The following is a 144179-nucleotide window of genomic DNA, read 5'->3' as shown; positions in this document are numbered from 1 at the left end:
TAACGGCCGAGAGGACACCTTGTAATCTGCAGGTCTTCATTTATTCCTAAAAATTACAATCATTTCCTTAATCATCGTTATCCGGTCGATTATATTAGTAGTTTGCCTTTTTCCACCACTACGAGCGCTAATGTGAGTCAATGCTGAGTTTCACTCAAGCCCTTATAACTACATTCTGTGTGGACATTGAACCAAGGAACATATTACAGAAAGAATTATGTAAGGTAATGAGGCTAGAATTTGATTAAAAAAGAAAACGAGTAAAGAAATGAGCGATTTTAAGCTGTTTTCCCGGAAACTGCACGTAGGCCGGAAGTGATTTTCAAAATTTGGTTTTTTAGTTTAATAGAGATATTCAAGACTAAAAATTTGAAATTTCCGGAACCGATAGCCCTTCAAATTTTGGTACAATTAAGGAAATTGTTTAATTTTACGTTTTACGAGTAGTACGGAGACCCCTATTTTGTCTGCTAAGAAATATTTGTATCATTAATACAATATAGTGTGAAAGTACCTCATGGGATCATGAGGTACTTTCACACTAGGTGTTACTTAGGTGTTAAAATAAGGGACTACCTTCAGATTGGTGTAATCACATTAAATAGATTATAAATAACCGTAACAGACAGTGTTGCCAACTTAGCGGATTTTCCGCTAAATTTGGCGGAATTAGAAGACTGTCGGCGGAGAAATTTAGCGGACAGCGGATTTTTTCGGCGGAATTCTAGACTTAATATAGCGGAATTTGTTTTATACATTTTACGTTTTTTTAAAATTTGTACTCAGTCTTTCTCCGAGCTATTCCGTATTTCTTGTCAGGAGCTAGCAGTCACATGAGGAAAACATGTTATTTGGATTTGATGTTACGAGATCATGGTGGCATATTTTTATAACGCGTATGAAAGCGTACTTATATCTTAGTTGACGAATGACGACAGATAATGAAACTGTAAGAGAGTAGCATTTATATTTATGCTATGAAGGAAGACCGTTTAATGTACTGGTCTGTTCTGTGTGTGTGGCTCCTGAGGTAGAGGATTCACCTACTTTTCACCCGGCACTAAAACGCCTACACGTTTTAGCTCGCCGGCTCGCGGCCAGGGAGTAAATCCCGGTGAAACTTACAGATCAGGTAAGTGCAGACATTTACTTTTATTATCATTAATAATAATAATAATAATAATAATAATAATAATAATAATAATAATAATAATAATGTTATTTGCTTTACGTTCCACTAATTACTCTTTTGCGGTTTTCGGAGACGCCGAGGTGCCGGAATTTAGTCCCGCAGGAGTTCTTTTACGTGCCAGTAAATCTACCGACACGAGGCTGACGTATTTGAGCACTTTCAAATACCACCGGACTGAGCCAGGAACGAACCTGCCAATTTGGGGTCAGAACGCCAGCGCCTCAAATGTCTGAGCCACTCAGCCCGGCTATTATTATTATTATTATTATTATTATTATTATTATTATTATTATTATTATTGTACCGGCTGGTACACCTCTATGCCGCACATTTGAATTTTCCGCCTTAAAGTCCTCCTCTACAGGAGAAACTCTGAACTTTAAAAACTGAATCAACTCATAAGTTCCTCAGAAGATGTCACTACCGTAAATTTTGTGATTTCGGAGTTGTCAATACTGTGTGGATTTCAACTTGTTTTGCTTTCCATTTGATCAAGAAGTGTGGACATTCTCTTATAGATGTCTCTACCAAAAAAAAAAAATCTATGAACATGCACCCTGGAGCGAAGTGGAGGAACTTTTTTGGAGATATTTTGTACTCATAAGTTTCCTTATTACTAAATATCGTTCTTTCATTTGTGGGTTGGCAATATTAATCTTTTCTTTTCGCCAGTTTTGAAGTTAGCCAATCAATTATTTCTGTAATTAATTTTTGACCAATCGTGTCTTTCTTCTTCGATTTTGTGTGTGACTGTGTACTTTAGCCAATAAACGCCTGTGGGTGTGTCTTAATTATTCATGAAAAGTCTCGAATCTTCCCCGAGGGTATAAAAACTGCTGATTTTCTTGTCTCTCGGCCACATCATCAACATTTAACTTAGTGTATGGACATGTAGCAGGAGGCGCGAAGCGCCTCTTTCTTCAGGCAGCAGTTCTTCAGTAAGGTAATTGCCGCTTAACATCTTTATTTTTTGCTAGCTCAGCAGTTTAACCTGCGGGGAAGGTCCGATATCTTTACTATGTAACCTATCTTCAAACATGTAATTCTCCGTCGCTTTGGTAAAATTTCATATATCTTTAACTGTAATTCGGGGATAGGGAGTGCTTTACCCTCTCGAGCTCCCCTTCGTTTTAATTTGAGGTGACTACGTTTTCGTAACCGATTTTCTACCCTTCCTTAATGTGTTAAATTTATTCTGTATACGAGTCACCTCCCTAGTTTGGGAATAGCCCCTGTTTCATCGGCAGAGAGCCTCCTAGGTTTTAAGAAGTTTCATGTAGGAGTGCAAATTCACGCCTCTATTCATTTTGCATTTTGGGCCATTAACTTAACCTGTTATTTTTCTACTAAGGCCCAGTAGGTTGGGCACAAGATACCTCTATTTCTTTGTAAGTGTGCCTTGAGGGCAGTTAATGGTAAAGTCTGTTGTGGCCTTTGATTGAGAGCGGGTCAGCTCTTTTATATGTGGTAAAAGTGCCTCTAGGAGGCCTGATATGGTTTTTTGGAGCAAAGGCTCCTTGGATGAAGAGGTTTTCTGCCTTTTGAACAAAAATATGCCTTGGTAAAGTTGAGCGGAGAGCTCAGAAATTGTAAAAAGTGGGGCTTGAAGCCCAGATTGTTAAATTGTCCCTAAATCTTGGCTTTACTGGTCTTGTACCTGATTGTCGGTTATTTGTTGACTTGTTGTTAATTGTTAAACTTTGAAATTCTATGTGAATATTGTTAAGTTTTGCTATTTTCGAAAATATAACCTTTAATGCAATTTTAATTTATATCTCGGCCTTGTAGTTAGACCCATTCACCCCGGCACCTTCTTTCACCTCTGCATTCCACGGGAGTCCCCGTAATAATAATAATAATAATAATAATAATAATAATAATAATAATAATAATAATAATAATAATAATAATAATAATAATAATAATTTTATTATTTATTTCATTATTTTATTATTTATTTTATTATTATTATTATTATTATTATTATTATTATTATTATTATTATTATTATTATTATTGTTGCTCATTTTTATTGCTCATTATTTGAGATCGATTTCTTGACGGAATTTCAGCGGATGTTTAGTAGTATTTAACGGATCTTGAAAATATAAGCTGGCAACACTTGTTACAAACCTCTTCATGTGGTTATGAGAGTATTTAGGGGTTCTATTAAGGATGTAAATGAGAGGGCGTATAAGTTTCTGGAAGGGCCTCATTTAGGGTATGGTTTTACTTACCGTAAGGCTTTTATTGCCGGGCTTGTCCGAGGATATGCTCGGCTCACTTGGCGCGGGTCTTTCTGTTTGATGCCCATGGGAGACCTGCGAATCTGGATATAGGTCGGTGGTGATAATGAGGTAGGGAGAGGTTGAAATCCGGTATCGGCACGTAACCTACTTCACCAAGAGGTCTGATCAAAGCTTCATGTCTCCATCCGACTGATGAATCAGTATCTAAGCGTCATATGCCCTTACTCCATGTGAACACTGCGGAGAGGTTTGCTTACAGTTGCTTCCTCCCTTCAGCACATATGTGGAGTCTTTAAATGTGCGCATCAGGAAATAGCATGTTGTATTGCAGCAGGACGTCGCAATTTTTAACAGTTTTTTATAAAGGACAATTCATTTGAAATGCAATAGTTAAATTCTGAATTAGGCCCTACGTCAAAAATCACGTATGGCTATTTAAGAATACAACCTGTGACAATAAAGTTCGGTGAATAGTCCTGTACTATCAACATAGATGAACAATGCATGACAGTGACTTTACTGTCCTTCGATATAGTCCCCTTCCATAACTATGCACTGCTGAGATCAGCGATATATGTCCTGGAAACTTTGCAAGAGGGCTTCAATATACCGTGCAGCAATCAACTTCGTTCAATCAGGTAGAAATTCCTTGTGGTTAACGCCTTGACTATCGAAAAAGGTGATGAGCATCGTTTTGATGCGCGACTTTTCGGCTCTGACCTTCTTCCGACGAGGGGATCCCGGAGAACGCCATTCCATGCTTTGCCGTTTCGTTGCAGGATCGTACCTTACACACCAGGTTTAATCCTCAGTGAGATACCGTTCAAGAAATTTGGTGTCGCATCCGCCGTTTCGACACAATCCTGTGAAGCCTCTAAACGTGCCTGCTTCTTATCGTCAGTCATGTGATGTGGCACAAGAAGAGAACAGGTTTTCCTCTTCCCTAACTTCTGGGTAACGATTTCTCCCACGGATTCACAGTTAATATGCAGTTCATCCGCTATCATGCGCACAGTTAATCGCCAATCGTTCGTGATTTATGTCCTCACATTCTCAATGTTTTCGTCACTCGTCGGTCTTCCGCTTCGGGGGTTGTCAGAAACACTTTCCCGGCCTCCTCGGAAACGGGCGAACCACTCGTACACACACTTCAAGGACAGTGCTTGATCTACATAAACACGTTCCAGCATCGCATGCGTTCCTTTCGGTGTCTTGCCAAGCTTAAAACTAAACTGTACATTCATCTTTTGGTCGTTCATGTTCCTGTTCGCAGTTCAGAACCAACGCACTAAACACGCACTGTGTCAAACGAGTCTTACACGGCACATACAAAATGCTCAACTGAATAACGTTGGGAGCAGGTGGTCAAAACCTGCTGCTAGCGAGGTGCAGCGTTGCGTGTCGCCAGTGTTGCCGGATCGACCGTTCTGACTCCATTCACCAAAATTCATTGTCACAGGTTGTATATATTTGCTTGAGTGTGTTCTAACATCCGTATAAATTTTTGTATTTTAATTTATAGCCAGTATAAATATTACTAATTGTATTTATTAAGTGAAACCTCCTTTACCTCATCCCATTTATTTCTAGGTTCTCTGGAGACACCCAGGATTATTTTGGATTTGGTCGAGTGTTTAAGGCTGGATGCATTTCCTGACGGCACGTGATTTCTGGGATGAAATCTCAACCTGGTATCGATCGGGATTTGAACCTCAGCCCTGCAGGAGGAAAGCCAGCAGCTTAACCACTGAGTTAATAACGCTCCCCTATTAAATATATACTAATTTGATTACTAAATCATTATTTATGATATATTGATAATAACGCCGTTTGAACCTAACAGGTGAGCTAATTTGACAGCGTTGAATAAATCATGCCACAGTCGTGCAACAGAAACCACAAATTAATTACTTTAGTGTAGTAATGATGAGGTGGTAGGGATGTGTGTGCGTGAATACAATTTTGAGTGAGTTCCAGAAGTTTGGTTGGATGTCAAGTGAATATTTTGGTTAATAGGGCGCAAAAGGATGAAGTGTCCCACGTTTTATTTAGTACATCGTTATCGTGGTAACATAGGTCATATACAGAGTGTTGGAAAATGTTATTCCATAACCGCTGACTGCGACAAAAGGATCAGGCAATTGGAATATGGACAAAAATGAACCCTCTAACTCGCAGTTTTAAGTCCGAGTCAACTGAGAACTTGAGGTATTGAGTATTAGACCTTTCGATGTTTGAGTATTCTTGTTCGTTGAAAGCTCTAATAATTATTCAGATATGTTAATTATCCAATTTAAATTCATAAAAGCGACTAAATAATAAAGCAGAAGGAAGAAAAATGACTTTAAAACAAACAAATGTAATGAATTGCTGAAAACTACAAAAATAATGGGGCAAAATTGAAAAACAATGGCGAAAAGCACAACAAACGTATATTTCAGTAATCGGGGGATATATAAGTATTTATGCATAAAGTAGCAATGTTTGTGTTGCATCAGTTAACAGACGACTCGTCATCGAAATGTGGAAACTGTGTATTAGTATTGTTCAGGTACAATAGATGTATTTAAATACGTGATCAATCAAAGAGGTTAGCGTGCTGGCCTTTGGTCACGGGGGTCCCGGGCTCGATTCCCGGCAGGGTCGGGAAATTTAACCATAATTGGTTAATTCCACTGGCACTGGGGCTGGGTGTATGTGTTGTCTTCATCAACATTTCATCCTCATCACACAGCGATAAGTGACTTTGATTTTATACAGAAGTTACCACGAACTTCCGTTATTTTCCCTCTTTAGCATTCAAGTATGCTCCGTTATAACATTGAAAATAACCTCGACAGTTATGCAAACATCACTCTCAAGAACATCTTATCATTATTTGCTGTTGGAAGGCCTATGTCATTCTATTCACAAAATTATACCAAGTCAGGGTATTAACCTGTTGTTTGCTAGATTTTTTTACAAGTTGCTTTATGTCGCACCGACATAGATAGGTCTTATGGCGACGATTTTGCTAGAAGTAGGTAGACTGTGGAAAAACAGATGAAACACCGTAGATAATAGATGGAGTAGAGAAAATGAGATCTTACCTTATCTGCACTAATTGATACGGGTTTATCTTTGAATTGCTTCAAACAAATCTCAATCGCTATGGTTCTGCGTCTTTTCGCAGATAGTGCTTTAAAATGCTCTTCCTCTTCGAGTGTTGTCTTGAAATTGAAAATTAGTTCTCATGAAATGTAAGTTTAAAAGTGAATGTTCGTTACGTCTTTTGTAATTTGTATGCATGTCCTTTTCCATATTTGTTTCGCAACACAAGAGGGCCTTTGGGAAATTCTGAAAAACTTCAGAAAATCCTTTTATTTCATTTTAACAACAGTGAATCTTGTACTGCTTGACAGAACCAGCTGGTCGCCAACAGCCATGTGGATAGTACACTTCTTCTTGTCCGGCTCCATGGCTAAATGGTTAGCGTGCTGGCCTTTGGTCACAGGGGTCCCGGGTTCGATTCCCGGCAGGGTCGGGAATTTTAACCATAATTGGTTAATTCCACTGGCACTGGGGCTGGGTGTATGTGTTGTCTTCATCAACATTTCATCCTCATCACGACGCGCAGGTCGCCTACGGGTGTCAACTCAAAAGACCTGCATCTGGCGAGCCGAACTTGTCCTCGGACACTCCCGGCACTAAAAGCCATACGCCATTTCATTTCATTTACTTCTTCTTCTTCTTTGTCTTCTCAATTTCATAATTCTCTGACCGAGTGAGTTGGACGTGCGGTTAGGGGCGCGCAACAGGAGACAGTTGATTCGAAACCCAATGTCGGCATCCCTGAATGGGTTTTTTTGGTTTCCCATTTTCACATCAGGCAAATACGGGGGCTGTGCCTTAATTAAGGCCACGGATGTTTCCTTCCCACTCTTAGCCCTTTCCTATCCCATTATCCCGATAACATATATTTGTGTCGATGCGACGTAAGCCACTAATTGAAAACGAGAGAATTCATGAATCTACCTCTATTTGGCTGTGTCCATTTATCATAAATTTGTGGTCAGCAGTAAGGGTGCTTGGTACTTCTTGCGTTGCTTTGGTAAATATAGCTGTTACACGTGAATATTCATTCTGAAATCTACACGTCCTTTAAGATGTTTATGAAAACAAGAGGCAACCTGACTGACACCTCGATTTTTTAGCTTATCTAAAAGTAGTTCCACGAGTTTATTAAACAACGCATATAAAATGATATTAACAGGAAAAGTAGTTCTTAAACAAATGGTGAAAATGAAAGTCACACAAATCTGGATGAACCAGGAAGGAAAGTGACTTAAGTAGTTTTTCAAGTAGGAGGACAGGCTCAAGAAGATCAGCACAATAAAATAAGCTGAGTTAAGTGATCCTTCCTCCACCATATCTGTACAAATATGAGAGTCGTGCTTTTCAAGAGATCAGACTGGCATTTGTACTTTAACCACTATGTGAGTTCGACCCTATAGATGACAGAAGAAATAAATGAAAAATGAGGTTATAAACTTATTTTGTTTTTGTGTCACCTACCAGGGATTTAGTATTTGAGCCAGAAATTATTCTGCAACTAATCTTCACAACTGTCACTTACTACTGGTTCAGACAATAAATAAAACTTGATATTAGCAAATGCAGTCAGCCCGAACTCCCCATTATATTTTCAAGGGAGAGATGGGGGATTTGCTCTATTATATGAAAATAAAACCAGATACATTTTTTAGTATTTAGAATCGTTATTCAAAATACAACCCTATGTATTTTTCCTTGGTGATGCCAAATGCTTAGAAATTTAATAACATACAAATATAGGCCCTAATTGTGTAAGTATGTAGAGTTTTGCGCAGTTTTTACATAGAAAATGTGCTGATATTCCCGCAGTGCTGAACAATCTATACTATATTGTCAAATAAGTACTTCAAAGAACAAGTAGATAAGGTAATATCTCAAAGGCACATTAGCCACCAGCGTCTTGGGAATTGTAGACGCTAGTCGGACAGGGACGAAGCGCTGGTAATTCCAGGTGTGAACAGGCCTAAATTTGAATATAGGATTACAGCTCTCAGTTTCCAGATATTGTCATAATATAATTTAAGTCCCTACAATATCACTGTCATTTTGTTTCGTTTAGTTTGTTAAATTAGTAAAAGCACTATGAAACTCCTTACCTTTAGATAAATGTGAAATAACCAATAAAAAGTGATAAGTTTGAAATAAACGAGAGCCCAATGTAATAAAGTATCCCTTTCAGCTTCTACTAACAATGCGCACGCAACACACAGAGCACACATATGAAAATCTGAAGTATGAGCATCGAGTTTACGTCTTTGTTCAATTAATATACAAAGCAAGTAATAACTTATCTTAAGGAAAGGGCTTATAAGAAACACACCATAATCATTTAATAAGGTCGTAAAATATTCAAAATCTAATAAACGAGGGGAATGTGTATTATAAGAACTTTTCATTAAGTATTAAATTACTCCTGTTATGCCAACGTTATTATATTGCAGAATCAACATGAGTGAAAATTTGTTAAAGATTATTATTGAGAATTATGCATGTGTTACAGTAAGTTATGTTCTATAAACTATATAAGCCATATCTTGGAAAATGAAAATCCTCCCATGGTGTTACATACTACGCTGTCTCAAGAGAAACAAGTATAGAAGGTGGTGAAATAATAATTCATATCCTACGATAGTCCTTTAATTTTGGAACAATATCTTGTTGCAATATATCGTTTACACGTAGTATTTTATCGTTATATTTTAGCTAGAAATTTCGAATGGACAAAAGTCGCAGTTTTGTGCAAACTTTTGTGATGAAAATCTTTCATTGTTATATTTATGCATTTCATTTTGTGGCTTGTGTTCAGAAGATTGTAGGTTCGAATCCCATTGTCGGCAGCCCTGGTGATGATTTACGTGGTTTACATTTACAGGGACTGTACGTGCAGAAAAATTTCTGGCTCAAATACTAAATCCCTGGTAGGTGACAAAAAAGCACAATAAGTTTATAATCTCATTTTTCGCTTATTTCTTCTGTCATCTATAGGGTCGAACTCACATTGTGGTTAGTACAAATGCCAGTCTGATTTCTTAAAAAGCACGACTGAAAAACCTTAATTAAGGACACGATCGCTTTCTTGCCATTTTGCCTTTTCCTAACATATCGTCACCATGAAACCTCTCTGGGCTGGTGTGACGTAAGACAGATAGTAAAATAAAAGAAAGAAACAAAGTAGTCTTTTATATATTCTTATTCATCCTGTCTTCTCCCCCTCCTCCTTTTCTGAACTTTCTCCCAATTTATTGATGTCAGCACCTGATGTGAATATGCCTTAGTTTTACGACCGGATGCCCTTCCGAATTAAACCATTCACAACGTAAATCCTCAGGCCAGCGGGGAGTCGAATTCAGGGTCTCCTAAAGGAAATGCCAGTACGCTGACCTTTCAGCTAAAGAGCCCGATATCTCATTTTTGATCAAGAATCTCATATATTTTGAAAGATTAAAAAAAGAAAATTTCCACGACGCTGCAGCCTTGAGAGGACTTGGCCTAAAAAGCAGCCGCTGCTTAGTCTCTAGCCCTACAGAATACGAGGTGGTGCGATGAATCTTCTTGGTTGTTATTCTTGGATTTCTAGACCGGGGTTGTTATTCCACAGTTGGACGCTTCTTCTATTTTTCTCACGTAGGCCGAATGGAACTCGGCCAAGAATCCAACCCGAGTCCTAAAGATATTCAGAAACTATATGCGTAAGAATTGTAGAGCAAAGACGTTCTGCAAAGTAATTCGTGAAAACACATATCTGTCTTTAATAGATCACCCACAATAACAGAACGCATACTTTTTAGGAGTAGAAACCCTTGTATAGGTATGGAAAGAACGGTCCTGAGGTTCGATTAAAATCTGTCTAAACCGTTGACAGTTCCTCAAAATATCTGTGTAAGAATTATTGAGTGTAAGATGTTGTAGGAAAAAGTCTTCTAGACCGCATGTACAGAAGAATAAAGAAGTCCCGTCCGAGCAAATTTGTTTGCAAATCTCCGTATTAAAGCAATGATGGAGCAAGAATCGTTATTTATATCGAAGTGGAGACGTGGAAAAAGCCAAAATTAGTAAACTGTGAATAATACAATTTCAATATCTTTTCGGAAATATAATTAATTCGTTCTAGTGTAAAAACAAACAAACTAAAAGGAAAACAGCTGCGTATATTTAACATTGGTCAGCATTGGTCGTAGGCCTGTTACCATCCTGAAATTTTCATCTCATCCCTGACAGTCAGTGTTCACATAAGGTTTATTCAAAGGCCAGACTTTTCACAATCAGCTAACTGTTTGCAAAAAATTTATCGATTACTCAATTAGACTGAAAATTCTTGGCCTTTTTGTACCAAGCCTGATGCACTGCAGCCTAACTGTAAAATGCAGCCACATATAAATGTCAATGCGAAAAAAGGGCCTTTGCAATTTCTTTGAAAGGAATATTATCGTAATATTTAATATTGCGATCAAGTACTAATTTCACTTTTTAAATTCTTGAATCCCTTTTACAGATATTGTAAAACCGAAATGTAAAATATTCAGTAAAGCGTTAAGAAAATTAACATGAAAACGACATAATGAGTTGCACATGACAGGTTTCTATTGACACTAATCCAGAATATAACTTAAAATATGGTTAATTAAATGCCACTTCAACCACTCAACAATCATCACAAATCCTGTATACTTAGGTTACATTTTGAAACACATTCTTACGCCACGTTCCGATAAGAAGAGAAAGAACATTTTACAGTTTGGCTAGGCATATCAGGCGGATTATAAAATGGATTGAGATCGTGTTCTCCTTTTTGTAAGTTCTACATTCGGGCTGTAACGCATCAGGCGTATTTTAAAAAGGTCAAGAATTTCCAGTCTAATTGAGCAATCGACATCTTTTCTACAAAAAGGCAGTTGATTGTATAACGGCTAGCCATTTTACAAAAAGGCTGAAGTTCTAATTACGAAATCTTGCCACACATACTACAGATTTACACGTAGAAAATGAAATGAAACTCCACAGCCTGTTTCCAGTCATTCGACCGGGTCAGGAATGAAGTGAATGAAGCCCCATCTAGCGACGAGGATAGGAAATGTGCCGGCTGCCGAAGCCTGTCGCACTCCTCTGGGGCAATGATTAATGAATGACTAATGAAATGAAATGATATTGGAGAGTGTTGCTGGAATGAATGATGACAGGGAAAACCGGAGTACCCGGAGAAAAACCTGTCCCGCCTTCGCTTTGTCCAGCACAAATCCCACATGGAGTGACCGGGATTTGAACCACGGTATCACGCGGTTAGAGGCCGGCGCGCTGCCACCTGAGCCACGGAGGCTCTTACATGTAGAAATTTATTAAATTAATTATTAACCACATTCTGGGAGAGGCCGGGTGGGGGGGGGGGATCTTGGTAATATCAGTGCTTTAGAAGTTGGCTTCCCACCCGGTCAAATCCAAAATAAACCTGGGTGGTTCCAGAAATAACTGGAATAAATTTAAGAAAGTTGGTTTCACCTCTTATCCCGGAACTTAGCTGCATCCTTAAAATACGCTTCTATTAAGTCAAATACCCAAGGAAATTCTCCAATAAATTGTATTAGACAAGATGAGATTGTTTCCAGTTGGTTTGCTCACTTACCAAGGCAGTGAATGGTGCAATGAGTAGCAACTTCACACTACCAGACTCAAGAATGAAAGCAGTTTGTTCATTTCCGCAAGACTACTGAAGAGACACCACAGGACCTATACTAGTGAGTGGATGGATTAAGTTCCATTTTCAAACTTTGCCTGTATTACGTGGCAACTCGACACGAATCTTATGAACAGATCTATGTCGCTGAGTTATCGCGCCCTCAAACATAGATAAGATTGAGGCGTCTGTGAAATATTTAAATCCTTGATATGGTCAGCGGCTAACAAACATATACTGTATCGGTCCTGCACTATATAAATTTAAAAATTGTGTATGCTTACATGGAATAGTAACAGTTTTAATGAATGGTCGGAAAAATCGCAAAACTGAATCATTATACGGGCGGCTTCTTTCCAACTCCTGGGCCATTCCTATCCCATCGTTGCCACAAGACCTATCTGTGTCGGTGCGACGTTAAGCAAATTGTAAAGAAATTTAAAAAAAAATACTTGCATGAATGTATGTTCCCTGGTTATGGGCGAATCTTGGGAATAGAAGGTCGGCACTCAATCCCCTTTCTCTGGGATGAGTGGCTCAGACGGTTGAGGCGCTAGCCTTCGGCGGTTCCATCTTGGCTCAGTTCAGGTATTTGAAGATGCTTATATACGTCAGTAGATTTACTGGCACGTAAAATAACTTCTGCGGGACTACATTCCGGTACCTTGGCGTCTCCGAAAACCGTAAAAAGTAATTATTTGGACGTAAATCCAATAACAATCGCATTCCTTCTTCTAGATCTGAATAATATCCCCGCTCTGGCCGGGAATTGAATTCGGGATAACCTTAACCGAAGATTTTTAAATATGTGAGTGTGATTTGATAGACTCAGATGATGTTCTTTTAAGAACGAAAACATGCCCATTCTATTTTAACTAAGTTGTTCCTTTTTCAAGTGTAATACTTTTACCATGTGTTGTTGCTGTTGTTATTGTAAGTCATAATGTAAAAATTTTGATTTATTTAAGGTACGTGAGAATTGTTATATGGTGGTGTTGGAATAATACTTGTAGTATTATAAGCCTTAGTGTTAATTTGTAATTTCGTGTGGCTATTTCTAGCCGAGTGCAGCCCTTATAAGGCAGACCCTCCTATGAGGGTGGGCGGCATCTGCCATGTGTAGGTAACTGCGTGTTATTGTGGTGGAGGATAGTGTTATGTGTGGTGTGTGAGTTGCAGGAATGTTGGGGACAGCACAAACACCCAGCCCCCGGGCCATTGGAATTAACCAATTAAGGTTAAAATCCCCGACCCGCCCGGGAATCGAACCCGGGACCCTCTGAACCGAAGACCAGTACGCTGACCATTCAGCCAACGAGTCGGATAGCCTTAGTGTTAAGCACTGTGAATTTGTATATTATGATGACGCTGGATTTAGAATGTTAAACTAGGAGTATGTTTTGTAATATTTTCTTTGCATGGAATTGTTTGTTGTACTCTTGTTTTTATTCTAGTCGTTGTTGTTGTTGTTGGGTAATATTATGTTTTAAGTGATCATTGCCAATATTTTCCAACTAGCGAATGTACCCGTGCTTCGCTACGGTATTCTACATTGTATTCGAATATCGAAGTAAATAGTGTGCATGCAGTAAATAAGATTGTTTTAAAATTGCATGTCTCTTAGCGTTATCCGAGGAAGAGCATGGGGAGTTCCCCGTACGTTGTTTCCAATGTAAAGTGTTTGTTACGGATTTGTGATATAGCGGCAGACTCACTTGCCTACTGCCATTCACAATCGAGTTGGGAAGTTTACATTATAATTGCAAGCCCCATTGCCTACTATGCGGACAGAATCGATTTGGGGAGTTTTCGTTAAAATGGCAGCCCCCCTTTCCTACTTCCAGACAGATTACAGTTTTTATTATAATGGCAGGCAATTACCCTACTATCACTCGAAATTGAGTTGTGCAGTTATCATTATAATGCGAGGCCCATTTTCCTACTTCCAGCCAGCTTACTGCCAGTCACACCAACTTGGTGAGTTTCCATCAAAATAGCAGGCCACTATGCCTAATGCCAGTCACATTTTAGATGAGGACATTTCTTTATAATGGCGGGCTCCCTTGCCTACTGCCAAACACAATCGGGTAGGGGAGTTATAAACAAAACTGCATGCTCACTTGCCTTCTGCAAGTCAAATCGAGAAGTGAACTATTCATTACAATTGTAGACCTTCCTTACTAATGACAGTTACACAGGAGTTGGAGAAGGAACCCTTTCATACTGCCAGTCAAAGTCGGTGTGGGGAGTACTGATTACAATAGCAGACCCACCCTTTCTCGATCGCTACAAATCGACATCAGTGAATATATATAGATCGACATTCGAAAGTATATGCGTGTTTACAATATTGGAGACCTTCATTTACAGATTAACTGCTACTAAACGTACGTCATATCGACAAAGGATTATACCATAAGACACGCCGGATTTAGTGGCCTAAATGGCTGGTCCTATGATATGTCATCTATTCTTGGGTCAGATTGAGTTACAAACGTGGAACAGGGTAACGTTCTTGTAAGATTATCTCCCATTACATTAATTTTCGGATAATTATGTGACAGCTACATACATAGCATTTGGCTCATATATGGCTACTGGGTGGGCCAATTTTCGTGAAGAGTTTGATGATTCTGTATTTCATATAAGTAATCGAAGGTATGTATTATGCATGTGAAAATTCCAAATTGACTTAACATCCATTAATAGAGAAAAATCAAACGTAAAAGGGATACAGATACGGCAAAAAGTCATAAGACCAAGGTTGTAGATCATTCCAAATTGAACGGAGATTGTGCAATCTGTTATGTGATAGGAATTTCCGAAGGTCTGCACCATCATTAAAATTGCCTGCATATTTCGATAGTCTTCGGGGATAAAAAGTGAAAAATTTAATGATCTAGGATGTTTTCCGTTCGTTACAGGCTAAAACGTATAATTTTGTCAAATTTCAATTATCTTCTTTTTCTTCTGGCAGATTATGCCGCAATCTGGATTTTGGGCGAGGCGGGTAAAAATTAGGACTTTCAGGAAACTAAACCAAAAATTATGCAGATGGTCATTAATACCCCTTAAACGGAAAGCTGTACGAAAATTTCGCCAAAATAGTCAGTGTAGAGGCACACAGCCGTTACGATTTGATTCATATAGATAAGGAATCTGCTCCATGTGAAACACCTTTTTGGCTATGTCCGCTGGACTTAACCTGCAAAACTGACCATTCATGATATCTCCCTTATTAATCCTCCTGACGAAAAAATTCACATGAAAAAAAGGTTTAGAGGTGGAATTCCATCACGTTTGGTCGATTTCCAGTCAGGTTGGTCTTGTTCTGTATATATTGTGGAAGAGTAAAATCACCATTTCGGTTCCCTATAAACCGCCAGTCCATTCCGGAACATGAAATGTTATTTACGTTTAAAACCTACCTTTGGACAGGTGGATGCTAAATATGAATTTTGGTTCGAATGTCTTCAGTAGTTTTCAAGTTGTAAGGAATACGCTTTACACGCACCCGCTCGTGAGTAAGTCCGATGGGACTTGTACCAAAAAACGGTCCGTTAATGATATCTCCCTTATTAATCCTCGTATCGAAATGATGCACATGAGAAAAAAGGTTTAGAAATTAATTTCTACCAAGGCAGGTAGATTTAAATTAACGTTGGTTGTGTATATTTTGTGGAAGTGCAAAATCACTGTTTCGGTTTCGTATAAACCCCCAGTCAGTTCAGGGATTTAGAAACAACATTTGCCCTAAAACCTATCAAGGACAGGTGTATTCTAAATATGAGTCTCGGTGGAAATACATCCAGTAGTTTGTAGCACTCGCGTACATACGGCGTAATTAAGGAAGAAAATAATACAGTTAAGAAAGTTGAAAGTAATAGAAAATGGATTATAACTGAGGACAGCCGGATAACGACAAATATGTAAATGCCAAGTTAATGTATTGGAAAATCAAATGCCCCTCAATAAATTATGCTAGTGTGAGTTTTGGATATAATAAAGCGGTAACAGAGGAGAAATTTAGGTCCATTGATTCCTAGGTAAACAAATAATAAGAAGATGACTAATGGTGTTATTACTTGATCTATTCGAAGGCGGTTATAACATCCAACGATATTCCGCCAATATCCCGCAGATAGGCCGATTGACGCCTCTCTTGCCTTCTTCCACCCAAGGAACAACCACGAATTTAAAAGCATGATGAGGAAAATGGCAATACGTTACTTCCCTGCTGGCATGCAGTCAGAGACGTTGCCATGGTAACCTGTAGGTTCGTTGTCGGTCTGTCGGTCACTCAATGCAGAGCATGGTACCAGCAGAAAATTGTAAATTTCTCCGTCATGTAAAGAGTAAGGTAAATTATGAACATAACGAAAGTTGTTTATAATGAAGAGACGTTTCATGTACGGTAAACGAAGCTTACAGAAAATCAATAGTATAAGAGAAAATGGAGGAAAACCATTCTGGTTTTCCTATAAACCCCGTCTATTCAAAGATTTTAAAATGATATGCATATTGAAACCTTCCCCGGGATGAGTATACTCCAAATATGAAGTTTGGTTGAGATCTATCGAGCCGTTTCGACGTGATGGTGGAAAAACCATTCTGGTTTTCCTATAAACCCCGTCTATTCAAAGATTTTAAAATGATATGCATATCGAAACCTCCCCCGGGATGAGTATACTCTAAATATGAAATTTGGTTGAGATCTATCGAGCCGTTTCGACGTGATGGTGGAAAAACCATTCTGGTTTTCCTATAAACCCCCGTCTATTCAAAGATTTTAAAATGATATGCATATCGAAACCTTCCCCGGGATGAGTATACTCCAAATATGAAATTTGGTTGAGATCTATTAAGCCGTTTCGACGTGATGGTGGAAGAACCATTCTGGTTTTCCTATAAACCCCCGGTGTATTCAAAGATTTTAAAATGATATGCATATCGAAACCTTCCCCGGGATGAGTATACTCTAAATATGAAATTTGGTTGAGATCTATCCAGCCGTTTCGACGTGATGGTGGAAAAACCATTCTGGTTTTCCTATAAACCCCCGTCTATTCAAAGATTTTAAAATGATATGCATATCGAAACCTTCCCCGGGATGAGTATACTCTAAATGTGAAATTTGGTTGAGATCTATCCAGCCGTTTCGACGTGATGGTGGAAAAACCATTCTGGTTTTCCTATAAACCCCCCGTGTATTCAAAGATTTTAAAATGATATGCACATCGAAACCTTCCCCGGGAGGAGTATACTCTAAATATGAAGTTTGGTTGAGATCTATCTAGCCGTTTCGACATGATGGTGGAAAAACCATTCTGGTTTTCCTATAAACCCCCGGTGTGTTCAAAGATTTTAAAATGATATGCATATCGAAACCTTCCCCTGGATGAGTATACTCTAAATATGAAATTTGGTTGAGATCTATCCAGCCGTTTCGACGTGATGGTGGAAAAATCATTCTGGTTTTCCTATAAACCCCCCGTGTATTCAAAGATTTTAAAATGATATGCATATCGAAACCTTCCCCGGGAGGAGTATACTCTAAATTGAAGTTTGGTTGAGATCTATCCAGCTGTTTCGACGTGATGGTGGAAAAACCATTCTGGTTTTCCTATAAACCCCCCGTGTATTCAAAGATTTTAAAATGATATGCATATCGAAACCTTCCCTGGGATGAGTATACTCTAAATATGAAGTTTGGTTGAGATCTATCCAGCCGTTTCGACGTGATGGTGGAACAAACAGACAGACAAACAGACACGAACAATTTTATTTATATAGATTGAGATGTTTTTGTTAATATTAATGTGTTTTCCTTTTCAGGCATTTTATAAATTTATTATCAAACATTAGTTCCAGCAGACTGAAGAACCTAACGGCTATAAATTAACTAAGCTCAAACTGAAAAGAGATGGCTCAGATATCACAAATGGCAGCAGTCAAGAACGACGAGACTTGTCTTTGTTTCACCTGCCAGTTTGTTTGTTAATTTTCTGGACTTCTACTTTTTGCTGGCAAGTACAAAAATTAAGCCTTTTACGTGATAGCAAACTAAGATATAAAAAGCGTTCTTCTACAAAATATAGTCGTCAGTACATGTGTTACCTTTTAAGAGGCTCAAGGTAAATCCTTCCCTCCCCTCAGTATTTAGGCACTTTATTCTCCTGTCAGAGCATATCAGATCCCCACTCGCCAGGTAACACGCTGTACTGGAGAATGAGTTAGTTTGCATAGTAATGAGTGGACCTCACAATGAGAGAACCGTAACAACAGGGGCACTGCGCTAATCTGCGTATTAGCAGAGTGTGAAATATCAAATTATTATTTGTAGGGAAATCACTAACGCGCGTGTCTCCGACAAAATTTAAACATAGATATTACAGCGACCTATTTGTACGTCAGCTACAGTGACGCAGAAAATTTTATGTGATGCCGTTTTGGCTGTTTGCCAGTCAATTTAGACATTTCATTTCCCGCTAAAAATTAAAATATACAACACGCGCAAAACGCTTGTGTACGCTATATAAAACGTGGCCTAAGTTACCATGATGCCTTTGCTGGCAGAACGTAGTGTTTACAGTGCACTATGTCTTCTGGTATGGGCTAGAGCAATATTGTTACTTTCATTGATCTGTCTCAGCTTTATCCTTGGCTTTGACAAGATGAAAGTGACTGAGGTATGAGTGATGCTAGTAATGCCATTCCTTATGCAGCCAGTCCCTGCTATGAATGGTGTGAAAATGTTGCTCATAGGGTCAGTTGGTGCATGCATTTTAGTGGGCTTGGCAGACTGATATGTAATAGCAACTTCTGGCTCAGTGAGGAAAGCAACGGGAAACTACTTCACTCCTCATTTCCCTCGTACACCTCTTCAGTGATGCCTAGGCCATTTATGACAGCTGATGGCGGAGCTGTTTGAGGATCCAACCAGCCTTCGGGCTGAGGACTAAACATACTTACAAGTTACCATGACCAAGTTATAACGGCATACAGTAAATTTCTTTGGCTAGAACTCGAACAGTGCTGTATTGTTAATGCCTTATGCCTCTTTCGTCGTATATTCTCCTCGAGAATGAAGTGTGGGGATTGTAAAACCTGTTGGAGAAATCGTCCATGATTCTCCTTTGGATGACGGTCCTTGGTCGACCGTTTGTTTGTTTACTTAATTATTTAATTATTAGATACAGCCGATGAAGGGCCACTAATAACATAACGCATGTAAACAAGTATAATAAACAACAATATTAAATATCAACAGTAAATTAACAATAATGTAACAAAAATGGCAACGGTAACTGGCAAGGGTCGGTTTCAGAGTGAGTAAGGAGAAAGTTCATGGGTTGGAAGGGATGAAGAAAATGAAAACCTAGACAGGACTTCAAAAAAATCTTTTAATTTTGTGTTTGAAGGATGCAAAGTGTGTGAATTTTTCGGTACCGGGTAGTAAGTTACCAAGAGTAGCGAGACGGTGGAAGATATAATATTGTTGCGATGTTAGGTGCGGACACGGGGCACTTGATGAGTATGACTGCATTCAAATGGCTTCTCAGGTCAAGTATACCCAGGTAGTTCAAGATGTCAGATTTTGTTGTGTTCTTAAAGACGGAATTGCGAGTCTTAACTACGAAAGTGAAAAAGTTAAAAATACTATTTAGTAGAGATATGTTTATGATAGGAAATGAGGACCAAATAGGGGAACAAAAGTCAATAACACGGAGGACATATGAGACAAAGTATAATTTTAAGGCGTTATTATAATTAATTTCAGTGAACTTGTAAAAAATGCCAAGGCTACGCATAGCTCGGGATTTTATTGACTCGATATGAGAAAAGAAAGTCAGTTTACAGACAATTATAACATCTAAGTCTCTTACCTGAGAAGTTGATTGCAGTGTATTTCCCTGGATGGTATAGGCAGTGTTCATTCCTTGCTTTAACAATGAAAAGTATATTGTGTTCACTTCTTAACATTGGGAGAAAGATTCAATTTTTAAACCAGTCACTACACGAACTGAGAACTCTGAAATTGATAACAATCATCAGGCGTCGGTCTACTGTGACACCCCTCCCCGTATGATCGCACGATAAACACCTACACATCTGCTGTGAAAACCATTACTTCAGAAATCGACATTACACTGATTTCACAGTATGTCGAACTATTGGCATGAAACAATGTTATTTATTATATGAAAAAATAAGTCCGCCTCTATGTTTTAGTGGTTAGTGTGATTAGCTGGCATTCCCGGAGGCCCGGCTCTCACACGAAATTCGAAAAGAGGTACGACGGCTAGAACGGGTTGCACTCAGCCTTGAGAGGTCAACTGAGTGGAAGGGGGTGCTTCGATTCCCTCCTGACCCATCCTCGAAGTGGTTATCCGTGGTTTCTCACTTATTCTCAATGTAAATGCCGGGATGAAGCTTAAGTTAAGGCCACGGTCGCTTCCTTGCCTGTTTCCTGACCATCCCTTCCAATTTTCCCATCCCGCTCCAGGACACTGCCCTTGAGATGGTAGAGGTGGGATCCCTCTCTAAGTCCGGAGAAAAATCCAATCCTGGAGGGTAACCGGATAAAATAAATAAATAAATAAATAAATAAATAAATAAATAAATAAATAAATAAATAAATAAATAAATAAATAAATAAATAAATAAATAAATAAAGTGCAGCTGCTCCATGCCGGAGAAATGATAATACCCAGCCTACTAGTGAGTTTTAATAAATAACAATATTGTCGTTTTTACATATTACAATAAATAAATACTTCGTTTCTAGGGAGTCCTGGAGAGCAGATGAGCAATAATTTGAGTATCGTTTGTTATGTCGCCTACTGTAAGAAACACATACTTCAGTACAATATCTAAACAAGTTATCGGGCAGGTATCAAACATACAGCTACTAACCTCCTAATTTCTAATCCCTACGATTGATGATGGATTTTTACAACAGATATTCATTGTCTTAATGATCAGTTTAACTTTTACTCTCCCAAAAGATTCTTTGTTTTGTTTTCCTTTAAAATACTTTCGTGTGACTGTTGCAAGGTTTTGGAAAGAGAAACTAAACTTTTAAAAAAATCTTTCTGCCATACATGTTGCTTGTTGAGCATTGTTTGACACAAAATAATGATTAAATAGCTTGTGGCTAATTCATTGGGAAGAAGACATGAAAAATAATGACAACAAATTATACAGAGCGATCCATATAAACCCTAATAAATTTAATGAGTCATAACATTTGAATCAATAATAGGACGTGTGTGCTACTTACGGAAATGATAACACACAATTGGCACATTACATACATACATATATACTTACATAAGGTACGGTGATTCGGGGGAAGGGGACGGATGGGGGATCACACATTTTTTAGATTATTCAGTCAGCGAAGAAACTGGTTACAATATTTTGTTGGGGGATTCCTTACAGAAAATGCTCGAAGTGCCCTCCGCCAGCATCTATTCACAACTGAACGCGTTTCGCCATATTCTGCGAGGTTCTGCGAAGTGTATCTTCGCCAATTTTACTTATTTCGTGTCTAATGGCCTCAAGGAGTTCAGAAGTTGTCTGAGGTCTATTCTGGTACACTCTGATTTTGAAGAACCCCCATAAGATAAAGTGCGGCGGGAGTTAAGTCATGTGATCGGGAGGGGCTACATACTTTTGAAGATTACTCGGACATCAAAGAAAGCGGTTACAAGTAGTTTAGAATCGTTGGACGTGATGACATTTTGCTCCATATTGTTGGCAATATCCTTCTGTTAGTTCGACATCATCCAGCTATTCCACACATGTATTGAAGATGCACGTATAAAATGCAGTGTCTGTATTCGTATCAAAGAAAATGGGGCCAGAAATCCTGGAAACTGACACCGCGCACAACACTCCAGCCTTTTCATCATGCAGTAGTGTTTCTTGGATGATATGGGGTTTACAGCAGCCCAATATCTGCTGTTTTATGTGTTGATGTAACCTGAAAGATGAAATCGTGCCTCTTCTGTAAAGCAAGTTATGGAGAGAATGTCTGGACGTTGAATAATAAACCCTTGAATCCATCGACAGTAACTTATTCGTTTCTCATGATCCGCTTCTTTCAATGCTTGCATCATATGCAGTCTGTGTGGTCACAACCCCGATTTCTTAGCATCTCCCTGACATGTGCCATATGAAATGCCTGTCTCCTGGCTCAATTGGCCAACGGTGTCTTGAAAGAGTTCTCGAAGCGTCTTCAAACATTTTCCATAGTGTCTGCACTCAATGATGGTCTGAGTTTACCGCTGTCAATTTTCAGTACGCTAGTTGTCTCCAACTTCGTTACAATCGATAAAATTGTTGCCTTTGTTGGAACACTGAGCACATTGAATTATCTATGGAATGCCCGTTGTGTTGTAATCTACGATTCTATCTTCCAGTAAGTTTTCACAATAAAGACACGCTCTCGAAGTGTGTACCGCATGTTTCCGCTACGACTGCCAGGTAAAGACTGCGAACGAATTATTAATTTGCCAACAGTGTTCGTTATTGTCACGACAATCAACAAAATTTTCAACAATGGGCAGCGGTACTGATTCTTTCAGAGCTATTGACATTATTATTAAAACAAATTTCCAGTTTCTGCGGGCTTTCAGAAGGAAATTATTACCTATTAAAATAGTTCAGGTTTATATGGATCACTCTGTAGGTCTACATCTGACAATTGGAGAAATTCTTGTGACAAAATATTTTCTTTCTGATATTCCATTCCTCAACAATACACATGTGTGTGGCTTATTTAAAGAAAACTGTTGTTTCCTTTGCAGAGGCACAAGTAGGCATCACACTTGACACAAAGAGTCTTGGTTCTCCTTTTGCGTCGACAAATTATGTGGCTGGTAACTTCTAGCTAATCACAGCAACAGAAACTACAGAAACGCGAGACTAGTACACGGCAATAGCGACTCGTTAGCGTTCCAGAAGTTTTTATAAATTGAGCTTCACGATCGTGTTGTAGAAAAGAGTTATTAGATTTTCACATATAAAGAATATATCTGGCAACAATCAAATTAACTAAATCTTGGAATGGAATATAAAACATTCCTAGTTCGAGAAATCTAGAACCTTGCTTAATGAGAACAGAGCAGTATGAACAAGTGGAAAGTACACTGACTGACAGTGACAAAGCAGCACCAAGGAGGAGTGGTTCGAAAGGAATGAAAGTTGGGGAAAAAACAGAGACGGTACGGATGAATAATTGATGTTTATTTCAAACCGATATGCAGGTTACACAATGCGCACGGCATCGACTCAGTAGGATGTAGGACCACCGCGAGCGGCGATGCACGCAGAAACACGTCGAGGTACTGCACCCTTGCAGAGCTCCTTCGGTATTGACTGGATGTCAAAATGTTGCCTCGGCTGCCCTAAAAAAAAATACTTACCGAAGGTGTGTGAGATCCTCTTCTCAGGCGCGATCAGTCCCCGTCGTCGAATCGGGATGCATAGGGATAGTGCATTTGGAAAACTACTCACTATAATAATTTATGACACAGACTGATTTCAAATTTAATGTGTATATAAAATTTTTATTAATAAAAATAAAAAAAGAAACGTGAAGATAATTTTTATAAAAATGTGAAATAATTTTTTTTAACATTATATCATTACCTTATGAGACTGTATAAACTAAATTTCTCATAATAACACACATGACCACCTCGTTTATCAATAAAAAAATATTTTCAATTAATTATTAATTTTATATCAAATAATAATTTTCATATTTGTCCGTCCAATTACTTGATATCAGTGTAACTGTACATATTTACTAGGATAGTAACGTTTATATATAACATGTGGATCAATAAATGACAGTAATAATAATAATAAAAAAATAATAATAATAATAATATCGATGTGAATGAATTTACTGTGGCTAACTCAAAATTAATCGTCAGAACAGTATCTGCCATCAGTCAAAATAATAATAATAATAATAATAATAATAATAATAATAATAATAATAATAATAATAATAATAATAATAATAATAATAATAATAATAATAGATACTTCTAAGATTTTAAATAAATAAAATGTTGATACTAATTAATTAATAAAATTATTCTGGTATCACTGAAATGCATTGTAAACTATTTAAAAGAATTGATAAATGTCTCTACAATCCATCATAACTGCGTGTATAAAGTTTGGAAAACCAACATGAAAATGTAATACAATAGTAATAAATAATAATAATAATAATAATAATAATAATAACTGAAATAATACGACGATTATGCGTAAATCATAGTCCAGAAATGTTATTAATAACTCCTCAAATATGTAAAATAAGTTTACAAACAAACATACAAGAAGTTACTGTAAAATAAAAAAATATTAATTAATTTTTACTAATTAAATTGCAATCAAATTAATTAAGTAATTATCTAGCTGACCACTGTAACCCATTTATCTTATGACTCAAATCTTCCACTATAGTGATATCAAATGAATTAGCAATACATTGAAATAATAATAATAATAATAATAATACTGCAATAATAATAATAATAATAATAATAATAATAATAATAATAATAATAATAATAATAATAATAATAATAATAATAATAATAATATTTAATAAATATTATATCTATATTGGATATCATTAAATAAATCCTTAAGAATCAATATTTGCATACCAAAATTCCAATACTATTGATAACCAAATCGTAGATAAATTGGATAAAAAATATAAAATGTTAATATTAAATTAGTTAATAAATCCACAATTGATTGACTCAAGTGATTAATATTATACTCATCAGGACTCCCTAATAGCCTGTGAATTGCACTGGTAAAATATTAAATAATAAGAACCAATATTAATAATAATAATAATAATAATAATAATAATAATAATAATAATAATAATAATATTTTTAACCTGACCTGGAATTACGGTACTATTGATCCACCATCCTGATAAACCATAACGTGTTTGTGTCTGTTACCTTAGAACATTCATTTACCATACTTAATACCATTGGAATATAAACTTTATTAACAGTGCTTACTGAATTTTCTTCATCTATAAAACACTATTTGCCAGGATAGATTATAATTTTATGAAATACCTGATTCACTGTGTAAAGGCGTAAACATAAATTTCTCATAATAGGTTTTACAATATTAATAATAATAATAACATTTCTCCAAATAAAACTGTTACTGACTTCCCATGTGGAATTTATAATTTTAAATATCCTCTTTCCAGGTACACTAAACAATAATTTTAAACCTGAGAATTCAGTAACCTTTAACTCACATAATGGACCTTGGTTGTTGCTGTATAAGAATCTAAAACTTTGCTTTTCATATATGCGAGTGTCCCTTTCTTAGATACCATAAATTAATCCGGAGAAAACATACTCTCCCACTTAAAAATAAAAATACTCTAACTTATTCTACTTTATACACCAAGCGAGATAACACAGCCAGAAACCATAACCTAATGCCTAAATTTGCGCTAATATATACATAAATGTACATTGACATATACTCAATATCAAATTATCGGTTTATTTCAGCGTCCAAGTATATTTTAATTCGCTGAAACCTGACCACAACCCAGTACAAATATTACTGTGGTCCCCACACAATAGAATACACTTGCAATGTAAAGACAGTAAAAGAATGCACCTAAATATCTATATATATAAAAGCAAGTCGGGCTGGAGCGATGTATATATAAATATTTAAAAATGAAAAAAGACGTGAATTAATGAGGCACTTCCAGAAATCTCAGAAATTTGAAACTTGGTACGAGGGAAACTGATGACCCCAGGATCCCTAGAAAAATCGGAAATTCTCAAAATTCCCTGAAGGGGGCACGCTGGGGGGGCTCAAATTTTGGGCTCAGTATAAGAACACAGTCGTATAGTATATCCAAAACGATAACCTATAGGTTTCGTGGGCTTAAAAATTTTCGGGAATTTCCTCATTTTTATCCCCCATCCCCCCAAATCAAGATGGCGGCACAACCTGCGAGACGAGGTAGACAATTGAAATTTGGTGAAATTATAGCTTTTGAACCCTAACCGACGGGAAAATTCCAAGATGTTCAAATTTTTCACTTTTTACCCCCAAGGATATCGAAATATGGAGGCAATTTTAATGACTGTGCAGACATTCCTTCTGAGCTATTTTTTGGCTAAACGGTAAGTCGTATCACAAAACGGATGGCACAACGTCCCTTCAATTCGGAGTGATCTACAACTTTGGTCCTGTGACATTTTGTCGTATCTCTCTCCCTTATACGTTAAATTTGGCCGTATTTCTGGATTGTTCGTAAATTTGGTGATTTTTACAAGTATATTTTATTCTTTGACACACTTATAACAATGATAGGATCATCACGTTGTGTGCGCACATTCGCACAATTAAGGGACATATGTGTACCAAATTTCATGATTCTAGCTTATACATAAGTAGGCAAAATGTAATGTAAAATGTTAAAAATGCACCCAAATTTCGCCCTATTCAAAATTTTAACTCAATTTACCCCCTTAATATGGGAGATGCGAGGAAATGGTTTAGAAACACACATATAGAGCGATAAATGAGGCGTCTGATGGCGCAAACCGTTTCTTAATATCATAAACCGTTTAGGAGATATGAATCTCGAAGTGGAAGTCTGCACTTTCCAACGTGCTCATGCTTATCCGTCATCTATATATATAAAAGCAAGTCGGGCTGGAGCGATGTATATATAAATATTTAAAAATGAAAAAAGACGTGAATTAATGAGGCACTTCCAGAAATCTCAGAAATTTGAAACTTGGTACGAGGGAAACTGATGACCCCAGGATCCCTAGAAAAATCGGAAATTCTCAAAATTCCCTGAAGGGGGCACGCTGGGGGGGCTCAAATTTTGGGCTCAGTATAAGAACACAGTCGTATAGTATATCCAAAACGATAACCTATAGGTTTCGTGGGCTTAAAAATTTTCGGGAATTTCCTCATTTTTATCCCCCATCCCCCCAAATCAAGATGGCGGCACAACCTGCGAGACGAGGTAGACAATTGAAATTTGGTGAAATTATAGCTTTTGAACCCTAACCGACGGGAAAATTCCAAGATGTTCAAATTTTTCGCTTTTTACCCCCAAGGATATCGAAATATGGAGGCAATTTTAATGACTGTGCAGACATTCTTTCTGAGCTATTTTTTGGCTAAACGGTAAGTCGTATCACAAAACGGATGGCACAACGTCCCTTCAATTCGGAGTGATCTACAACTTTGGTCCTGTGACATTTTGTCGTATCTCTCTCCCTTATACGTTAAATTTGGCCGTATTTCTGGATTGTTCGTAAATTTGGTGATTTTTACAAGTATATTTTATTCTTTGACACATTTATAACAATGATAGGATCATCATGTTGTGTGCGCACATTGGCACGATTAAGGGACATATGTGTACCAAATTTCATGATTCTAGCTTATACATAAGTAGGCAAAATGTAATGTAAAATGTTAAAAATGCACCCAAATTTCACCCTATTCAAAATTTGAGCTCAATTTACCCCCTTAATATGGGAGATACGAGGAAATGGTTTAGAAACAAACATGTAGAGCGATAAATGAGGCGTCTGATGGCGCAAACCGTTTCGTAATATCATAAACCGTTTAGGAGATATGAATCTCGAAGTGGAAGTCTGCACTTTCCAACGTGCTCATGCTTATCCGTCATCTATATAAAGCAAGTCGGGCTGGAGCGATGTATATATAAATATTTAAAAATGAAAAAAGACGTGAATTAATGAGGCACTTCCAGAAATCTCAGAAATTTGAAACTTGGTACGAGGGAAACTGATGACCCCAGGATCCCTAGAAAAATCGGAAATTCTCAAAATTCCCTGAAGGGGGCACGCTTTGGGGGCTCAAATTTTGGGCTCAGTATAAGAACACAGTCGTATAGTATATCCAAAACGATAACCTATAGGTTTCGTGGGCTTAAAAATTTTCGGGAATTTCCTCATTTTTATCCCCCATCCCCCCAAATCAAGATGGCGGCACAACCTGCGAGACGAGGTAGACAATTGAAATTTGGTGAAATTATAGCTTTTGAACCCTAACCGACGGGAAAATTCCAAGATGTTCAAATTTTTCACTTTTTACCCCCAAGGATATCGAAATATGGAGGCAATTTTAATGACTGTGCAGACATTCCTTCTGAGCTATTTTTTGGCTAAACGGTAAGTCGTATCACAAAACGGATGGCACAACGTCCCTTCAATTCGGAGTGATCTACAACTTTGGTCCTGTGACATTTTGTCGTATCTCTCTCCCTTATACGTTAAATTTGGCCGTATTTCTGGATTGTTCGTAAATTTGGTGATTTTTACAAGTATATTTTATTCTTTGACACACTTATAACAATGATAGGATCATCACGTTGTGTGCGCACATTGGCACAATTAAGGGACATATGTGTACCAAATTTCATGATTCTAGCTTATACATAAATAGGCAAAATGTAATGTAAAATGTTAAAAATGCACCCAAATTTCGCCCTATTCAAAATTTTAAGTCAATTACCCCCTTAATATGGGAGATACGAGGAAATGGTTTAGACACAAACATGTAGAGCGATAAATGAGGCGTCTGATGGCGCAAACCGTTTCTTAATATCATAAACCGTTTAGGAGATATGAATCTCGAAGTGGATGTCTGCACTTTTCAACGTGCTCATGCTTATCCGTCATCTATATAAATAAAATCGTAACGACCGTGTGTCTGTACATTGATTATTTTGGCGAAATTTCGGTACAGTTATCCGTTTCAGGTGTAATAATGACCATCTGCATCATTTTTAGCTTTGGTGTCTGTTTGTCTGTTTGTTTGTCTGTTTGTCTGTTTGTCTGTCCTTCTATAACTTGAAAACTACTGGATATATTTCCACCAAACTTCATATTTAGAATCCACCTGTCCTTGGGTAGGTTTTAGCGCAAATATCGTTTCTAAATCCCTGAACTGAGTGGGGATATTTACGAAACCGAAACCGTGATTTTGCACTCCCTCAAAGTATACACAACCGAACTTAATGGAAATCAACCTGCCTTAATGAAAATTAATTTTTAAACCTTTTTTTCTCATGTGCTTCATTTCGATAACAGGATTTAGTAAGGGAGATATCATTAACGGACCGGTTTTCGGTACAAATCCCAGCGGACTTAACGCAAGAGCGGGTGTGTGTAAAGCGTACTTCTTACAACTTGAAAACTAACAAGATATTTGAACCAAATTTTATATATAGCATCCATCTGTCCAAGGGTAGGTTTCCTTGGTGTCTGTTAGTTAGTTTGTTTGTTTGTTTGGTCTGTTTGCCTTTCTCTAACTTGAAAACTACTGGATATATTTCCACCAAACTTCATATTTAGAATCCACCTATCCTTTGGGGAGGTTTTAGGGCAAATATTGTTTCTAAATCCCTGAACTAATTGGGGGTTTATACGAAACCAAACCGTGATTTTGCACTCCCTCAAAATACACACAACGAAACTTAATGGAAATCTACCTGCCTTAATGGAAATTAATTTCTAAACCTTTTCTTCTCATGTGCATCATTTCAATCACTTACAGGAAAGATAGTATGATCAAACTCTACACGAACATTGGCCCACCCAGTACCCATATGTGAGCCAAATGCTATGTCACATAATTATCCGAAAAGTAATGCAATGTAAGATAATCTTACACAAATTTCAACCTATTCAACGTTTCTGATTCAATCTGACCCATGAATAGATTAGATGCGAGAAAATATCATAGGACCAGCCATTTAGATCGCTAAATACTGCGCCTTACGGTACAGTCCTTTGTCGATATGACGTACCGTTTAGCAGCAGTTAATCTGTAAATGAAGGTCTGCAATATTGTAGACATTCATATACTTTCGTATGTCCATCTGTATATATTCATTGATGTCGATTTGTAGCGATCGAGAAAGGATGTGTCTGCTATTGTAATCAGTACTCCCTACACCGACTTTGACTGCTGGCAGTAGGAATGGGGTCCTTCTCCAACTCCTGTGTAACTGGCATTAGTAAGGAGGCCTACCATTTTCATGAATAATTCACTTTTCGATTTGTCTTGCAGAAGGCAAGGGATCATGCTGTTTTGTTCGAAAGTCCCCTACTCTATTGTGTTTGGCTCTAGGCCAGGGTGCCCGCCATTATAAACAAATGTTCCAATCTAAAATTTGACTAGCATTAGGCATAGTGGCCTGCTATTTTCATGGAAACTCACTAATTCCGTGTGACTGGCAGTAAGCTGGCTAGCAGCAGTAAAAAGGGACTGTCATTATAATGATAACTGCACAACTCAATTTTGACTGGTGGTAGGGATGTTGCCTGGTATTATAATAAAAACTCCTCAACTGTAACCTGTCTGAAAGTAGGAAATGGGTCTGCCATTGTAACTAAAACTCCCCAAATCGATTGTGACCGCGCAGTAGGCATTGGGGCCTGCAATTATAATGTAAACTTGCCAACTCGATTGTGAATGGCAGTAGGCAAGTGAGCCTGGCGTTATCATCACAACTCCGCAACCCTCACTTTACATTGGAAACAACGTATGTGGACCTCCCCATGCTATTTCTCGGATAAGGCTAAGAGACATGCAATTTTAAAACAATCTCATTTGCTGCACGCACAGTATTTACGTCGATATCCGTATACAATGTAGAATACCGTAGCGAAGCACGGGTACATTTGCTAGTTGCTAATAAGAGGCAAATAAAAAAAATATATAATAATAATAATAATCACCTGTTGTAACCAACGAAAGTAGTTCCTACTAGCGAGCATTCACAACAGCTCAGTTGGGTGTTCAATGTTGCCAACATAATATTAAAATGGCACTCAAATGCGTACGATAATCTTTATCTTAGTAAGCGATATTGTGTCACAGTTCATAAGTATCATTTGGTCCTTCTAAATCATACATCATCTTTGACTGGCTTATTCTCCAACCACATTTTTTTATTTTATTTACGGAGTCATTTCCATTTCATTCTGCATAAATTCTACTACATCTCAGCTATCACGCCGGATACCTTCATTTCCAGTCATATTAGAGAATATGTTCACCATACTCTTTATTCTATATACTTTTCTACAGCCAATAACATCATGTATTACTATATGCTCATAACTATGGACCTTCAAACATCTCAAACATTCTCACCGTCACTCAATATCGTTCTTATTGCTCAACAACACTTCGACTTACCTGAACCAAAATTTTCTGATTAGCACTGTCCACCCAACTGTTTAATTATGGTACTTGCCATAGCAACAAATTATGGATGTATCTGTGTTACTGTCGCTCAACCAGAATTTTCGACAGTAACCATCAGATATATGTGGTTTCATCGTTAATTCACTACATCACTCATCTACCACGGTGTCTATGTTTGCGTCAAACAAATAAAATATCTGCATAAATAAAATACTGACAATACTAATAATAATAATAATAATAATAATAATAATAATAATAATAATAATAATAATAATAATAATAGCGCAAGTATACGCAAACTGCTCATTATAATTGCCTCAAAAAATAAAATTTAGTCGATAATGACAGATCAAATTATACCTCCAAACTATATTACACAAGATTAACAATAATAATAATATTTACACTGATCATGAGCTAAATTATCCTAACTATCTGGCTGTGTATTCGCGCTTTCTAGTTATACCACCGTCACTCGCATACCTACTGTATTTACATCAAGATATCATTATCAAAGAAAAGCTTTAGATTCTATTCAAAATACGAGATTTGTACTCACATTGATGACATTTCGGGATCACCCAGGACTTGAGGCAGCCATGTTGTTTTACAGACTCATGACAAACATATTAATAACAATGATCATTCTTCCTGTATCCGATATTGGCTTATATACTAATTTTCACCGTGTTAACACTTTTACACACGTTTGTTTATTGCTCATAATATTAAATATGACAACCTGTTATAACACTCAACATTAAACACTATAATATATATACAACACACGCAGTACTCAGATATCTTGTAACTTAAGCATGAATTAACGTACTATGCTCTAGCTCACATTTGCTTCTAATGTAGCGAAGTCTTTCGTGGTATCTGCATTCTCCTTTGTATACACAAAGCAACTGGGGAAGGGTCCATGCCTCCCTCGACCAAAAATGTCTATAGATAGTGAAAGTGCCTTCTCCGCTCATACGTTCCAACATCAAATAACAGCTCAGAGTAGCAGGCAAATATTCTCCACTCAACTACGGCTTACAATACATGTTAGAATGTCTAAGTTCTTCTGCGGGCTACATATTCTAACTGTGTCATATAAGACGCAACTACTGCACAATTCAAAGTTTCATTTCAACCCTGCGTAGATTGAACACTAATACAATCTGTTAATCTGTTAATCCACTCACTAATGTGGTTTCAAACACTTTACCAACTCAGCTTATGTTTATAAAACTTGATTCCATCTCCAATATAATGGTAAATACACATAACTCAATAGAATTGTACTTGATAACGGAGCAAAATTAAAACACGTCTGAACGCAAGGAGACTCTGGGTGATGACTGGCCAGTGGGAAGCTACTGCTCGGGGATGTTTGGCGTACTTATCGGCGTAGGAACACTAATTTTAGACACCTAAAATCCCAATTAAAATAGTGCTAGGTAGCTCCAAAATAAAGTTACTAAAAATGAAATGTCTTGCACACAAAATTTCCATAATTGCACGTTACCACCATGGTGCATCGTGATTATTGAACTGTTCATAATTTCTCTCACAATATAGTAGGCGTCAGTTGGACTATATCTCGTCCCGAGCTGCTGAACCACTCTCCGCGCTGGCAAGGGATTCCCACTGCTGTTGCTATCGAACACCTGGGTACACAAATACTTCAATCCGTTTCCAACAAACCAGTAAGTTGGTCAAGAAATTTTATAATAATTATTGACATCTCCTCTTGACATAATCTTCATTAATTACTGACCGGGATTAGTTATGAGCCACATACCATTTTGTCGCGCTAATTTTGAAAATATTTGAATGCAGTGATCTGATTGGAGCACACACTCCGTTATTCATCTGTATGGACGAGTCCATTCCAAATTAAGGGAATTCAGGTAGCTAGGACCACGATTCTCTATCTCACTCACTCACTCCAGTACTTTTCCACTGCTGCTGCGTAATTTCGAAAGATGACGCAATAACAGGTGTTCCAAAGATATCAATTTATTTTTAGCAGAGAAAAGAAGCGTGGGTTTATGTCAAGGCTTCGTTCTCACGCAATGGCTACTAGAAATTTCTAATGCTGTCCTTTGTTTCAACCTGCCGGACTATTACTATTATTTATTAAATACAATTATTACAATTTAGCCAATCAGACTCATCTGTTGGGTGCAGTACAGAGTCAATAAGAGTGCGGATGGTGTCCTGAGGGATGGTTCTCCATTCTCTGTCAACCATTTGCCACAGTTGGTCGTCCGTACGAGGCTGGGGCAGAGTTTGCAAACGGCGTCCGATGAGATACCACACGTGTTCGATTGGTGAGAGATCCGGAGAGTACGCTGGCCACGGAAGCATCTGTACACCTCGTAGAGCCTGTTGGGAGATGCGAGCAGTGTGTGGGCGGGCATTATCCTGCTGAAACAGAGCATTGGGCAGCCCCTGAAGGTACGGGAGTGCCACCGGCCGCAGCACATGCTGCACGTAGCGGTGGGCATTTAACGTGCCTTGAATACGCACTAGAGGTGACGTGAAATCATACGCAATAGCGCCCCAAACCATGATGCCGCGTTGTCTAGCGGTAGGGCGCTCCACAGTTACTGCCGGATTTGACCTTTCTCCACGCCGACGCCACACTCGTCTGCGGTGACTATCACTGACAGAACAGAAGCGTGACTCATCGGAGAACACGACGTTCCGCCATTCCCTCATCCAAGTCGCTCTAGCCCGGCACCATGTCAGGCGTGCACGTCTATGCTGTGGAGTCAATGGTAGTCTTCTGAGCGGACGCCGGGAGTGCAGGCTTCCTTCAACCAATCGACGGGAAATTGTTCTGGTCGATATTGGAACAGCCAGGGTGTCTTGAATATGCTCAAGAATGGCGGTTGACGTGGCGTGCGGGGCTGCCACCGCTTGGCGGCGGATGCGCCGATCCTCGCGTGCTGACGTCACTCGGGCTGCGCCTGGACCCCTCGCACGTGCCACATGTCGCTGCGCCAACCATCTTCGTCACAGGCGCTGCACCGTGGACACATCCCTATGGGTATCGGCTGCGATTTGACGAAGCGACCAACCTGCCCTTCTCAGCCCGATCACCATACCCCTCGTAAAGTCGTCTGTCTGCTGGAAATGCCTCCGTTGATGGCGGCCTGGCATTCTTAGCTATACACGTGTCCTGTGGCACACGACAACACGTTCTACAATGACTGTCGGCTGAGAAATCACGGTACGAAGTGGGCCATTCGCCAACGCCGTGTCCCATTTATCGTTCGCTACGTGCGCAGCACAGCGGCGCATTTCACATCATGAGCATACCTCAGTGACGTCAGTCTACCCTGCAATTGGCATAAAGTTCTGACCACTCCTTCTTGGTGTTGCATTTGCTCTGTCAGTCAGTGTATTAAATGAAGGAGTAGTACATCTATTATATACTTTTGCCTCAACTCTTACCAGAAGAAGAAAGAAAAGAAGTGGTCCAGGCTTTGAAATGATGGGGGTATCAGCAAAGGAACTAGACCTACCACGATCAGCGTGGAAACTAATATACTGACAAAAGGAAAGAAAGGTTACATGAGGAAGGAAAATGAATGACTCCTTGCTAACCTAATGTCTTTGGTTCGTAAGGAAACAAAGGAGGTTGGGCAGGAGACTTGTAACAGTAAGTGGAAGTATTGTCAGAAGTAAGGGCAGTTATCTTATTTACAGTTCATTAACTCTAAAATTACATATTATAAATTGCTACTTGCCAAGTTGTATCTTTATTGTTCACGAGGATGGTTCTAATATCTCACAGTAAAACAAATAAAATAAAATAAAATAAAGGAAAAGTGGTTTAATTTAATTGGAATCAGAGTTGATAGCCGCACACAAACAGTCATAAAAACCGAAGAAGATCGCCAAAATAAACTTTTATGAGGTCTTGATTCGAGCAGTCTCCTACAGCGAAGTAAAGCTCGGACAGCGGAAATAATCTTGTAGAGAGCGGCGGAGTTTATACGTTCTGAAAGAGGGCATTCACTGGTTAGATGAAAGGGTGATACTAAACCGGAAAAACTGAAGAGCTCCTAACCTAGTGTATCGTGTACGGTTGCACTGTACTCTTGTCTCCAATAAATTATAACGTTATTTTTACTTTTAAAATATTTAATATTTACTTACTCTCGCAATAGGAGATATATTGGTACTTCAGCTCAATTTACTGGTTATTTTTCGTTCACTCCTTAATATAAGATTCACTCTACCGAACATCCATGCATTACGTTAGAGACTGTTTTATCTACCAATGTTCAATATACAATCCTTCTTGATAGTAATTGCAATGTTCGTCTTACTGATTTCGTTGCTGCCATTGTTCCAATTTGTGACGTTTACGATGATGATGATGATGTTTCTTAGAAGTCTGATCATGTGCTATACAATTCAACGCACCCCAGAATCTTGTCACAATGAGATTTTTAACTTGCGGAATTGAACCTACACAAATACTTCCTCATTATAGATAGTTATGCCTTTAAGCGTTCAGTCTGAGAACCTCTGTGAATTTACGAAACGGTTCTCAATTTTCTGTATGTAACTGGCTCTATGGCCTCGTTTAATTCCGTTCTTTAATTAATTAGAAATATTCGTCTTGATCTACCTCTACTTCTCTTTCCCTCCATGACCGAGTACGATATTCTCCTCAATTTACCTCACATTACCCTAGCACCGAAGCCGGTTTATGCTCACAGCTCCATCCTTCGAGTCCATTCCCAACTTAATCTTTATTTCGCCATTCCCAGTACCATCCTACCATTGTTCCTACATGTTTATGCCAGCGATCATTCTTGCTACATGTATGTCTGTATGAGTGGGATATCCTGAGTCCACCCAGATTTCACTCCCGTACATAAAATTGATCTCTAAACAGACCGGTGTAAGATTTTCGTCCAGAAGCGGACTCCTTTCCTACAGAATACTGTTGGTAGCAAGTGCAAGCTCACTGTATTAGCTTCGCCGCACCTCGATTTTATCTCACTATACTACCATCCTGGGAGAATATACACCTTAAATACCAAAAATGATCTACCTGTTTCAGTTTTGTATTCCCAACCTGACATTACTTTCTCTTAGGTCTATTTCCTGTGCGCCTCGAATGATTAATGTACTATGTAGAGTTGTAAATAGTGATTTCTAACATGGAAATAAAGCGTTTGCGCACACATGTCCATATAACATATTTTCTTCTTCCACGTGTGAGGAATGTGACCTGAAAGTTTCACCGTGCCTTACTTTTACATCCTGTACAGGTCTACTACTGGGCCGAATTTTCCTCCTTGTCAAGCTGGTCAAATCTTCGCTAGGGTAACTTTTCAATGTGTATTTTAAAACCCTAGGGTTGGTTTCAAAAATTTGAACCGGGAGAGTTGACCGTGCGGTTAGCTGTGAGCTTTCATCTGGGAGCTAGTGAGTTCGAACCCCACTGTGGGCAGCCCTGAAGATGGTTATCTGTATTTCCCCATTTCCACACCAGGCAAATGCTGGGGCTGTACGTTAATTAAGGCCACGGAAAATTCCTTCCCGGTCCTAGCCCTTTCCTATCCCATCGCCGCCATAAGACCTATGTGTGTCGATGCGACCTAAAGCAAAAAATTGTAAAAGAATAAGAAACAACTTTGATGAAATAAGTCATATATGCTCTGTCCTCTTGAAGTTTCTTCTTGTCAGTTGACCGGTGTAGAATGAGACAATGATCGCAGTTACCTCATTTTTATTATAGGTCTGCCTCACACAACCTAATCGTAAGAAACAAGGAAATATTTGTACCATCTGATTGAAGGGGTGTGTTTCTCGGATCTATTCTCCAATAGTGGACTTAAGTACGAGTTCGTTGGCGTCCGGAACAAAGTTGCCGGTCTAGCATCTCAGTCGTGTTTGATAGGATAGCGGTCAGGGATTTGGAGTGGTCAGTCCATTTCCGGAACCTTCTTGTTCAAAAGCCACTTGCGAACAGACCCTGCTTTACGGCACAGACCATTATCGTGTTGAAACGGACGGTGATCAATTCCCAACTACTTTTCTATCCGAGACAACACGCAGCTGGTCAAAATGATTAGGGACCTATGATCTAGATGTTACGCCCCTTTAAAAAACAAGCATCATCATCATCATCATCAACATCATCATCATCATCGTCAAAATGGTTATACATTTCTCCGTCCTGAATGTTCTATCTAGTAATACGAGGACACCAAATTTCTTCTGTGAAATACACCCCCAGACTGTGAACCTACCTCTGCCAAATGTTATTGTGGTCACTCTACAGAGTGGCGTGTATCGTTCTCATGACTTTCATGACACCCAAATTTTCGCTCCTTCTACAGAGTGATTCATTACGCCAACCACAACACTGGACCCGTTTTCGATTCTTTAAGAGGAACTACAAACGGACAGCCATCCTCTATCAACACTAATCAGAAGGAATATAGAAGAGATATGATACTTTGAAGAATGAAGCCATCGGAGATGGAAAAGAAGGGGCTGCAAAAGGCTTCAAAATAAAAGGCTCTCTGGGTTTCATAAACCTAATATCATCGGGGTCGGAAAAGATTTGATCAAGGGAGGTTGCATTGGAAAGACGAATGCATGTAGCCAGACACAAGTGGAAGCATCCGCCTGTGGGTGGCGGCAGTAGAATAACATCCACGGTATCCCCTACATGTCGTAAGAGGCGACTAAAAGGTGGGTTATCAACCACGAGAGGTGAGAGAAATGTCTGAGTCTGGAGGGAGAGAGATGTCAGGTTGGATAGTTAGGTGGTTATTGCCTGGTAGTGATAGGGTGAATCTTGAGATTTTTGGGGGATAGCGGACTTGAGTGGATTTGTGCTGTAGGTTAGGTGAGGTCTGGGTATCGGCATGACTGATGTCAGGAGTGGTTTGAGTGAGTGTGTGAGCAGTGGAGGGAGAGGCCTGAATACATGTGTCGTCGGTTACGACATCATCCGCACAGATTTTATAGAACATATTGTGAAGTTCTAGCTGGTCTCTGATTTTGTCCTAGCTATGCTTGTCACGTGCAAAGATGATGATGTAACCGTTGTCAATTTCCTGCAGAAGTTGGATGTGGTGTTGGATATTTGATGTAGCTGTGGAGGTGAGCTTGCGGTGTTGGTGTAGTGCCTGAGGTTGTTGACTGAACAGCATCGAATTCTCGTTCAAATTTTATAGCAGCAGTGGCAGTCGTAGTGACCTCTAGGCTCTAGTTTATGTGTTAAGAGGGGGTGTCCGAATTCTTTTCATTACACCTTTTTTTCCAACACAGTTAAACCCAATAGTATCTTAAAGAGATCGTATGAACTGTATGTATATAAATGGCATCTCGTGTGCAATAAGGCTGCCAACGAATACGCATAATGCCTGGAGTGTTCAAAGGCTTCCGACAATCAGTCAGGCGGTGTGTTCTCCGGTGTATTCAAGTGCGTGAAATTTAATCTGACTCATTTTAAATTTACCGGGTTCTAGCTTCAAATTCCAGCATTGCATGCAAGTGCACATTGGTCTCTTGTTTTCCCTGTGTCAGGTGTCGCGCCTGTGCGAGTGGTGGTGACACTGTTACTATATGGTAAGTGCACAAGTCCAAATGTGCTCCTGTAAACAAACCTTACTGAATGGTGCTGCCATCTCTACGTATGAAATTAGGTGGATATCTTCCTAATTAGGCTATCCTCAGTCCTAACTTTATAGGCAGATGTAATCAGGTAGAAATATCATCAAATGTTCTTTAATTCTATAATGTACGTTAAGTTCAATTTTCCTTCAGCTGCTATCGAGCTTAAGAGAAGCAGGGATGTAGATTAATATTATTGCTTTGAAAACAGGTTTCTAAAGTGCAAGTGGTAACAGTCTCTCGCATGTTGGCAGTCTTAAATGCCAGTTGCTATAGCACGTCATTCCAACCGTGGAGTAGCAATGCACTTATAAAGACAGGCAGGAAACGAAGGAAGCATACAAAAAGTTTATTTTAACTATGTCGACGCTGAAAAGCATGACACCGGTCTGAATGGCTTATACGGTTGTGGCGCAGACGTTCTGACCCCAACATGGCATGTTCGATCCTGGCTCAGTCCGGGTATTTGAATGTGCTCAAATACGCCAGCCTCGTGTCTGTAGATTTACTGGCACGTAAAAGAACTCCTGCGGGACTAAATTCCGGCACCCTCGGCGTCTCCGAAAACCGTAATGTGGTTAGTGGGACGTTAAGCCAATAACAATATTATTTATTTTTAAAACATGGTTTCCGTACTAACATTTTTAATTTTGAGTAACTTCATCAGAATTATGGCATAACATTTTTATAAATTTCGAGTCCTATCTTCTGAAATATTATTTTTGGATCTGGTAACACTGATCCCGCGGGCCTCAAGCTGTTGAAGACTATTTTTGTGTTCCTGTTGTTGTGTACTGTCAGTGTGTCATTTGTGTACGAACTGGCTTCCAAAGTGTATAGAATAATCGTGTCTGTCATTTGGGTTTTCATACTTTTATTCGAGTCAGGCGAGGCAATAATGAATTCGGTAAATTTAGCAGTTGGGTGGTGAAAAGAATGATACTTAATACGTTGTTGTTATTATTTTTTTTTTTAAATTTTGTGAACACCCACTTATCTATTTGACGAGCCGCCACTGCTATTGATGCATCAGCATAGTGACAGCTACTCGATCTCATACTAAGTTGGAAAATATTTAATTCGTAAACGATCAACCGTAGGGCATGTATTCATAAATTTGTTGTTGTTTTGGAGTGTAGGCCTACAATAACATCCCTCATACCCTCCCCGCTCCCTCCTGATTAGTTTCCATATGTTTAAGAACACCCTGTATGTATTGTCGTAGTAGTGTGCATCGTTATACTGGCTGGGTGGATAATATACTCACATGAATGCAGGAAATAAAAAGTAATTGTTAAGCAATTGCCAGTAACGCTAGTTTTTATCAGAACTTAATCTGAGGCAATTATTACGCCATGATATGAACGGAACAATAACATGAGACTAGGGCATGATATGCCTTTGTCATTGCCCAGTCCAATGCACGCTCATAGTATGGAATTTTATTTTCTTTGCCACAACTGAAAACTGTGCTTCATTATTTCGGTTATCTACCGTAATTACTGCTCGCATTGTTACAAACGCAGTATCAATTATAGGAAATAGGCTTTAACTTCATATCATCATCATCATCATCATCATCATCATCACCATCACAAAAATAGCTCTTTAGTATTAAGGTAGTCATTATGTTAGAAATCCACATATTGCGTACTAATGCTGAGCTGAAAATACTTTTTAAGGTGGTCATTAAATTATTTGTTTCAGTCTTGTCTCTCATGGTCTGCCGGATATGTGTGCAAAGAAAATGTGTGAATTTAGATTGCAATAAGTATTTCATACGAGCGTAACATCTTAACCCTAAAATGTATAGTGTAGTACATTTGCAACAAAGTTAAATACACAGTTCATTATGTTTAAAAATATATCTTTTTCTTTTCAAAACTAATGTATAATCATCAGAGGTATATAAAAATATTTGTAAGTTTAAAGTCAATATATGACGACTTTTGAATGTTTTGCGTATATGCGAAGCTGTGCATTGGCTGAAGAGGCTAATACCACACTTCAGCCTCAAGGAATGCCCATGCTAATGAATGCCCTAAGATAAAAAGCAACATTTTACCTTCACTGTCTGAGTATACAAATACAGGGTGGTCAGAAACTACGTGAACCGAGTATAGCCTATTAGCGTTACAGAGTTGGTCATACTGATAGGTAATTTTAAAGAATTACGTCAATATCCCGCGCTGTCGTTATTTTATCAACTGCTGTAGTTAGCCAATCAGATCGCTTTGAGCGAGATTTCAGATGGGCTTTGCGAGACGGTGTTGATAAATCTGCACGTGGCTTGTTCGGGCTTGAGATCAATGCCGGGAAATGAGCATCCAACACTAACACACCGTGTGTTTCAGCCAATGCCATCATAGCATACTTGCTATGGGCCGAGCCTATCACCAGGGAGATCTTTGTTCAAGTCCCTCCCATGGAGAGGTTTATTTCTTTGAAACGAACGCTTACTACTAAGAACTAGCAATATATTTGATAACTAGCATATGTACCTGTTCTTCGCACGGTTATTGAAAATCGATTTTACGATTTCTTGATGAATTTATGTGAAATTTCAAGACTGTTTTCAAACATTTAATACGGCATATTAAACTGAAATTCTTCTACGAAATCACGTGGCCGTAACATAAAGCTGAACAAAGTGGAGACAGAATGGGCTAGATCACAGAGTTTATGGAACGATACAGTTGTGCGTAATTCTCACTATTTCTCGGTTACATATTGTTGTTCATCTGAAACTGGGAGTGGCACAGTGGTAGAAGACTCATGAGACCAATCGTTGAAGATAACTTCCCTTATTATCTGTTCCATCGAAAAGAATAAAATGGCTCTTTAGTTAAACCATTTAACCCAACTTCAAATGGCATGATAGCCTGTAAAATAGTCCATTAATGATAACTCCCTTGTAATCCTCCTATCGAAAAGGTGCACATGAGATAAAGGTTTAAGAAATTGATTTCCTTTAAGGCTGGTAGTGTTCCATTAAGGTTGGCCAAGCATATTTTGTGGGAGGGAAAATTACTGTTTCGACTTCATACAAAACCTCCAAAACAATTCGGGGTTTAAAAATAATATTGACCCTAATACCTACCCAAGGACAGATATAACGTTTGATAGAAATATATAGAGTAGTTTCCTAGTTATAAGAACTCAACATAAAGACGAACAGACAAATCGACAAAAAACTATAAAAATTAATGATATCTCCCTTATTAATCCTCGTATCGAAATGATGCGCATGAGAAAAATATTTTATAAAATAATTTCCATTAAGGCAGGTAGATTTCCATTAAGTTTGGTTGTGTATATTCTGTGAGTGTGCAAAATCACGGTTTCGATTTCGTATAAACCCCCAGTCAGTTCAGAGAGTTAGAAACAATATTGGCCCTAAAATATTCCCACTAACAGGTGGATTCGAAATATAAAGTTTGGAAGAAATATAATCCAGTTGTTTTCAAGTTAAAAGAGCTCAGACGAACAGACAAACAAACAGACAGATACCAAAGCTAAAAATATATTCAGACGGTCATTATAACACGTGAAATGGATAATTGAACGCAAATTTCGCCAAAATATTCAAGGTACAGGCACACGGTAGTTATGATTTTATTTATATAAATAAGGAGTCTGTTCAACGTGCAACACCTTTTGGGCTTTGCCCACTGGACTTAGCCTGTAAAACCGACCGTTAATGATATGCCCCTTACCAATCATCCTATCGAAGAAATTTTAGAAATGTATTTCCGTCAAGGTTGGTTGAATCCCATCGAGGCTGGTCTGGTATACATTGTGGGTGAGTAAAATGACTGATTCTGTTTCCTAAAATACCCCAGTCCACTACGGATATTTCAAATGCTATGGACCTTGAAAGCTACCTTTGGCAGAGGATTGGTAAATATGAAATTTTGTAGTTTTTCAGTTATAGGAAATATGCTTTTCACGAGCACGCTTTTATGCTTAATCCGCTCGAAGCTAGACTGAAAAATGATCCGTTGATGATAACTTCCTTATTAATCCTCGTATCGAGAAGATGCTCGTGAGCAAAAAGCTTTAGAGACTGATTTCCATTAATGCAGGTAGATTTCCATTAAGTTTAGTTGTGTATATATTGTGGGAGTGCAAATTCACGGTTTCGGTTTCGTATGAAGCCCCAGTCAATTCGGAGATTCAGAAACAATTTTGACCCTAAAACCTACCCAAGAACAGGTGGATTCTAAATGTGAAGTTTAGTAGAAATATATCCAGCAGTTTTTAAGTTATAAAAACTCAGACAAACAGAAAAAACAGAAACCGAAACTAAACAATACGCAAATGGTCATTATTACTTCTGAAACGGATAACAGAATAAACATTTCGCCAAAATAGTCAATGTACAGACACAGGGTCGTTACGATTTTATTTATATAGATATGACATTGTTCAGCGCTCGAGACAACTTTAAAGTCTAATAGTATATATCTGTACAGAAAGGTAAAGAAACCAGAGACGAATAAAAAAGAAACCACTTTTTCTTTGCGAAAATCAAACGATTATGATTATATCTCTCGGTCATAGCCATTCATTAACAGTTGCTAATTTCAGGTGTTTGTTTGTCCAACCCTTGTCCTGTTTCTCTATGGGGTCGGGTATAAGGTGATATAAATCTGTCGTGGCGGGTTTTAATGACCAGATGCCCTTCCTGACGTCAACCTCATCAGAGGAGTTAATGAGATGAAATGAATGATGTGATGTATGATAGCAGGAAGGGAGATGGTGAAACCCGGTGCCGGTACATAGCCTGCTCCTGTCGAATAGCACCACGGGGTCTGCTCAAGGCTTAACGACCACATCCGACGGACGAATCCCCATTAACATAGTTGCTAATTTCAGATGACCACCAGGAATAAGACATAGCCTGCACGGTTGCTAGGTAACATTGTCAGGCCATCCAGCCCTACCTTACATCACAGCCTACACGGTTGCTAGGGTTACACTTCCGTCACACATTTTGTGACGCTAACTTCCGTAAAGCAAATGTTCAGACGACCCCTAGTCACAAGACATGTTTATGTCTAAACGTTGTTCACTATGGTTGTACTTGCGGCATGTTTACCTGCAAGTTACAACTAAATGCTCACATTTGGAAATCGTAAAGCAGAAATAACAGCACTGAACTGTTTAGAACAATATATAGCAAGCAAGTACATTCTCCTTTGTAGGTAGCAATGCTGGGAAACTAAATACGTTTTAAGGTACAGTAAAATGTTCCATTTTTACAATACTCTTTTATAAAATTAACAATTGGCCCTAAAACCTACCCAAGTGCAGGTGGATTCTAAATATGAAGTTTGGTAGAAATATATCCAGTAGTTTTCAAGTTATAAGAACTCAGACAAACAGACAAAGCAGAAACCGAAGTTCAAAAGTATGCAAATGGTCATTATTACACCTGAAACGGATAACAGAATGAAAATTTCGCCAAAATAGTCAATGTACAGACTGTGTTGTACAGACACTTGTTAGTCTCGGGACATGTTTCGTCCTTTTTTTGGACATCATCAGGCGAAAATACTTGTAAGATGAGTACCAAATCCGAGATGAATACGATGTATGAGGCCAAAATTTGAGTTGTGCGGACAAAATTATAATATTATTTATGTAGTAGATATTAGTAAATTAATTTGGATCTCATCGGTAGTGCACCTACACCTTCTCAGGTGACCACCTAGTGCCATGATTGTTAAGGCTTTAAGTCTCTATGATATGACACCGTGGTTAGGTGATTCGAGTCCCGTTGGTGAAAAACATAGTTACCACCAGAGTGCTAGCCGGCAGGTTAAGAGAATTGGTTTACAATTTATAACCACTGTATTGCGTGCCAAAAAACCTGTATTAAATTCCAAAACTTTTCGAAGTGTTTATATGGAGTGAAGGCATATGACGGTGTTGATAATGATTCGTCGTCGGATGGAAACGTTAAGCCTAATATCATCATCATCATCATAGGAAATTGCTTGCTATCTGTCAAAAATCCTATTGGGTTGAACTCTGCTGGAATATATATATATATATGATTTCTTGCTTCTGTGGATCGGTTTATGTCGGCCAAACATGTAAGAAGGTAGCAGAACATGCCATACATAATGGCCATCAAATCATTTTTGATGCAACTTCTGTCATTTATAAAGAGAAACATTTTATACCTAAAATTATTCGTGAGGAGATAGAAATTGCTTAAAATCCAAATCATTTTAACAAAGGTGACAGCTATTACAGACTAGATCATGACTACCCTCCATAGTTAACTCATCAACATCTTTCTCCTTGACCCTGGGGGGCCTGGAATGAACTATATTTCTAACACTCTCTATCTTGAGTCTGGTTACTGTGGAGAGACAGTTCCCAATACATTACTTGTTACTGCTCTGCAGACGATCCTGGTCTTAGGACCGAAACGTATTAGCAAATTATTAACATTACGTAACATAATATCCCAATATTAAGTATTATTATGTCATTTAGTGGTCGAGAAAGTCTACGTATTAAGGAAACGTTAAGCTTTGTGCAGACTCCTTGGTGTTAAGGTTCTCTAAACAGACGTGATATACAGTTCGCAAAGATTACACTGCGGAAAATAGAAGGCCTCCTTCCGGCATGGTATCCCAAGAGCGCGAAATGATCGCAATCTGTTTATAGCTTCGGTAAACAGTCATAGGTCCATATTTGGAAAAACAATGTTTTGTTTCTGGCAGTCACTCTTGATGAACCCCAAATTACCTAGACTAAATGTGCTTATACATATTCAGTATGCCGTGTATGCGTATAATTGCATAATGATGTTTTAAAAATAAAATATGAATCCGACGTTACCATATATGTTTTAAGAGAAAATTTAAAAGTACTGAGGGCCATTATACAAATATGTCTAAAGGGAAACTGTGAAACTTGAATATATTGATTCCCCAAGTCCTGAAGGATGAAAAACGTTTTTATATACATATCAGAAAGATTTTGTGACATTCTGAGAGCCATCAGAAACGGTATCCATTTTTCTGTGCCACGGAAGTTCAGATTCTAAATGTGTTGAGTCACGACTAGCTCATTATCAGATATTCCGGAGTGTCACGCTAATGTGAGCAGTCCACACGACAAACTGAGATAATTGTCCCGAGTCGATACGCCCCAAATCGTCCCGATCAGTACATCGCGTCGCATCTGTGCGTCAGAGCTTTTATGTAACTGGAGTAGTCTATGTGCCGACACAGGGTTTCACCTTCTTTGTACCCCTTTATCATAATCATCTCACAAACAGATGTTTCGGTCACTCATGGGAGTCACATAGAAAAACCTGCACTAGGTGAGCCGAACATGTCTTTGGATACCCCCGACACTGAAAACCTTACGTTATAGAAAAAAAAAATCCTCAGGTGCCAAACTTGCAAGGGGATTTCAGCTACCGCGTAAGACCTGGACTGCCGAGAATAGAACCAGAACAGGCCATAGCAGGTGCAGGGACATGTTGTATGAAAGGAACAAGTTACCATCTCCAATCTCATGTTCTTCATTGTCAGATGACCGTGAGCAAGTGTGACTGCAGAGGAACCTCCATGAGAATTGTCATCTCTTTCCACACTCGGAATCTCTTTTGGCAATAAAAACTCTACCACTGCCTATAATATCCAAACCATTCCAGAATCACTCAGCCTTGAAACTTGGTTCGGTCATTGAAAGAAAAGCACTGACACAAATATACGTAGCATGTAGATAATTGTTGTTCGTGGAAGACTATAAATACATGGAATACGTACGAAAGGAAATTAACTAAAATCATTTTAAAACCAAATTAAGGTATTCGTTAGCCAAGCAAGGGCAGATCTACTCAATGAGAACTTCGAACAGGTACAGCATAAACAATTGAAATCACGACTTTTAATTTCATAGGATTGGTGGAACGATGTATTGAACAAAATGTAAACCAGTTGTTTGATTTACCGTCAAGATCCATCTAGTAGTCACACAAACGGCCGGAACAGCCAAATACGACATAGCCGGTACATCGGCGCCTTGAGTGTTATCACCAAAACCTCTCGGGCAGATAGATAAGCGGGATGAGTGCAATACGGTTAAATAATAAATTGTATCCGACAGACTAAAACGCTTTTTCATATTGTAACTCCTACAAAAACCATTGATTTGTAGATGGAAGACTTGCGATTAAAAGAAACTGTTCTTTTCCATATACAACATTTGCATTATTCCGATGAATTAATGAATTAATCTTATGAGTCATTTCATAGTGGAAAATGGTCTGACAATCCAATTTACCCCACACACTCTAAGTTACCTATTCTGAAGGAGCTTGCTCGTAGACATGTCCTCTTAATCTAATCTCCTATGTGCAATGACGTCCCTACAACGCCCGAGGACATACACAGACATTTCCTCTTTGTACGGGCATTCAGGTAGAACCATCCCCGCTGCCTCCAAGACGTTGTTTGTTCTCTTTAGCAGTAGTAAGTTGTTTGAATCTTGTTACCCAGCTCTAGCAAGACCATTCTACCAAAACATAATGAGAACTACGAGATACAAGTCACTGTAACTCGAATAAGATCAAAGAGGTCAGTGCTGGTTGAAGAGTAAGTGCCATAAGTACCAACAGCAGAAATAAAAAATCACGCATTTGAAGAAATGAAACATATTAAAGATTCTATAAGTTATTAGGTTGCTTAGGTTAACATGAGGGCAGTAAATTGGCCAAGTCGTTCTTCTCAGTTCAGATCTCATCACCTATCCAACTGTGTAGAAGTGTGCTCAAGTCATGCAGGTGAAATATAGTCTTTACTGAGAAATGTTTTTAACAGGTCACGTCGCTCAGCACAACGAACGGTATAACGTCGTTGTAACGGTTAGAACAACTGTAACAATCTTGTGTAAGGAAATAGCTTCAAGTAAGATAATGAATTAATTAATGTTATTTGTTTTACGTCCCACTAACTACTCTTTTACGGTTTTCGGAGACGCCGAGGTGCCGGAATTCAGTCCCGCAGGAGTTCTTTTACGTCCCCTTAAATCTACCGACACGAGGCTGACGTATTTGAGCACCTTCAAATACCACCGGACTGAGCCAGGATCGAACCTGCCAAGTTGGGGTCAGAAGGCCAGCGCCTCAACCGTCTGAGCCACTCAGCCCGGCCTTCATGTAAGAAAATATTTGACACGAAGTACTCGAAAGCTATTAAAAATTATTTTAAATAGTATATGCTTGGTCCTCCATACCAATACACTTTTTACATTGAAAAACCATTTATTCAAACATGTTTCAGGAACATGGTACATTCGCTTCATCAGTGAAGTTCAATCAAAGAGCAAAACAATGTAACACTTTCTTTTTTTAGCCCAAAATTTAAAGAACTATTATATCATAATTCACCATATCAATAAATAAACAAACGTTAGTGGTATATCAGGAGAATTAACATTACATAACATTGTAATATTGAGATGATGTTGAATGAGAATACCTAAATAAATTTAAGATCTTCAAGTCTTATCCTTTTCTTCCTTAAATTATTGAATGCTAGCTTATATAATGGGTTCTCATCTGTATTTCTTTCATTCAAACTTGATTCAAAGTTAATTTTCTGAGCAAGATAAATTTTACAAACTTTCTAAAACATTCATGAATTTTCCCTTTTTGGCCGAATGTATTAATTCCATATCATTAGAAATTTCTGTAAATTTAGGGTTCTTTTCAACCATACGCTCTCCCATTGATGAATATATATATATTTGCTATTTGCTTTACGTCGCACCGACACAGATATGTCTTACGGCGACGATAGGATAGGAAATGCCTAGGAAGTGGAAGGAAGCGGCCGTGGCCTTAATTAAGGTACAGCCCCGGCATTTGCCTGGTGTGAAAATGGGATACCACGGAAAACCATCTTCAGGGCTGCCGACAGTGGGGCTCGAACCCACTATCTCCCGATTACTGGATACTGGCCGCACTTAAGCGACTGCAGCTCTCGAGCTCGGTGATGAATATCTATCATGTTCGACCGCATTAATACGTTCTTTGTACCTTATAGCCAAACATTTTCCGGAATGTCCTATTATTTATTTATTTATTTATTTATTTATTTATTTATTTATTTTATGCCTTTGTAAGTTTATCAAAAAAGATTTTATCTAGCAACAGTACCTTGAGAGTTGCATAGTCCATGGATCTGCATAAAGAGAGCTGCACAAGACATGGCTCTGAATGTTATGGCCATCCATCAATATTTCACATCACAGCCTGCACAGTTGCTAAGTGACATCGCGTCACACATTTTTTAACAATCTCTGGAAAAGATATATAAATACTAAACTATCTTACTGACATATATATTCCTGTAAAGTACTAACACAGCTGATTAGGTGTTTACTGAGCCAGTTATCCCATTATTTCAAAAAAAAAATCAAATGCTTTAAAAGGGTCGCACCTAATTCTCTGGGGAGGGAATACCAGCTAGTCAAAACAGTCGCACCAAGCGAATTGGTTGTAGGGTTAGGATCGCATAGCTCCCACCTTGCATTAGGGAGATGGTGGGTTCAAACCCCACCAGCGGCAGCTCTGAAGATGGTTTTCCGTACTTACCCATTTTCACACCAGGCAAATGCTAACATTGTACCTTAAATTAGGCCACGGCCGCGGTCTTCCTAATCCTAGCCCTTTCTCACCCGCTCGTTGCCGAAATAAAACAATGTACAACAACAGCTGAGAAATCCAGTGAATACCTTGCTTAGAACACAAGACAGGAAAGAATAAATCAAAAGAGACGGCTTGAAGAAAAGAAGGACCCTCAGTACAGTTCTGGAGTTTTTTTGACAAATAAATTGGCAAGGAAAAATGAAGTTAAACTTTAAAGTGCATTTTCACAGAATCACCATTTTCATTATTCAGGTACCTTTTCCACAGAAACTGGGAAAGGTAGTGCCGTGATTTATGGTATTCCCACTTGTGTGTGTACAACAAACGTACACAGGGGAACATTTTTATAATATAATATCTATACGCCAGAATATATAAGAAATAATGTCCGACTCGCTGGCTGAACGGTCAGCGTACTGGCCTTCGGTTCAGAGGGTTCTGGGTTCGATTCCCGGCCGGGTCGGGGATTTTAACCTTAATTGGTTAATTCCAATGGCACGGGGGCTGGGTGTATGTGTTGTCTTCATCATCATTTCATCCTCATCACGACGCGCAGGTCGCCTAAAGGAGTCAAATCAAAAGACCTGCACCTGGCGAGCCGAACATGTCCTCGGACACTCTCGGCACTAAAAGCCATACACCATTTCATTTTTTATAAGAAATAAAATCTCTTATGGATATGATTTTCAGTTTAAAAACTAATCAAATATCAATGTATTAAAAATGCTTCTGTATATTTGTTTCTCTACATATTGAGGTTATGCTGTAAAATTTTCTTGGCAATTTGCGGGAAAGTTCATGAGAAAAAAAGGTGGACCCCGTTCCACCCCTCGTACCACTTTTCAAATTTAGAGATAGAATCGGGAATCGAACCCGGGCCTCCTGGGGTGGCAGCTAATCACGCTAACCACCACACTATTTATAAACTACAAAACACTTCAAATATTTTTGTTAAAGGCAAAATAGTGGGGAGATGCACGTAACCATTGTTAAACTTTGTACCAAATTTCAGTTTTGTACCTTACAAATTGTGGATTTGCTGAATGATTATATTTGCACATGTATGTCTTTTACGTCCCCCCTTACTATTGACAAAAAGGCAGCAAAAATAGAAAGAGTCGTTTTCCTCGGAGAGGGACTTGTAGACCTGTCACTTTACTCCCGCGAGTTTTAGCTCCACTTGTGGATCGACAAATTTTTGGCCTGTCTCTTGCTGACCAACCGCAGTAACAGAAACAATATGCCGGGCTGAGTAGCTTGGACGATAGAGAGTTGGCCTTCTGAACCCAACATGGCAGGTTCAATCCTGGCTCAGTCCGGTGGTATTTGTAGGTGTTCAAATACGTCAGCCTCACATCGGTAGATTTACTTGCACGTAAAAGGATTCCTGAGGGACAAATTTTCTGCACCTCGACATCTCCGAAAACCGTAAAAGTGGTTAGTGGGACACAAAAACAATAACATTATAATGAAAAGTAAGAAATCCCTCCGTGAGACAAGCATAATAATCCAGGTTGAAAAGGTAAAAGCTATTCATTAACTCACCAGATTTCTTTAAAACTAAGCTTAAAAATCGTGTGGGTCAGACGGGAAATGATTTATTGGTTGTAGAGTTCATTCGATTTCTCCTAAGTTTAATCGTCACTAGTATATTCTCCATTCTTCAACCAAACTTAACTTTTTTGATCAGACGATTAGTGTGAGGACTAGTGGTGTCATATTTTAAGATGATGTGAGTCAGCGATGGGGTCATTTCTCTCCATCACCCGGACGAACCACTGCATTTTAAGGACATAAAACCCTGCCTTAAGCATCGTATGGTTATCCATCATTTCATATTGAATTAGGCCTACACTACTATCTCAATTTTGTCATTCTTCCCCTGAAGGGAAAGGCAGGCCTCCTAGAAGGTGACGCCGTCCCTTAGGCCAGGAGATTTGTTATGGTGAAGGAGAGGTGCGAAAAAAGGTGAGAGTATTGGCGGCAGTGGCCTACACCTTTCCAATTGTATTAAACGCAGACCATGTTCTTGAAAGGATGTAACTCTGGCTGTGCTCGAGAGATTGTTAGGCTTTGAGGATTCAAGTTTTCTATCCTGTACTTCACAATCGAGTACAATCATAATAAATGTTCATGTCTACGCAGTGCTTTGTTTCGAGTGAGAAAACTGGCTGTGATATTGGCATATCGAAGCTTGTCCTGTTCGAAAAGTGCGTGTGAATCCCTCCGTGGATCAGTGGTAGAACGTCCACTCCGGATCCCATGATTACGGGTTCAAACCCGAGAGGGGAATTCGGGTGTTTGCAGGGCGGAAGAAAAGTCAATTCGACGCTTCATACCTTATGACTTCGACGCGTAAACGATTTTTGGTGACCCATTTGGCGTTTATCCTATGAAATAAATTAAAATTTAGCCATAGATCACCGAAGAGAAATCCAGTATACTCTGCCATCTGGTAGAGAAAAACGGAACGTAGAAATTAAGGAGCATGCAGCTTATCTTGCGTTATATCAAAACGCCTGTCTACTGTTCCGACGTCATACGGTTATTCTTATTATTATTATTATTATTATTATTATTATTATTATTATTATTATTATTATTATTTCTTAACCTGTGTACCCTCCAGGTTTGGTTTTTCCTCGGACTCAGCCAGGGATCCCACCTCTACCACCTCAAGGGCAGTGTCCTGGGACGTGACACTTTTGGTAGGGGACAAAACTGGGAAGGAGGGCCAGTACCTAACCAGGCGGCCTCATTTGCTATGCTGAAAAGGGGCCTTGTGGAGGGTGGGAAGATTTGAAGGGACAGGCAGAGGGGTGGAAGTGGCCATAGCCTTAAGTTAGGTACCATCCAGGCATTTGCCTGGAGGAGAAGTGGAAAGCCGCGGAAGACCACTTCGTGGATGGCTGAGGTGGGAATCGAACCCCCCTCTACTCACCTGGCATACGGAGGCTGAGTGGACCCCGTTCTATCCCTCGTATCACTTTTCACATTTAGATATAGAATCGGGAATCGAACCCGGGCCTCCTGGGGTGGCAGCTAATCACGCTAACCACCACACTATAGAGGCGGAAATTATTATTATTATTATTATTATTATTATTATTATTATTATTATTATTATTATTATTATTATTATTATTATTATTATTATTAATTTTATTGCATGTGCCACATATCCACAGAGCATTTGAAACTTACTCATCGAGTACAAGTGACTGGTGAAGGTATCATGAGTGCATTCTGTTTTCTTGGGTGATTTCCGGAGAGGATTGGCGCGGGTTTCCGTGGATGGGGTGCAATCAATCCTCATCGAGGTCTAAAGTCGACCGGAACACAGAGTACCGGCGATATTGATATTACAGTTTATGAACGGTACAAACATTTTTCGAGCAGTTTTTCTTGCCACTGCCCGAGAAATAATTTGTCATTATCGATATGTTAAACTCGTACAATACGATGAGAGGTACAAGGAAACCAGACCATCTGCCAGAATATCGATATATTCGGTCCAGAAGAGAATCATTATGTTTATTTGCTTGTTACCCCAGCATGGAAAATTATCAGATCCGATTTCCCTGATGCTTCGTATTTAAACACCTGTTAGTCCAAATTAAAATATGAATAACATTTCGTTAGTCTAAAGGGGACGGGCGATGAGAAATATCATAACGATACTGATTTTTGCGTCGCACTGTCTACTTTTCCAGTTTTCGGAGACGCGCTTTCGCTGGAATGACTTCCATAAAGAGATCCTTTATGTGACTAATTTTACCTGCACGAGGTTAGCATTTTCATCTTGAAATACCATCGAACTGAGCCGGCGTTAAACCCGCCAACTTGAGATCAGAAGGCGAGGGCTCTACCCTCTGAGCTACTCAGCCCAGTGAAGCAATTAGCTGCATCACTCTGTGGCCCTTTCCAGTTTCATTTCCTTTTTGCATTTCTGATGACCATGATTTCGTCTCTTCCTTTCAGCACAAAAGCCAAGTATCCATATGCTATTAAAAAAGTAGACTACAGACAGATGTACAAGGGCTTTAAACAATGGCAGGATGATTTATAGACTTAATTATCGGTCCTTTAAATTTACTGCGCCGGTACTGATATACAACAGAAACGTTTGTAAACCATATTTAAATAAATTTTGTCATGAGGAATTTTACCTGTGAAACCAACTGTAAAAGGGATACATCGAACTTTTATGCTCAGGATCCCTTATGATGTCTCTCTTCTGCTGATTTTGCTGAAAATAGTTATAGCTAAGATGCTACGAGGCCTCATGCTTAATTAAATACCAAATATCATAGAAACACCAATGCGTTCTCCTGTTATAGACACACAAACTGACAAAATTTTAACTAAAGCCAACATGATTATTATAGTCCTGTTCAATATAAAAACTATGCATCTTGGGCATGGAGAGATGAATCTTGACAGCAAGTTTTAAAGACTGGATGCGGATCCTCTTCCTGACGTAAACCTCATCAGAGGAGTTAATGAGATGAAATGAAAGACGCAATAATACATGATAGTAGCAAGGGAGAGGGTGAAACCCGGTGCCGACACTTAGCATTCTCCTGTCGAATAACACCAAGGGGTTGCTCAAGACTAAACGTCCCCATATTCAACAGACGAATCACCATCAAGAGTATCATATGCCTTTACTCCATACATACACTGCAGAGAGACTTAGAATTGAAACCCAGGATTTTGCCACGCAATCTAGTGATTATAAATTGTAAATCATCACCTCTCCTACCCTGCTGTTCAGCATTCTGATGCGGTATAATAACCAAGTATCTGGTTAATACTCAAAATTAAGAGACAAAAAGATAACATTTAAAATCTCTAAATAGAAGATAGATGTAGTACTCCAAGAATTAGACGTTCTTTGTTAAAATACATATTACAAGAATGTTTACTTTTTCTCATGCTGTCATTGTCTAGAATAGAGCAATATTCATAAGCCCAATGTGTCGTGGATATGGAATTAAAACAATTGAACAGAACTTGAGCTGTTCGGCACGTGTGCCAGCTTGACGTTTCCATTGAAGATTCAACTGTTGAAAATTTAAATTCCCAAACTTTTCTTTGTCCGTTCCACTTTTTGAAAAGTAGAACGAAAAGGGGTTAAAGAGGAACGAGAAAAGAAGGATATCTAAACATGCAATTTTTGAATCACAAAAGTCTAACTTACTTCCCACTTATGAAATTATTTCAGTTGGCTAATTTTACAGTCATACCCACCTAAAGTAAGCAGTTTAACATTACGTGTATAATGTATGTGCGAACTTTGCATGTTCTAGCAGAGTGGTTGTACAGGAACCGAATGGCTGCGAATAAGGTTATCATTTATACCCAGCACAACCGCAGTGACATTTCAAACGACTAACTATTCCTAGAGAGAATCAAAGTTCCTCCCTTTAATGATGGTGTTAATTTGGAACATTGGGAGCAAATAAATTGAGCAACATCCGGACTTAACATTGGTGGAAGATAACTCTAGACTTTGAATTGTGTTAATGTGGTAGCTGTTTCCTTCGAGACATGATTCCTACAAGCTAATGCAAATCTTATCAGCATTTCCTGGACTAATATAACTTTGTTAGGGAACCTAATTACATGCATAAAACAGCGTCAAGACGTTCTGTACGGTATGGTTTAAATACGGGGTGATAAAAATGTAATGAATCAAAGTAATTTATACCAATATGGAGCCATAATTAATATCTATTTCCTTATTGATAAAACTCTCAATGTTGGTCTGGTTTTCTATTTGTCTCTCTGTCTTTTCTTCTCATAATAACTACTTGACCGATCTGGTTGAAATTTTGCAAGCTTATAGCAGGTACTTTTCATTAATACATACAAAGGTACATACAAATAGGCCTAGTTTCACTTCGATGTATACACCATGTCGGGATGAACTCTATTTATGTGCTACACAAAGAAAAGGCATATAAATTTTCCTCATAACTGGTTTTCCGCGAAATTTTGCTTTAAAGTGTTAAAGCACACATTCCAGTGACATAGAAATAGCTATTTAGCTTTAAAACCGGGCATTTTCTGGTATTCTATAATCTATAAGTAATTTTAAAAGATTAGGATAATTTACAGACGCCTGAATATTGATTACGCAATTGTGCTGTGTAGGGATGGACGTGATAGACGAGTGGTGGTTGTCTGTATATTTTCACCGAGGCAATCGTATTTTGTAACATGCCAAAAGCATTTATGATATCTGAAGTCAAACGACATGTCCCTATGTTGCGATTCTCAGAGTTAATTCAACCCATAGAGTGTATAGCAACGATTTATTATTTCTGGCAATTTGCGCACCAAGTATGGAACAGTGTGACTTTCCTACGTGGTTTTAGTGTGGTTATTCCTGGCGGATGGTGAAATACAATATATCGCTTCCACAGAAGAAGGTAGACCTAGTTCTTAATTATCTAACAGGGAACACTCTTAAACTTTTTGTTGTATGTATGTATGTATGTTAGACACAGAACAGCTTCTTAGCTTCTGAAGATGTTAGCTATGTGTTGTCCATGCATACGCCCTTGGAAATATACTCTAAAGAGAAATAAGGATATTTCGTATATTAGTTGAATTTTTATATTATTTATCTTTCTACTTTTGGAACCTTATTCTTTCCTGTCAACAAATTGTACAAACTTAAAATATTTGCTAGAGTCATTAACAAAAATCTAATATGTATGAGAAGCAAATGCGCATCTTTAGTTATATGTGGAGAAAGTTTCAGGTCAAAATATTGATAATTTTATGTTACATACAGTAGATCTTTGAATGGGAACCTGAAAAATGTAGTAAATGGTCTGATATTCAAGGTACATTCTAACCACTTCGCCTTGTAATGAGAGGGTCAATAAACCTTACTAGGCATGAACTCTGACTCAGGTTACATAAACCACATCGCAGAGAGTGGGTGAGTGCACACCTTCATTTTATGTTTTAGTTATTAAGACTGTAATCCTCTTGTTGTAAGAAATCCTTTGTGTCTTTTTCTGTTTTAAAAACAAACAAAAAAAATCTGCCCACTGTTTCACATTTGGATCACTGATATTACCGTCCTTAATGTTTACCATAATTACTTACATGGTGGAAAAATTATTCCAAATACTCTTTAGAAGGCTTTGCCAAGACGAAAAGACAAGTGCAGAAGAAGGCCACGTTATGGTGTGTGGTAGCGCGATGCTGAATACTACTAGGAAACTGCTGGGTTTATGAACGCAGTGGTGATTACACTAGTCAGAGGGGTCAAAAAGGAAGGCGTACGAAACTTAGAAAAATGAAGTTATCGGTAAAAAGAAAAGGACGGGCCACGAAGGAGGTGAGAATGAATACCATCCGAGACCTCACAAAGATAATACTGTTGTAATTGAACAAGAAATGATCAAGGGAGGTCAGATATGAAAAATGAAAGTGAGCGGATTCGCAATATATAGACTATCTATAATAATAGAACGAAGTGTCTGCCTGTCTGTCCGTCTGTCTGTTTATGTGTGCGCGATGCCCAGCGAAATGTACGGCACGCAGAGATTTGAAATTTTTAACATAGGCGTATTTTTCGATGAATATTTATTTAGCAGGGAGGATGTCCATGAGTAACCGTAATAAGTGATATTATTATGACGGAAAATGTTGGAAAATGTTCTTAATTTTGACATTAACGTTGTTATATGAAGAAAAATTGAAAGATGAAGCTAAATTAGGTCATTAAAGTGTGATATGTAATGAGCTTAAATGTTCGTGAGCCTTAAATCGTCATATCTTCCAATGGTCTTCCTATCCATTATCCTCCTTAAGACTGGTCACGCCTTTCAGTCACATACGGATATTTATTCCATCAAAACAGTATTCGTTGTGTTCATTTTCCTTTGCTTACGTGTAAAGGAAAATGAACCTTACCGTTCCGCACTCTAGGAATGTATGTTTGTGTGACTTATTTACGCACTCCGACAGTATGATGTACGTAAGGTTCCTTTTCCTTTATACGTACGCATACGAAAATGAACGCTACGAAAATGGTTCTGATGGACTGCATCTCCATATATGGCTGGGAGGCGTGACCAGTCATAAAAGGAAAATAATGGATAAGAATAGCATTGTGGGATATGAACTCTTGCCCGAACTGAGGCGAAATAACCTCATTTTTTATATTTTTTTGCTATCATGAGTTTATTTATTTTAGAAATCACATATGTCCAGTAATTTTCATTCTCTAGGTTACTCTTCTTCGAAAACCTATTTTAAAATGATCGTAATTATTACAAGAGATCTGATGAAGAAATGATATAAAAACAGAACACAAATTCCAAACATTAGAATTTGTAGGCAGTTTTTACACTTTACTCGAAACTAGTAGTAGTGGTGTGTGCTTCCTTAACTAACAGATTCAAATGCTAATCACATTAGAATAATTTGAAATATTATATATTTCTTTAAAATGTTGGTAGTAGATTTAAATGAACAAAGGCTTGAATTAAAAATTGAATGAAATATTTCAACAAATAAAACGTCAGTTATTTACATTTAGAATAAGTTGATAATTTTTATATCTTCAATTTATAAAATACTAATTGTGTTGGAATAACAGGAAATACCATTAAATACTGTGAAAGAAATGTCAAGGTTCCTAGGAGACAAACATGTTATGATGAGGTAATGGAGTGCCCCAGTATCTCTCTCGAGAGTGTCCACTAATTGGCGACACGGCCGTTATATCGCCTTCCACCTCGCAGGTTCGTAAATAACAGAGCAGGTCCTCCCTGGAGAATTATTATATCAGTCACCAGGCTACCGTTCCCTCGGGAGTAGCAAGTGTCATCGAATAATTACGCCGGGAAATATTGTATTTGCATTTTCAGTCCCGTACCGCTTCCATACGGCAGGTTATCAAATGTCAGTGATAATGTTATAGTATCTATTTCAATAATTTCCTCGTAGTGGGGCACTGAGATGTTATGCCTTAGGGTGATGGTAGTCAATGTGAGAGAAATGCATCTTCAGATCATAACGCGAAGAAAGGGAATCGCATGTTAACAATGATCGAAATATGAAGAACTCAGGTTGAATTTTGTGCGAAGCCGTTAATTATATCTAGAATATTGAATTCTACTCCACAAAATATCTGTGACCGAGAATATAAGGACATTTCTTTCTCAATCAGAGTGTCTTTGGAATGTGGTGTTACGTAAAACCAGAAAAACCCCAGGCCATCACCCTCGGATACCCGAAGATACTCGCGAAGGTCAATCTACCCCAGATTCCATCTGTAATTTTATGTAATACTAACATACCATTCATATCATCAATCACAGTCCTAGGCGTTACTTTCGATGATAACATGTCATTGACAACACATATTACGAACATCACCCACAAAACATTCTGCGAATTGCACACGCTGCGCGGGTATAAATACTTATTTCCTGAAAAAATGATGGTAAAATCTTTAGTTTACCATCATTTCGACGATTGTGATGCGATTTATGAAGACCCTGGGGTAAAGTTATTGAGCAGATTGCAACATGATCAAATTGCATGTGTGTGATACGTCTGTAACCTACGGTACTATGACCGTGTAACTCTTTCATACAACCACCTATATTGGCTCCGACTAGAAAATGTGTCGCACTGGGCATACCCTATGCAATCTCCACGAAGTCCGTCATTCTCCTCAGCCATTTTACCTTATTTCATATTTTAAATACCTCTCATTCTACCACGGTCTTAACACTAGATCTAATAATTCCATCCTTTCATTAACTGCCCGTAGAACTACCATTTAAGATAATTCCTTTAGAGAACTTGCCTACCGTGAGTAGAACTTCCTCCTGAGAATCGGAGGGTTAAACGCTATTCGCACTTTAATAGAAACATTTTGGAGACATTTTATGGACCAATAAGGATCATTTGTAAGCTTGATGGTGCTACTCACAAAAATTCTGTTGTCACGGATGCCCAGGTAGAAGATTAGTTTAAATTTTTTAATTGTTTTTTTTTTTCGAATACCATTTTTTAGATGTAGGATATTAGGTTTACAAAATTTCCCCTTAAAACTAAACTAACCCCATGGCACTACAGCTTTGAAGGGCCTTGGCCTACCAAGCGACCGCTGCTCACCCCAAAGATCTGCAGATTACGAGGTGTCGTGTGGACAGCATGACGAATCCTCTCGGCCGTTATTCTTGGCTTTCTAGATTGGGGCCGCTATCTCACCGTCAGATAGCTCCTCAATTGTAATCACGTAGGCTGAGTGGACCTCGAACTTGCTCTCACATCCAGGTAAAAATCGCTGACCTAGCTGGGAATCGAATCCGGGGCCTCCGGGTAGAAGGCAGGCACGCTAACCCTACACGACGGGGACGGGAATTTTTCCCCTTATTATATTTAATTTATTTCAACTTAATTTCATTTCATCACTTATCATTTTTGTATTAGTATTAATTTAATTTGTATTTCGTTTTATTATTGTAAAGTAATACAATGTAATATACGTATATTTAAGTGCATGATGAGATGGAAGAGAAGGCTGTAGAGTAAAATATTACTTACTACTTACAATATTTTCAAAAATTGAGAACCAGCTAATGGTATTATAGAAAATTACTTTGTTCTAGATACATTTCCAATTTCGATTCTATTTAAACCATTATGATTGAGTTCACTCTACGAGTATGTTTTTGAAGGGGAATATTTTTTATACAGGTACTAAGGTTTGCAAATATAAAATAATGTGTATTGTATTGCAGAGTTCACAAATATTTTGAAATCTGTTCTCAACCTCAATTCCAGAGCAAAGCATTTCAATCAGTGCATTCGGCTATAAAAATATATAGCTGATATTTCATTTGAATATGTTTGTTTGATCATATTTATAAGTGGTAGATTTGATTAAAAACGCACTAACAGAATGTGTATGTGATACATGGAGGATTATTAGAAATAATCACAACTTTCATGAAAAAATTAAGATCTGTTTGAAAGATATCAAACCGAATCCAGCTGAATGTTTACAGGGCAGGGGTTCTATTTATCAATATTAAAACGTGCAGTTCAGATTTAATTAATACTGTGGAAGAAAAATAATGTAAATATTTCTGGACAAACATGTAACCAGTGACGAAGAGGAGCAGATGAAAGAATAGATTGTTAATTCATTGGAACTTTAAATTGCTCATAATAAGCGTATAGCTTCAACCAACGTGTGCAGACATTTGAATTTGAAGCCATTTGGCTGTCTGCTCGCCAATTTTGACGTTCCGTTTTACTCTTGGTCTACTAGACGGTAGAGTAAATAGAATCTCTTTGGAGCGTCTATGGCTGAGATTTAATGAATTTTCTCTGATAAGCACCAAATGTGTCACCGGAGATCTTTAAAATGCCGACATCGCATGACATGGAGTATGAAATGGACATTTCTGCCCTTCAAAAATCCGACTTCTTCTGCCGCATTTGACCCACTATTTTGGGAGGTGGAAGCCTACACTCTACCACTGATCCACAGAGACAGCTAATAATAATAATAATAATAATAATAATAATAATAATAATAATAATAATAATAAATAATAATAATAATACCGGGAGGTACACCCGCCCCGTTCATTTAAATCAAGCGCCTGGAAGAGTGCTATCTGCCATCCTAAAGTTGCAACAACTAATACAAAAGTTTGGACTTTTGTCTACAGATATCTCTACCAAAAACTTATGTTATGCCCTCTGGTGTGAAGAGGGACAATTAAGATTGCAAAATTATTTGTTATTTTAAGGTTTACTAAACTGAATTGTTATTCAGCCCCGCGGTGTAGGGGGCAACGCGTAGACCTGTCACCCGGCGGCCCCGGGTTCGATTCCCTGCCGGGTCAGGGTTTTCAATTGTAATGATTATTATCCCTGGCCTGGGGACTGGATGTTTGTGACGTCCTCAATCTGCATTTCCTCACACACAACAACATTCCATATTACCGCCATTCCAGTTACACGCAGGGTCGTACAATATGGTGCCAGTAGGGGAAAAAGATCCAGATAGGTCGACGCCCCGAACAAATAGCATTTTAAAAAGAAACTGAATTGTTTATTCTTTGTTATTTGTGTGTTAAAGTTTGCAACACTTCTATCTCTTCCCTCCAATTTTGTATGTTGGCCAATAGGAAATTTTGTATATGCATTTTCCACCAATCACCTATGTCTTGTATTTATTTAATTACCCAATCAAAATTGGGGGTGTGTCGGGTCATAGCCCAGAGCTTTCTAGAACCTTCCCCTCAGGTATATAAGCTGGAACATTTTTCGAGCCAAGTGGTCTTATTCATAGCTCCAGTCTAGTGTGTGTGTGTGTGTGTGTGTGTGTGTGTTTGTTTATGAAGGAGGCGGGGAGCCACGGCAACGCCGAGTAGTCCATCAGCTCAAGGTAATGGCAGTCCTAGCTAAGTGAAAGTCTTTGAAAGCTAGGTCGGGGGGAAAGTTTCCAATCTTTGCTAATGTAACTTTTATTTCCTAAAATATAACTTTAAAACTAGTCAAAAGAACTTAGCTGAAATCAGGGAATAGGGAGTGTGTTACCCTCTCACGTTCCCTACCAACTTGATTTTGAGGTGACTATGATTTTGTAACCTCTTTTCATTTTGAATTCCTTGTAATTCAAATAGTATCTCCATCTAGTCATCTCGGTAATATAAGCTTAGCCTCTGTAACTTCGGGCCGGAAGCCCAAATAGGGTTTTACGTTTTTATTTGCAAATCTGAAGGAATGCAAGTGTCTTCCTCCACATCATTTTGATTTTTGGCCTAGTAACATTAACCTGATTTTTCCACAAAGTTCCTGTAAAATGGGTATTCGACACCCCTGTGGAATTCTATTTCATTCCTTTTGTGTAAAGCTGTTAGACTGTTGAACATAGAAGACAGTGAATACTGTTGGAGTTTGTAGAATGTAGGATGAGCCTTTGACAGGCCTGGAAATTTTAGGAAATAGATTCCTAAGTGTAAATTTTATGGAGCACAGTTGCTCTTCCTATTCATGTAGAGGTGTTAGTGTAAATATTGATTGGTGCCTTTGGAAGGCTGTACGTTGTAATGTTTGGAGTGTGGTCTCCTAGATAATTTTGTGGAGTAAAAAAGTGCCCTTGAAAGAGTTTGTATTTTGAAAGCTCTGTCTCCTGGTGATGTAAAAGAAATTGGGAGCTTCGTCTCCTTGACTGTTATAAGAAGGAGCCGCAGCGCTGTTGGAGGGTGTATAATTAGGGAGCTGCAAGCTCAGGTTTGCTAATGTGTTGTTAGTTGATTGTTCTTATTTTCTAAAGGTTGTTACCTAAGAGATCAAGCGTAATCAGGAAAATAAGGATAACTTTATACGCTCACCTCTTCAGATTGCCAAATGACAGAATATGTAAACATTTGTTATCTCACCTCAGAAATCTCGAAACGATGCCTCCTTGGTTGGTGGAGATCGATAAAAATCTTTTAAATTATACAATCTCAGAAACAGACATTCAACCCCGATCAGCACTCAAATACAAACTTAGACAGGTTCACCAAGAAGAAGTCCCAATTCTACTGAAGCATGTTCATTCTGATGCATGGAAAAAAGCACCCTCCGAAAGGATGAAAAAGCTGGTGGGCCCGAAAGAAGACAAACAGTTGAGATCTCGCGGTCCTTAGTAGCACTAATGATGAATAATAATAATAATAATAATAATAATAATAATAATAATAATAATAATAATAATAATAATAATAATAGTTTTACGTTTCACCAAATACTTTTACTTTACTCGTACAGGCCGAGGTCATGGAATTATGCCCCGCAGGAGTACTTTTATGTGTCAGTAACTGTCCAAATACCACCGGACTGAGCCAGAATCTTGAGCACAGAAGTCCAGCGCTCTACCGTTCGAGCTACTTACCATGGCAATTTCCTGAAGAAGTGTAATATATATTGGTAATACCCTAAATCAATATATTAGGCCCCTTTAAATAACAAGCTTCAATCAAATCAATATATAACATATTTACACAATTATGCTTCGCAGAAAAATATGCATCGATGTTCAATAACTGTAATTCAGACCTTAATAGCTAACCGGAGTAAGGTTCTTTTTTTCTGGATGTATTGAAAATATTTGACCGTTTTCACGTCACTGTTCCTGATTGTGCTGCTTACCTTCCATTCCAACATGGTCATGTCATTTAATGCGGGGTACATCACTTACATTCAGTTGAAACTTTCAAACCACTTCGAGATAGGCCTATCCTTTATTCACAGCTGTCAAATGTGCTTAAAAACGGACCGATGTCAGCCTGTTATTTTTCTGAATATTTTTGAACTTCAAAGAATGTGTTATAGCATTTATACTTTTTTCTAGCGGCCTTTACGTCGCACCGACACTGATAGGTTTTATGGCGACGATGGGACAGAAAAGGTCTAGGAGTTGGAAGGAAGCGGCCGTGGCCTTAATTAAGGTACAGCCCCAGCATTTGCCAGGTGTGAAAACGGGAATCCACGAAAACGATCTTCAGGGCTGCCGACAGTGAAATTCGAACCCACTATCTCCCGGATTCAAGCTCACACCCGCGTGCCTCTAACCGCACGGCCAACTCGCCCGGTAATAATTATTATTAGAGCGAAATTAAATGAAGAGAAATCATCAGATTGCACTATGACAAAAACACACGAAGAAGATAAACAAAATCTTAACAAGGGAAAATCGATATATGTTCCGAAGAAGAATCTGCGGAAATACGAGGGCGAATCGAAAAGTAAGTTACGCTTCCAAGTTATGGCAATTCATGAAACCACCTACACATAGGCAACACGGCTATGACAATGCACAATATATGTTCAATTTTTCACATAGTCCCCAAGAGACCCTGAACATTTCTCGGTTCCGTCAAAGAACGTTTCGATTCCGGATTTTTAGAAATCATCTCCAGCGCTATGTAACCATCTGGAGACAGCTGCTCTCACCTCCTTATCGTCACGGAATTGTCGTCCTTTTTGAGTTTACCGAACACATGATAATCGCATGGCGCCAATTCTGGACTGTATGGAGGATATTGCCATACCTCCCTCTTGAATCGCAACAGCAGTTCGGACGTTTGGCGGGCCGTGTGAGGCGTTGCGTTTTCGTGCAACAAAATCACACGGATGCTCAATTTTCCACGCCGCTTTCTTTAATTGCCTTACGCAACAGGTTCAGCGTTTGACAATACAAAGCCGAGTTGATTCGGCATAAATTCCACGTGCACCACACCCTCCATGTCAATGAACACTGTCGCCATTACCTTTCCTGATGAAGGTTTGACCTTGGCCTACTTTCGTCGTGGTGATGAGGTGTGGTTTGCACCCATTCCATCGATATTATCTTTGTTTCGGCTGTGAGGTGGTGGACCTACGTTTCATCCCCTGTGATGATTCGCCGCAGAAACTCGTTGCCCTCCACAGAATACCGTTGCAAAAATGCCAGTGACGATTGGAAACGTGCCCCCTGTGAACATCGGTGAGCAGACGTGGACCCATGTTTGAGACAGTTTACGAAATCCCAGGTGCTGGTGAGCAATGGAGAACACACTGCCATAGGAAATGTTCAGCATATTGGCAATTTCCTGCAGTCTTATGAAGCGATTCTCTCTAATGATCCCACACGGTCAACATTTGTAACAGTGCTGGACGTCGCGGGCTTGCTTTCGTGATATGCGTCCGTGAGATCGTGACTCCGGAATCAAATTGCTTACACCACCTTACAATACCTAGGTGAGAAATTGTTCGCTCACCATATTCAGAAGTGATTTCAAGATGAACGTCCATGCAATTGAGCCGTTTAGCCCATAGAAATCTGATCGTTGCACGCACATCCAATTTGGAGTGAAAATCCAGTTGACGAGCCATGAGCCTAGCCTACTCTGTACAGACAACACGATGGGATACCGCACCAACCTTCCTATCGGACCTGTCAGCTAGTATAACTTATTTTTTGACTCGCCCTCGTACACTGCTATTCATGTCCACCATATAAGCAACGCTGGACTCAACAAGAATTTATCACCACATTTCTGTCTTCATATTTCTTTAATAGACTGAGTTCTAACGATTTCGGTACTGGGCAGTCTTATCAACTTTTTACATCTCATTCACGTTTTTAAGTATGAAATCGCCCTGGTGAGTCAGGGTGCGAATATTTTCCTTCCGATTTCAAGCAAGTTTAGGACCGTTAGCACTAATATTGCTGGTATGGTTAACAGTGCTTGTTATCATGACGAACCGAGACATTTTGAAGGTCGTCTCCGTGAAGTTCCTGGTGTAGTTGTTGATGGTAGGGGTTGAATTTATGGCGGTGCAATATGCGCAATACAGTTCATTTCCAATGACTCTTGAGCTTGAATGCGGGTTGTAGGCAATTGCATCTTGAACAGCTTCTTTGTTATTTCCAGGCATCACTGGAGCATCCCGAACGGAGATAATGCATGAAACGATCGCGCTGCACTCAACCGTCTTTCAACACTTCGAAATTACTTACACCACCTTACAATACCTAGCCTTCGAAGAGGAAATCATTCTTGATACAAGCGTCTGGCTTCCCTTGAATTCTTCCTTGCTTCCCCATAAGAAAGTACCATATTCACATTATTATCCCGTGATTACATAATGTTTGCTTTTACGCTAAACGTACAGTAGATGTTCGCACTTTGCTGTAAAAACTACTATGTGCTGTTTCATGTGCCCTACGTAAGAAGGCCAGTCGTACTTCGAGTCGAATGTCCGCAGTTGCTTGTTTGAATGGGTGGGTCATAATTGCATGGCGTAAGCTATCACATCTGCTGCACAGCATTTGCATGCCATAGATTATAAATACTGTGAAAAAATGTTTCTATTAATTTTGATGAGATGAGACTATACAAAAGTGCTGTGATTTGACATATCCTAATTGGTCCTAACTTATCACGTTTTCTATGATACCGTGACCTCCCTTTTCTATCAAAATAAAATGGCCTCTTGAACCAATCAGGTGAGCAAATCTCTACCGTCAGTTAAAGGAGTGGCTATGGTTTATACAGTATATTAACATTTCGGGAATTGAACCCGGACCTCCCGCGGTGGCAGCTAATCACACTAACCACTACTCTACAGAGGCGGACAGTTCCAAATCTTGCCGATATATATAGCTGTCATCATGGCGGAGACAATAACTTCGCTGACAGAAGCCACTTTTTTATTAAAAAGTACAAAAGTCATGTCCATGAGAGGTTCATTGTATTTTTATTTTAAAGAAGGCACAGAAATCTATAATTGGTACCAATTTGAGCTGTTGAATCCTTTTCATTTTCTTAATATCGCCGTGAATGAAAGACAGAACTAAAGATTTTGTATATATAGATATTGTTGTACTTAGTCACAGGAAACTTCAACTCAATTTGCCATTTGGTATCCTGAAACCAAAGTCTTCAGCAGAACTGTCCCCTATTTCTTCTGTTTTGAACAGTAATGAACGATGTTCTTAAAGAAAATGCACATTTTTGTGAGACGTGTTCAAATTCAGTTATTGAATTTTCTCCAGAAGTTTTTTCTAGATGGAAACGGCGTTCCTCAGTAATGACTTGTGGCCAAACACTGGATAGTTCGAGTGAGAGGCTGGGCGGTTTGGGTCAGGTAGCTGACAGCATGCATTCGAGAGATAGTGGGTGCGAATACCACCGACGGCAGTCCTGAGGATGGTTTTCCTATTTTACACCAGGCAAATCCTGGGGCTCCACCTTAATTAAATCCACCGTCAATAACTTTGCAAACCTAGCCTTTTCCCATCCTTCCGTCACCGAAAACCTCTGACGTGTTAGTGGACGTTAAACCAACAGAAAATAAAAATCACTTCGATGGAGACTAAAGCTGGGGAGTTAATTTGATTGGGTGACGCTGAGTGCGCCACCAGAGGTCATTAATACGCCAATAGCAATTAACAGATTGGGAGCAAAATATCTGAAACCACGAACTTTGAATCATGGGCCTAATATACTACCATTGATCTAAGTAGACTGCTTGTGAAACTCAAATAGTAGCGTATTGTACGTACAAAACAAATACATTCCTGTGGAAAGAAAACAGAAAAAGTGTATGAGAAACACCCATTTCATTTAGACTACAGAGTGCGAATACTGTACCGGAGTACGTTGAAACAACACAGTGGATACCGATACTAAAACAAAGAGGCAAAACATGCAAAGAAATGATGAAACAACAATTTTCAAACAAAACGTTATAGGATTCTGTTTTTATTCTATACTAGCTGATGTACTCGTGCTTCGCTACTGAATTCTACAGTGTATACAGAATTCTAGGTGAAGTAGTGTGCACGTTGTTAGTATGATTTTATTAAATTGCATAGCACTTACGTTACCGCAGAAACACGGTGGGGAGGTCACCATACGTGGTTTCTCATGAGAAGACAGGATTAGGGAATTTTTCACTGTATTGGCAGGCCCTCTTGCCTACTGCCGATCACAATCGAGTTGGGCAGTTTTCATTGTAATGGTAGACACTAACTCTCCACCTGCCTTTTTACATCCTCACACAGACTCTCTCTGTGGTTTTCCGAAAGTCTCAAAGGATCTGCCAATGGATAGCAAACCAACTTGGAAGCAATATTAACTAAAATGGCAGTTTTAATACTATCTGCGTAAGTACAAATTCAAAGGATAAATGTATTAATGTTTTATTATTGAACATGTTATGGGATAATTGACCTGCGTATTTTACCAGGAAAAAATTATTTCAAAGAGCATGAGGTCGTTCTGAGTGGTGCCTAGTCCTTAGGAGAAGGTACAGAGAGGGAGGATCGCAAGGCGAAATAACAAATATCGTAACTCTCCCATTTATTCAATCTATGAAAAGTTACCCGATTATATCGCTGAATTGTAGTGATCATAGATATTTATTGGACAACATATTTTAATTCCAACAACAAAATATCGAAAAAATGATGTTGATTGTGTAAAAATGCAAATGAATAATATTATTTTCAACCAGTTATGTCCATCATGATTTTCTTGATGTAAAATAATAAAGCATGTTGAAAGTAAGTTAATATTTCACTTCAGTGAAATCCTAAAGTCCTTTCTATTATCACTACTGATTTCAGAGTATATTTTCTACGTAAATTAAACAAAGTCAATTTTGTAATTCCTTCTTGTGAACTTCTCAAACTATTTACACTGACTGACAGTGACAATGTAACACCAAGGAGGAGTGGTTCGAAAGGGATGAAAGTTGGGGAAAAAACAGAGACGGCACGGATGAATAATTGATGTTTATTTCAAACCGATATGCAGGTTACACAATGCGCACGGCATCGACTCAGTAGGATGTAGGACCACCGCGAGCGGCGATGCACGCAGAAACACGTCGAGGTACAGAGTCAATAAGAGTGCGGATGGTGTCCTGAGGGATGGTTCTCCATTCTCTGTGAACCATTTGCCACAGTTGGTCGTCCGTACGAGGCTGGGGCAGAGTTTGCAAACGGAGTCCAATGAGATCCCACACGTGTTCGATTGGTGAGAGATCCGGAGAGTACGCTGGCCACGGAAGCATCTGTACACCTCGTAGAACCTGTTGGGAGATGCGAGCAGTGTGTGGGCGGGCATTATCCTGCTGAAACAGAGCATTGGGCAGCCCCTGAAGGTACGGGAGTGCCACCGGCCGCAGCACATGCTGCACGTAGCGGTGGGCATTTAACGTGCCTTGAATACGCACTAGAGGTGACGTGGAATCATACGCAATAGCGCCCCAAACCATGATGCCGCGTTGTCTAGTGGTAGGGCGCTCCACAGTTACGGCCGGATTTGACCTTTCTCTACGCCGACGCCACACTCGTCTGCGGTGACTATCACTGACAGAACAGAAGCGTGACTCATCGGAGAACACGACGTTCCGCCATTCCCTCATCCAAGTCGCTCTAGCCCGGCACCATGCCAGGCGTGCACGTCTATGCTGTGGAGTCAATGGTAGTCTTCTGAGCGGACGCGGACGCCGGGAGTGCAGGCCTCCTTCAACCAATCGACGGGAAATTGTTCTGGTCAATAGTGGAACAGCCAGGGTGTCTTGCACATGCTGAAGAATGGCGGTTGACGTGGCGTGCGGGGCTGCCACCGCTTGGCGGCGGATGCGCCGATCCTCGCGTGCTGACGTCACTCGGGCTGCGCCTGGACCCCTCGCACGTGCCACATGTCCCTGCGCCAACCATCTTCGCCACAGGCGCTGCACCGTGGACACATCCCTATGGGTATCGGCTGCGATTTGACGAAGCGACCAACCTGCCCTTCTCAGCCCGATCACCATACCCCTCGTAAAGTCGTCTGTCTGCTGGAAATGCCTCCGTTGACGGCGGCCTGGCATTCTTAGCTATACACGTGTCCTGTGGCACACGACAACACGTTCTACAATGACTGTCGGCTGAGAAATCACGGTACGAAGTGGGCCATTCGCCAACGCCGTGTCCCATTTATCGTTCGCTACGTGCGCAGCACAGCGGCGCATTTCACATCATGAGCATACCTCAGTGAAGTCAGTCTACCCTGCAATTGGCATAAAGTTCTGACCACTTCTTCTTGGTGTTGCATTTGCTCTGTCAGTCAGTGTATATTCAAATATAAAACACTTGAAATTAAATACGATCTTCTGGCAGAAAGTTCTAAGTATTGTCCTATCTACGTAACTTATTGTACACTTTATATGAATATTGCTAATTAAGAGTTTATTGTACCCATTCACTATAAATAAAGCACTGGATCAAAATTCTAAAGTTCCTACAAGTGAGAGCATACGTTATTACGAGAGCACACTGCCTTCCAAAAGTCTGTCTGTATTTTTTATTATAGAACGTTATTTTTTTAACTTTGTAATCTCCTAATAATTGTTCATCAAAATATTAAGTAAGCGAGCATTTGAATTGAGTTAAAGTTCTTTGTCAGCAATGACATTTTCTGTAAGAGTTCTGTTGAAAGCAGAATTATGTTTCTGAATGAAAAGACACTTATATCACCTGAATTATTTCTTCTTGTTAAGCTCGAACTGTTGAATACTGCTCTGCAGGCAGCAATCTGGAACTCATCTAACAGCAAAAACCACAATGTTCTATAGTACCACGTCCCTGAAACCATCCCTCGTAGTATTAAGTCCACGTTCCGCGTTGATCTGCATCAATCTCCGTCGATCTACGTTGTTCTCCGTCGTTCTCCGCCGATCTCCGTCGTCTTTAGTCAGGATTTCTCATGTTAATAAAGGAGTGGCTTTAACACAAGAACGTCCATCTTAGTGTAAGGGCACACAGGAAGCGGTGCGGCACGGGGCGGTCCGGGCCGGTCCGGGGCGGTATGAACAAGTACGTACTGAGCTATGGGACTGCACACACAAACAGCGACTTGAAGCGAGCCGGAGCGGCGCGACGCGGCGCGGGCCAACTTGGAACAGTCGAGTTTGTTTCCTTGAGGCGGGTAGACGCGGGCTGCACGTTGTACCATGGACGGCGAACTACTTAACGAGGTATTTGCTAGACCGCCGATTTGGCAATCGAGGCACAAGCATTATCGCAACAGAGGTGTGATTGAGAAGCTGTGGGATGAAATAGGAAGAGCAATGAATACAACAAGTAAGTACCTAGCTATATTTCGTAAAACAACACAGAATACTGGTATGGTTATAATGTTGATGTTAGACTATTTCTAAAGAAATTATTTTCAATTCAATTCAGTTCAGTTCTATTCTAACTACTGTAGTTTATGAAATAATAAAGTTAACCACACTTTTAGACACTAAAGTCTCCTCTCAAAAGTCTTTGTGTTTTTAAACAGTTGGCAAATTTATCTCTGTGCTCGAGATGTGTATCTGTTATTTCTCCTATGTTTGTGTAGAGTTGTGGCTTCTCTGAACACTGGGCCATTTTCACCATCTTTGTCCCTCACAACATTGTGGAGAACACAAGCACACTTTATTATTGTTATAGCGTGGGGTACTGTCGTTTTAATGTCTTTCTGAAGAATGCGACATTTTGAGTAAAGCATGTCGACAGCACAATCAATACACCTCCGAGCTCATGACAATCTATAACTGAAGGTTGTTTTTGCAGGAGTCAGATCATTCCGCGCATATGGTTTCAGCAGGTACGTTTTCAATGGATATGCTTCATCTGCAATGAGAACGTTTGGTAATATTTCGAAAGAAGTAGGAAGTTCGCAGTCTGAGGGCATATTGAAAGTGTTGTTTTCGAGGCTTGCATATAGTGAAGAAGCAGCAAACGTACCGCCGTCATTCTGGCTACCTTTCGCACCTACGTCAAGGGCTAAGAATTTGTATTCCGGATCAGACACACCTTGCAGGACTACTGAGAAAAACCTTTTTTTAGTTCTAGAATTCCGATCCAGAATGTGGAGGACATTTTATCCTGCAGTGCTTTCCATCAAGTACTCCTACACAATGTCCGACTCGTTGGCTGAACGGTCAGCGTACTGGCCTTCGGTTCAGAGGGTCCCCGGTTCGATTCCCGGCCGGGTCGGGGATTTTAACCTTAATTGGTTAATTCCAACGGCACGGGGGCTGGGTTTATGTGTTGTCTTCATGATCATTTCATCCTCATCATGACGCGCAGGTCACCTACGGGAGTCAAATAGAAAGACCTGCACCTGGCGAGCCGAACCCGTTCTGGGATATCCCGGCACTAATAATCCATACGACATTTCATTTCATTTTTTCCTACACAATTTGGCAAATTCCATAAGTCCCAAAACCCCGCTCTTGATTGCTTTATTTATTCAGTAATGGCCATGGGCATGTGATCTTCCACTAGGTTTTTCCACAGTAATTTGCACGAATCTATCGCAATAGACTTCATGCTTCAATATCCCATTCAGAAGGAATAAGCCAGCATTTGAAATGAAGCACCTATGGCTAAATACCTAAAACAAAATCAAATTAATATATCAGCAACGATAGTTGTAATTTGTTATCAAAATATATGTAAAAAACCATTTGGTAGATTTTACAGCAACAGGGTGACAGCAATTGCCGTTTCCCTTAAAAATGAAATAAGTTATGAAATTAAATAAAACACTAAGTGATAAGGACCTCCAACGCTGCCAGTTCTAAAGATAAAATTTATCTCTACTGCATAGTATAAAAATGGGGGTAGTGTCTGTTACTCTTTTACTGAAACACGGCTTGACCTACTATACCAAGCTACCCCATTAACTCAGAAAACAAGTTTGTTTCAGAAATGTTTTTACTTTCTTTCAGAGGTTGAAGCTCGAAGTAAATGGAAGAACATGAGAGCATTACAGAAAGGAATTGGAAAAGATGATGAAATACAAATCTGGTGATGCCGACGGTAAAACGCAACTTTCGACCTGGCCATTTTTTGAGTTGCTCTACTTTTTGAAAGATGAGATGAATCCAAGTACAACATCTGGAAACCTGAACCCGTCTCCTACGATTTCATCGCCATCTGCCAACGACATGAACTTGATGATAGCGGCGATGGTACGCTGTCACAAAAACAGGACGGTTTGGAGGAGGTAGAAGGCGAGTGTTCGACTGCTTCATCACTTTCTGAAACTCCCTCAAGTATGTCCCACCCTAGCTCAAGTTTCGGTTCTCAAAATCCCCGTAAGAGAAAAGTAAATGTGCAAGATGTCGTGGCAAAGGAAATGTTACTGGTAGAAGAGCAAAAAGTCGAACTCCTTAAAATATTAAAGAACAATGTGAAGATTATCACTTTTTAATGAGCTTGCTGCCTCTTTTTAAAGGTATGTCACCTTTAGAAAAGTTAACAATGAGAAATAACATTACGCAGCTGTTCATTGATGCGAAAATGGCTAAATCAGATCATGGTGGTGCTTTTGGAACATTTCATTACATCGACGAAGAACGTATACCTTCTAACCATGAGACTCCACAACAGCAGTGGTAAAATACAAAGAAATATCTACATTGAAACAGTTTGTGTTTTAAATTGTCATTCAAAAAGTTTCCTCAGAGGATCTTTAATTCTGATTTCATTTGTTTTATAAAATGTCATGGCTCCAATACATTTCGTATATTTTAAAAAGCATGTACTCTAACCTTCATTTACCACCTCTACCAGCTCATTTATTTTCAAATGTAAAAGTAATGCTGATATAAGCCATATGAAACTGACTTACTCGGACAAACAACTAGTCTCTCCTCTGGACCAATAGGTTTTCTCCAGTTGGTTGGTTGTTTTTCCAGATCGTTTTTAACTTTGCTAAGGATATAATCAAATGTTGATATTGACATTCTTGTGTAACGTAAAAAGTGTTCCTCGTGCTTTCTTTAAACTGGAAATAAGTGATGATACTCTCCATGAACAGCTCTCCTCAAACACACTTCATTCACCCACCCTCTCCTCCGCTGTCGCTTCAAAATTGTCAATTTAAAAAAGTTACTTGCACAGAGGATACTTGTACGTGCAGCTTTGTGCAGTGCCATGTTGTCGATTACCGCCTGTACGATATCGCGTCCTGTGTGTGCAATACCCGCGCAGACGACGCGCCGCCCCGGCCCGGCACGCTCCGAGCCGCGCTGCGCCGCTTCCTGTGTGCCCTTACACTTACTAGGCCACTGAAAGAGTGTCCTATGTTGAAACGAGCTCAATTTGATTTGTAGTGTTAGAACTGATTATGACTGTTTCAGAAATAATCACCATTAACTAGATGAGAAATGTGTCGAAACACTGTTTCTTTCCGTAATAATAATAATAATAATAATAATAATAATAATAATAATAATAATAATAATAATAATAATAATAATAATAATAATAATTTATTTAATGTGTGCAAGAGATAGTTAGTAGTTCAATTTATTTTAAGTATTAATATGTTGATAATATGTCCTACTACTTCTGTAATATATGTGGTTTAGTTATAAGATTAATATTTCTCAAGTAATAATGTTATTAGAAGAGTTATGTATATATAAAACAGAGTCCTGTAAATATGTAAACGACATGATGAATGAATAAATACTACTACTACTAATACTAGTTGCGATAATTGGAAATCTTTATACTCACTGCACACCGTCCTTGTTGTCAGAAATAACTCTCATTCGAAGCACAGTTTATCATGTCTCACTTTCACAATAAAGAAATAAATATATAGCTCTCTCTCGTAATATATCGTAATGTTCCTCCTCATAGTTATAGTTCCTTAAGTATTCATGTACGAATCCTATAATTCACAATGTCACTGAATTACGAAGTATGCGTAATGCATTACGGCGTATTTACAGTTCATCATTAAACAGTCTATTCACACGCATTGGTTTCAAATGGTACAGTTTGTTACGAAGATTAATAAACAGTCTTTATGCACAAGTTAAAGTGGTTTTAGACTTTGATAATATTCAAAATGGTTAATGTGCTGCAAACCTACACTTGCGATGTTCTGAACTGAAACAGTTCATGACAATTAAACTTTAAAGTAGTCGTACTAGCTTCAAGTTTGTTAAAGTTATTCACCGAAAATGGAAATTTTTTATAAGTTCCAATATTGGCGAAATATTACAAGTCTTGTAACTTCGATGTTATAAGCACGTTAATTTCCGAAGTTCAAATGTCCCTGACGAATTGTAAGTCCAACAATTTCTCAAGAAAGTCCACTGGTCACTCACTGGTGTTCACATAAGCTAAGTGTCAACTTGCTGTCGAAAATTATACAAGTATCACGACATCTCCGTAGAATGAACACTGAGTTCGAAATCACTTGTCGCGAGCAGCATGACAGACGGGTCAGGTGTGAGCGAAGAATTCGAAAGGGTCTTCTTCGGCCTGGTCCGCGGTTTTTATTCCGTAAGGCCAAGTCACGAGAAGGAATGTGGTTTCTTTCTCGCTTGAGAGCTCTTGAACGCCTTGATGGAATTTGTTGAGATTGACATATGTTTGCCTTCATAACACTAGCTACACGACGAGGTATGTCCAATTTCTGTATCTTCATCGGTTAAAAAGTTAGTGAATTTTTATTCTAGTACGTTCGAGAGAAAGGCATACAAAATGTGGCAATGACGTCACCCGCAGGTTCATCGCTCGTGACGTGTCCTGCTTGGCACGAGGAACTTCGTATCGAGCTCACATAAGATGTCGGGCACATGAACACATATTACCACCGTCCTCTTCCAAATATTCCGGCAACTTTAAAATAATGGACCTGGCTAAAACAGTTCTTGGTATAGTAGAGATGTAAAACGGTTCCCTAAAAACAATATTTTTCCCAGATATATCGCTGAAAATGTTCATAAAATATTTCAGAATGTTCAGAATCAGGAAGGCTGCGACTGAGCGAGAGGTAAAACTATCTCTTTTTTATTTATTTACATTTTATGGCCTTCATTGGACCACTTTAGCCAAATTTATACAAAGGATATTTTAGTTCCTGTCAGTCCAGTACTTCTTCATTCTCTCGGATCTTTTCTTTCTTCATCGGAAATCACCCTTCCTATTGTCTCTTTGTTGATTCTGGTTTGCAGTCTGGTTAGCTTGTCTGTGAATTTCCTGATTTTGTCAGTTTTATTTCTTAGGTCTTCCACTGTAATTTGTGGTTCATCCATATCTTCCTTGATTTCTGTAATCCACTTAATGTTGTACTTATTATTCCATCATTCTTCTACTATTCTCATAATGATCCTGTCCTGATTAGATGTCCAAAAAATTAAATGCCTTTCTTCCTGATTGTGCTCATTACTGGTTATATTTCCTAGTAGACTGTTTCATTAGAAGCTGCTCTCCAGTGTACATCTTTTTGGTGTGATTTGTTGATACACATTATAATGGTCCTTCTCTCTATCTTCAGTATTTTGTCTATTTTGCAGTGTTCGTTGTTTTGAAGATGGTTTCACTTGATTATGTCATTTCTGGTTGAGTGACTGTTTTGTAGTGTTTTAATTTTGTTGCTATATGTTGTAGGTATTCTTGGTGAAATATTGCCCTCCGGTCAATTTCTTTATTCTTTTATGCCATGTTGGCTTTTCATTGAGGTTATATGTTCTGATTTCTCCCAGATATTTAAATTTATCTACAATTTTAATTTCTTGGTTTTCTATGGCAATTTTCTTTATGAGTGGTTTGATCAGTTAACATGATTAGTGTCTTTTCAAAGGTATTCTAGACTAATTTTCTGTGCTATTTTCTGTAGTGATATAACTTGTTGTATGGTTTCCTGAATATAGTTGGACAAGAGAGCAAGGTCTTCAGTAAATCCTAGGCAATTTAAAATTATGTTGTCTTTGGGTCTTCCAATTCGGATTAATCTTGTACCATTCCATCATTATATATTCTAAGGCACAGCTGAACAGCAGTGGTGACACGCAATATCTCTGTCTTAAACCTGTTTTTATGATGAACTGCTGAGAAAATTCCTCCATGAACTTGACTTTTGATTTAGTTTTGGTTATGGTGAGTTGTATCAATTTGATTAATTTTGGATGGATCCCAAAATTTCTTAAGATTTTGAACATTGAAGGTCTATGGATATAGTCGTAAGCTTTTTTAAAGTCTTCGAAGGTTATTGCAATAGGTTTGTTTTGTTTCTTGTAATATGCTATGACTAATTTTAAAGTGATAATTTGTTCTGCACAGCTTCCCCAAGGTCTGAAGCCTCCTTGGTATTCACTTACTTCTTCTTCTAGTTGCTCTTTGATCCTCCAGCATAGGATTCTGGAGAAAATTTTGTATGTGCAGTCTAAGAGAGAGATACCTCTGTAATTATCTGGATTGCTTTTATCTCCTTTTTTGTGGAGTCGGTGGATTATGGCTGTGGTCCAATGTTCGTGGAACTTTTCTGTTATCCAGATTTGTGTTAGGGCCATATGTAAGGTTGTTCGAACTGTATCACTAACATATTTCCCATTTCTGCGGAAACTTTTTCTTCTAAGCATGCCTATAATTTTTGAACTCTCTGAGTGCTGTTTCCACCTCTTGGATTGTTGGGGAGTTTGAGTTCATACGGGGTCTTGATGGGCGTGTTTGTATTAATTGCTAACGTTCCTGGGGTTCTTCAAAATTCAGAAGTTTATTGAATGCTCTTGCCATGATTTCTGCATTTTCCTTGTCATTATGTGTTGTTTTTTCATCCTCACTTTTGAGCATTAACGTGGGAGGGGCAAATTTTTGTAGTCGTCTTCCAAATATTTTGTAAAAGTTTCCAGAATGGTTTTTGTGGTAATTTTCTTCTATTGGGTCGATTAGATCTTTCTGCGATTGTCTCTTGGTTTGCCTGATAATTTGTGTGAACTTTTTCCTGATCTTTTGAGGTCGGTTGCACTTTCTTCTGTTTTGTATGTTTGAAATTTTAACCATCCCTGACGTTTTTATTAATGAATTTTGTCACATCCTGAGGTCCACCAGGCATGTCTTTTACGTGGGTTCAATGGGGCTAAATTTTAATCTTGATGTCTGTGAATTGGAACCAGTTCTTCTAAGTTATCTGTCAGTTTTATGTTTTGTGTACCTTCTCTATATTTATCATTTCTAATTAATCGGTGTGTATCAAAGTTCCTCTTTTGTTTATTGCGTTTTGATTTCCTTTTTAGCGGTGTGAGCTTAATTTTGAATTTGACTGTGTAATGATCTGAACCTGTATCTACTCCTCTTAATAATTTAACATTGTAAATTTCTCTGTGGAAGGATTTGCCCATAAATACATGATCCAGCTTCCCCTTTTCTCCATTCAGGATGTTTCCAAGTTTTAAGTTTATTTGGCCTCCTTTTGAGGTATGTGGATTTTGAGTTCAGTTTGTGCTCTCTGCAGAGTTCAACAAGTCTATGACCATTCTTATTTGTATGTTTATGTGGAGCCCATTTCCCAATTACATCTCGGTATTTCTTTTCTCTTCCGAGTTAGCCATTGAAGTCTCCTAACAGGATCTTAACGTTGTGGATGTTAACTTGGTTTACTGTTTGGTCAACTTCAACTTCTTCCCTAGTCTTTGTTAGAAAATTATTTTCATCAGTAGTGGCATGGGCATTTAAGATGGCATAAATTTTGTTGGATGCTTTTAAACTCAAAGTTGCAATTCTAAGTGAGATGATTGAAAATCGATTATCGAATCTATTATTTTCACAATGACTATCAACCCAGTTCCAAATTCACGGCATTGATTCATAACCCTTACTCCAGGTTTCCCATTGTAAATTCTCTAGCCTTGAGATTCGAATGGTTCTTCGGTAGTATTTCTCATCTCCTTGTGTCCTGTTACTAAAATTTTCTGTTTATCTAATTCGTCCGTCAAGTTCTATAGTTACCCTTCATTAAGTAGAGAATTAATATTATGAATTGCAATGTAGTTGATTTGATCATGTTTGATCCTTTTGATCCTGTTCTTATGTGATGGCATGGAAATGGGTGATTGGCAACGCTCCGACTCGTTGACGCCTTCTAGGTGGCTACCCACCGAATCCGATGTAGCCTTCTCCTGTATTCTTGGACAGGACGTGAAATATTTTCCTAAGGCAAACTGATATGTAATAGCAACTTCTGGATCAGTGAGGAAAGCAAGAGGAAACTACCTCACTCCTCATTTCCCTAGTACGCCTCTTTAGTGATGCCTAGGCCATCTATGACAGCTGATGGCGGAGCTGTTGAGGATTCAACCAGCCTTCGGGATGAGGACTAAACATAAACGAAATACCTTTCCGTGGTTGACTTTCGAAGGTAGTTAACCTTGGGTGGAGCAAGCTCCGATTTACAACTACGGTTGTTAACCGTAGAGGGACAACCCCAGATGTTCAGGGTTCTGGGTTGACATTTCTTCCAAACCCAGTGAGGTATGGTTTTCCCGCCAACTCTCGGGTGGCTGATTGCAGTGGATTCCCACTGGGCGATGGGATCGCCACGTACCTACTCCATCTCTTTCTTTATTATATTATATTATATTATATTATATTATATTATATTATATTATATTATATTATATTATATTATATTATATTATATTATATTATATTATATTATATCGCAGTGAACCTCCATGCAATGGTAGCTGACCGAGTGTGTTTCTGTTTCGTCATTTGTTTAATCTATTCATGTTCCTTGCCAATCGAAGGCAATCAAAATAAGATATACTCAAACTCGGTGCTAGTGTACTGTTCTCAAATTGATCAGTAGTATTGGGTTCATACTTGGTTGCTGCGGAAAGTAAAGAAAAAGCGAGAGGGTGAGTGCACACCGTGAATCACACACGAATATGTGTAACAGTTCTCGAATTGAATGATACAGCTTCCGCCATTTTTGGCTTGTTTAACTCGTTCAAGGTAAGGACGTCACATTCCAACCCTCCAAGGTCTGCGCTGAAACACAGGAACATTATTTTCTTGGAAATGTTTAGAATTACAAAGAAAATTCCTATAAACATTTTTCTGGGAAGTCAAATTTTAAGTTCACCTGCTATGCTCAAATGTTTATTAGGACTAACCGTTCAGGCAACTGATTTCTTTTAAAGGTCCCAGGTTAACATTATTCTCTAATAATAATAATAATGTTATTTGTTTTACGTCCCACTAACTACTTTTACGGTCTTCGGAGACGCCGAGGTGCCGGAATTTAGTCCCGCAGGAGTTCTTTTACGTGCCAGTAAATCTACCGACACGAGGCTGTCGTATTTGAGCACCTTCAAATACCACCGGACTGAGCCAGGTTCGAACCTGCCAAGTTGGGGTTAGAAGGCCAGCGCCTTAACCGTCTGAGACACTCAGCCCGGCACGTTATTCTCTGATTTGCTTCACACTTTATTTCACTACATGGCCCGCTTAAGAGACAATGTGATGGTAAAACACATGAAACATATTTTTCTGTAATACTGTTAGAATTACGAAAGAAATCGTTACACCTTTTCCAGGAAAAATAATTTTATATTTATGTACACTCGCTGATTATATTATTTAATAGGACTAACCGTTGAGTCAGGGTATTCAATTTTAAGGTTCCCAGACTTACATATTTCTATGACTTGCTTCTCACTTTATTTACCTGCAGAGACTCTTTACGTTACACTGTAATAGTAAATAGCCTATACGTTAACGGAAAGTTCCAGTTAAACGCCTGCCAAATTTGAGCACGGCCCGTCAAGTAGCTTTAACGTGAAAGAAATCAAGACAAACAGACCAAGGATAAAGCATGCTTCAAAACATAGCAAAACATTATTTCCTCGAAAACTATTAGAGACACGAAGAATATTCATATAAACTTTTTCTGAGAAATCGAATTTCAAGTAGCCTATACTGGTCATTGTTCAATAGGCAGTGTGATAAGAGTGAGGAGAATTGGATCCCGTAACCATAAGAGTATCTCGGCAGAATAACTCTGTCTATGAGTTCCAAAATATTTAAACATAATTTCTTGTACATAAAGAAAAAAAAACTTTGGCGCTATTCAAAATCATTATGCTAATAAGAGTGTGGAAATGTGGGTAAGGAAACAAGTAGTATCTCGCAGATTAACGCTAGCTACGAGTTTAAAATGGTTAAACAGAATCTCCCCTTGGCCTTGCGTACATTCGTGCATGTGCCTACTTCGAACACCAGGTCTTTATTCTAGAACTGTTGAGCTGACATTGCCATGGTTACGATGGGTCATTTCTTGATTGAATTCTTACAGCGGCAGAGTGTAGTGTCAATATAACCAAAACGGTTAGTTTTAAGGCCTTAAAACGTGGCTTTTGGTGTCCCATGGGGAGTTTTGTTCTTCGCATCGTGAGGCTTGAAATAAGATTTGTCTCATCCTTGTGCGATAAATTCGATATTTCGCCTATTTGATCCTATTTTAATGTGCAAACGGGCCTAAATCACGGGAGACGTTTGATATTCCGGGATGATAAATATAGCCTATGTTACCCGGAATTAGGATATCTTTGAAGTGTGGAAAGAAATTTGAAAATTAGTCCAGTATTTTCTGAGGTTACACGTTACATAGCCACAAAATTAGTATAGATTGCCTTATAATTTTAGCGTGATTCATGCCAACGTTAACATAGAAGATTATAATAGGAGCTGCTTTTCTCCCATGTGGAGCAAATCCTGGAATGGGTATACAAGTTTAGCGATACTTCTTGAGCTGCTGCAACACCAACTAATGTCGCATGGGAACATACCATGATCCAATGGAAAAGCTAAGGAATTTGTGAAAATATATGACACCATTGGGATAAAAACGACTAAGAAAGGTTGAAATCCTACGTGACGAGTAAGAATATTCTGTTACACGTGAATACGACGGACATTTTCTCTCCTTAAGGAGATATACAGCCCTACCGATATCATTTCTGACACATTTCAGTGAAGAGATAGAAATATCGGCTGGATGGTAAGCTGAGAGTTATTCCATAGTATAACAAAGACATCCACACAAAGTAAGCAAAAGTTGTCAAACTTACGGTGATTTGAATTAGAAACCCAGCTTTTGAGGTGCTTTTTAATCGTTATAATTAAAGTAAAATCATATTTGTCAATACAGTTTGTGAGTTTTTATTATATGGTGTCGGCATGGAACTTGCTCAGCTTGTCTCAGCAAACAAACTAGAGTATTGTTTCACAATTGTCATCACCTACGGCAGTACTATTATTTTGTTCAACTTATCCTTAAAACAGGCTGAAAATAACCAACCATCATTCGAAATGCAGATTTTAAATATCGTCAAGAAACTTCTCCATACTTTATTGGAATTCTTTATTTGTAAAACCGAGTTCATAGAGTTTTTGCACAGAATAAAGTGCCTTTGTATATATTTTGTGAAATTTTAATTAATGTTCTGCCTTATGGTATTTCAAGAATGTTCTCCCCTGTCTAACCCTTCCATATAAAATTTTGAATGACATTTATTCAAACAATATGGCACTCATTCACAATAGTTTCAGAAAATTCTAGCGCAATGCTCCTATTTACGTACTCTAACAAAGAGGAACTTTGCTCCCAGGGTGATACATTGTACCATGAAGGGCGTTAGCCTGCCAAAACGACTGCGGCCTAGACAGGGGGCCTACAGTTCGAATGTCACGTGGTCACAGTGATGGCATACTCAGCGCCGGGATGAGTGGCTCACACGTTTGAGGCATTGGCCTTCTGACCCCAACTTGGCAGGTTCGATCCTGGCTCGGTCCGGTGGTATTTGAAGGTGCTCCAATATTTCAGCCTCATGTCGAAAGATTTACTGGCACATAAAAGAACTCTTCTGTGGCAAAAATCTGGCACCTTGGCATCTCCGAAAGCCATGAAAGCAGTTAGTGGGTCATAAAGCCAATAACATTATTATTATTATTATTATTATTATTATTATTATTATTATTATTATTATTATTATTATTATTATTATTATTATTATTATTATTATTATTATTATTATTATTATTATGACATACTCAGCTTGATTGACCTGGCTGGGCTTTTTTCGACGAGGTCCACCGCCCCTCATGCCAGCCAGCTTCTCTGTTGGTATTCATGAAGCTGCCCCCGTTCCAGCCCTCAGTCTGGAATAAAATCCTTGTACTGGCTGGGAAGGCCTCAGGAAGGGACGAAGGGACATCCAAACTTTAAAACAGTTGTGGTTGATTAGTATGAGATGAGAGAGTGCAAACTGTGAATTAGTGCGTTTATGTAGTACGCAAGAATTAATAGTTAATAAATTTTATTTACAGAATTTGAACGCTATCAGTAGCTTTGTTTTGACTTAAACACCCCACCACGGTACAATATCTACGGTAGACCCAATCTATTGCAAGTGGCAACTAAGATAGGGACTTCATGGTCTACCAACCTCGAAAAATGGATTGTTGTACTATAGAGCCCCTATCCGAATCTGTCTTACTTCTACGTTCTTGTGTCCGGCTTCCTACAATTATCTTCACAATTCAATCTTCTTTGACCTCCACTTGCTCTGTTCTGAACAGTTTTTGTGATGCCTAGGGTCTCGTTTGAAATTTTCAGATCATGGCACCCAGTCTTACGTTGAACTCGGATGGCTTCACCTCGAAAGCCGACGCACGCTGCGTACCCTGACTTCATTGCACCGAATACTTATATTACAATCCCCAACTTACCTGTATGAACGATTTCAAAACCTTTCGGAACACCATGAAAAAAATACCAGAGCGCGAACACGACATAAATCTTCGACCTACAAAAATTCCTTCACAGTGGCGGCCAGCCGTGAATGGAATTTATTTCCACAGAAGGCCAGAGGGATATCAAACAACGGAAAATTTAAAAGAGGGTGCTCAAAATATCTCCATGAGATTAGCTCGTAGTACGACAGCATTTTTCTTCTTCTTCCTATTATGATTATTATTATAACCATCATAACATTTATCGTTACTGTTAGAGCAGCAGTGGTACTCAGCTGTGGTCTCCTGTATAGTAATCCTTATCCCTATCCCCATTTTATCATGCTTTTTGTCCACAGTAATAACATGAAAACTAAACTCTCGTCAGTGTGAGACATTTCTGGAGTTGAGCATTAAATTGTAAATAATCGTACCGTTACCTACATTATTATTATTATTATTATTATTATTATTATTATTATTATTATTATTATTATTATTATTATTGTTGTTGTTGTTGTTGTTGTAATTTGTTGTTTCTTCATTGGTATTATATTATTGTACTTAGGAAGCAAAATGATTTTATATTGGATAGTATAATACATACTTTATGTACAGTAATATACCATAGTAGCATAGTAAAAGGCTTTAGTCTAATTAAAATATGTTAATGATCTTATTTTATGTTATTTATGTATTCACTGGTTAAGTATAAAACAGGGACACGTGTCTCTCACTTTGCCAGTTAAAATAAACCATATATATATATATATATATATATATATATATATATATATATCTGTCTTTCACTTTCACGCCTTCATTGCCCTTCCCCTTCTTTAACCTATATCCTCATTTTTCAAAGAGTCGCAAGTCTTAAATGTTTATTGTTATTAATATTCCCATTAGAGATGATTGCTGTCCAGTTTTACGTCTTATTATAGCTATAATCTTCACCACTACCACACTGGAGATACTTAAGTGACCCTGTCGCTAGGTAGGGCGTACGATGTATTTGATAATAGAGATTCTCGTTCCAAGTTTATGGTACAGTTGAAGGAATATCTATTAACTTTGTACGAGTGAATCCCGTTGTCGAACATTGTGCAAAATAATCGTCATGATAATCAGTAAGGGAATTTCAGTATATATAATATATCTTTGTTTATAATTGGTGCACTGACCCGTAAATAATAATAAATTATTAATGATTGCTTGTTCCACACTTGACTTAGTTCAGTTAATACCATTACTTCTCTTCCTGCCAAAGTCCCTTTGGGAAGCAGTTCTGTTACGCCTCCAAATCAGATGATGCACGTAATAAAGTTTCTGTACAGGGCATTCAAGTGCTTCTCTTCTGTTCCCAAATTGCACTTAAATTTTAATTTCACACTCATCTACTGCAACTTTTCCCTGTTACTTTCCGTTTCAATACGAGACTTCCATGTACTCTCGACTCTTTCTATCAAACTGTGTTCATGTTAGGATACCTTCTGTTTTAGGGGTCAAAACTCAAGGTTATCGGACCATGTGGCTTATAGACCATCTATATATATAAAATAAGAGTTTTGTCTGTACATTGCTCAGAATTTGAAAATAATGGTATTTCTGTATCGGTCATGTCCACAGTAACAAGAAAATGTATTTTTTACTTTTCCGTAATTTCTGTCTGTCTGTCTGTCTGTCTGTCTGTTTGTCTGTCTGTATGTACACGCATCACGAGAAAACGGCTGAAGAGAATTTAATGAAAATCGGAATGTAAAGTCGGGTGATGAACCGCTACAATCTAGGCTATAAATTATTTTAATCACGCTGAGTGAAATGGTAGTTTAGGGGAAGGCCTGAAATTTAATTCTCAAATATTTATGTTATTAGTGGTCGTGTCTTAATGAAAATCGCCAGACAAAGATGGGAAATAATTCGCTACAATATAGGCTATACACACTGAGAAAAATGGTAGTTTAGGGGAAGGCCTAAAATTTAATTTTCAAATATTTATTATATTAGTGGTCGTATCTTCAGGAAAATTGGTATGCAAAGTCGGGGAATAGGTCGCTATAATCTAGGCTATCAATAATATTATTCACACTGAGTGAAATGGTAGTTTAGGGCAAGGCCTGAAATGTAATCTACATATAAAATAAGTGTTTTGCCTGTGCATTGCTCAGAATTTGAAATGAATGATATTTCTGTATCTGCCATGTCCACAGTAACAAGGAAATGCATTTTTTACTTTTCCGTAATTTATGTCTGTCTGTCTGTCTGTCTGTCTGTCTGTCTGTCTGTCTGTCTGTCTGTCTGTCTGTCTGTCTGTCTGTCTGTCTGTCTGTCTGTCTGTCTGTCTGTCTGTCTGTCTGTAGGTATGTATGTACACGCATCAATAGAAAACGGCTGAATAGAATTTAATGAAAATCGGTATGTAATGTCGGGTGATGAACCACTGCAATCTAGGCTACAAATTATTTTATTCACGTTGAGTGAAATGGTAGTTTAGGGGAAGGCCTGAAATGTAATTCTCAAATAAGTTATTTATGTTATTAGTGGTCTTATCGATAAATACTACATAACTAACATTAGTTATGTCGTAAGTTAGTAGTAGTTATGTAAGAAGTTATTAAATTTCCGATCACTTATGTCTTATACATTGTTACCGTACCGCATATAATCAGAGATATTCATGAATTTGGATTTTTGTTACTAAGTCCATATCAGCGCCGAGTCACTAGAAAATGGGTAAACAGAATTGAATGAAAATCGGTATGTAAAGTCTGAGAATAAGGAACTACAGTCTACGATATAAATAATTTTGTAGGACACCCTAATATCACAGAGTCGAAAGGAAACTAATGTGAAGGCCTGCAATATAGAAAACTCATAAACTTTATCAACAATAACATTACATTGACCATTTTTTGCTGTGATGTGCTTTTTGTCTTCTGTTTCCTCTCATCCCCGATAGGTAGGATTACTGTAGCGTACCGAGGATTTTTTAAATTTGTTTGACGTCGCACCGACACAGGTAGGTCTTATGGCGACGATGGGATAGGAAATGAATAGTGGTGTGAAGGAAGCGGCCTTGGCTTTAAGGTACAGCCTGGTGTGACTGGTGTGAAAATGGGAAACCACGGAATACCATTTTCAGGGTTGCTGGCAGTGAGGTTCGAATCCACTATCTCCCGGATGCAAGCTCACAGCTGCCCGCCCCTAACCACACGGGCAACTCGCCTGGTCGTACCGACTGTAATAGCCTGCCTGTATATTGGCGGGAAGTAGCTGGGGAGTAAGATAACTTTCTTCTTTAGCAAGCCATTCCTCTGGTTCATACATTTCCTGATATATCTGGTACGTAATACACTGGTTCATCATAGTATTCGAGCTATTCAATCCCTACACTGAGGCACTGATTGGAATGAGTAGTGTGCATATTTAACGGAATAATGACAGAGGAGTGTTCACGGCATTCTGCGACCTGGTTATTCCATCTCTGGAACTTTGGACTCTTAGATCGGCACCGTAGTACTGTTCGTTGAAAGTGTGCGGTTTTTCATTTGATCGAGTATTGTATATGATAACATTGCTTTCAATCGCTACATTCCTACTGACGTTTTTGTAATGACTTATGTTGAATTCAGTTAGGAAAACCACCAAGTCAGTGTTTCAGAGAATCCCGTAGCGAAGCACGGCTACATCAGCTAGTCTTTCTATATATCTACTTGGCAGCAGTTAGATACCAAATGAGCTTGTTCCAGGCAAAGTTGTAAAATATTTTTTTTCTTAAATCAGCAAATTATTAGATTCTCTTTTTCGTCATCCCATTTCATTATTTTAGGAAGCTTAGGACAAGAGTCAGCTCACGTGTAACTAGATACGCATCTTGGATCTCTTTACTATGACACTTTCCATTTCGAGTGATAATTTTATATACACGAAGTAAAGAGTTAATTATAATATATTAATAAGCAAAGTCAAAGCACAGCAAAGTCACCTCCGTACAGGCCATGAAGGCCCTTGGAGGAGTGGAAGGTAAAGGCTTCCACCATTGTTAACCTCGGCACCTTATGGGGTAGAGTGGTTAGCTCTACGCCCGGCCGCCTTTGCCCCCAGGAATTAACCTGGTACTCATTTTTGGTGTAGGCTGAGTGAACCTCATGGCCATATGCACCTCCAGAAGTGGAAATCTCGTTTCTTAAATTTTACGACTTCCTGACGGGGATTCGAACCCACGTCCTTCCGGGCGAACCGAGCACGCCTTTACCGCCTCGGCCAGGCAGCCCCTATATTAATAAGGAAATAACGAAAATAGTGACTTGATTTAACACCCATCATCTCCTGATTGTCCGACTCGTAGGCTGAACGGTCAGCGTACTGGTCTTCGGTTCAGAGGGTCCCGGGTTCGATTCCCGGCCGGGTCGGAGATTTTAACCTTAATTGGTTAATTCCAGTGGCATGGGGGCTGGGTGTATGTGTTGTCTTCATCATCATTTCACCCTCATCACGACGCGCAGGTCGCCTACGGGAGTCAAATAGAAAGACCTGCACCTGGCGAGCCGAACCCGTCCTGGGATATCTCGGCACTAAAAGCCATACGACATTTCATTTCATCTCCTGATTTTCAGGTATTTGGACAAACATATTCTCGTAGCTCATACGAATCTTCTCCTCCAAGAACTTGTAGAAAAGGACGTGAGAGTCTTGCAATGGTCGATTCTCCCAAGACAACCAGTAAGATTCTCCGAGTTTGGCTAAACTCTCTCTCTCTTTACTGAAATGATTATCAAGACAGTTGCCTCTCATAAGAATTGAATATAATTCAATTTCCTTTTGTAATTCGTACAACTCCTTGAGAACTTTCCCCTCGGGATGGAAAGCGAGTTCAGGAAGAGATGATGAGACGATAATTATAACTGCCCATTTCTTCACGCTGTACTCTCAACGCCACAAATGAATGTCAATCCGTCTCAAATGTAAGGTCTACAGCACAGTCGCTTTCCCCGTTGAACAGTATGATGCCAAGATCTGCGGGACAAAACTTCGAAAGGAGTCTTTATGTCATGGAAATGCCAATGCTATTTTTTTATTCTGTTTCAAGTCCTCCATGAATGTTGATGATCTAAGCCGCGACTTTCACGTCAAAATATATTTATTTGACATGGACCTTGTTTACATTCAATTTTACCGTGGATGATCAATATAGGAAGTTTTACACGGCTGAAGTATTCAAGCTTCCTTCTTTTGATGGTCGTGAGGATTTCCATTTCCTCGTCCATGCGAAGCAACACTTCCAGTTTGGTGACTCTAACAATCCAGGAGATTTTCTAAATTCTGTGGTATGCCCGCATTTCAAAAGCTTCTAGATTCTCGCACATAGTACCTCTTTAAGTCTAGGACTCAACTCCAAAAATTGTAACAATTGACATATCGCGGGACGTCAGTATTTAGGGCATTTTTTCTGAAACAGCTTCAAATGTGTTTGATCCTGCACAGTATTTCTTGATAGGTGTCGCCATCATTGTTAATAAGACTTCCGAGATATGTGAAGCTGAAAAACTTCTCCGCCATCAAGCTGCCGATCTGAAGGGTGCTGGAACGCCACGTGGTTCACGGTGACAACAATCCTCTTCGACTTTTCACATGCAGCCGTTTTCCTTGCTTCTACGACTGCATTCAGCAATATCCGAATACCTTCCGCCAAGATAGCACTTACAAGAGCATCATCGGCGTATCTGATATTGTTGACATGTTCCCATTAATATTTACATTTTCCTTGCCATCAAAAGCTTCATTGAAGAGTTTCTACGAAAATACATTGAAGATCAGGGGTGAAATAACGCAGCTATATCGGACTCCATTGGATATTTTCCTCCTCAAAAACCGACAGCAACTTAGGATGTCATGAGGAACAAATAAAATGAAAGAAGATCGACTTCACTGGTATGGATATGTCCTCAGCTTCCACCGTTACCAAGTCGTTCATCACACGGCAGCCCATAAGAAGGTAACTAACTGGGTGACCAAAGAATACCTAACAGGACACTCTAAATAAGGAAATACAAGTTGTCAGTCAGTGACATGAAGACACGCTAACATAGCACCTGTAGGAATAGGATACACTAATGTTACCGCGACTGCAAAACGTGGAGCACCTGACTCGCGAAGTGTATAAAAGATGTAAAGCAATGATATATTGGCATTAACTTGATCTTAAGAATCTTTACCTCGTATTTCTCACATCATCAAGTATGAGACTATCCAGGAATTCGAACCCGACTGTCGGCAGCCCTGAAGATGGTTTTCCGTGGTTTCCCATTTTCACACCAGGCAAATGCTGGGGCTGTACCTTAATTAAGGCAGCGGCCGCTTCCCTCCCAGTCCTAGCCCTTTCCTGTCCCATCGTCGCCGTAAGACCTATCTGTGTCGGTGCGACGTAAAGCAAATTGTGAAAAAAATGATTATTAGTTCAATGTAGTGTAAGCATGAATAGCGTAGTAGTTAAACGATAATGCATCATTTACTGCGCTATAATGGAAGTACTACACTACTGAAAGTGCACAATCTTATAAATGTTGAAAAGAAGCCTATTTTAAATATGCAGATTTAACTGGTCTCACTAGAATATTGTATTTTAGAGATTTTATAAGAACGCTTACTAGAGGCAAAATTATTAACGTCTTCAATATATAATTATAATACCAAAATTAAATAATAATTCTCGTAAACTAACTTGACTCTTGGTCAGCTCTTATGACACGGACCGAATTTGATATGGAAAAGCTTCGGAGTCTTTCATTTTCACACCTTCCATGGCCCTTTTATGCATTTTTATATTTATTGCTCAATGCACCTTACCTCTCCCTCATTATGCTATGATAGATATTCAGAGGGGAGAATTATCTCGTCGTATTTCCCATTAAAGCAATATTCACTATTACTATTACCTTCTGTATACTTAACTCTTCTATATTAAATGAATTTTCTTATATCCAGTGATGGAATGGTTTTACCCAAAAAGACCTACGTAAAATTCGAATAAATTTGGTATTAATTCATCATTTAATCCAACCCTAATTGATATAAGGACAATTTCTAATGAATGTGACTTTGAATTAAGTTTTCCTTTCGTTTGGGCTACCTGCGGACCAAGGTGTTTGTACTTCAGGTGTGTTGTCGTCAGTGTTTGTCGTTTCTGGTGTTCTTGATGGTCGATTTGGCGGCTGATTTCTTTTTTTTTTACCTTGATCTTTAATGTTGGCCCTGTATTCCTTCATTTTCTTGCTTAACTCTTTCTTGCGTTCTTCAGAACATTTTGTGGTCTCACTAAAGAGCCTGGTTTTGACAGTTGAACAAGATTATTATTATTATTATTATTATTATTATTATTATTATTATTATTATTATTATTATTATTATTATTATTATTATTAAGTAGTAGTAGTAGTAGTAGTAGTATAATGACAAGTAGGAGAAGAATTTCGATAAAATCAATTTCCCTAAATCCTTAAATATAGCATAGTTACTTCCTGCTTTGTTCTATATCTTAGTCACTTCCTGCCATGTTCTAGTAAAATTCAGGAATATGCCGTGTTTATTACAAATTCTATAGCCTCCGTGTGTTAATGAGGAACATGGATAGTGAGCTGCTAGTTGGCGAACATTGTAAGTTGTCGTGTGTCACTGTACTAATATCTGCTGTAGTCTCACCCTGTGTTGCCATGGCCGAGTAAATAATAACAGTCGGATTTCAGAGTGTTTTATATGACAGCAGTCAGCCAAAGTCTTCCAAATTTGAAAAAGTGGACATGTATTAAATTTACAAGAAAAGCAGTTCGCAGGGAATAGCAACAGAGCAATATCTCCTCATGTAATAAGAGAAATATCGGTTTACTGGATACCCCACCATTTCACGATAATGACATACATACATACATACATACATACATTATCATTATAGACTGTTATGCCTTTCAGCGTTCAGTCTGCAAGCCTCTGAGAATTTACTAAACGTCGCCACAATCCTCGATTTGCAACTAGTGTTGTGGCCTCATTTAGTTCTATACCTCTTATCTTTAAATCGTTAGAAACAGAGTCTAACCATCGTCGTCTTGGTCTCTCTCTACTTCTCTTACCCTCCATAACAGAGTCCATTATTCTCCTACGTAACCTATCCTCCTCCATTCTCCTCACATGACCCCACCACCGAAGCCGGTTTATGCGCACAGCTTCATCCATCGAGTTCATTCCTAAATTAGCCTTTATCTCCTCATTCCGAGTACCCTCCTGCCATTGTTCCCACCTGTTTGTACCAGCAATCATTCTTGCTACTTTCATGTCTGTTACTTCTAACTTATGAATAAGATATCCTGAGTCCACCCAGCTTTCGCTCCCGTAAAGCAAAGTTGGTCTGAAAACAGACCGATGTAAAGATAGTTTCGTCTGGGAGCTGACTTCCTTCTTACAGATTACTGCTGATCGCAACTGCGAGCTCACTGCATTAGCTTTACTACACCTTGATTCAATCTCACTTAATATAATACCATCCTGGGAGAACACACAACCTAAATACTTGAAATTATCGACCTGTTCTAGCTTTGTATCACCAATCTGACATTCAATTCTGTTGAATTTCTTACCTACTGACATCAATTTAGTCTTCGAGAGGCTAATTTTCATACCATACTCATTGCACCTATTTTCAAGTTCCAAGATATTAGACTGCAGGCTTTCGGCACAGTCTGCCATTAAGACCAAGTCGTTAGCATAGGCCAAACTGCTTACTACATTTCCACCTAACTGAATCCCTCCCTGCCATTTTATACCTTTCAGCAGATGATCCATGTAAACTACGAACAGCAAAGGTGAAAGATTACAGCCTTGTCTAACTCCTGTAAGTACCCTGAACCAAGACCTCATTCTACCATCAATTCTCACTGAAGCCCAATTGTCAACGTAAATGCCCTTGATTGATTTTAATAATCTGACTTTAATTCCATAGTCCCCTAGTATGGCGAACATCTTTTCCCTCGGTACCCTGTAATATGCTTTCTCTAGATCTACGAAACAAAAACACAACTGCCTATTCCTCTCGTAGCATTTTTCAATTACCTGGCGCATACTGAAAATCTGATCCTGGCAGCCTCTCTGTGGTCTGAAACCACACTGGTTTTCATCCAACTTCCTCTCAACAACTGATCGCACCCTACCTTCCAAGATGCCAGTGAATACTTTGCCTGGTATACTAATCAATGAGATACCTCGATAGTTGTTGCAATCCTTCCTGTTCCCTTGCTTATAGATAGGTGCAATTACTGCTTTTGTCCAATCTGAAAGTACCTTACCAACACTCCACGCTAATTTTACTACTCTATGAAGCCATTTCATCCCTGCCTTCCAAATATATTTCACCATTTCAGGTCTAATTTCATCTATTCCTGCTGCCTTATGACAATGGAGTTTATTTACTATCCTTTCCACTTCCTCAAGCATAATTTCACCTACATCATTTTCCCCCTCCCCATGAGCTTGGCTGTTTGCAACACCGCCATGATGAATTCCTTTTACATTCAGAAAATGTTCAAAATATTCCCTCCACCTCTCCAATGATTCCCTGGGATCTATTATGAGTACAACATTATCATATTATGATTTATGTGCTAGTAGTGATAAAGAGATTAAGGTTCATGTATGTATTCAACAATGCTGTCTTCAGACAAAAATATTTTAGGTCTATTTCTAAACGATATCATACATCAAACTCATAGGGCCTAGCTCCGTCGGAACTTTATGACATAATAAAACTGAAGATAGCACTATAAAATGATTAATTATTGTATGCGTGTTAACATCACCCATACTCCAGCTTGTTATGGTCAACTGTTGATGAACAGGCCTCTAAGTAGTTCGCGTAATATCCACTTGCAGCAGAACATTGCTCTACGCACGGAGCCTATAACTAGATATGAGTCGGGTAGCATATGAGACATATCGCCTATCGTTACAAAATATTACGTAAGACTAACCTGGTCGAACACAAGCGATAAGATTCACAACTCCTCTATTGATAAGCACGTCAAGATGAACCACATGGCGAAAATTCCAAGACAGATGTTTTAGAAGTGAACTTCTATATTGGTAACGTACTTCATAAAATAATGATATTTCTAGTTAATTGTGGGATAATTGCATGACTCCTTTCTAGAAATTATCAGATAAAACGCAGTTTAAAGGCTAATCCAGTTTCGTTGTTGGTAGCAATTGTTTATGTCATAGAAGGGGAATATGTGGAAGTTATTCTTACTAAGATATCTACCACCACGAAATTTGGACTAGTTTAAGTGATTTAATTAAATCACTGTGATACTTTATGTGCAAATAATGAAAATTAAAATCGGTTACATCCGTGAAAAAGCCTCATTTTAAGTTCCAAGACGACGTTATATCAAAATCTGTGCATGCGGTAGCTGAGGCCTTACGATTATTATTAGTTTTGTCATTATTATTAGCTTTTTTAAGGTCATATCCTCATTACAGTTGCCTGAAGAAGTTTTAATGTGTTTTAGCTTGTATACAAGCACATTTCCAAAACTCTCCTTTTCTTCTGTATACTATGTTTGATTGCAAGCCGTCCACTTTATGACCGTATCGATGAGTACAATCAACAAATTAATTTAAAATCCACCTAATCGATACTTTATTTTTTTGTCTCGGGCAAAATTAAAAATACATTAGCACACAAAGAACATGTTTCGACCACTTAGTGGTCATCTTCAGCTGTATAAAGATAGCGTAGATGAAAACATTTAACAGTAAGCACATTAATCCTTAAAACTATGTCCGATGAGATCCGAAAAACTATTGCTCTAGGTGCTCTAAAAGAAAGGAGGAGGGGGGGGGGCGGTCGAGGGAGGTTGGGGGTAAGGTAATATATGTGGATGATACTTAAAATACAATTCGCGTCTACAATTGTGTTTAAAAAACTTATTAACTAATGTCATATTTAAAATATTTAAAAGCGTCTATGGTGATACTCTCTTCGTAATGACACTAGGTGGCATGAATAAAGTCAATGTTTGTAACAGTCTTCAGGCATTTGTGAGAAGGGTTTTTAAATTAAAATTCGCGTCTACATGATGTTTAAAAACTTTTTCACTAATAAACATATTTGAAAAATATCTCAAAGCGTCTGGGGTGAATCACTTTTTTAAAAGACAGACCCCCAAGGCAGCGCGGAATAAACATCTTTCCAGATAAGGTGAGTTAAGACAACACAATTTCCAACACATTCCTTTTTTCCCGCGATCTATTTAAATTCGGAGCTCTTCTATCTTATGCCATATTTTAATATATTACGATCTCCTGCTGGCTGCAAATCGTGAGGCAAGCTGCCCTAATCAGAAGACCGCCATTTTATAGAACAGAGAAGCTACCATAGGTTTTTTGCAAACCAAACAATCAACACATCCGTTTACCACATTCTAAAAAACAATATTCGCAATTCAAACAGTCAACACGGCCTTTTACCATAACCTAAGGAAGATACTCAATACAAATATCAACAACAAATACTCGATGACTGGTATATACTTTAGCCTACATAGACTTTTTATTCAAGACCAAGTGTTTTAAAAAAGTGCCTCACCATAGACGCTTTGAGATATTTTTTAAATATGCTTATTAGTGAATTTTTTCAACATCATGTAGACGCGAATTTTAATTTAAGTATCCTTCTCAGAAATGCCTGAAGACTGTTACAAACATTGACTTTTTTATTCATACTACCCAGTGTCATTACAAAAAGTGTATCACCATAGACGCTTTTAAATATTTTAAATATGATATTAGTCAATAAGTTTTTAAACACAATTGTAGACGCGAATTGTAATTTAAGTATCATCCACGTATATTACTTTACCCCCAACCTCCATCAACCCCCCCACCCCTCCTTTCTTTTAGAGCACCTAGAGCAATAGTTTTTAGGATCACATCGGACATAGTTTTACCCAAGGCAAAAAATAAAGTATCGATTAGGTGGTTTTTAAATTAATTTGTTGATACTATGTTTGAGATAATAAGAAACCTTACTCAAATGAAACTGTCTGGTTTTCCTTACGTTTTTCCTTATAAACACTATTTGAGGACCTAGAATATCACTATTATCAATCTTTCTTCCTTTTCTTTTGTTCGAACCCCACTGTCGGCAGCCCTGAAAATGGATTTCCGTGGTTTCCCATTTCACACCAGGCAAATGCTGGGGCTGTACCTTAATGAAGGCCACGGCCGCTTCCTTCCCACCCCTAGCCCTTCCCTGTCCCATCGTCGCCATAAGACCTATCTGCGTCGGTGCGACGTAAAGCAACTAGCAAACAAACCCACTTTCTTTCTTTCTTTCTTTCTTTCTTTCTTTCTTTCTTTCTTTCTTTCTTAATCCGTTTTCAATCCAGGGTTGGTTTTCCTTCGGATTCAGCGAGAGATCCAACCTCTACCGCCTCAAAGGCAGTGTCCTGGCAGGTGAGACTTTGGGTCGGGGATACAAGTGGTGAGGAGGCAGTGCCTCGCCCAGGCTTCCTCACTTGCTAAACTGGGACCTTGTGGGTGGATGGGAAGATCGGAAGGGATAGACAAGGAGGAGGGAAGGAGGCGGCCGTGGCCTTAAGTTTGATACCATCCCCGCATTCGCCTGGAGGAGAAGTGGTAAGCTACGGGAAACCACTTCCAGGATGGCTAACTATTATCAATACATTTCAATTTGGAATTTCACTAAAACGTGTTTTGTAACAAGACAACGTAAATGTAAGGTCTTGGATCATAGAAATATGGTAAATGCTATTTTAGGTTCTAGTTTTATTCAGAAGTATTGAGTTTAATAATATGAAAACTACTGAGGCCACAAATATTGTAATAAAATCTAATGACATTACATGGACAGAAAAATATATAGGAAAAAATGTTGCAAGGAATAATTGGCTTCTCCCTTCAGACTCATAAGTATGGTTAATCCTTTTTGGCAGTGCCTTCTTCATTTATTCTCATCTCTTTCACACAACTTTGCAACAGCTTTTTTCTTTTATTCTAAGTAATCTTGTTTGAGCTAATTGTCATTGAACTGCTGTTTGAGAAGATGGTCCTCATCCTGAAGTTAGTTCGAATTTACATTCACCTTACCCTCTTCTGTTGCAGAAAGTTAATATGTGAAATCCCTTTACCCTTCGTTTATGCACCTTTAAACTGGGGGATGACTGATAAATAACTGACTTCACCTCTGGTGGTATTACTTGAAGTTCTTCTTTTCAAGCAACGTCTTTGGGAGAGAAGTTTGAAGTGCCAGCTTCCCAGCGCTCCAGACATAGCTGATTTCCAGTCATAAATACGAACTCCTTGTTTACTCAGTTGATGAACTGTACGGTATTGGGACAATATTTCAATATATTCTGCACGGTCAATGATGGTGTCATTTTCTTTACGGCTTCTTGAATTATTTTGAAAACCCTGACCAACATTATCAAATAATGGTCAACCATGGTGAACATTAAGTTTGTTTGCCTGTTATTGGGTGTATTATTGCTGATACAGTGATCTAACATGCCTAAAATTGTGTTATGTTTCTTTTGCCCACCGCACTTAACTGGAGTAGTCATTATCCTTCCTCTAAAATGTTTATCACTTCGGTATTTCCATTACTGCCGAAAAGGCAAGTTTTGGAAAGACATGTCATATGCAAAACGGTTAAGTGTTTCACCAATTTCGATTCATAAAGTCGAGCTCAGGTATGACGAGCTTTGAGAGATAACAAAATTGGATAAGGCTAGTTTAGGAACATCACAGCATTTCCATACAACTACTTAGATAGATGAAGGCGCGATCTATAACATAAACTAATAATTTAATGTTATTTGCTTTACGTCCCACTAACGGCTTTTTAAGGTTTTCGGAGACGCCGAGGTGCCGGAATTTAGTCCCGGAGGAGTTCTTTTGCGTGCCAGTAAATCTACCGACACGAGGCTAACGTATCTGAGCACTTGCAAATACCACCGGACTGAGCCAGGATCGAAACTGCCACGTTGGGGTCAGAAGGCCAGCGCCTCAACCGTCTGAGCCACTCAGCCCGGCTATAACGCAAACTATACACGAAACTAACCATATTCAAATATCGAAGTCAACAACATCTCTAAAATTTTCATAAAATGTGGACGTAACTTGTTTTTGGAAAACATACCTCTAAGAGCTCTACGCATGCAGGAAATTCTAAGGTAGGTACTTCTACCTCTCTGAATCTGTCTTGAGACAGGTATCAACTGGACATCCTCCATGATTTTCTGTCCTGAGCTTCTTGTTTCAGTTATTATTAGCTTCTACTTGCTTGACATCTGTTAACACTCCAATCTTTCCTCTTCCTCTTCTTCCATCTGTTTTTCCCTCGCCACCATCTGTTGACGACAATTTCTACGTAGTATGTGACCCAACCGGGATATTTTCCTCTTCCTTATCGTTTTCATCACATGTCTATTATCTCCTAATCCTGTCCAATTCATTTTTTCATTCTTCTCCACAACCATATTTCAAAACTTTCCAATTACTTTGTACCTTTATTTATTATTGTCTACTCGTATGTTTCAGCTCCGTATGACACCACACTCCACACATAACATTTTGCGAAAGTTATCACGTTTTAAATGAAGAAATATTCGTTGTAATGTACGGCACTCACAAACTAATTAATATTAAATGAACTAAATGATACTCTATGTAAACCAGCATGGAGTTGTGATTAAGACACAAAAATATATCTCGAAACTTGATGATTAATGTTTAATTTTTTACATCATGCCTGAATGTGGAGGATATATAGAAATAGAGGCATGTCAATTAGATGTATTTTATTTAAAGAGACGGACACAAACGGTGTCAAGTGGGTTTCACTGATATTAAAATAAGTTCTGATGATATCTACAAATTTATCACCTTTCATGAAAGCTTGTTGACCATCTTTTTTTTTTTTGCTAGGGGCTTTACGTCGCACCGACACAGATAGGTCTTATGGCGACGATGGGATAGGAAAGGCCTAGGAGTTGGAATGAAGCGGCCGTGGTCTTAATTAAGGTACAGCCCCAGCATTTGCCTGGTGTGAAAATGGGAAACCACGGAAAACCATTTTCAGGGCTGCCGATAGTGGGATTCGAACCTACTATCTCCCGGATGCAAGCTCACAGCCGCGCGCCTCTACACGCACGGCCAACTCGCCCGGCTTGACCATCTTTCCTCGAACAGGTGACTTCCAATTATAGGTATTTGAAGCTGTAGCTGGAAGACTATCTGACACTTTCTATATTATATATATATAGATTCATCTTGAAGAGTGCGGCTCAGAGTAAAGCTGATCCTTGTGTGAGAGAAAGTCGGGTAGCTCGAACTTGGAAAAGAGATATCATCCCAGTAATTCGAGATGTAATATACGAAATTGAATCTGTCTGTCAAAATAATACGCCGGTTACATTAATCAGTAGCTCTGTTCAGAAACATTTATAGGAATAGAAAGAGTAGGAGGCCTTCCAATAATCAACAAATTTGACCGCAACCTTACGGTTTCTAACCTTAGAATGGTCTAGTACTGTTTTGAGTTTGAGGATTTGCTCTGGGAGAAGAGAGGTTACTCTGTAGTTGCTCCCGACGTTAAGATCAGCCTTGTTGTAAAGCTGACAATCCTCCGTTTTCCAGATGTTCTGAATGATCTCAGTGACCTTGTTGGCTGTTTTATTTTACCCCAACAGAATTTCAGAGTTCGGCCACGATGATATCCTCCCCAGCAGTCTTGTTGTTTTTTGAGCAGTGGCTGATTATGCAAAATTCGTCTACTGAATGAAGTACTGAATCCGGGTTTGGTGTCGTTTGAAGATAGTGTGCCGTTTCTATTGTTCTAAGAGCAATTTAATTGAGTCGAATTGCACGCGATTACCGCTAGTGAATGCCTTTTCTGGCAGGCCCTAGTGTTTACAGTGCACTAAGTCTTATGGTATAGGCTAGAGCAATTTTGTTACTTTCATGGATCTGTCTCTGTCTTCTCTTTGGCTTTGACAATATGAAAGTGACTGAGGTATGAGCTATGCTAGTAATGCCAATCCTTATTCAGCCAGTCCCTGGTATGAATGGTGTGAAAATGTTGCTCATAGGGTCGCTTGGTGCATGTATTTCAGTGGGCTTGGCACACTGATATGTAATAGCAACTCTGGCTCGGTGAGGAAAGCAACGGGAAACTACCTCACTCCTCATTTCTCTAGTACGCCTCTTCAGTGATGCTTAGGGCATCTATGACAGCTGATGGCAGAGGTGTTGAGGACTCCACCAACGTTAGCGCTGACGGACTGAACATACATACCGCTAGTGAAATTAAACATTATGCATGAAGTGATAGAATATAAAGGAAATACCGACTAGCGCGAAAGAGTAATGGTCACGATCGTAGACGCAGTGCATGAGACAAATTACGGTTCGAATTGTTAACGCCAACACTAATATAAAATTTACAAATGAATACACATCGATGAAAATGGGACGTACTTCGGTCAAGAAAGAAGCAACTCATTAAAGCATTGAAACTGATATAGCAGTGGAAGAAGAAAAGGATACGCAAGAACATCGTATAATTATGATAGTAATATTAATAAATTCGTGCGAAATACGTGAAAAACTGCAAGATTCAATCATCCAAGCGTTAAGAAGAATGTATAGAATAGGCCTTGGCTCGTAAAAGAAAGAATCAACTATAAAACGCCACTTATTTGAACTAACTTAAGTAGCAATTACATGCAATATAAAGAAATTAACTAAAAGCGGGCATATTGAAGGTCTGCATAAAATTAGAGAGATAAACGTCTATTTAAACCGATAATCGATATCATTGTTATGTTAGAAGGCTTTGCTTATGTCAAGATGTTTCAACTAATCTCTTCTATGAATAGTACAGTATCTTCCAATTGCGTAAGACAACTACGTAATGGACCTGTAAGAAAAAAGTGGGCCGACTGTTCGGGGGAAATCCAGCCGATATGATGTGCACGGGAGAGCTGCATTCACAAGAACATCCCAGTGACTGGAGGCGAAATATCGAGGCTGACCAAGGCTACTGAAGACTAGCCAAATATAACAATTCCGGTGGCCAAAGGAAAAGATAAGTTTCGTCGAGATATGAATTTAATCGCTAGTTTCTGTACATGATAGATTGCTTGCATTTGATTAATAGATTGTAAATCATATGTCTTCGAAACGAATCAATTTAAAACAGTTTCTCGCGAGTGACCTAATAGTGTGTCGTATAATGAAAGAAATAGGCGGTCTTCATAAAAATATAAGACCCTCTCTAGTTAGGAAAGTGACTAAATAGTATGATAGTGTAATGTGGACGATATTAATGAGTCATATGAATCCTGCCGTAACATATGTGAAGTATTTGAGAGGAGAATGCCATAGGATTTTAAATGAAAAGTAGGATATTATAGGATATTATGTTATCGAATATAGGTTATATGTTGTCATAAATGAGTGAGAAGAGGTTAGATGTGGATATAAAGATAGAAAGAAGACATTTTGATGTTAAATGTGAAGACATTGATCCGATGACAGTTTTATTTAGTTAAATATGAGAATTAATATTTGTCAATGTAGGTTATATACGATAAATATTGTGAAGTATTGCAAGAGATATGAAGTGAAATATGAGAATAGGAATATGAGATGATGTTATGTGAAGATGAAAATGAAAGACTTGAAATATGAATATAATGCTACGAGGATATAATGGAAATGAATGATATATTGAAAGATAAGGAATGAAGTATTGACGCGGACCCGGATCGATAATATTTATTAAGCAATAACGATGTTTCCTTGGTTGGAAATCCCTATCGTACAGTAAGATGACAACATTAGGCATTAGTTGTGAATAGTGAGATAGGAGTTGATCATCAAAGATAAATCCTAATATGAATGATTATTCATTTAAATGAGTATGCCAATGTGATATTCCTACTAATACGTTTTATGAAATATCGAATGGCAGGTATTGATTAATATAAGTAATTATTCCTACTTCTTATTAATAATTTTAAGTGGATTATAGTCACTTAATACCTTTAACCATGGAATTCCCTACACTCACAGTTAAGTTATATAAGGCCATGCATTGAAATTTTGATTCAGTTGAGAGTTTACTTGGTTGTTTAAGGTCTATTTAATTTAAGTTGGAAGCTAAGCTGATGAACAATGCAAGTATAATTAATTAGTGTTATTGTTTTGGATGAATTAAAGCATGTAATTGCTAGTGATATACGAAACTAATGCGATCCTTTACGCCAATCCTACGAAATGTTGAATAAATAAGAAACGTATTTTCCTTAGAATTGAACACAGACTTACGGTAAAATGAGGAGTGTCATGCGACAACAAAATAAAATGCTTAATTTAATTGATATTAACTCAAGCGAATTTGCAATTGTTAATATTTTTATATATGATGTACTGTGAAAGTGAAGCAGATATCCATTTCAATGTTGATATTAAGGAGATGCGACGAATAATAATTACGATTGAATGATTCAAGTTTGTTATGCTGAACTAATTGATTAATTTTGGATCTTCAATCCATATTTACACATATTGTACATCGTATTTTCCTTTTTGATTAAATGATGGTATGTAAGATATTTTTGAGATGTCATTCTGGCTACTTAGTATAATATATAATTTTTAGGTAGATATTGCTTAATTTAATATGTCTGGTCTCTCGACGACTCGTTTTATGGAGACGTCCATCACTGTTTTTCTTAGTCAACGAAATACTTAGTGACGAGTCGAGTCTTTTTTACTTTTTTGGACAAACGTTAAAATACTACGATGATTACCCTGAGATACTCGCCTACCCTAGCGGAGTTTTCTTGTATGCCATCTATTGTGGACGGTGGAACGGCGCAATAGTCAAAGTCTCCACGGGATGGATCACAGTTTAGTAGGTTCTTGAAGTATTCAACTAGGAGGCGGCAGTTGTCCTTGTTACTGTAAACCAGCTTGCCCTGTGAGTCTAGGAAATTAAGGTTTGGTGGACAGTAATTACTGTGATTCTCCTTGAAAGTCTGTAAAATATTTTTGAGATTTTTATTGAAACTCTTTTCGATTTGTGTGAGTTGGTTGTGTGTAAAGGCTCGTCTGATTCATCGGATTATCTTGTTATTTCTGTACTTGTATTTATTTATCTTGAAAAGTAATAATGAATCTAGTCTGAAAGCTGATGATTATATGTAATGATAATGCAGAATTAAAGGTTTACTTCCCGTTTAATGTGTTTTCAAAGCAAAAACCTCGATGAATGCCTACGTCTATTCATTATTTTGAAGAAGAAGCGGTTTTCTCTTCGTCTTTCTTGGTTCTGACTATTGCTTCATCCAGTGCAGTCTATTTTATTTTTCTGAGTGTACGGCTAAATAAAGCAAAGCTTTCTGTTTAGTAACTGCTCATCTTGAGTAAAAAAATGAATTTCAAAGACTATGAATCACTGCTTGATAATTTTGATATTTCCAGACGAAATAAACGTATTTTGGTAGAATTCTATTAGCAATAGATCTAGCATTTCATCGTAATACATTTCTGAATATTTTGAAGCAGAATAATCAACATGCTGAATATGACTGTCGATGCAGTCGTTCATGAATATTAGTACTAAAATGAACTGAAATGTTCTCGGTAAATTCGTTTGATTTTATTAAAAACTAATAACCTGATATGTGAAATGAGCAACTTGCATGATGTATGTGGTTGCTGGATGACAGGATTGCTATGGCTCAAAGATAAATCAAATATAATGTAATTATGAACTCAGATTGACACGCATATTATGCGAGCTGCGGGATTTCCCTCTGACAACATGTCACGTAAAAATGTGTTTAAAAATCCTCTTCCATCATAACATCCCTTTAATGAAATCATTCGATCACCGATCTGCGAAAAGGAAGGGAGGTAAACTAATGAGCTCACTGGAGGCAAAATTGTACAAACATGAATCTAAATATTCTCATATATGGGTGCAGAATTTTCGACATATTCTTTTATTTTTTATTAAGATATTTTAGATTATTGCTTAGTTCAGTAATAGAGTGTGGACTATCAAATTCATTATTGTAGTTTCCAAATCAGAAGAAGAACAAAGAATGAGTATGCTGTACGATCTCGGCATGTTGAACATCTCTTCTGATACATTCGGTGTTTAACCGTCAAAATGAATTGAGTAGTGTCTGTATAGCAGGTGCTATTTCCACTTCCAACATTTAAATCAGTATTTCGTCCACATGCGTTACAGTATTTTAATATTATTGATTTCCATGAGCAATCCAAGCGAGGAACATGGAGTAATTCCTTAAAATTTGTGCCAAACCCCATCACGGGTACTTTCCAGGTCTTGTATTTTCCGCTTCTATCGCTTTTTCCACAAGTTTCTTAAGGTGGATATAGCACTATTTGAACAGACACTTCTCAATTAAACCTCAGAAATAGATCGCCCAATACAATTCCGGTTTCCTATTTATCTGATGGAGTAAAACCGAAAGCCAAAATTGGGATGCAGACAGTCAATAATAATAAAAATAATAATAATAATAATAATAATAATAATAATAATAATAATAATAATAATAATAATAATAATAATAATAATAATAATAGTTCCAAACACAGATTCATGACTGGGACTGTATTCTCTAGTTAAGAACACGATAATAATATACAGGTGCTAATTCCATACAGGGTATACTGCAGTACATCTAAAGTGATGCTTACCACCTTGTGGCAGTAAAAAAAAAAGCCAACCACTTAGAGGATTTCAGGGGCTATACGTGTTAACTCAAAACAGTGTCAGGTAGGGAAATTAAAAAGTTAGCCATAGTGCGAACCACTTCCGCTTTGTCAGAGTCTCTCATTTTTATGATACAACTACGGTCAGATTATTCCTATTTTGTGTGCTTACTCCATCCAGTATTGTCATCAAACATGAATTATGGGAGTGAGAAAAGCCAGTGACGTTACTAAATTTTTGCTGTGACTCCGGTTCGAATTTCAGCTGATGGATTTAGTAGCATTTCTGAAATTAAAATGTACGTCCTATGGTTCAGATTACATTTCAAAATGTTATCAATATACAAACACAGCAATTTAGACAATTAAAGTAATTACCCATAATCCATTATTAATGCAGTTTTTTAATTTTATTGTTTGTATATTACTGGTATTATTCTCATTTACAAAAATAATGAGTCGTTGTGATTGGACTGATTTCAATACAGACGTTTCCTTCTATCTTTTCAGGAAATTCTTCTGGAAAATAACTGGTGATGCTATTAATCGAACTTAGTGGTTGAAGTTCAAACAAATTGAAGATATAGCCAAATATTTGTGAATCTAGTACCGGTACTTCACCAAATTCTTTTACAATTGGAAGTTGTGAAGATCGCGATTCTTCAATGATTTTTCACAAAATATGATTTTTCCTTTAAATCACTGCACTTTATCGCTGGGGTCCAAAACCTGGTCCCTATCATTTCCTTACCTTCAATTCTTTTAACTGAACACTACGACATTATTCGCGGAACATCAGGCGCTCCACGAGGCACAGTTAGAGAACTAATGTTTTAAAGATCCCAAGTGGAACAAAAGTCAATCGAGATCCTCTTTGAAAACTGAAATTTGTCCTCTATACCCTCATATAGAAGGTAGAAGATGAATTGGTTTTCATGTTACTGATGGTAGCTCTTTGAAATCATGGCCCGTTATACCACATTCTTTGGCCAGGAGGTATATTTTACGAGTTGTTCATGATTCATCATCATAGTCATCATAATCATTATATGATAAAATGTGGCCTATTAGATTCTGTGAACAGTTCATTATACAATATTTCGTTCCAGGAATGCGGTCTTGTGAAATTCTCTACCAATAAACTCTCCAGCAGTCCGTAAGTCCTTGTTCCATCAGTTCTGTGGTCTTTCTTTAGGGATCTGATATTTTCTACGATTCCATTCCAGAACATTCTTTTCATCGAGTCATTTATCTGAGCCGCATGTCCAACCCACTGCCATTTCAGTGTTTCCACTCTCTGAATGATATCAGCAACATTAGTAAGCGAGCTCTCTTTCAATCTCTTCGTGAGAAACCAGGCATTGATATTTTCCTGTGTATTTTCTAGGTTGTTTACTTTTAAATTCATTCAGTGTCCGGATATCACACCCATACATTAGTACAGGGAGGATATCTGATTTAGAGACATCTTTGTATCTTCCATAAGCGTTTAAACCCATCGTGATGCCACGATATATTTCTGGACTTATATCTCCCTTCATGTTGCCAATTTGACTAAGATAGGTGTTTTTGTTGACGTGTTCTAGTAGGATGTTTTGATCAAGTTTGTTACTGGGTCCCATTTATTGCTCATAATGTAATTAAAATATGTTGTGATTGAAAATGTAAGTACGGCACGCAAACATACATTCCTACAGTATGACACAAGAAGGTTCATTTTTCTTTATACATACTTACATACATACATACATACATACATACATACATACATACATACATACATACATACATGCATACATACATACATACATACATACATGCATACATAATCACTATAGACCGGTATGTCTTTCAGCGTTCAGTCTGCAAGCCTCTGTGAATTTACTAAATGTTACCACAATCCTCTATTTGCAACTAGTGTTGTGGCTTCATTTAGTTCCATACCTCATATCTTTATATCGTTAGAAACTGAGTCTAACTATCGCCGTCCTGGTCTTCCTCTACTTCTCTTACACCCCACCACCGAAGCCGGTTTATGCGTACAGCTTCATTCATTGAGTTCATTCCTAACTTAGCCTTTATCTCCTCATTACTAGTACCCTCCTGCCGTTATTCCCACCTGTTTGTACCAGCAATCATTCTCGCTACTTTCATGTCTGCTACGTCTAACTTGTGAATAAAATATCCTGAGTCCACCCGGCTTTCGCTCCCGTAAAGCAAAGTTGGTATAAAAACAGACCGATGTAAAGATTTTTTGGTCCGGGAGCTGACTTCCGTCTTACAGAATACTGTTGATCGCAACAGCGAGCTCGCTGCATTAGCTTGACTGCAACTTGATTCAATCTCACCTACTATTTTACCGTCCTGGGAGAACACACAACCTAAATACTTGAAATTATCTACCTGTTTCAGCTTTGTATCACCAATCTGACATTCAATTCTGTTGAATTTCTTACCTACTGACATCAGTTTAGACTTCGAGAGGCTATTTTTCATACCATTCTCAATGCACATATTTCCAAGTTGCAGGATATTAGACTGCAAGCTTTCGGCAAAATCTGCCATTAAGACCAAGTCTTCAGCACAGGCTAGACAGCTTACTCCATTTCCACCTAACTGAATCCCTCCTTGCCACTTTATACAGGTCAGTAGATAATCCATGTAAACTACGAACAACAAAGGTGAAAGATTACAGCCTTGTCTTACCGAGCTCGATAGCTGCAGTCGCTTAATTGCGGCCAGTGTCCAGTATTCGGGAGATAGTAGGTTCGAACCCCACTGTCGGCAGCCCTGAAAATGGTTTTCCGTGGTTTCCCATTTTCACACCAGGCAAATGCTGGGGCTGTACCTTAATTAAGGCCACGGCCGCTTCCTTCCCACTCCTAGCCCTTTCCTGTCCCATCGTCGCCGTAAGACCTATCTGTGTCGGTGCGACGTAAAACAACTAGCAAAAAAAAACAGCCTTGTCTAACCCCTGTAAGTACCCTGAACCAAGAACTCATTCTACCATAAATTCTCCCTGCAGCCCAACACGAATGTCTCTGATTCATTTAAATAATCTACCTTTAATCCCATAGTACCCCAGTATCGTGAACATCTTTTCCCTCGGTACCTTGTCATATGCTAGATGTACGAAACATAAACACAACTGTCTATTCCTCTCGTAGCATTTTTCAATTACCTGGCGAATACTGAAAATCCTATCTTGACAGCCTCTCTGTGGTCTGAAACCACACCTGTTTTCATCTAACTTCCTCTCAACGACTGATCGCACCCTCCCTTCCAAGATGCCAGTGAATACTTGCCTGGTACACTAATCAACGAGATACCTCGATAGTTGTTGCAATCCTTCATGTTCCCTTGCTTATAGATAGGTGCAATTACTGTTTTTGTCCAATCTGAAGGTGCCTTACAAACACTCCATGCTAATCTTACTACTCTATGAAGCCATTTCATCCCTGCCTTCCAAATATATTTCAACATGTCAGGTCTAATTTCATCTATTCCTGCTGCTTTATGAAAATGGAGTTTATTTACCATTCTTTCCACTTCCTCAAGCGTAATTTAACCAACATAATTTCCCTCCTCCCCGTGAACTTCGTTGTTCGCAACAACACCAAGAATATTTCCTTTTACGTTGAGATGATATTCAAAATATTCCCTCCACATCTCCAGTGATTCCCTGGGATCTACTATGAGTTCACCTGAATTACCCAAAACACTGTTCATTTCCTTTTTCCCTCCCTTCTTGAGATTCTTTATCACTGTCCAGAAAGGTTTCCCTGCTGCTTGACCTAGCCTTTCCAGGTTATTACCGAAATTTTCCCACGACTTCTTTCTGGATTCAGCAACTCTTTGTTTCGCTCAGTTTCTTTCATCTATGTGAAATTTCCTGTCTGCCTCGGCCCTTATTTGGAGCCCTTTCTGATAAACCTTCTTTTTGGTTTACAAGCTGCTCTCACTTCATCATTCCACTAAGAAGTTCCCTTTCCCCGTCTTTACACACAGTTATTCCTAGGCATTCCCTTGCTGTTGCTACTACAGCATCCCTGTATGCCACCCATTCTCTTTCTATATCCTGAACCTGCTTACTGTCCACTTTTAGGAAATTCCTGCTAATTATATCCATCTACTCCTGCCTGATTTCGTCGTCCTGGAGATTTTCTACCCTTATTCCTTTACAGACAAATTTCACTTTCTCTCTCCTAGGACTAGAGATACTTAGTTCACTACAGATCAGTTAGTGGTCTATTTAATCGAAAAATTCCCGTTATACATATGCATCGGAAAATGAACACAACGAAAATTGTTCTAATGGACTACGAATTCATATGTGTCTTGGAGGTGTGACCAGTCTTAAGGAATTTAATTGAAAGGAATAACATCGTAACATACGAGATTTTGTATCTCCAGCGACGATGTAGTTTATACCAGGACTCCCCTGTATCTGTATTTCATACGGACGTGTCGTAGTTTTACTTGTGTCTTCGAGTTTATGCGAGTACTTATGAATACATGTGGAAAGTTCGGTATTATGGTTTTTCATTGCATTGGTCGATTCTTTAGTTTCTGCTTTTTCTTGTGTTCTTATTTCTATGTGGTAGAAAGCGACTTGACTAAGAATGTTATTTGCTCACCCAAAGAACATTTCATTGTTGTTGTGTTCCCGACTATGGCTAATTCAAATAAAATATTTGGCGACGATTACCAGTGTTCCACGAAACTGGATGTTCGTTTCGTTCATCATTAGAAGTAAGTAAAATAAACATTTGCACCAAATTATAGTGACCTCTGTAGTAAGGCGTGGCCAATTGTTTCATCCAACCGAATGAAAGAATTATTTTAGAAGGGTATTGTTTTCCAGTAAGTATGATAGGCGAGAAGAGGTCTCTTGGTGTTCTAAAGTCATACAGACTCAATTAGGTGTTTTGGCGACGATGGAATAGGTAATAGGAGGAAAGGGTTGGAAGCAAACATGGTCTTAATTAAGACATAGCTTGAAAATGGGAAACTACGAAGAATCTCCTTCAGGGCTACTGGCAGATTGGTTCGCACCCACCATCTCCCGAATGCAAGCTGACAGCTTTGTGACCCGGACTACGTAGCTAATTCGTTCGGTACGAATGAAGAATTGACACCCGGTACATCACAACAATCAATGCCCTAAGCGTAACATGAAAACATACGGACGTAATAGGGTTTTATCCCGTTTTTTTTACTAAATGTTAAGAAATATTCCATCCCTGTTTCTTATTTCTCGGTCTACGATTTAGTTTTCGCTGTTTGAGGACACCGGAATGTTAATTTCGTTAAGACTGAAATGGATAGCGCGTCTAAGAGGCTGTGAATTCCAGAACAGCCGGTGGTTGGAGGTTAACATGAATTCCTGACAGAGAAGAAAATACTCGGTGCACTGTTGCAGTTAATAAACCCCGTCGACCGTATTTCCATTTCTGTTTGGACTTACTTTGCGTGCTTCCTTTTCTGTTACACTTGCCATACATCAGTTCATGGTTCCTGAAAGGCTGGCATCTAGCAACTGATACGAAGAATAAGGAGAAAACTCGTGAAGATGAAAACACCAGCGAGACGAAGTGAATATGGAAGCCGTTATGAAAATTAACAGAATTTTGATTTTCCTGTGTTGTCGAATGAGATGGTAGAGTTCCGGTGAACTTATGTTTAGGAAAGAATGCTATATGATATTACCAAGGGAAGGAAAATAGTACTTACAGAACCTTAAAAATGTACTTCATACATGATTTCGTTTCTGAAAATTACTCATTTTATTGTTTTAATCAAAAGTCTAAATAAGAAACCCTGAATATGTCAAATAGGCCTAACTAGCTCAAGCAGATTTCGAGTAAAGTGTACCTGAAATGAAATAATTTGACGTGGACGAGTAGTGTTGCCAACCATAGAGACCCTTGGCTCATTTTCTTACAAAGTAGAGATTCCTCAGCCTACTTCAAAACGTAGGAATTTTTCAGCCAAGTGCTAAAAAGAAAAGTAGTGAAATAAAAAAAATACCTTATTTTCCTGTTGAAAGATTCTAGGGTATTTGTTTGAATAACTTTGGCATAATGTTATCATGTACAGTGGTAGAGGTAATTAGGCTACAATACAATTTTCTCTGGAGTAGGGATTTTGAGAAGGACTATGGGATTTTTTTTAATTTCTGAAGTCATCTTTCTTCAGTTTGAAAGTTTATTTATATCTGTTAGCATTTCAGAGTGGAAAGAAGTGAGGTTTTTATTAACAAAAGTTCCAGATTTCATATTTTTAAGAATATCAGCATACATAAAATGCTGATACGTTGCTAAATATTTTGAGTGTGATTTGATAGAATCTGATGATGTTCTTTCAAGAACGAAAGATGTCATTCTATTTAAATTAAGTTGTTTCTTTTTCAAGTATAATTATTTAACATATGTATGTTTTGAGATAGTTTATAAATGTATTTAAAAAAATCAATTTCGGAAGACTGAAAACTTGACAGTTATAAATAGATGACCTCGGGGACATTATAAGTGTCAACACCAATAAGCAGATAGTTATTACCTCGTCTAGTTTATCAACAAATGGTTAGTGATATTTCTTCCCCAGTTTCCTACTTCATTAAAAGTGTAATTTGCGTAGTTTCTTATTACGGGAAAAATTTCCCCTATTTTAATGATTACTGAATCGTTTTAGTCATCTGTCTCGAAGAAGACGCTTAGAGCGAAAGGGTGCTTGGTGCTATCTACTGACTATTCTATGGAAGAGCAGCTCCAGGCGGCGAATGGAATTCAGGCCAGCGATACCTGCTTCAAGCTCAATGGGGAATTATATCAGCACGTGCCACAAGGGAATCTGCTTGAGTATAATTGGATTCCTCTGACAAATATATCACTAATTCGTATCAGTGAGGCACGTTCACATCAGTCACCTATACTACGCGGCTTTGAGCGGCCATCCTGAAACACCCGTTTCCAGTCCGTTTACGCGCACACTCCCTTTGTAGTGAATCTTAGGAAGAATTATCTATATAACTTTAATCTCTAGGGTAATAAGACATACTTTCTCATTGCATTATTATTATTATTATTATTATTATTATTATTATTATTATTATTATTATTATTATTATTATTATTATTATTTTCTTTCTGTCTTCCTTTTTTCTTTCTTTCTTTCTTTCTTTCTTTCTTTCTTTCTTTCTTTCTTTCTTTACTTAAGTTTACCCAGGACATTCTAGGTTTGCCAAATGTCACATTAGCTACATTGCATTTTTTGCTAATGATTTTTAAGAAGTTCAATCATTCGTAACATATATTGCCTCGGATCATCAGTTAGTAGACCGGAGCATTACAAAACTGAAGTTGTGTCCAACAAATGAGTTCAAGGTAATGTACAGGTAAAAAGTACACGACAGGAAAGATTAGTGAGTGATCTAACTTCGCCAGCTTGTAAATATGAAGGGAGATACAAAATCAGAAATATTTTGACGCACAAGTCTAGGTAGGAAATCATTTTGGAGGCACTCGTCAATATTCAGATCAAACATTCCTAGGAATCTGTAGAAATTATTCTTGATCTGTGCGATAGCACCGGTATGACTTGTAACTCTAAACCCTTGGAAATGAATTATTTTTCAAAAATGGGAAAGTGATAACAGATAATGGAGTCATGGAAAGGACAACGCTGAGTTTTGAAGTGGGAAGATACGAATAGAGCAGAAGACATCGGTCGCACAGATTAGTGACGTTCTGAAAAAAACAGCTCATTGACATGATAGTGGGCTGGCCATGTTTCTCGCATGAAAGATGAGAGATCGACGAAAGTGTTTGTTGGAGTGGAGTCGTAGAGACCAACTGAGACCAAGAGGAAGACCACCGTACCAATGGGATAAAAATTCACGGAAAACTGCCAAATTTCACTAGAAGAGGACAACTCAAAACCGGCAAAACTTTGTCAGAACGTAGAAAGAACTAGTAGAACTTAAGATTTAGAGAGCATATAATTTTGATAGAATGGGTGATGATGATGAAGATGATGACATGTGTTGTTGTACTTGTTTACATTTGTGTATTCCCTAAAGAATGACTTGAACGAATATATTATATTTTCACGAAACTCACTGTCCTTTATATGTGCGTTAAGTACGTCTGACTGTCTCAGTAATACCCATCTAAACAACTGCAAGTAGAAATTCACTAAATCCATTGACTTTTACTACTAAGGTCAATTTCACGGATCCAAATTGTGTATTGTAATGCCTCCTAAAGGAAAACCCACTACCTTCGGTGAATTGTGCTCTTTGTAGCGTATCCTACCACACATGCAGCCATACTAGCCAGCGAAAAGGAGCTAAGCCGTTGTAGAAATAAGAAAAATAAAAATATGCTACATGTGTTGTTATTGGCAGGAATTTCCATTTCTCATTCGACTTCTATGAGACTGCTTATCAAAACAATTCGTTGTTAGGTGGGTAAAGAGCTATGACATATGTTCTCTAGGAAAATCAAATCAGTTGTTGGTTGCTGTCTTACTTCAATACTGCTGGAGGAGATATTTTCCATACTTTTAGTTGGCTCTAGTGACAGGTAGAGGGATACGTGGGTTTTCCTACCACCCCCACCCACATGGGAAAGTTTAAATGATTATTCTACCGAGCTCGATAGCTGCAGTCACTTAAGTGTGCTCAGTATCCAGTATTTGTAAATAGTGAGTTCGAACCCCAATGTCGGCACCTTGAAGATGGTTTTCCGCAGTTTCCCACTTTCACACCAGGCTGTACCTTAATTAAGGCCACGGCTGCTTTCATCGCACTCCTAGCCCTTTTCTGCCCCATTGTTTCCGTAAGACCTATCTATGTCATTGCGCCGTAAAGCAACTTATAAGAAAAATAAGATCAATCATCATAAGTTAGAAATACAACTCAGTTTTGCACATAACGTTTCCTACTTGGATGAATCAGTATATAATACTGTACAATGTTTTCGTAGGTAGGTTCTGTTTCACTGATTTCTAAACCCAACCCATTTCTGAGGCTAACTGTGGTAGCTATGTTATTCATGTTGAGCTGTTTATTTTTTTAATAGGGTCTGGTTAATTCCTCTGATTCGGAGACTGGGTGATTTTGTTTGCCTAAACACGATAATCATCATGCAACACGCTATGTTACCAACCACCATAGAGGCAGTGAAGGTCAATATATCCAGCCACATAGTACTGGCGTCAGGCGTCAGGAAAGGCATCCGCTCGTAAAACAGAGCAAAGTTCACATGTAAAACACAGATCGCATCCGCGACCAAACCAGGTTATGGGAAAATTGGCAGTAGAAGAAGAAAGTTAGGGGGGCGGATGTAGTTGAAATATCATCCTAACAGGTTTTTATTTTGCATTCTTTTGCAAATTTTCCCGATTTGTGATGATCAGTCATTATTTCATATTTCAAGAAGATGTTGGGTCAATGTAGGCCCCTATAGCATTTTGAAGAATATTTCGATCATTTAAAATGTTTTTTCTTCATTTATGTACAGTATGTATTCTTTATTGTCGGCGTGACAAAAGTCCACAGATGTTAATAAGCCTATAACAATTACAAATTTTCCTTACATTTGGTTAAATTTTCTAATTAACTTTCATAATCACACAAACTGATTAGCGGTTGTTGGTGACTAAGAAGGTACAAGGGAAGAATTTACACTCGTGAGTTTTGCGTACCCAAGATATGTTCAGAATCACAATACTGTGCCATTTCACCGTTCTATGATTGCTGTATTAGGAACAAAAATGGCGCTTCGGCTATTAACTGATCAGAATAAAAGCAATTAACAGCTGTACGAACTGAAGAGATGATAAATTCAACCGGCAATCACGGAAAGAACCACTTTTAGAAGGCGGTGCGAAAGAATGACGAGAGCGGATTATTTAAATCGATTATTGAAAAAAAAGTATTCCATTAGAAGAAAAATCTCAATTGAGCACTACATCAAAGAAAGACGGAATCGCGTAAAGAAACTAACTATTTAATCGGAGTTTTCAATCAACTGTTGGAGATAAGATCAAATCTACGATAACCCGCAAGACATCAGCTGTGATTGACATATACGTGAGATTAAAGACCAGCTGATAAGAAACGTCAAGTTGGAGCTGTATTACGTCACGGTTGGGCTCGGAACATTTTATTTGCCCGATACTGCATAACGTCAAGAGAGTTGAATTAAACGGAAAATAGAGTGCAATTCTAAAAGCACGTAAATTTCACAACGTTTCGGCGAGCAAGGCAGTTTGAAATAAGACAATATTTAGAGTCTTGTAGGCAAATTAGACGGACCAGAAAACAAATATATTGACCACATTAGCATTACTAAGCAGATTACCATGTATAAATCAACTAATGCCTTGTGTTATTCTGTCCTTGACGCAATGAAGACCAACATGATGTTCTAAGAAGCTGAGGCAAAGACTACTCTGGCTATGGTGACACTTGACGAGATGGATGATCCAGGAGGACAGTAGTCAGCTGTGATGACGAGATGAACCCTTATTACTTAAGCCGAACCATGGAGCAAAGCTTACCATCCCATGACGATCAACAGCGAGATGGAAGTCAAGAATCCAATAAGCAAAGATAAGTCCCCATTTGAGTCGTATCGTAAGTAGAGAACCTTATTCTTTGGGTTAATATATAATATGTATTGTGACATTTTTTTTGAGTGCGTAGTTAACATACGAGTGTGCTCACAAGGAAATAGGTATTCATCCAAAGTTACCGTAAATTCCAAACATAGGCGTTAAAATACCAGTGAGTGCCGTTCGTAAGTTTGTCAATATGATAGTGGAGAAGTGATTGATATTTTTCATAATTCGATGTCAGTGAAGTGTTAGAGTATTAAGAGGAAGCTAAAATTTATATGCGTGATGGCTTTAACAAATAGCAAGCGTAAAGATCGTATTTAGGGAGTGTTACAATGAAATATAGTGGCACAATTTTAAGGTTACGATGTGCTGTTTCTTTGATACTATGACAGTAATGATAATGATTTATATGTGTGTAGGTTATGGCACATATGTTGCGTATTTTGATGAAACGAGTGCTTCGATTATAAATGCTACGCGATAATGGAAGTGTTAAATGGTGAATGTAATTAGCATATGAGTTGCTAGTGTATTTGATGGTGATAGTTAATGTTATTTAGGAAGTTGGTCATAGTATTTCTTCGAGAGATGGTAGTATGTGTAGGTTGCACATGCTAAGGAATAGGTATTGAAACGTACAGTTTCTGATTGCTACTTTATTCCCTAATATATATATGATACAGATTAGGATACGATCTTAATGCCATCACTATAGAATTAGTTGAGTAAGTAGGATCTTCAGAAGAGCCGAGAGGTCACTTACATAAATATTTAGGCCTTCACTGACATATCTACGACTGTTTTATATATTATCACTTACGGCAATTCAACTTATGATTTTATGGGAGAAATATAAGACGTCACTGGTGACTTAGACTTTCATATGTGGATTTCAGATGACGATAGAGTCTTCCTATGTGTCAATTTTTCCACCCATGGTATTATTCGTTGGAATATTAATTGTAATACACTTGGTAATGTTATGGTAAGTCATATACGCACTTTAACTGAATTTTAACCCTGAATTAAATAATAATTGAATGATTTAGCCATATAAGCCTTACGATGGAATTAATTTGAGAATGCTTACGACTTAAAGTGGACTTAGATTTGCTTATATGGAGGCTAACTAGCACGAAATATGAAACGTTGAATAATTTGGAACTTCAAATAGAGTAAATCCCTAATGATCAGACATTAATCTTTTCACACGATTTTTCTACTGTGCGTGGACATTGATGTGAAGTGTTTCAACCGAGTGATATGCATTTCTGTAATTGCATGTGAATTTAGGTTCAGATGAGTGAATTTTGATAATTTTGAGAAGCAACTTAGCTTAATATTGAGAGATTCCAGATCTTAATTAATTAATTAATTAATTGATTGATTAATTATTGGCCATTTTCTTTGCGTTTTCCTCATTTTTCAATTGAACTTTAATTTGAACATTGTATATAGTAGGGATATAGCTTATTTTACTTAAACCTTTTTGGATGCATCCAAACAATCCAATCATTACAATCATTCTAATTATTACAATTATTACAATTATCCAAGTTTCACAATTATGTTGAATAATTTTACTTGATTATATAAGTTATTTATTTTTCTTTTCATTTGAATCCCTTGGATACTATTTAATTATAATACAAGTCTTTGACAGGCCAGAACTAGGATACAGATGAATGAGGCCTAATTTCATTTATTTGTTTGAGATTTTCCTAAACCTATTTTCTTCAAGGCAACGTCATTATAGTATTTAGATGCTGATTGCATAGGAAACCAGCCATAATGTAAATGATTTTTTTCAAGATAATCTACGTTTATTTCAACTCATACTTAGACAAATTTATGAATAAAAACTGAGTAGTGGAAACATTAAATTCTTTCAATGTCTACTTAGAATAAGTACTAGATATAAGCCTATAATGACTAATTTGATTGCGATTATGATGATGACATGTACTGAATTCTTGACAAGCCACGGGAATCTGAATTTTACGATAAATCCGGTATCATACATATACGGTAACCGACTAATAGCGTGTTGAAGACGTTCATCTACGTAGGTTGGAATTTACCGTTGGCCGTCGGTGTTCTTTCTCACGCAGAACTCACAACCTAGGAATATTTGGCAGATGAAATTATTATTAAGAGCTAGTCTGGATACTCGTGTATCCCACCTGGACGCGGGTTGGTGCAATACAGAACACTAATAATTAGAAGAAATATTTCCTAACATGTCTCAAGCACAAAGAATGCACCATCCTTCGCACAAGCACTTACAGCCAATCATTCACTCCCAAAACTGAAACCACCACAAAGTGAATTTTCAAATCAGCTAATGAATGAATTAAATAAAGACCTGTTTTGTTCTGAAATTGTGCAGAGTCAAAATGAGCGCGGAAATAAAGTTTGTTATACAACAGCACATTAAACGAGAAAAACGTCTGAAGGCAATAACTTGTGCGAAGAACAACAATTGTTTTTGGGTTTTTCGGGCACAAAGTCTAGCACATCCAGCAAATCAGTTTGTCCATATTACATACACTTCAAAGAAATTAGTATATAATTATTTCTGTAAAAACAAGACCTGTGCAGTGAATGGAATAGGAATATATTACTTGTAAAACCACTGTTACACTGCTAACAGAATTCAGTTTGGTTCTTTTTTTTTTGGTGTTCGCTTTCCTATCCAATACCTCTTGATTCCTGCTTTTAGTTTGTCCGTTCCTCTGAAAGAGGTTGAGAGATTTAAATTTTTGGTAGAAGAGAGCACGAGTTGACCAATTTACAAAATTTGTGGTGGTCTGAGATATCAGTATCAGAAATCCCAGCGGAAGCTAAGTCCTTTTTTTACTTCATTGGGCCACATGCTTCCAGCCTTGTAGCATTTGAAGAAGGTGCCCATAAAACTTCAGCCGCCTACGTCGCATGCTAGAGTCACTTTTTACTTAGTTTAGAGCATTTTCCCACAAATTTAACAACATTTTATTGATCATTTTCAGCGATTTTTTAGATCATCAACATCTGACCCCTAATTATGGTGATTCTTCAAGACCATTCGTGTTACATAATTATATTGTTGTACATGGCATGATGTCACAACACAATGTATGCGCTGTGACAACACGCAGCAAGTTTTCGTTCGTTTAGAACGGAGCGATGGCACATTATATGACCTACAACGGTGACAACATTTAATCAATCAATCAATCAATCAATCAATCAATCAATCAATCAATCAATCAATCAATCAATCAATCAATCAATCAATCAATCAATCAATCAATCAATCAATCAATCAATCAATCAATCACTACAGATCTGCTTTTAGGGCTGCCGCCCACGTAGCAAATTTCCTATCTTCGTTCACCTAGACTTTCCTTAAATGATATCAAAAAGTTGGAAATTTATCAAACATTTCCCTTGGTAGATTATCACAATCCCTAACTCTTCCTGAAAAGAGTGTTTCTCCAAATTTACCTTCCAAAATTCAATTTTAAGTTCATATTATGCTGTTTCCTACTTGAAAAATCTCCACTCGATATTTTTTTTCTACTAATGTCATTCAAAGCCATCTCTCCACTGAGAACGTGGAACATTCCGCTTAGTCCAGTAGTTCGTCTCCTTAATCTGAGGCATACATTGTTTATTTGCTTTACGCCACACCGACACACATAAATCTTATGGCGATGATCGGATTTGAAAGGGATAGGAGCGGGAAAGAAGCCGATATTTCTTCCTCCCCTTCTTGATCAAAAATGACATTGATATGACAGAAAACACAAGTTTCCATGTTGACTGCAAAACAAGAACAGAAGCGTTCAAGCTTGTTGAAGGCGGTTCACCCCACTCTCGCTATTTTTCGCTCTGAATTGCGCTCTGTTTTGGTTAGTGCGAAATTTCACTCGAAGCGAGTAAGTTTCACCCGAGCGACTTTCGCGAGGGAGTTTCGCTAGTGTAAACGCAGCTTTAGGAGTGTAAAAGGAACTGTCGGAGTTATTTTAACTGTTTCTGCAGGCGCATGAACCTATTTTGCAGCGGGTATAGTTCAATGTTCGACCAATGCGACCGGATCTTTGGTGTAATCGAGAAGAACAAACGAAAGCGAGTGACAATATATTTGCCACATGATAATCGTGCTCTGGTACAGAATGCGAGTCACAAGTTCGTTATTCATGATGTAACATGAACAACGTTTTTGGACTACATAACTCACTTCAAATCCTTCTTCAAAGAAAGGTCAGTCCTCGTAAAGGTTCAACGTTGACAGAGTCAAAATAAACATACGTTGAATACAACAACGCGTGCACTGTCTTGCAGTGTCAATGCGAGTACCATGGTAAGGGATGTCTTTGTTTCGGAGAAAGCAGGAGCTACTCTTTCCTCATCAGACGCATTAAGTGTACTACATCACAGTGTCTTAAAAGTCAATGCAAATAAGGCAAAGGATGTTAAATATATTTCACCTTACTGTTTGTGGATCTACAACCAGATGGTTTTAACTGAGAGTGATGATCCCCGGTAATGAAGTTGGTGCTGGATATTGATGTATTTCCTGTGAACCTCATTTTCCTGGTGTATATAAATCTTGTTGTATTGTAACGATATTTACTCTCACAGTAAGTCTGCTGTATAATAAAGTATCTTACTTTGATAACTCAGGTAAATAGTGCTGGTTATTGCATTCTTCATAGTAAACATAGTTTACCAGGGCATGAAACAAGACATATCCAGCGTTGTGTGAATAAATTGAGAGGAGTTCAGTAACACAACCCTTAAAATTTACACTTCTATATGTATGTTACTACTGCTTATAGTTAATATACGCAGATAACACTGTGCCTCCTGAAAATTTTTATATTTTGGTGTTGGCTGGTTCTTGCGCCGGGCTCTTCAATTACTTATCCCTTATAAGAGGATTAGGTAGATTCTAGGAGCACTAGTGGCTTGTGCGAAAAGTACTGAAATTTACCACAATTTCAAGGTAAAACTGCTGCTGGCGGTATTTGCAACCTTGTTATTGCTTTTGAAACCCTCTGAGCTTAGTGACGTTCTCCACACTATATGATTACATTCATTTTGACAATCAGTTTTATTATAGCGAAAACAGCTCCGTAAATTTGTAACAAAAATTCTTCAACCAACAGTCCCAAGCCACGGTCTTGACAGTATGCTACTACGTTGCTCTTTGATAAAATTTATTTTTCCATTATTGTGCTAATAGCGCTAGCACCAACTGCCTGAGGTTACGTCACTACAAAACTGCATTGTACCTAGTGAAAGACCTTGGAACTATTTGAAGAAAATAAGAATATCAGAACAGTATGTCAAATTATCTACAATATTATTATTAAAACAAATTTTCTGAGAACCGTAAGAGCGTACACTTTAAAACTAGCGGTCGCTCATTAAAACTGTGAACCATTTTTCCACAATTTCCATTGCCAGAAAATCGCTTATCAAATTTTATGCATAGAGAAAACTTATCTACCAAACATTTTCCCCTCATGGTATAAAATCACAGCTTCTTATATTAACTCAACTGAAGTTCTGAATCCACGAATTGAGGTGTGTGTTTACTCAAAGGTTGCTGTTACCATTTCCAAAAAATAAATCAGTATTTCGTCCAAATGCATTACAGTAGTTGAATGTCATATATTGCATAGATTGTAGAAAGATGAAATCCTTTGAAAATTGTATCAAACCCGATCATGGATACGTTCCGTGTGTCTTTTATTTTACGTTTCTTGCGCTTTTCCCACAACTTTTTTGAGGTGTAACTAGCACATCTTGAACAGACACTCCTCAGTTGCTCTTTTTGACAGCATTACAACTGTGCATGGTAGTGCAGTATATTTGTTGGTGCTGAAGTGGAGGCAAGTAGACGTACTAGTGTATGCAGTTATACGGAAGATAAAATCGAACAGGATGAAAAAGAAGGCGAGGGTCAATACCCTCAACTTACAGCCAATTAGAAACAGGTTTATTTTTGTTGGCTGAAATTTCTGGATTCCTTCTTCGGACCCTATATGTTGATATTAGGCAAAGCATTTACATAACCTTATCGTGAAATATTTTCATTTGTCTGACACAGCCCTTCAATCATTAAAAAACCCTCATATTTGCTATCTTCATGGCACAAAACTTCTCATTCTTTGTTCAGATTTTGGTAGAGATCTTGAAATTTCCTGAAGAAAATGTCTTTCAATGTCTGAAGAAGACAGAGCGGAAAAAAATAAACTCCAAAAGTTTGACTTGCTAGGCTTAATGTTAGTTTATACTCACCGACCATGAAAAGTAACAGAAAATAAATTCATATAAGATTAAGGTGGAAATAGTATTTTAGTCAACTCGAAGGCAAAATCATATGTGTACAAACTTTTCCCTCGAGTACTACTATTGCAACACTAGAAAATTATCATTATCATTATATTATGAGTGACACGCCTCAAATCAAATCTCTTTACAGACATTTTAACAACTTAACTTTAGTGTTAGTCATTAAATACCGTATCTATTTGTTACTGGGGAAGAGAGTTGCAAATTCATCTTCTTGAGTACGCGAATCAAGTTTCTTCTTCATGAGCTGTCTATGCAAAGGTTCTTGTGACAAACAGTAGTTATTATAAAGTTTAAGGTGATTTCACATTGAGAAAGGTACATTATATTCTTATTTAGACGCTCAAATGAGCGGTATTCGTGCATGACTTAGAGACAAGTTTCAGTTCATAAATATTTGTGTAACATTTTTTATTATATATCACCCAAAGGTGATAACCGTAATTAGTCACATAAAGAATTAACACTCTTCAGTAAGCAAAACAAATAACATTAATTATGACACTGATAGTGAATGTCAGGATGGAAATGCTTTTACCCATTCCTCTGTTCTCTGTTCTATAAATCTTGCTCCTAAAGAGCAAACGTCTGCACTTAGCAAGACTTCATATAATGATAAAAAAGGATATTTTTTCTCTTTGGACCATATTTCATGCTGAGTCATGCAGACTTTGCAGTGCAGCAAACATTAATCACTTCGTACCATACGATGTAGGTTATTTTTTACATCATTAAAAAACGAGTTTCTGTTTGCTAAAGGCTAGCTGATGTTTAAGAGGGTCCCTTGTTTAACACAGCTGACTTTTTATAATTAATATTTTTGTACGCAGTTGTAGTGTACAGAGAACACAAGATTAATCCCCTTTTTGCTGGCTTAAATGAATGATCTGGAGGGACATTATTTTTGCCTGTTTGTGGCGTATATTTATCTTCATTTTTCATGAATATATATAAAATTTTCATTGAAAAAGGGATGTTTTAATTGTGCATTTACATATATGTTGCTGGTCTGCACAGGAAGAGAAGTGGATTATTCGGTAATCTTCGTTGGTATTGTGTTAAATCACGCGTAACAAGCAGTTACACCTACACAGCTCGGGTGATGTACGGGCACACAGTAATCAGGATTATCTTACGGTTTGTCCTGCACTCTGCTGGAATTCCTAACGAGTTTTGGAACATAGGGAGAATGGATCCGTGTAGTAGTCCTATCTCACTTGTAGAATATTATTATGGACGGCTTCTGAAGGGGTAACAAAGTTTGTGCAACTCCAAGTTATTTTTCTGAATTCCCACTTCTGGTACCAGACTAGTATTTCACAGTCTTCCTTCATGTCTGTCGGTAGCTGTTGTCTTGTTTTGCACCTAGGTACGTCTGAAGGAAACATCGCGTTTACTGGCGAGTTATAAACCTACAGAAGGTCGTTCGTAGAGGATTTCGGCCAGTATTGGAACAGAATACGGGCGGGGGAGGGGCTTCGTTAGAAGAGTGGCTTGATTTTTTTTCTATTGAGAAAGGTTTATCACTCTCTGTGGCATGGGTACCCACAAATGTGCAGAAGAAATTAAAAAATCTTCTAACAAGAGTAAGACAGGTCGAAACGTATCCTGAATTCTGTTTCACATAATCGTTGTACTGTAACAGGACAACGAGCAGAAAATCAGCCTCCAGATGCAACTACAAGTTTCCGAAATCATGTGGCGAATCTCTCATATACATCAATGGGAGGTAGCGCGATTATCGTACATGATGGTTGGAGTGCCAAGCACTGACGTCCCTGGTTCTTATGGTCAGTGCTGTCCGACTCGTTGGCTGAATGGTCAGCGTTCTGGCCTTCGGTTCAGAGGGTCCCGGGTTCGATTCCCGGCCGAGTCGGGGATTTTAACCTTCATTGGTTAATTCCAATGGCCAGGGGGCTGGGTGTTTGTGCTGTCCCCAACATCCCTGCAACTCACACACCACACATAACACTATCCTCCACCACAATAACACGCATTTACCTACACATGGCAGATGCCGCCCACCCTCATCGGAGGGTCTGCCTTACAAGGGCTGCACTCGGCTAGAAATAGTCATACTAAATTATATTATTATGGTCAGTGCTAAGCACAATCGCATGCGCTAGTCAGCTGTGGGGTGTTTCACTGCATACAACAATAACATAACAGTTTTGATGGTTGTTTTCAAGAAAGTAAGGCAGTAAAAATGAGTTCCTCGGATGACGACGTAGCGGTCTTTTATCCTGAGATATCAGCTCGAAAGGAAAGGGAAAGGGACAATATCTGATTGATTTGATGGAAAATAATCGTAAAGGAGTGCAACGTATCGAGGAGTTTTCTCTTGATCTACACAGTGGATACAGTGAAAGCTACTCAAGTGTTTACGCTCATCAAAACCTTCTGCCGATCGGAAGTGAAGTTCCGGGTCCGAGTTCAAAAATAGAATATGACTTATCTAGTGATTCTACGAGTCCTTCGCCACACAAATCGTCCATTTCTAGTTATGTTCCTAGTCTCGTAGAAAGTGTGCGAGGGAACATCACTATGGAGTGAAAGAGCAAGACTGTAAAATGCTGGCTTAATGAAGGTGGTAAAGGGCGAGTATCATTCTCACACATCGGAAAAAACGTTAGTTTAGTGAAGTTGGAGCGATATCTTATTTGTGGATGAAGCAGTTGGAAATTTCGGGTATGTCGGCAAGTTCAATTGAACATAAGGAAATTTTGTATGAACAACTCTATTCCCGTTTCCAGGGGGGCAAGATGGAGAAGGCGAAATGTAAGTGACGAATTTTTACGGCAGTGGGCTTTGGAAATTGCACGTCACCTATCTATCGAAAAACGTAACTTCTCCGCCTCTCATGCCTGGATCAGCCGTTTCAAGAAACAACACGAAAATGGGGCTAGGAAAATTACGAAGTATGTATCCCGTCCGCATATTCAGGCCGGAAAGCGAATAAGGTGCAGAAAAATTTCTGGAGAGCGCTTGAGAGCAATTTCTCTCTTACATCCCGCCCTCTGTTTGCAACACTGATCAAAGCGTTTTCGAGCTGGAAATGCGATCAACAAGGACTCTCTTCTTTGTAGGTGAGAAAAACACATACACGATAACCCAATCGGTTTGTTCACTCACAACTTCATACACTATTACGCCAACAATCAGTATGGACGGTTCTTTGTTTCCTAAATTATTTGTTGTACTGTAGGAGCCGACCAGAACCGTCAGTCCTCTGGTTTCAAAAACATTTCTAAAGCATATAACATAGTTGTCACTGCCACAAAATCAGGAAAAAGTGTGGAAAACAGAAGTGGAAATATGATTTAGAGGAGCCTTTATCAATCCTAGCCCTGTCCTATCCTATCATCACCGGAAGACCCATGCGTGTTACTGCGACGTAAATCAAAGAACACGGGAAGAACAGATCTTGCCTTCATCATTAAATTAATAAAATATTTTCGTGCAGAAAATTTTCATTTTCTGAATCTCTCAGGAGATAGCAGCACTTGTGCTACTGTTGCCATATGATAGATTAGGAATGCCGCATTTAAATTTGACACTTTGAACGAAAACGATCTGTAATATTTTGCTATTTTCGAGTGAATGTACATCATTGTTTTACCATTTGAAAAACGGATAGACTTTACATATAATATGTTTGTTTAATTAGTAATTTTACTCCCAGTATAAAGCTTTTAAGTTCGAAATATGTTCAAACCCCCGTTTGATATAGATTGATTCAAAGTTCCACCCACCAGTCACCATTATTTCAATATTATTATCAATAACTAACTATCCAGCTTCATGGACAAATGGTTAACGTTCTAGTTTTGGTCCAAAGTTCCTCGGGTTCGATTCGCGGCGGGGTCGGAGATTTTAACCTTCATTCGTTAATTCCGTTGGCTCAGGGGCTGGGTGTTTGTGCCGTATTCACCATTATAATTCATCATCGGTAGGGACCCATACTCTCATACGCGCAGGTTTCCTGTAAGGCATAGACTCAAAAGACCAGCACCTGGCCTGTTCAGTCACCGATATCTCGAAGACACCGCACGGTAGTGGAAACGCGCCCACCATATGTTACAGTGTTACCGACGAACCCAGTATCAATATTTAACTGGGGGAACCGACAAACTGAGGTGCTTACAGTGCAATGATAAATTAAAAAAGAACCCTAGTGCGTGAAAGTCTAAATATATCCAAAATATTCTTTCCAATTCTGTATAAACGTTCATACGTATCATAACCAGGTAGTTCTACAGGTAATTCGGATTTCACTACTTCTTGTAATGTACAGACGGTAGTATGAGACGTATCATTATTCCTTCAAATGCTGATATCATAAATTCATTTTAATGCTTCGTAGGGCGATTAAATGAGCATCATGTATTGGTGTGAAGTGACTCTGTTAGCCAAAGGTAGGAACTGTTAAAACTTATAAATAAGGTTCTTTCAAGTGATAAAAATTGCGATCAACTTGTGAAGAAAATATTACAGAGTAGTAAAAAGGAAGGTTATAAAGTCTTAACTAAAGACCGGAATTATCGTTTAAAATTGAACTGAACCTACTTTCGAATATTGTGCACCTCATCCTGTTTAACCTGTTACTTCCCTTGTAAGTAGGCTTTGGTTCCAAGTGGTGTGAACACTTCATTTATTATCCTTGCGCAATCTATCGTAGCATACTTTGCATAAACATAAAATGGACACACATGACACATTGATTTATTAAGAACTTGGCGAGTGGGTTGGCTACGTGGTTTTAAGTCGCGTAGCTGTGAATTTGCATTCAAAAGGCAGTAAATTCACCGTCAGCAGCCCTGGTTTTCCTTGGTTTCTCATTTTCACACCAGTTGTACCTTAACTTAAGCCAGGGTCTCTGAGGACACATGCGCCGGTACATTGCGCGGCTCAAGGTGCAAAATACGATTTCGGTAGATTCACCAGAGTGCAGATCCCCACTTCTCGATTGTAAGCAGTAGCGCTGTCACTCTCTTTCCCTACGCCTATCTCCCTTTTTCTCACTAGTTGTGTAGCGCTCCGCCCTCCGAGCCGAGTTGAGCCAAGCTCAGCTGAGTCACCCCGAGACAAAACGCTGGTCCGAACTGAGCCGAGTCGGACCGATACACGGTGCACAGAAACTCTGTGCCTCGAAGAATGAGGGGGAAAAATGAAGTGTATAAACAAAATTGTAATTTCGTATATTGTACCAGGAAATTATTTGATAATAAGCCAGACTAGATATTTCGGAGATTAAAGATATCTTAATCACAGGGCACACTGGGTGTAGACCTAGAACTGGGTACGGAGAGAAGTCCTAACTACCGTGAGCTCCAAATTATTTAAACTGAATTTATTTACATAAGATTCGCCTTACAATTGTGCTGGTTGCAGTGAAGTTGTTTCCAGAGATCCTCCTTGATGGACAGCAATTCACGCATAGAAACACGATCCCTCGTGTGCAGCAACCAAACCATGGAACCAGAATCCCTTATAGGCAGCAACCAAACCACGAAAACACAGTCCCTCGTGTGCAGCAACCAAACTATGGAACCACGATCCTTTGTAAGCACCAACCTAACCATGGGGCCACGATCCCTTGTAGACAGCAATGGGTTTTAGTTGATTATTGAAGATCCCGGATCGCTGTAACCACTCACCGATTATGTTACGCGAGTGTCCAAATTTAACTGTCCCCCGAGTATCGGAATGATTCACATAAACCACAGTACTTTGTGAATTGTGATTGTTGTCTCGGTTCTGACTTAGAACACAAAACGTACAATTAGAAAAATAAGTTGCACTTGGGAAACTTGTGGTGGCTTCCCACCAGAAAAAATGTTTGACTCTTATCATTTGCATAGTCTTTCTGCCGAATTAAAATTTGCACTGTTCATTGGAGCTCATCAGAACACAGTTTATTCCTATTCCCGTCGAGAAATAGAACTTCTGATGGAATAAGTACTCTTCGAATTATAATTCTAAAGAAACTGAGTGTTTTTAGTGACCTACTAGAAGCACAGTTCACTTGGAAATTTCACTCGCATTACATGAATATCTATGACTGCATTTGTGTAGTGTTAATCACTAGGGAAAAACTATATCATTCCTAACTACTGCGTTCTATGCGAAGCAGTTATTATTATTATTATTATTATTATTATTATTATTATTATTATTATTATTATTATTATTATTATTATTATTATTATTATTATTATTATTATTATTATTATTATTATTATTATTATTATTAATATGAAAAGTCACTTCGAAGGAAAACAACATATGACTTTGACCACCGCATTTGGTATAATGTCTAAGTGAATGGTTAAACACTTGTTGAACGAACAGTAAAGTCTCTGAATATTCTGTTGTTCACATCGTAATGTTAAAGTTTAATTCGAGTTCAGTTGGAAAAATCGCTACTATGGCTTCCAGCACACATGTAAATGTTAGTTATACAAGTCTTAGAATCACCGTTTGCACTATTTGTAAGTCTCTCAACGAGGTTCAACTTACTGAATGTGTATAAGTACCGTGACGCAGGAATTTCCTATGTTCCAAAACTCATACGTCAGTTAGGCGTAATCTCGCCCCACAGGCTGACTTCGTATCATGGGGCGAACCAACAACGTCGTGTTGCCGGTGTGAACTGCCATGACAGGACCAAGAGTGATGGCCTCTTATATAGATCTAGCTCTGACGTAATGTTTTATAAAATCTTGAACATCTCCACAATCTCTGGATCGATTTTAAATAATTTAACACAAAGAGACCTTTGAAATATGCACTATAAGATTACGTTGGTTTTGAATCGATATCTCAATTGGTTTAGGATATATAAAAATGATTTGCTTGGATGTTTCCAGATCGTATGACGCAACCTGTCCTTGACACCGCGCTGGCTGTGTGAAGGCGAAATTGGCGCTGTGCGGGTTGATTACTTGTTCCTGCGAGACTTTATGAGTGTTGAAAATACACCCGCAAATATTTTACAAAATATTCTTTATGGCGTATTTTATTTAAGAATTACTCGATGTACGGTCAATCCCGGAACATGTTCCCCACCATCAGGGAAAAGAAAATACGTCAAGGATTTCCTTTTATAATTATCCACTGTTTGAAAGTATTTCTTATGATTAGCGGCGTTGTATATTCCTTCGATTGAACCATATTTCCTCTCAATCTGATATGTGCCATTATCAAAGGTTTTTCCAACGCGATACGGCCCAATGAATAGTGGACTGAACTTGCCATATACGCGCATTTCTGGATGTGATACCGCTGGTTTGCGAATGAGCACCAAATCGCCCCCTTGGAACATCTGTCTGAAAGCACGGTTGCGTTGCCTCCTCTCTCGTAGCCGAACTGTGTATTTCAGCCTTATTAAGGCCTCATTCCTTCTAGTCTCTTGTGTAGGATTTACTTCAGGTGGATTTGTAATATTCCGTCTATCTGGATGAATCCCTCGATGTAATCGCATCGGGATGTCCTCGGCAGCTTCGTGTGTGGGGAAGTTCACGATTTCTTACATAATTGGCAACAATTCTATCCATCTCCAATGTTGCTGGCAGCAGTAGACTCTCCAAAATTTAGCTATTTCCCTCATGACTCGTTCCGCAGGTTTTGCCTCTGGATGTCGAATGGTGTTCATCATATGTCTTATTCCCAGCTCTTCTGAGGCTGTTCAGAACTCGACGGAGATGAACTGGGTCCCGTGGTCTGTGAGCAGATATTCACGTTTCCCCATCTCGGGAATGATGTTCTTACGGAGGTGCCTTAAAATGTTGATAGCGTTAGCCTTAGTTAGTAAAGACATCCACCACGACCACAATATGGCGATTTCCACTGGTGGCCTTAGGCCGAGGACCAGAGGGGTCTAAAGCCATAATCTCCCTTGGCTTCTCAGGAATCAGAGGTCTAGGCAATTCTTTCAGTAAATAACTATTTGGCTTGCTTCTTTGACACAAGCCTCAAGTTCGGATTAGTTTACGCACCGAGCGTCTGAAATACTCCTATGTGAACTTCTCTAAGATTGCATTAGAAACTTTATCATTTCCGGCATTCCCCGTGATTGAATGGCAATGCCAAACGGTTGCAGGACGTATCTTGAGAGATGCGTAGATCCTATATTTAGTTTCTTCAGTAGCAATGTACTTAAAGAGAATGTCATTAAGGAGACAGAATGATTGAGCAGTTCTCTTGATTCGTGGATACTCCACATCATTGGCAGGAAAAGATCCCTCGAAGGATCTTACGAGTTCTCTTAGATATCTGTTTCTTTTTTGCATCTGCGGTAAATATCTAAGTTTTCTATAAAGCTCTTTATCGTTGTCATCAAGAACTTCAATGGCATGAACAGGCATCATCAACTGGATTGCAACTCAAGGCGTCAGCTAAGATAGTCTTATTCCCAGGTCGATGTATAACTGTAATGTCTAACTGTTGAATGAATAGAGCACACCGAGTAAATATATCACTAGTTAAGTAAGACAATATTACAAATGCTAATGGCTTGTGGTCAGTATAAACTGTTATGGGTTAGCCATATACAATCTTCGTCAGTATGATAGAGAATAAACAATGGCTAAAGCTTCTAATTGGATGATAGTGCAAGCTTTCTCATGAGTTCGGCGTTTACGACCGAAGAAGGATACACATAGCTTCTTGACAGGGTATTTGACTTCCTCATATAGTTGGGATTCTAAAGCCCTAATCAAGACTGCTTCTGAGTTCTAGATGCCAAAAGAAGACGATTGAAGGAGTATATCGCGAAATTTCAAACGTCCTTTTTCTAAATGATCTGTTAGAAGTCAGCGGTTCTCCTACAGTGCTGGCGTCACACTCAATGTGGAATGGCCACTCATAGTTAGGGTATGTTAATTAGACACTGTTTGCCAGCATCTTCTTTGTCGCATGAAAGTATTATTCGCATTCATTGGTCCACTTCCACCTTTTCGAGCAACTCGTATCTTCGGGGGGATTGGGCTTGAGTCCCTCGCCGATAATTGTGTGCCCCAAGAATAGGAACTCTGATTTTAAAAATGGGCTCTTCTTAACATTGATCTTGAAGTTTTGTCTCTCAGTTATTGTAGAACACGATGAACATCCTGTAGATGCTGCTCTCAGGTATCGGACGCTATGAGGATATCATCCACGTACATAGCGGTGATCAATTTGACTTCCTCAGACAGTTGGGATTCCAGGGCCCTAATCAAGGCTCCTTCCGAGTTATAGATGCCAAAAGAAGAAGTCTGAAGTCGTGTGTCACAATATTTCAAACTTTTATTCCTAAATTTGTCTGAAATTTTCTCTGAGTGTTAGTATAGGTCATAAGATTTCCTTATCATCCAGATTCCCCATGATCAGACTGGTACGAAAATTTTCCTTAAGAATTTTCTTTCATGGATTTCTACATCTTTAATCAATGACCTGCCCCATTTATCGGTGTTTCAAATGCATATAGTGCTTCAGGCTTGATTACAGTCTTATAATGTCTTAATTTTGAATTTCGGTGTATAGATTTTTTACAATATCTGCTCCAAGTGAGTCTGTATGCCTGTGTACTGTGCTTTAGAGACCCTATCATTGTTTGCTTCAAGATTCAGTCTTGAAGGTTGGATGACTTATCCAGGTGCTTGAATTTCGACACTTAGAATAATTTGCCATATTTGTTTTCATTCGTTTTCCATCTATGTACCGAAAGGATCCTTCCATGTAATGAGATTTCTGATATGAGATCTGGAGTCCTGCTCTGGATGCAATTTGATGGAGTTTTTTGATGGATGTAATCACTTCTTGTCTGTTATTAGACAACACTGCTAAGTCATCAGCGAATTATTATTATTATTATTATTATTATTATTATTATTATTATTATTATTATTATTATTATTATTATTATTATTATTAATTGTATTTTCATTTCTTCGTAGGTGTTATTATACTCAGGAGCAAAATGTGCATTTATATTGTGAATTATAATAGATGTTTTATATGCAGTAGGATAACATAGTAGCATAGCAATTTGTTTCAGTTTTTCATTTATTCAATATTTTAATATATTTATTTTGTGTTATGTTTGTATTTAACTGGTTAAGTGTAAGACAGGGACACAGGCCCCTAAATTTGCCAGTTAAAATAAACCATATCTATCTATCTATCTATCTATCTATCTATCTATCTATCTATCTATCTATCTATCTATCTATCTATCTATCTATCTATCTATATGTCTTTATATCTATCTACCTACCTTTCTATATATCTATCTTCTATCTATCCATATACCTATGCATCGTAAACTCACAGACAGATTTTTTCAGTGTGGACATAATATTGAAGTAGTTCGTTAACACACGTTTTATTCATTTTTATTAGGCACTTATTCATTTCCTGTTGCCGAAAGTATGTGGAAGGATGTGAGTGTTTCTGCAGAAGTTGGTAATATGGCATATTGTTGGAAAGTGAGTACGTGTATTAGGAAGAGAACAAAGCCCCAGCTCACGAGTCGGAGGAATTAACAAGCCGTAACTATAGTTCCCGGCCCGGCCGAGAATCGAGGACGGAGCCCTTTGAACCGAAGGCCATTACGATTACCATTCAGCCAAAGAGCCAGAGTCGGCGTTCGACGTTCAGTGTAACATAATAATCACTATATTATGGTTTGAACTAGATAGCAGTATAATCATACCCTCTTTGTAATCGGTAGACGTATAAGGGACAACAAGAGTGCGGCCTATTTGCTATTCATCCGTCAGTTGACTGCAGTTGCAATTATCAGAAATCCGTAATACGCGCTGGTAAACACGATGTTATTATAATGTAGTTATTACAGCAATTAGCCATATATTATGTTCCCTTGTTTAATCAAAGTGGGCGTGTCGTTTGCGTAAAACAATATTATTGGTTCTCTGGCATAATTTCATAGTTTACAAGTAACAACACCCAATGTCAAAAAAAGGTCACGCACCAAGAATGAAATGTCAAAATCAGATAAATCTTGAAACGGATTATTGTAGCATTTATAAAAGTAAGTGATCACAAAATCAAGGTGAAATATTTATAGTAGAAAATTAAACATTTGAAGAGAGACTCTAGTAAACTGTGGATTCGATGTGGAATTTACGCTTCGTATGTTAGTCAATGGCATATCTTTGCGCATTTTATGAAACTGGCACTCTAGATCGTGTGAATGCCTAGGCTGTGTCAAGGTGGCACCCCATGTGGTGTGCGACATGTTCCATGGGTCGTAAATCTGGTGATCGGGAAGGCCACGGAAGTGAACTAATATTGAGAAGGCATTGCTATGATATCCTTGCCCTTGTGCATCCGAGCACTGTCCTTCTGGAAAACGTTTCTTGGAAGTCCTGTCATGAAGGGCAATACGTGTCACGACAAGATGTCCTGTACATATTGCTATACTGTCAATGTCCGTCGTATTGCTGTTAGGATTGACACACTATAGTTTGCCATATCCCCTCAGAGCAGTGCACGAGCTCCGGGTGGTGCATGGCGCCGCAGGAAAGGCAGGGTATATGTACTTACAATGAGGCTTCCAGAAACGAACACACCCACCTTCAGCGCACCTGGATTATTCACTAAGGACAATTCGGCTCCAGACCTTAGCAACCCAAATTTCTTGATCACGACACCACGATGGATGGGTGTCAATCTGTCAATCTCATGACCCATAATGGGCACCGCGAGACTAAATTTCCTTCAGCGAAGTGCCTGAAAATGGTCTGGACGTACACAGAATTCTCTAGCAATGGCTCTACGTGTGCCTTGATGGCGGACACCGTAACGGGTGGATCAGCTCGTGCTTATTGGAGGATCAGACGATGCTCTCTGATGGCGGTCAGTCGAGGGATTCTTCAGTCATGTTGACATGTGCGCGTTCCCTCATGCATCCACTGGTCTCTACATGTCCTAACAGTCTGGTCAGAACCGCCTAGGTTAAGAGGCATTCGTCGGTATGATCACTCAGACTCACGCATTGTAAAAATGCTCCCTATCTCAAACTCCCATACCTGGACAAAATTTCTTTGATTGCATCGTGCGGTCTACGTGCTCTGCTGTAACGTAAGCAGCGTTCAACCATGTACGAGTAGCCTCTGGGATCCTTTACATAGACCACGGATAGCGGTAAGTTCACCCCCTATGGTGGTGAGACCGTTCAACTAATCACGCCGCTACGCTGATTATTAGGAGGTAACTGCATATGGAGTTTTGCAGCAGAACGACTACTCCTTATTTGTGTGTGCTTTATTATTATTATTTTATGTAAATATGTTTTAGAGCTGGGATTTATCCGAAAATTTGTGTAACAAAATAGAAGGTTTTTGTTCGTTTGTAATATATGAAGCCATCTCTTTTCATTTTCCACCCAATCAGTTATAACTGTTAGGCTTGTCAGTCTGCCGAAACTATCTTTGAGTAAATAAATTTATAAACTAGGCCTGCCTGAAAGAGGAAACATATTGTAGGGGAACAGTATTACACCTGGAAAACAAAAATCTTAATTAAATTCATTAAATTAAACAATGGTAACAGTATTACATCTGCAAAAAAAAAAAAAAAAGGAACAACTTAATTACATTTTGCAGGTACATTTTCATTTATTTAGGAACAACCTCCTGTATTTATAAGCTGCCAATAAGTACAAGGTAAAATATATCAAATTTTCTGTACAGATCTATTCATTGAAGAAAACTCTAAATTGTAAAGGAACAGTATAATTAGTGTGGCATTTCAGAGCTGTAGCTGTAGAGGTGGTGCGTCATTGGGAGTTGGAAGCGCTTCCATGTGGCGACGAAGTGACGAGGTACGGTACTGCGAGCTCCAACTATTATCCCTATTTTTTCAATTTTTCTGAAGGTGGTATTTAGATTTATAGTACGGGATAGTGGGTTTGTATTTGTTAATCTTTTCTAGATTAACCTCCTCTGGCTGACTGCTATGGTGCTCGAAACTGACAGTCGGATCTAAGATGAATCCTTGAGAGCTGTTGTCAATTCTCTGCGAACTACCGTTTATGGCCAGTCTGTGTACCTCCTCATGTACATTGAATCCCTTCTTTCTCAGTTCTTTGGCAATGAAGGATCTGATCTGGTGGTGCCGCGTGTTTCTTAGGAGCTCCCCGCGTGTGCAGAATCCCAGGACATGACCAAGAGTTTCTTTCTCTCCGTGGCAATGCCGACAGAAGTTGTTGTCCAGGGATCTGCCTGGCACCGAGCGCATTGCGGAAATATTAGCGGTCATCTTTATAGCCTCTCTCCACTCGTTACAAGACAGTCCGGTATGATCTTGCCCTCAAGAGTTTGCTGGTGTGTACTCTTTGTAAAGTTGTACTCCGAGTCCTTTTTGCGGTAGTGAACACCAGGAGGTGTATTCACGTTCTCGTAGCTCTTGACGGATCTTCTTAGTATCGTACAGGCAGTCCTTGGCGGTTATTTTCCGGGTATCGGCCTTTATTAATTTTAGACGTTCTATACATTCCCGACTCTTCTAGTGATAATTCCTCGAAGCGACGCCAAGTGGATTTCTAGTCTTATGCAAGATGTTGCAGGCATTAATGCATTGTAGGTAGACTTCTAAAGAGGTTTTAAAAAGAGCGAGTCCTTTGTATTTCTTTTCGGTGTACAGCATGCCATCTGGAGTATCTGTTGGTAACTACAATATCTCCTTTGTTGCACTTTTAATCATTTTATCGCTACCGGATAAAAATTTCTGTGCGATTTTCTTGAAACTGCATGTCAGGAAAGGATATATCAGGGTGGGACAGATTAAAAAATTCAGTACTATGAGCTCTTGGTCTTCCTTAAGCAGTGGCGACGATGTTAGAAGTTGGACCTTATTGTCAAGGTCTTTCATTACAGCAGTCTCGTCGAACACCAGAGTATCACAGAAGGTTGTTCCAAGGTAACGAATTTGTTCTCCGTTTCTAATTAAGTCAATCCTACAGTTTTCCTCCACGGATAGCGACCCTTGCTTCAATTTGCTTCGGATTACACATCTCCCTGTACACTTCTGAGGATTGATATCAAGACCAATTTCTTCTAACCTCCTGCGGGCTAGTCTAGTTAGACCGAAAGCGGTTTCTTTGTTCTTCCCGATGATGACGGTGTCGTCGGCAGAGCCCATTACGGTTATAGGTGGTAGTTCGGGTGACAGAGATGCCCCGTAATGCCGCGAGAGACTATCTTCGCTTAGCTCGTCTAAGATATGGTCTACGGCTAGATTATAGAGGGCTGGTAATAATGAAGATTCCTGCATCACACCTCTCTTTAGGTTTTGTTCTACCCTTGTGCGTTTCGATTTGAGTGACGTTCCCAGTCTGAAGGTTGGAAATTACGTCTCCGAGTTTTGAAGGTATTCCTTCGGACTGTAGAGCTTTTTAGAAGGTGGCTGTAACCGATATTGTCGAATGCCTTTCGAATGTCCAAAAAAATTACCGTGAAGTCTTCTTTCCTCTGTTTAGCAGATTTTAACAATGCGCCGATAATGGAAGTATTTATAATGGTGCCTGGAGTTGTACAGTACGTGGGATGTACTCACGTAGGCGACTGTCGAATACTCTTTCTATTACTCTCCTAATGAATGAACAGATAGTGACGGATCGCCAGTTCGACACGGCCTTCGGATCGCCTTTCTTATATAACAAATTCTACGTAATTCCGCAGACATTCGGTAATTTCGCCAGTCTGTAGCATTCTGGTTGCTATTTTGGCGGTGATGGCCGGTACGTCGTCATTCTTAAGGGCTCTCATCAAAACGCGATCTGGGCCCGGTGCAGTATCCACTGCGATATGATGGACGGCAGCAGTAATTTCCTCCTTCGACACGGTGTTCACGAACGTTTCATTAATTTCCATTCGTTCCGCTTCAGTGATTTTAGAAGGATAAGATTCCTTTTCGTGTAAATTTTCATGAGAAAAAGTAAACTGAAAAGGAGCTATGAACGCTTCCAAGGTCGATTTTACATACCTAGCACTTGTTTCCCAACACCCGCCTCACTGCCTTCCGTCTCTGATTGTAGAACTGGTATTCGGTCAGTTCATAGTTATATTTGTTTCGCCTTTTTTCGCGGGTACGTTTGTCTGCACGCTGTGGATTTGACGAGTGACTATGGTGGTTTTTCGTTAAGAGCTAGAAGGAGTTTCTTCCTAGCCTCATAAAATTTACTTGCTGGATGTTTGGGACCAGGCATGAGGTTAATAGACGTGAAGAGGAATGATGCAAAATTTTGAACCAATTTATTATGGTTATGATCGTCCAGGAATTGTTCAGATTTGGTCTCCAATCGCGAATTTATTGTTTGTGCTTTAGGGATGAATTATGTGATATATCCCCACCGTCGATAGGACTGAGATCTTCGCTAGTGACTGAACCGGTTATATCTGTTTGAGGTACTTTAGCCGTGTGAATCTGAAGCAATCTTTCGCGATGTCGGTGAAGTTGAGAGCGACTAATATGGATGGATACGCCCCTCTCAGCACGAAAATACTGGCTACGGTATTGACATTTGACTTTCCGAGCTTCTTGTGAATTGTTTTTGTTTTCATATGAATTTGCGTTCCCGATTGTCTGGGTATCAAGGCGTTCGTTAGGTGTTGATATCGAATGCTTTTCGGTTGCGTAAGACACGATGTGCATGCTTGATATCACGCTGTGATCGGGATGTGCGCGCCTTAAGTGTACAGAAATTCCTCTCCTCATTTCCCCCTCATATAAATTATTTAGGTCTCCACGTTCATCCGGTTCTTATAAATGAGGTAATGATAAAGATGATTCGACATCTTCCAACCCTACATTTGGGTCAGATGTAGGAGTCAAAGAGGTCGTATTTACAAGGGATTCACGGTATTCTTCTGGATGGGTTTTGATAGTATGAATTTTAAGTCCTTTGTACTGTTTACCACAATTCTGATAAGGAATATTCTGGTCTTTATGACTGTCAGAATAATATCAGTTATTTTGACGGTCACATGGAAAGAATAACTCAGGATGAAATTAGAGATCTCGGAACTAATGATATGTCAACAAGCGTTTGTGAGTAATGGGAGGTTATGCGTAATGAAGCCGATCATGTTGTCATACTGTTTCCATATGTTTTCTCTTTCAGATATTTTATACATATTTTACTCAAAGTTAGTTTCGAAATACTAAAATTTGTGATGGAAGTGTGTCCTAGCAACTTGCAGGCTGTGATGTAAAGTATGGATACATGGATGGACAATGTTACCTAGCAACCGTGCAGGCTGTGTCATTGCTGGCGGTCATCTGAAATTAGCAACCGTTGATGGATGGCCATGACCGAGAAATACATATACAACTTATTTATGATTTATTTTTTATTGATAGGGATCTTGACACCCATTTTTGTTATTAATTGTAAAAAAATACCATAAACAGAATTATTATGGCGAACAATATCTGCTGATTGCATTGAAAATTATTTGACTTATAAATATAGAGTACTGCAGAAAGTTACAGCAACATGAACATATCAATGCAGGGCTGAGTACCTCGGTATCTGGAGCTGCTCGTGTTAATATACTTTATCTGCCGCCGTGTAGAGAAACTGTGACGAAATTCCAGCACCTCGGCATCTCCGATATCAGTAATTATTGGGACGTAAATCTAATAACATTATTGATGTTTGTTGTTTAAAGGGGCCTAACATCTACATCATCGGACCATTATTATTATTATTATTATTATTATTATTATTATTATTATTATTATTATTATTATTATTATTATTATTATTATTATTATGGCTCCCCCTGTAGAACAGGTGTAGAGTGCCGGTCTCCGGATCCTATGATCGCGGATTCAAACCTGTCAGAAGTAGATATTTGGAATGAAAAAGAAAACAGTTTTTCATGTAAACGATTTTTTGTTTACAAATTAGTGTTTACCAGAGAAAATGAATAAAATCTTAGCCATAGATGGCTCGATATGAAATTCTTCTTCCATCTGGTCGAGTCAAACGGAACATCGAAATTGACACGCAGGTAGGTTAGATGGCATCACATCAGTATCTTCACGTGGCAGCTGAAATCATAACGGGCATGTGACACAAATGACCCAACCAAACTGATCATTACCTACTCTCAGGAGAAGGAAACGAAAGAGGCCTGGTTCAATAAAGTGGGAAGAGACCTCGAAGAACTGGGGATCACACTTAATGGTTTCCTTGAGCGTGTTCCTCTCTAAAGGAAACTTCAACCATGCCATGGTTTCCAAAAAAAGAAGATAAAAGACGAAATGAAAGGCGTGGACACAGGAGAGAAAGGAATAACAACTAGAACGAATACTGGAGCACTAGGCAAATCTAAAAGCCCGAAGAAGCAGTCAGTTCAAATAACGCGGTGCACAGTTGGCCGAAACAATGAATGTATTGTGATCCTAGAAAGTTTAAGTGATACCGCATCACCGAGATGGTTCATTATTTGAGATGTTGAGATATAAAATCTACTGCCCGGATATCTCGTATTTAAGCGCTCCTTAAAACGAATAGACTGCGACAAGGTTCGATCCTGAAAACCGGAAAAGAGAATACGAGTGCCTCAGAACTGCGCTACGCTGTGTTTCTGAAGAATATTACAGATCAGAATTCCGCCTGAGTAACGGTGGCAACTCAAAATGAGTTGAGGACACCAAAGTTTAGAAATCGATGCTTTGGTATATTTATCCAAGCACATTCAAGAGCTATCCGTTATATACTATGTGTATTCTCATGACCGCAGGCGTTGTGAGTTTAAAAATGATATTATTTAGTAGTTCGCTATATAATAAGGTGTTATTTGCCTCTGAGCATTTTGCTTCCATAAGACATAAATTTCAAATATGAGGTATGTAAACAACACAAGACGACTTCGTGAGGAAACTCTCCATTGCCTCCAGGAATTGAATGAGCAACACCAACGAAAATTTTTACTGTAACAACATAAACTTCCTCAAGGCTATGAAAGTATGCAATGCACTGAGAAATGCTGATTATGACAAAGTGGAGCCATCTCCCATAGAAGGTAAAGGCCTCAATCTTTTTAAGGAATGCACCCAAGCCAGTCAGTAGGTTCGAAACCACTAGCTCACTAACAGCGAATTGTGCGACGGCATTTGTATGATAGGCAACTTAGCAGTGGTGTCAGTTATTTCAAGCAGGTCGTATGACAATAAGGTAGGGGGCGAAATTCCGTCCCCACACCTAATTTTGGTCCTCCTAAGGATTTCCAGTTTGCACGGTTGGTATCTAATATTTAGCCGCACGCACACCCGTAGCCTCATCCCATTGTCTTGCTGTGAGAGTTGCTTGTGTGCGCCACGTTTAATTTCCGAATACAAGAAGGATTCATTTTTCATGCTGAGCTGAGTTAGTGCAGCATTCAAATAAGAGCCTGTTATTCATGGATAGCCTATGTGTATGAAATACTGGACTGCATTTGAGCCGTGTGGTGTAGTTCCTGGTGTGTAATCGATACATTGAGGTGGTTGGTGTGAGTACTGTAGCGGTCATTATAATAAATCAGGGAATGTACGTAATTTCGTCCCCCTGCATTTTACTTGTTATTTATGAAGTTTTTTATTATTTTCAGATGGAAGAATGCAAGCAGTGGGATAAGGAGGCCATAAAAAGCTATTAAGGCAGTGGGAGACAAGATAATGGATTACAAACGTGCAAGTAAGGCGTTTAACATCTCACGAGCAACGGCGAAATACTATGTTAGAAAAAATACCAAGAAAACATTTTCATAAGTGGCCTCCAAGTAATTCATTATAGGGAAAGTGTTTGCTTAGGTTAGATAGGCAAAATATAATAAAATTAATTGTACTTTTCGTAAATTTGGTGGGGGACGAAATTACGAACACATTTTTGTAAGTTTTTTTTGTAGCATTTATGTATATTTTATACCTTACGTTATAATAGTTTCATTGTAACTTGCCCGTAAGTGGAGAAAATATTCAGTAATATATATACCAATTTCTAGCCTTGTCCATAATATTTCTGAATTTCTAAAAGTCCAAATCTGCTAAGGGGACGAAATATGGTCCCCCTACTTTAATCGTTGTCGACATTGATACAAAAAGATCGTAACGCTCTCCCAAGTCATAAGACACTACACGCACAATCAAAGTCGAATTAATGCCAGAGACCAGAGTATTTGTACCATCCTGGCCAACCATGAAGAACTTCACATCATTTCAACCACTGGCAGCGCTCACTGAATAAAGATCATCACCTTTGGCGATATAACACAAAAGCTGGTATGTAATCGATCCAACTGTCTGATTCGAGAGTGATGCGGCACAGGCAGTAGAAGTCTAAATAATAATAACTACATTCATTTTTTCCGCTGACTATCGCGTGAAAAACCTGGAAGTTGTTGGGTTTATGGACAAAGCCTGAGGCACCATTACGTCTTACTTTGTCGACTTACGGAACAGATTGCTAATCAAAAAGGATGTCCTCCTCTGCCTATCTGTCTGTATATCCTTCTTCGAAGATGACGTCACGTCTAAACCACTCGACGGAATTTCATTAAATTACGCACAGGCATTTTCAGTGTGATCTCTCGTGTGAATAACGATATTTTATAAAAGAAATCGACAGTTCAGGGAAGCTACTCAATGTTGAAAATATCCTTGGGACATGAGCTACGAATTTTAAGTAAACAAATTATAATAAAGTATGAGAATATATTATTTAGTTATTCCTAAAAATGTCAATCATTTTCTTAATCATCGTTATCTGGTCGATTAGATTAGCAGTTTGCCTTTTTCTACCACTACGAGCGCTAATGTGAGTCAATACCGAGTTTCACTAAAACACAAAAATAAAAAAAAAACGCCTGGGTGTATTGAACACATTAAAGAAATAGTTACCATATATACATAAATTAATTTAGCTAGGATTTGAATCTATATATATAAAAGCAAGTCGGGCTGGAGCGATGTATATATAAATATTTAAAAATGAAAAAAAGACGTGAATTAATGAGGCACTTCCAGAAATCTCAGAAATTTGAAACTTGGTACGGAGGAAACTGATGACCCCAGGATCCCTAGAAAAATCGGAAATTCTCAAAATTCCCTGAAGGGGGCACGCTGGGGGGGCTCAAATTTTGGGCTCAGCATAAGAACACAGTCGTATAGTATATCCAAAACGATAACCTATAGGTTTGGTGGGCTTAAAAATTTTCGAGAATTTCCTCATTTTTATCCTCTATCCCCCCAAATCAAAATGGCGGCACAACCTGCCAGACGAAGTAGACAATTGAAATTTGGTGAAATTATAGCTTTTGGTCCCTAACCGACGGGAAAATTCCAAGATGTTCAAATTTTTCACTTTTTACCCCCCTAAGATATCGAAATATATAGGCAATTTTAATGACTGTGCAGACATTCCTTTTGAGCTATTTTTTGGCTAAACGGTAAGTCGTATCACAAAACGGATGGCACAATGTCCCTTCAATTCGGAGTGATCTACAACTTTGGTCCTGTGACATTTTGTCGTATCTCTCTCCCTTATACGTTAAATTTGGCCGTATTTCTGGATTGTTCGTAAATTTGGTGATTTTTACAAGAATATTTCATTGTTTGACACACTTATAAGAATGATAGGATCATCACGTTGTGTGCGCACATTGGCACGATTATGGGACATGTGTGTACCAAATTTCATGATTCTAGCTTATACATAAGTGGGCAAAAAGTAATGTAAAATGTTAAAAATGCACCCAAATTTCACCCTATTCAAAATTTGATCTCAATTTACCCCCTTAATATGGGAGATACGAGGAAATGGTTTAGAAACAAACATGTAGAGCGATAAATGAGGCGTCTGATGGCGCAAACCGTTTCTTAATATCATAAACCGTTTAGGAGATATGAATCTCGAAGTGGAAGTCTGCACTTTTCAACGTGCTCATGCTTATCTGTCATCTATATATATAAAAGCAAGTCGGGCTGGAGCGATGTATATATAAATATTTAAAAATGAAAAAAGACGTGAATTAATGAGGCACTTCCAGAAATCTCAGAAATTTGAAACTTGGTACGGAGGAAACTGATGACCCCAGGATCCCTAGAAAAATCGGAAATTCTCAAAATTCCCTGAAGGGGGCACGCTGGGGGGGCTCAAATTTTGGGCTCAGCATAAGAACACAGTCGTATAGTATATCCAAAACGATAACCTATAGGTTTCGTGGGCTTAAAAATTTTCGAGAATTTCCTCATTTTTATCCCCTATCCCCCCAAATCAAAATGGCGGCACAACCTGCCAGACGAAGTAGACAATTGAAATTTGGTGAAATTATAGCTTTTGGTCCCTAACCGACGGGAAAATTCCAAGATGTTCAAATTTTTCACTTTTTACCCCCCTAAGATATCGAAATATATAGGCAATTTTAATGACTGTGCAGACATTCCTTTTGAGCTATTTTTTGGCTAAACGGTAAGTCGTATCACAAAACGGATGGCACAATGTCTCTTCAATTCGGAGTGATCTACAACTTTGGTCCTGTGACATTTTGTCGTATCTCTCTCCCTTATACGTTAAATTTGGCCGTATTTCTGGATTGTTCGTAAATTTGGTGATTTTTACAAGTATATTTCATTGTTTGACACACTTATAAGAATGATAGGATCATCACGTTGTGTGCGCACATTGGCACGATTATGGGACATGTGTGTACCAAATTTCATGATTCTAGCTTATACATAAGTGGGCAAAAAGTAATGTAAAATGTTAAAAATGCACCCAAATTTCACCCTATTCAAAATTTGATCTCAATTTACCCCCTTAATATGGGAGATACGAGGAAATGGTTTAGAAACAAACATGTAGAGCGATAAATGAGGCGTCTGATGGCGCAAACCGTTTCTTAATATCATAAACCGTTTAGGAGATATGAATCTCGAAGTGGAAGTCTGCACTTTTCAACGTGCTCATGCTTATCTGTCATCTATATATATAAAAGCAAGTCGGGCTGGAGCGATGTATATATAAATATTTAAAAATGAAAAAAGACGTGAATTAATGAGGCACTTCCAGAAATCTCAGAAATTTGAAACTTGGTACGGAGGAAACTGATGACCCCAGGATCCCTAGAAAAATCGGAAATTCTCAAAATTCCCTGAAGGGGGCACGCTGGGGGGGCTCAAATTTTGGGCTCAGCATAAGAACACAGTCGTATAGTATATCCAAAACGATAACCTATAGGTTTCGTGGGCTTAAAAATTTTCGAGAATTTCCTCATTTTTATCCTCTATCCCCCCAAATCAAAATGGCGGCACAACCTGCCAGACGAAGTAGACAATTGAAATTTGGTGAAATTATAGCTTTTGGTCCCTAACCGACGGGAAAATTCCAAGATGTTCAAATTTTTCACTTTTTACCCCCCTAAGATATCGAAATATATAGGCAA

The sequence above is a fragment of the Anabrus simplex genome, chromosome 8 (genome assembly GCF_040414725.1).
Source record: "Anabrus simplex isolate iqAnaSimp1 chromosome 8, ASM4041472v1, whole genome shotgun sequence".
NCBI lineage: Eukaryota > Metazoa > Arthropoda > Insecta > Orthoptera > Tettigoniidae > Anabrus > Anabrus simplex.
The sequence above is the reverse complement of the archived record's forward strand: the minus strand, read 5'-3'. Positions refer to the sequence as shown.